This window comes from Danio aesculapii, chromosome 3 (genome assembly GCF_903798145.1).
Source record: "Danio aesculapii chromosome 3, fDanAes4.1, whole genome shotgun sequence".
Classification (NCBI taxonomy): domain Eukaryota; kingdom Metazoa; phylum Chordata; class Actinopteri; order Cypriniformes; family Danionidae; genus Danio; species Danio aesculapii.
The window spans coordinates 25,804,233-25,948,411 of NC_079437.1; the positions used below are offsets into that span (position 1 = coordinate 25,804,233).

The following is a 144,179-nucleotide window of genomic DNA, read 5'->3' on the forward strand; positions in this document are numbered from 1 at the left end:
AGCAGCAATATATGTCAAACTGTAGAGTGTCCTCTGCTTGTTGCTGTATGTGGGCAGAATAATACACAAAGGTGAAGGGTAAAGAGGCTGTAGGAGTGCTGTTATTTGCAGAATATTGCATGGGTATCAGCTAATGGGATTTAAGAACCAGACTGTTGTATAAATATATAATACACACATATATATTATGTCAAAACAAATTTTATTTTGGATGTGAATCCATTCATTTGCAAAGCACACATATATATATAATATATATAACATAATTAAATACATATATTAACACATATTTTTATGTTATATTTTTGAGACCACTGTTTTTATGTAGTTAAATATTAAAATCAGCACTTTCCTTTTCAAATTTAAATGGCATTAAATGTCACAATTCGATTTATTTTCACTTTAACATTTAGGCATGATATATGAATAACTATTCAGCCAAAGGTTAAGATAAATAACATTAGATCTGGAGAAAAGGTATATGAGCTACTTTTATCCTATGTAATTACATTCATGAAAGTTAAGTGTGAATTTAATGTGCATTTGTTTAATGTGCGACTGTATTCATCTCAGGATTTTATCTTAAATCTACCTGTTCACCACACACACAGTCTCCTCCATTTGTGTTTTCCAGATAAGTGTATTTTAACCTCAGGAGAAGGAGCGTATAAAATGACCGTGTTGAAAATGGCGCCTGGGCACTGGCTCTGTGTGATGGCATTTGGGATATATCTGCTCTGTCCATAAGAATTATAGGGAAGAGAGGCGACAAGCTTAATCAAAGATTTCATTCTGTCTCTTTCCACACCACACGGCTCATGTCTGACAAATCCAATTACGCGATTCACCCACCCGCTCTCACAGTGCTGGGCATCTGCTCGCAGCCCCCCAAATCACCCCTTTTGCCTCCTGGGATTGAGTCAAAACACATCAGACTCTGCTCCTCCTCGCTCCAGCCTTCTGCATGCAGACACAGAGGTGACGTGAAGGAGCACCGCAGGTCTGATGAGGCGCTGAAAGCCACGAAAAGCGTGTGAACAAGAAGTGAATGCATCACAGATGGTGGCGGTGGCTCTGGTGCCAGTTGTGTGATTCAGAAATCACATTTTCCTCATTTGAGATCATCCTGGCATGAACACGTGGGGGGTCATTTTATTTGACAAAGCGTTCAGGTGCACAGACTTGATGGTTGGGATGTGCTCAAATAATTCACCCTTTTTCCTTTACAGGTGATCTGGTCTGTTGATGAATGTTCAACTGCAAATCTGAAATCTAAGAAACATTGGATTTAGAAATGGCATTCATTCATTTTTCTTCAGCTTAGTCCCTTTATTAATCAGGAGTCGCTACAGTGGAATGAACCACCAACTTACTAAGCATATGTTTTACACATCGGATGCCCTTCCAGCTGCAATCCAGTACTGGGAAACAACCATGCACTCTCACATTCGCACTACGGTCAATTTAGCTTATTCAATTCATTTCTAGAGCATGTGTTTGGACTGTGGGGGACACCTGAGCACCTGGAGGAAACCCACCCGAACACAAGGAGAACATGCAAACTTTACACAGAAATGCCAACTGGCCCAGCCAGGGCTCAAACCAACGACCTTCTTGCCGTGAGGTGACAGTGCTAACTACTGAGCCACCGTGCCACCACTTTAAAAAATTTCAAAATTATTTAAAATGTTTTTAAATATTTCTATATATTTAAAACATTGTAATATTTTGAAAGTTTATAAATTTCAATGTTAGCATACAATAGATTCACATGATTTCAAAGGAGAAAACAAGCACTTTCAAAAATAATATAACTTATAAATGTCTGAAATGGTTCATTTTGGAGTCTATAAACCACCTAGAATAAATGTCTATTCATTTTGGGCAGTTCATAATAATTTTCTCCTTATGATTAAAGGTAATAATGCAGTAAACAATGTCCAGTTTCCTGTAGAGACCGATCATTTCTCTTCATAAGACCTCAATCAATGTATTGTCAAGAGCCACAGGTATTCATTTTGTTTTCCATTTTTGTTCTGACTTGCATTGTATGAATCACCAAGGACATAATCCAAAGGGCTACTCAGATACTATTAAAAGCCATGAAAAAACTGACAGACCAGGATTTACAATTTATAGAGTTGTAAACAGAGACATTATTTTTGTTTCATCCTGTAAACAATTAATGGCATTTTGTCTTTTTTAACATAAAAACATTGTCATTTAAAGCTTATTAAAGGAATCATTGTAAATATATTGATTATTATTACATTTTTATTCTAAAATGTTAACTGTTAAATGTAAAGTTTATTCTGATTTATTATTATTATTACTACTACTATTGTTGTTGTTGTTTCCACATTTGCATTTCTATTTTATTTATATATATATATATATATATATATATATATATATATATATATATATATATATATATATATATATATATATATATATATATATATATATATATATGTGTATGTATGTATGTATGTTCTTTTTAATGTAAACTTTATAAATGCTGTGGCAATACATTTGTAACATTTGTCATGCCAATAAAGCAACTATTGAATTGAACTGAATTAAATTGAGAGAGAGTGAGAGAGAGACCCATCTAGATGATTATAAATGAATCATTGTAAATATACTGATTATTATTATTTATTACTACATTTTTATCCTAAAATGTTGATTGTTAAATGTACAGTTTATTATTATTATTATCGTTGTTTCCATATTTGTATTCATATTTTATTTATTTATTTATTATTATTGCTTTACTACTACTATATACTGCATTTACTTTTATACAGTGTATATATATATATATATATATATATATATATATATATATATATATATATATATATATATATATATATATATATATATATATATATATATATATATATATACACAAACACATGTACGTCCTTTTAATGTAAACTTTATAAATGCTTTGGCAATACATTTGTAACATTTATCATGCCGAGAGAGAGAGGGAGAATTTGACTGGTCCTCTTAGGTCACCATACAAACAGTCAACCCCATATCAGTCCACTGTCCATCTTTGCTGTTTCCATGCTAAACAGCCACAAACAACTGGAGTCGTGTTTGTCCCCAAAAGCAGGTTGCTGAAGAGCACAAAACAAAAAGGTTTTAACTCAAATGAAGTGCTTTCTGCTGAATTAGTTGTCATGACAACAGCCATGTATAATGTTTACAGCTCCTCACGCCACTGAGCGGCTGTTAATGAAAGAACTTCACCCTCTGTGTTTTCATATTCCTGGTTTGCCTCAGGATGCATTAGCCACAGCAAGCAAACTACTAAATAATTTTACTGCTACTAAATTTCTAATTCGCTCCTCTTTATGAAGGAATCAAATCTGATTTTTTTTTTTTATATCACAATAATCAGAATTACTTGATAGGTTTTGTCCTGGATATGATTCAGAGTTAGGTACTACTACTTCTACTACTAGTACACTGTAAAAAAAGCATGCAAACTCAACACAGAAATGCCAACTGGCCCAGCCTGGACTCACATCACAACCTTCTTCCTGTGGGGCGACAGTGCTAACCACTGAACCGCAAAAATAAACATTATAAACATATTAAAAATAAAACATTCATTCATTCATTGTCTTTTCGGCTTAGTTTCTTTCTTAATCTGGGGTCGCCACAGTGCAATGAACCGCCAACTTATCCAGCATGTTTTACACAGCGGATGCCCTTCCAGCTGCAACCCATCCCAGGGAGACAACCATACACTCTCATTCACACATACTGTATACATTACGGTCAGTTTAGCCTACCCAATTCACCTATAGCGCATGTCTTTGGATTTGTGGGGGAAACCGGAGTGCCCAGAGGAAACCCACGTGAACACGGGGAGAACATGCAAAGTCCACACAGAAATGCCAACTGTCCCAGCCGAGTGTCGAACCAGCAACCTTCTTGCTGTGAGGCGAGAGCGCTACTCACTGCGCTGCCTAAAAGTAAAACATTTGGAATTTTATTCAAATTAAATAAAGCCTAAAAATGGATAAACAAGACCTCAATGAAATACCTGAAATTAAACGAAAATGAAGCTGAATATATACAAATATATTTAAAATATTAATAAATACAATAATCATATACACTCTCAGAAATAAAGGTACAGGATCTGTCACTGGGGTGGTACCTTTTAAAAAGGTACAAATTTGTACCTAACAGGACCAAATGAATACCTCAAGGGTAAAAATGAGTATCTAAAATGTACAAACGTGTTCCTCTTAAAATTTCTAGTTACTAATATATACTTTTAAGGTACCAATTTGGACCCTTCAAGTACAAATGTGGACCTTTTGAAAAGGTACCATCCCAGTGATAGATCTTGTACCTTTATTTCTGAGAGTGTACCAACACTATAAAACAACATTGAGGATTACCAACTTTTAGTTTTGAATTCCTTATGGCAGAAACTTGACTCCAGTAACATTTCACAAATTAGCATAACTTTCATTAGAACAGCTAATGTGAGCACAGTGTTAACACATGCAAAATTTCTGCTGACATGAAACTGAATGAGCTTTTTTTCTGCAAGTGATGAAGTGATAACACAATTAACAACAGAGAAAAGAAAAAGAATCACAGCCACATTCTCTGAAAAAACTGACACGTTTTATCAGTTTCTAAACATTAGTTTTAACAAAAGTTCAGTTTAAAGCACAAGTTATATCTGAGTTATCCAGCATAACCATATTGACCTCATAGCAGACGCAGCCATTTAAATCTCTTTGGCTCGAGACTTCCAGTCTCATTCAATTCCATTCATTTTTAGATGTTAAAACAGCTCGCTGCTTAATGTTGCAACCTAAAATGGTTATTAAAAAAGTAAAAATTAATAAAACAACTTTCTCCAGAACAAAAAATATTATCAGACATACTGTGAAAAATTCCTTGCTCTGTTAAACCTAATTTGGAAAAAAGAAAAAAAATGTCAAAAGGGGGCTAATAATTCTGACTTCAACTGTATGTACATTACTGTTTTACATAACAGGTTTTATTCAAGAACATTTGAGCTGGTTTCAGTTCTTAGTTCTGTTATTTTCATTTTACGTTTATTTTAAAAACATTTATTTTAAAATCCAATTTTGTTATTTAACCTATTAACTTATTTTTATGCAACAGTCAAGTTGCTTGCTAATTTGCTAAGCAAAGAAAAGGAGATTATTTATTTTTGGCATGCTGATTTATATGAAATCATGAATATATGTCTATATAATCACCTTGCAATTTTAAAATTATTGCTTTTTTTCTTTGATTAGGCTATTCAGTTCATAAGATCAGATCAATATTTTAATGACGTTTTTTTAAAACAAAATCAGTTGTTTACTGTATACAAATAAAACATTTTAAAATATTTATATTTATTGGCTATAGTATATCGGTTATCGGCCTCCAAATTACAGAGTTATCGGTTTTCGATATAGGCCAAAAAATCCATATCGGAGCATCCATATTGCAAACTGATATTTTCTTATTATATTATTCTTCTTTGTCTGTGTAGACGAATTACCGGTTTGTAAACATTCAGGATGCGCGTGCAGCAAGGTTGCAGAAAAAACCGTGAGCGATAGCATTTACAGCGAGGGAATGACATCCAATGTGGTGCAGAGTTTGTTGTTGTATTAGAGGTAAGTTATATTGATTACATGTTATATATATTATTTACATAATACTTTCTGTGTATTATAAAAGCTTGTCACCCAGCGATAAGCACAGTTATTCGGCAAAATTACCGTTAAAATGAGCGGCGTTCGTCTGACAGCTCCATTAGCGATGGCACCCTACCAATGAATATTGGATAAGACAAAATGGCCAAGCATCCAGCCCGAAATATACAACTATCTTATTGAAACTCCAAGTGATTTTACAAGAGAGAAGTTAAAGAGAAGCCTACAAGTCTTTGGATGCCTACAATTTTGTTCTGTGTGGTCATGAGCAAGAAATAATGTTCCATGATTCCCAGATTCAACACTATGTAGTGCTAAAAAGTGAGGTTCTGTCTAGCCAAAGACAAGGAAAGAAGACGAAACTGTACAAGTCCTGGGTAATCATCAACAAGCAAAACTACTGCATTCTGACAGTGAACTGCACCTGTACAGCAGGGTATGAATGTAAATTTTTACATTTCATTCTAAGCATTCGGTGTCTGCAGTTTAATGAACTGTTTTTGCTAAAATCACTGCTGCACCTAAAAACGAGTAATGTGTACTATATTCAGCATAGCATTTTTAATTAAGTCCTCACTCCATTTAGCTCTTCTGATGGCTGTTAGCCAAAGATGTCTGCGGTTGGCATTAAATGCAGTGTGGTGTACGGTAAAATGTAAGTTTTCTATTTCGAATTTGGCATCCTACCGCACAACACGACATATTTGTTATTGCAACCGGTCTTTTTTTTGTAACCGGTATGCACGGTTGAACCCTTGTGACGTCATGTGTGACTAGGTTGGTAATTCCCCTACAGTCATAGACGCACTTGCTTGTAGAGCAAGTAGTTTGACCGTTTTCTGACGTTTATTATTTCTAGTCATTGCAACTAAATCGGAAGTTCTAAAACAATCACAAAAATGAGCGCACTTTTGTTTTATAGAATAAGGTTAATATCCACTCTTTACTCTATTTTTCAGATCACAACCTATTTTTGGAATAAATTGCAAATTATTTACTATAAGAGCGCTATCAGCCGGCTCAATTCTCATTCTGAGTGAATTCCTCCCTAATGTTCCGGCTGCGCTCTTCTGCTGATGACACATATGTCATTTCTGACAGATCTCATCTTTCCATTTCCTGTACTTTGCCACATAACCAGTTAATTAAATTCATTAATCGTTATCAAAGTCTTGTCATTGTCTACTGATCCTTCACGCATCAGCTGTCACTGCCGTGTTTTTCATTTTTTACAAGACGCCTAGTCTATGATCTTAAAAACGAGGTTCATGCAGAGATAGTTTAAAGCCTTTTCCTTTTTTTCCCTCTCTGTAGAAGCTCATCCATCGTGCTTCTTAATTGCCAAAATATCTCTGCTCATCCTCTCCTGCGTCTCCAGCTCCCGTGTGCTCGTCAGAGCTGGCAGTGGTCCTAATTAAGAAAAGTTTGCTGGAGTTTGGCACCACAGAGCTGCAGGCAATTAAACAACGACAAGTGTCATAACCCCCACTGATACAGCAGCGGGCCTGAAAGCACCCGACGCACCGGCACTCCAACACCTCTTCTGTCATGCTGAGAGACATGAGAAACTTTGAGGAAGCACCACACCCTTCATCACACCTGACGGAGACAAAAAATCACACATGTGTTTCAGCACACGAGAAAGGCTGCTTGTCATGCAACGACGACAAATACTTCTTGCAAAGTAAAGTTTTGCATGATCTCAGGTCAATTTACATGATATTAAGGGGGTGAGGTTTAAAGAGAAAACTCTCAAATTAAGAACAAAAATCTTGAGAAAGAGACTAAAAATAAAAATACTCAGTTTTTTAATCATTGCAGTTTCTCATGTTGAGTTCACACCACTATTTTAGTCCTGATTTTCACGTGCTGACAAATGCTCGTTCACGTGAGTGATAATATCTACAGTGTGTTTCCATCCAAAGATTTGATTTAAACTCCGTGAAACTGCAATGTCACACAAAACACTTACGAATACATCAGTTTCCTTCCAATGAGTCAAAGAGAACAAAACTTCCTCGTAAACTTTCACCAAATATATAAAAGAAAATTTGATTTTAGGAAGGAGAAGCCACTCTTTAGGAGCACAGATGCTCAAGACAATTCTGGCAGATAATAATAACCACTTTACAATCACAGTACATGAATAACATGTACTGATATGTAAACTAAACATTGCTTTATTATAAATTAATTATGAGTTATGCGCTGATCATGAACTAACGTTAACTACAACATGATTCTCACAAGTTCATGTAAATGCCAGATACCTCAATTACTTGTTAGTACATGTTGTTAATAATATATTAATTAATGTTTAAGTTTAAGCTAAATGTAAACAACATAATAATGTATAATTAAGTTGTGACTTTACTTGAAGGATCACACCATCATTAACTCATCCCTAAGTACTCATGAACTCCTGTGTTTAAACTGTTGATGTTGACTGAGCACTTTTCTATTGTTATTCAGTGCAAACACACTAGATGGATGTGCACAGAAGTTCATGAGTAGTTAAGAATGAGTTGATGATGTGTTCCTCCAAGTAATTAACATGCTCATTGTCACATGTCTGGTTTGTCTGTGTTACGTCATGTGATTTGTTGTGCCGTGATCCATGTGCTTGTGTTTGTCATGTGATCCCTTTGTTCTGTTTCCCACTGTTTTCTAATCATCATGAGTTCCACCTGCTGTGTCACCCCTGTTTGCAATCTGTCCTGCAAATGTGTCCTGTGTATTTATACCCTGCTTTAGTTAAGTAAGTGCTTTTTTGTAAGTAAAATAAGTGTTTTTGATGATCTGAGTCTCGATCGTCTGTGGTGCGACACCAACTGTGACACTCAAGTTCATGACGGTTAAATTAAGCATAAATTAACGTGGTAATTAATACATTAATTAACAAACAATCATGTACCAACAAATAATTAAAGTAGCCATTACTCCACATAAACTCATGTGACTCATGTTGTAGTTAAAGTTAGCTCATGATTAGTGCATGCATTAACTCATCATTAGTTCATAATAAAATCGTGTTTGATTTAGATATTACAACAACATTATTCATGTTCATTGTACTGTTATTGTAAAGTGTTACCATAATACCAAACCACTTTGATGACAGACATTGGCTGAGAGACTTTTAGAGTGACCAAATCAACATTTCAGGTGATTTACAATGTGGTCAGTCTGCTGGTTTTTCAAATAATTATTTTCCCCCCATCGCACCCATTTTTATCAATCACATGATCTGTTAAAACAAAATTACATGACTTTTTGATGCATATACCTGAAGTCAATCAGTAAATGTGTATATGTGATATTTTTGGATAAAAAAAGATCTTACTCAGTTAACTGAATACATTTTTATACAAAATTTAGGCTTATCTTGGCATTTGCATTAAGCATTTTTTTAATGAGTGGATGGATGGAATGGAAGGTGGATGGAAGCACAGCTAGTCATGCAGTGTGAATCATAGAATTATATATATTTATAACATTATATATACTGTAATAACATTCTTGTTGTACTGGATCTTATAAATATGTTGGTGGAAAAAGAACAAACTACATTTCTGAAAAACTACCTTGGCTTTAAATGAGATAGATATTTATGCTGGTATAATATTAAATTATTTGTGTTTTCTTTCACATTTTGACAGAAGGCACTTCAGCAACCAATATTTCATTAAATTTAATGATTGCACTGAAATCCAAAAGTTCAAGGTTTCTTAGGAGAAAAACAAAAAGAACAAAACTTTTTAAAAGTAACTGCACTGATTAAAATTATTATACAATGAAGCAAATACCAGAGGAAAACAAATGTTACAATTAGTACAATAAACATGTTGAGAGAGGCAAGACTAAAACAAACAAGTAAATTCTATATCAGTACTTTAATTCAAGTTCGTCAAGATTAAATCTTGAACTTCTAAGTCTATTTTAATTGGAATTGCTTGTTATGTTTACAATGATGCTTTGCATAAATATCAGAGTAATAACTTTCCGATACTGATGTTCGCATTTCCACCAATAATTTCAAATTTTTAATCAAAACTGAAAGAGCATGTTTGTCTTGATGCACAGTGAGGTGGATAGTTTGAGTGGCAAAACACTCTCCAAGAATTACAGCTGGAGAACAGCAAAAATGAGTTGAGTCTCGGAGTCTGAAAACCTCAATAAATATATATCAAACAGCATCTTAGTCACCACATGTTTGTTTGCTTATTTATTTATTTATTTATTTATTTATTTATATATTTTTAAGGACGGCCTCACAAAAGGCATTCATCTGTTCTCATTCAATAACAAAATCCCGAATAGTCAGTTGTCAGACATTACTGGGCCTTTAAACAACACAGATCTATGGTCAGATGAACTAAAAAAGAGCTTTTCAGCAGCAAACACACAAGATTGTGTCACACTGGGATTAAAAGGTATACTGTCTCCACAGTAAAACACACTGCAAGATCTTTAATGTTGCAAGTCTTTTTTCGCCTGGACCTGATGTTTACAGTAGATACACAACATCATGGATTCTATTAAATACCAACAGATAAAAATGAAAACTGACAGCCTATCCTAGAAGTCTTATAACAGGCTGTGGTTGGATCTTCCACAAGGACAATAATCCAAAACAAACATAAAAATCAATGCACTAACGGATCACTGAGCACAACAGTAAGGTTGTGCAGTCCCTTGACATGAACCCTATAGAATATGAGCAAGTGAACTGAAGATGAAAGACAACCAACATGGACCAGAGAATCTGAAGGATCTGAAGAGATTAGGTGAGAAAGTAAAATAAACTTTCCAAGGTTTTTTCCAACCTTCTCAGGCAAAAAAGTTAACTCAGGCTCATTCTGAATACGTACCCCTATACATTGCTGGAGAGCACCAAATATGTGCCAGGAGGTACGTTGTTTGCAGTTTTTGTTTTCGCGAATTTACCAGAGGCCGCTGTGTATGCATTTTGAGATCTCAAATTTCTCTCGCGAGTGCCATTCACGCCTGCTGTTCTGGCATAAATCCACCAGAGGCCACTGTTGACTGACCAATCAACTGACCTTCCTCCCTCCTTCCTGAAACCCAACCAATAATGTTTTCAAAAGCATTGATTTACCAGCGCCCACCCAATTCCCTAAACCCAACCAACAGTGTTTTCAAAAGCAATCCAGAAAAATAAAAGCCCTCGCAGCAGCCTTCTTTTTACCATATTTTTAAAATTTACCACATTCTCACCCTGATATTTACTTATTTATTTTGTCTTACCTACTTTCTGGAACCTTTCTTTGCTGAACTCGAACCCTGTCGTCATGGTCAACTCCGTTCCATGTCACAAGTCCACTAATGTATGCAGTGAGCCACTGGGCAACCTGGTAACAGCGGAAAAGCCATCCATACGGAGGTAAGCTGTCAGCTGGTGAGCACGTAAAGAAACGGCATACCGCCCTGTAGCATTCGTTTCAGGGTGCTTCCACACTTGGTTCAATTGCCTGGACCCAAGTTCGATTGTCTTTCCCCCCCCCTCCCTTGCCACCTTCTCGGCTGTTTTGTGTTCACACCATCTATTTTCCATCTGAACCTCAGTACGCTTGCGTCATCAAGCTGCTTTTTGCGTAAAAAAACAAAAAGTGGGCTGTTACTAGGTGACGGCCATGAAAGCAAAGTGCCAAAATGGAGACGTCCACATATCATGGTCATTCTGCTTTAACTAAATCTTTTGATTTTGTTACCAGATTTAAAATACAGAAAGCCACTTGCGTCTCTCTGCTGCTGCAAAAAATACAAACATTAAAAACTTTTAGAACATCGCTTGATGTCTGCAGAAGTCATTTTTATGTGGAGACAAGCAGACATTTTCACTGTTTGCACTGGGTCAGTCCCACTTGTCGCCAAGGTAGGTTATATACAGACACACACACGAATGACCGTTACGAAAACTAAAGTTTGTTGTACAGTTGATGGTTCACTTCTGTTATTTGATACGATTGCATTCATATCATAAGTGAACCGCACTAGAGTTCGCACGAACCATACCCCAGACCACCTTTTACAGGCGGACTCGGGTACGGTTGACGGGTGAGCAGCACATCGAGTTCAGAAGACATCGTTCACACTAGCTAAATGTATAAACGCATAATGAGACTGCTCCTCCCCAGCTTTATATTGTGTTTTTACAGTTAATTTAATACATCCTTGCAAAATAAAAGAAATAACTAGCACAATTGCCTCACAGCAATAAGGTCAATGGTTCGAGCCCCAGCTGGGTCAGTTTGCATTTCTGTGTGGAGTTTGCATGTTCTCCCCGTATTCACGTGCGCAGGTTTCCCCCACAGTCCAAAAACATGTCCTATAGGTGAATTGGACAAGTTAAATTGACCGTAGTGTATGTGTGTAAATGTGTGTATGGATGTTTTCCAGTGATGGGTTGCAGCTGGAAGGGCATCCGCTGTGTAAAGCATAAGCTTGATAAGTTGGCGGTTCATTCCGCTGTAGCAACTCCAGATTAATAAAGGGACTAAGCCGAAAAGAAAATTAATGAATGAATATTCAACACTGGCTCATTCTGAAAATGTAGGCATATATATATATATATATATATATATATATATATATATATATATATATATATATATATATATATATATATATATATATATATATATATATATATATATATATATATAAATAAAACAAATAAATAACAGGGTGAGAATGTGGTACAATCTGGTAAAAATCAGAGGCCTTTACTTTTTCTTGATTGCTTTTTAAAACACTGCTGTTGGGTTGGGTGGGTGGTTTAATCGGTGCTTTTGAAAACACTATAGGTTGGGTTTAGGGAAGGGGGAGGGTGGAGTTATCAGTTGGTTGGACAGTCAGAAGGTCAGTCAGTCGACAGTGGCCTCTAGTGGATTTATGCGAGAAGAGCAGGTGCGAATGGCACTCGCTAAAGAAATTGGTGATCTTAAACACTGTCCACGGCAGCCTCTAGTGGATTCACAAAAACGCCAAAAAAAGTAGCTCCTGGGATGATTTTCTCTCCAGAAAAGTATTTAGCGGTATGTAATCAGAATGAGCCTGGGTTGAAAATATTGCATCTCCAAACCTAAAGAGTAGTGTACATTCTTTAAAAAAGTTATATAAAGAGTCCCAGGGCAGAACACAAAACATTATATCAGTGATGTTTGAATGAGCGTGTAATTAAAATAAACATCATCTGGCCATATTTCAACTGAGGGAGGTTTTGTGCTGCATAAAGCTTTGCTTGCTGAATGAATGAACAGTATGGGAATTCATTGTGTTATATAAATAAATAAATAAATAAATAAATAAATAAATAAATAAATAAATAAATAAAAAAACACACACACACACACACACACAGAGAGAGAGAGAGAGAGAGAGAGAGAGAGAGAGAGAGAGAGAGAGAGAGAGAGAGAGAGAGAGAGAGAGAGAGAGAGAGAGAGAGAGAGAGAGAGAGAGAGAGAGAGAGAGAGAGAGAGAGAGAGAGAGAGAGAGAGAACTGAGCACCGTGTTACAGCAATTCATTTAAACTACAAAGGATCTGACTGGTAATGGAGATGTCCCTTCAATTTTAAAAGATAATTGTCCCCCGAGTTGGCTATTTGCGCATTTTTCTCTCTTTGCCTCAGCAAATGTGCTTCAATCAGACACAGTTAATATAGCCAATTAACAGAGTGACGTGAATTCTAACCAGAGGGGAACAAAAAGGTTTGGTTTTGTAGCTGCGATCACAAGCTGAATGGCTGGGAAGACTACAGACAAATTGAAGGCAGAGAAAGAGGGAGAGTGAAAGAAAAAGAGAGAGATAAACAGTTTGGCTAACAGGCAGAGCTGTTTAGATTCAGAGCCCATCAGAACAGAACACAGCGAGTCCAGCCAGGGGCCACAGGAAATGACCTCACTCCCGATTGTCGGAGACGGGAGCCTCTCACTAGCCAAGGGCAACGTTCCTAAACAAGGAAATGAACAAACCATGCCTCATCCAGACAGGACAATATGCCTTGCACAAATGCACAGTTCTTAGCGTCAGCCCAAATATGACCCAAAAGCAGCGCCTCGCCTCATTGACTGAAAACAGCCTAAACACTTCCTGTACTTGCTGCCTGCTTTCAGATTCATTATTATCAGCGCTTGGATAAAAATGGGGGAAAAGAAGAAAAAAAAATCTAAATTAGAAAACAACCTACAATTTACTATATTTTTTTAAGGTCACTGCTTTATCCAACTTGCAATCAGCCTAACATAAGTAAAAAAGCATTTGGCCACACTTTACAATAAAGTTTCATTATTTAAAGGTGCAGTAGGGGATTGTCTTCAGAAACTATTTTTGTTGTGCTGGTTGAAAGTCTCTTCATATTCCAATAGTACTGATTAAAGTAAATGATCTAAATGTATTTTTATATTCTGGGTAAGGTAAAAGGCTAAAAAATGTTCATCCAATTAAAATAGTGTCGGGCCGTCATCTCCCATAATTCTGATACATAGCTCAAACTGTCTGTCAACAAATGCAGATTTGAGCTACTGCGCTCCTGTTTGTACGCAGCTCTGCCGTTTGTGCATACATGTGCTGTGCTTTCACGAGTGAGAGAGAAAGAGAGAGAGAGCGAACGCGAGAGTGAGGGGTAAAAACATGCTGAATCGAAACTTTTTTCAAATCCTGAATCAATATTAGAGTTACTTTTGCACGCTGGAGGAAGGACCACACCATGGCTGAAGTATATCTCTTAGACAGCTATGGCTGTTTTAAAACTATTTTTGTCACACAGAGCTGATGTAGATTGGGTTGTTATGAATGGATTATATGCACAGAAGTGTTGTTCAGCCAATGAAATCTTTTAGCGAAAGATTGATGTAATTATTTTTAGTTTCATAAGGGCCTATTACAGCATCGATGATGTAGATTTTATTTAGTCTAACAACAAAACGTAAGTAAATAGTGCTATTCCGCATAGCCTGCTTTACTGAGCTGAAGATGGTTTTATATTCACATTGGTTCATTTTTGAAAAATGACAACCTGTGACAGGTTCCCTATATTGTTTACAGCAACTCTGATTATTCAGTCAGAAATAGCATGCAAATATGACTTAGAAATGAATGTAATAATGAGTGTAATTCCTGCACGCCGCCAGCCAAGCTTTAGCTCAACACATGAGAGAGGGAGTCATCTTTAAGGTGCGTGCGCTTGATTTTTCAGGAGGCGTGGCTTTGGACGGCAGGGGAGGGACGGTGTTTTAGAGATTTATGCTAACAGGCTAGCATTGGGGCAGATCACCTACTGCACCTTTACTGTATTTACTAAGATGAACTAATTATGAACAATTTTAGATTAGATTCAACTTTATTGTCATTACACATGTACACGTACAAGGCAACGAAATGCAGTTTAGGTCTAACCAGCAGTTAACCAGAACAATATGTGTAAAGCATTTATTTATTAATCATATTTAAGAATGCATTGTTAACATCCAAATTCATGCTTGTTAACATTAGTTAAGGCACTTTGAGTTAACATTAACTAACAATGAACAACTGTACTTTCACATATGCAACATGAACAAATACTGTAATAAATGTATTGTTTATTGCTTGTTCATGTTAGTAAATGCATTAACTAACATAAACTGATATAACCGTATTGTAAAATGTTCCCAAGCATTCTTAAAGCATATTTCATGAGTTACATTTATTCTGAAGCACAGAAAAAAAACTTCCTTCCTTCTTGAAGATTAGAGAATAATTTCAGAAAGCTCAGTTATTTGTGTCAATATGGCACCTGATGGTAATTTTCATAATTATCTTTTAAACATTTTGTAACTGACAGCCTAATCTTAAGTCTTCACTGACTTGGTGAGCCATTTTGAAGTGACTGAAACTATGAGACAGAAGGTTGTCCAGATGAAGACTAAAGGTACCCTTTACAACACAGTATAACATTTACATTCTGTCATTTAGAGGATGCAAAGAGACAAACAATTGAGGAGGCATTCAGCGATTCAACAAAAAGAGGCAATACACAAACGTACTAACTATACAAAGGAACGTTCTGTCCTCAAAGGATCAAGTTCTAGAGTTAGGAGGAGAGTGTGCTTTTATTTTTCTGTGAGGGTGTTTCTACACCGTGTAAGGCACACTTCATAAATGCTCAATGTTTTTTTTTTATATGGAGTGATTGTAAGTACCTGTCTGGTGCAAATCTGCAAAACTAGTGCAAGTGTCGTTTAAATCTCAGAGAGATGAAAGAGTGTGTTTTCCCACTCGCCTGTGTGAGGCAAGGCAGGGAAAGACTTGGTTTTATTCACAGGGGTTGAGATGATCTCGGAAGAGATGGGTTTTTAGTTGTCCTCTAGTGAATGGCCGGTCCGTATAAGAACTTGTTTGTCCCAAATATGTGTTCTTTACAATGTGACTAACTCCTTTAAGTTCCTGAAAAAAGGCATGAGAGGACGTGATAATGGGGAGGATCTCAATGGGCTGATAAAGAGAGCCTATGAAGTCTGTGAGAGACTACTGATGTCTGTGAGACTAGTGATTTACTGCAGGAGACTAGTGAAGTCTGTGAGAGACTAGTGATGTCTGTGAGACTAGTGATTTACTGCAAGAAGTCTGTGAGAGACTAGTGATGTCTTTATAAGACAAGTGAAGACCAGTAAGAGACTGGTGAATATTGTGAGAGACTAGTGATGTCTATAAGAGACTATGAAGATTTGTGAGAGACTAGTGAAGTCTTCAGAGAGACCCGAGATGTCGGTGAGACTGGTAATTTACTGCAAGAGACTAGTGAAGTCTGTGAGACTATTGATGTCTTTTCTAAGAATATTGAAGACTTGTGAGAGACTAGTTATTTCTATAAGAGACCAGTGATGTCTATAAGAGACTATGAAGACCTGTAAGAGACTAGTGAAGTCTTCAGAGAGACCAGAGATGTCCGTGAGACTGGTGATTTACTGCAAGAGACTAGTGAAGTCTGTGAGACTATTGATGTCTTTATAAGACTATTGAAGACCTGTGAGAGACTAGTTATTTCTATAAGAGACCAGTGATGTCTATAAGAGACTATGAAGACCTGTAAGAGACTAGAAGTCTATAAGAGACTATAAAGACCTGTGAGAGACTAGTTATGTTTATAAGAGACCAGTGATGTCTATAAGAGACTAGTGATGTCTATAAGAGACTAGTGATGTCTGTGAGAGACTAGTGATGCCCAGTGAGAGATAGAGCTGCACAATTAATCGAAAAAAGTTTGCGTTCTCGATTCGACCCCCTAGACGATCTTAGTCCAGCATTTCTACGACTCTGCCAATCACATTTTCAAGTTCAGGAGAGAAGAAAAGGTGGCCGCACAAGTTCACATTGTTTTACATATGTTTACAACGTGGACACCAATGGTGTTGAAAGAGTCACATATTGTATTTATAAGGTATAATTCACCCAAAAATGCCATTTCTGTCTTCATGTAATGATGTATTCGCGGCCGCAAAATCACACATGACGTGAGCTGCTGACCGTGAGCTGTTACCACAGAGAGGTCTACATTAGTGAACAGAACCTGCATAGGCTGTGAATAACCGGTAATAAAGTTGTAAATGACGTTCAGTTTGTGGAACAGAGTAATTGTTTGAGAGCCACGCGGGAAGGATGAACCGCACTTAGCAGTGAAAATGAAACCGAAAGCATGCACAACATTTAAATAATCATATGGCATTATAGAGTTATGATTAGACTACGACACGCATTTGATATGCTTTTTTCTTTCTTAGCGAACACAAAGTTTTGTGCATGAGAATAAACAGTAGACCTACATATAATATTAATGTATTTTTTTTACCATGTTTGAGAAATAACAATAATAATAGCCCACTCATATTAACCTTTACTTTACATCTACAGAATCGTGATCTTTATTTTAAGCAAAAAAAAAAAAATAAAAAAAATAAATAAAAAAAAAAAAATCGCGATTCTCATTTTAGCCAGAATCATGCAGCTCTAGGGAGAGACTATTGATGTTTGTGAAAGACTAGTGATGGTTGTTTGTTCAACACTGTTGTAACACTGCACAACCAAATTGTAACATTTAAAATGATGAAGATGACATTATTTCTGTCAAAATTAAGCATTTATAATTTGTCCTCAAACATTAGAACTCCAATGTAATTGTTAATTGATTGTGACACTAGTCCACCTTGATACAAAAGTCAGTAGCATGGCTTTAAACGATAACCACAAGGACAAGCGCAAAGGAGAAAATCATTTGCACAGACTTCATTAAAAACACTGGCAATCTGAATCATACAGTAACTCATTTTGGAGTCAGCGAGTTGAGACGGGCCCACCCTAAACTCAAGCACTGGCCAGCTTTTTTTTGCGAGGTGAGCATTGCTGTTTTAAACTCCGGGGACCACGTTCCACTGAGCTTGTCTAATTCCACAGCGTTAATTACAGAACCTCATCAATTGTGACACAATGACAAGCCTGCCAATGAAGAGACGTGCTGTTTCCAATCATTAAGCCAACACGAACAACAATGTCAGACAAATAAGAGGATAATGGGCCTGCTGCTCTTTAACAGAACCAGAGAGAGAGAGAGAGAGAAGCACGGCACCAGATGGAAAGCACTCCCAACACACTTTCTCACATCGAAAGGTGAGAAGATTGTCAGGCGTCAGTAAGAAGCGAAGTGTTTATGCCTTTTTACTGTGTTGTTGATCTAAGCGAAGAGGTGACAAAATCGCTCCTGCTCATACCACTTCATAAGCAATTAAAGCACATTCAAATAAGGGAATTTAGACAAAATTACATCTCTTTTAAAGTCAGAGGTTGCCTCAGTTACTTTCTCTAAATTGTAGTGGGTGTTACTTTACTAATTATTCTCTTTGAACAGTAATTATATTACTTTTACTTTTGAATCCCATATCAGCTTTTAGCAGATGGGGGAAAAACGCAGTCATGGACACCTTATCATCATTTGCGTGGTTAATTCAGCAATTAGTATATTAAAATAATCTGAACAAAAACATAACTCATAAGAAGTGCTTACATCAAAGCATTACTTGTATCTCAGGTCAATACTTCGCTCAATGTAGGAAAAAAGTCATGCCTCCACTTACATTTTTGTAGAACTCCAAAGTTATTTACTGTATTTTAGGCTGCCACAGTGGAATGAACCGCCAACTATTCCAGCATATGTTTTACGCAGCGGATGCCCTTTCAGCCTCAACCCAGTACTGAGAAACACACACACACACACACACACACGCACACACACACACACACACACACACACACACACACAATGGCCGATTTAGCTTTTTCAACTCGCCTGTACTGCATGTCTTTGGACTGTTAAGAAAACTGGAGCACCCAGAGGAAACCCACACAAACACGGGGAGAACATGCAAACTCCACACAGCAATGACAACTGGCCCAGCCAGTACTCCACAGCCAGCGCTAACCACTGAGCCACTATGTCACCCTTCTTTTTAATTCATTACATATAAAAATACCTTAAGGTTTGCATAACAAACACCAAATAATAAACACATAAATACAGAAATATTTATCTTTCACAATATTTTTTCGTCGTGTTTTAAAGTGAAAATGTTGTGAAGTGAAAAAAGAAATCCTAATTCAAGATATATTTACTTTAGGAAATACATTGAATAAAAATATCTTAATAAAACAAAACTGAAACAGAGAACTTTCATTCTACTATGACAGACGTTTGTTATTTTCTTCCTCTCTCTTTTTTACATAAACTCAATTAAATTTGTTCACCTAAATTAAGTACAAGTCTAAGTTTGCATTTTAGGAATATTGCATCTTGATTTAAGAATGTTTAGAAGTTTATAATGGTTTAAAACAGAGCATAAAACATTTAATATCAATCCTTTTTAGACTTTCTGCTATGCTCAAGACTTTTTAAAGGTGCAGTATGTAAGTTTGACACCCAGTGGTTGAACTAGGTATTGCGTTCCTGTCTCAAAACAAACGCAAGCACAGGTTGCCAGATTGAGGACCAACAGAAGCGAGTCTGACGATTGAGGATAAAGGCTGATTTAAGTCATGTTTAAAGTAAAAGCAACGGCATGCAATAAGAATATTTTCCATATTAAAAGGAGTTTTGGTTCTAACCAACACTTACATTTATATATTAGAAACAGCTTGATCACCTCAGGTACACCTCATGTGCTTTATTCAACAATAAATGCTAATTATGTGAGTTTGAATACCATTTACATTACATTTATTGCCATACTACTGAAAGCAGCAGCAGATAAATCCCTTCAAATATTGAAAATAAAATAAACAGTTTAAAATTAAACTTTAGAACTGTGACTCAAAACCAACACGATTCAATGATTCAGTATCTACATTTAATAATGTTAAAGAGGTTTAATATATTTCAGTTAGATTATAAACCTTACCATTTCGTGAGTCAGTTCTGAATAGCTGTTTTTAAATTGCTGTCGCATTTCATCTGGTGCAAACAGCCAAATTGCTTAACACTGTAAATCTCATCACAGCATGTTGTTGGGATACTGGGTTACAATGCAACCTGCTCACCTAATTTTTACGCTCATAATATTTATATTATTTGCTAATTAATAACCTCATGTAGAACTCTGAATCTGCATCTCCTTTCGGAGTCTGCTACTGTCCACTGGAGGTTGCTTATCAGTCGCGGGTGCATGCTCTGAGAGCCTTTCTGAATGAATGAATGAATGAAATACGCAGTTTTCCAACAAGGCAACCTGAGGTATTGAAATATAATTGGCTAAACTGGCATTGGGCAAGTTAAAAGAACCAAAACAAAGACAGACATTTTCAAAAGAGAATTTCTGACTTCAGCATTGTTTTTCAGATAAACAAGCAAGTTCACTTCATATCTGCAAACATATTGTGTTGTTTTTGTGTTTGGAAAAGTCAAAAACTTACATTCAGCACCTTTAAGGCCTTAATTTGTGAAAGGACAAATTAAGACCTCTTTAGAACCTGCAGAAACTCTATTTATTTTTTTCCACACATATTATTGATTAGAGGGACTGATGCGTTTGCCATTTCTGATTTGCATGGAAGCTAATCTGCTGCAACACTGCATTTACAATGCAAACCACTAGGGCATGAGTCCTATGAAACACAGAATGAGCTTGGGGTTGATATTTTTAGAATTTGATTACACACACCAAATTAATATTACTCTTAGCACTTTTCAAAACACCCACTCTTATTCTGCCCTCCTTACATTTCATTAGCAATTTGAATGAGTCACTTCCGCTTTTTGAGCACTTATGCGCGTCAGCCCAATGAAACGGAACAAATGCACTCGCTATGTTCATAACAATATTACTCGCATGATAAATTTCCATTTATCTCATCATAATGTGTTGATGTTCTATATGTAATGCAAATGACAACACACTTTTATACAACACTAACTACTGCCATTGCTTATACTTTGGTTAGAATTCAGTGCGTAACTTGCCGTACACCATTTGTATAACAGACATGCATGAGATCTTCTAGTGTGGAGCTTACTTTCAATCTGAGCAATCAGAATAATGACTCTGGTCAAGACACATGGAAAAAAAATGTATATCCACTCACATTGATGAAAGGACTCTGGCTATATGTAGGGAAAAGAAAATCATAAGGGTTCAAGATCCACTCATAACACTCTATCAGCATGGAGGCAATAAAAAAATATGTGCAAAAGAGCCAGAATCCCTTGCGATGATACTGTGGTTGCCTGATAAATAATTTCTACATTTAAAGGAATTGTTCTCCCAAAAATCTTTTTCATCATTTACTCACCCTCAAGTGGTTAGAAATCTTTATGTGTTTCCTTCTTCTTTTGAATACTGTTACGTGTTTAAGCTGACTTAACATTAAGTGCGTTCTACCGGTGCTGGGTGAAAATAAGGAAAATCACAACAAACGGATAAGTGAAACAAAAAATAATAATTAATTAAACAATGATATTAAACAATTATAGAAACTTAGAATGTGTTTTAAATGACTGAATCAAATGTAAAAAAAAAACTGCTCTTCCTGTTTTTTTCCAGTTAAATGATCAGATTACATATATATTTGCAAATGGGCGTGGCTAACAGACTTAATCACGCTGCTGCAACTGTCATTTTTGACAACAAACAAAAATGAGCAGGACAAGTCTGGTTGTAATAACTCTTCTAAAACCCCTTTCCCGATCTTTCTGAATGAAATGCCTACTTTACAACATCCATTCAGTCTACCGTAGAAAAAACAAGCCACGCCCACTGTTTGCTCATTTAAAATACCATTTCTCTAGGAACTGCATCACAATACAAAAATTAAAAAAATAAAAAATGATCGCAGCTTCCGGTTCATTGGGCCTTTAAACGCGGTGGACCAGCTCCTGATTGGTGCACCATGCAAGGTCAGAATTATGATTGACAGCCTTTTCTACCAATGGTCGCACATGTGACAGAAAACACAAAAGGGAAAAGGGAGAGAGAGTGCAACAGAAAACAAAAACAAAGCACCACAACACAAACGTGAAACATAACACAAAAGAATATATTTCAAAGAAAACATTTAATTCCATGGTGAGAAATTCTATGGAAGTAGAAGGTTACAGGTTTCCAGCTTTATTCAAAATATCTCCTGTTATGTTAAAGAGAAGATAGAAATTCAAACAGGTTTAGAAATTAAGTAAATGAAGAGTTCAGATGCAAAAGCCGCTAAACGCCACTTCCACCAAAAATGAGATAATGACATTGAGTGAATGCTTTAGGCATGTAGTACATGTTCAACAAATATTTTGGCTTCAAATCATCTAAATTGCAGAGTCAGCCCATTCAAAAATAACAGTTTGTTAAAACGCCACTTGCCTTTGACAGCAAAAGCCGCTATATCCCGAGAACCAATCAGAACTTTAAATGAGTCCTATTTACTGTACATTAAACGGCAACACCGTTTCACGGCAGGCGTTAAGATGCTGTTCTTTTATCTCGCATGGATGCTATGACGATAAACAAGAGATGAAAAAGAGACCAAGATCTTAAGTATGGTGAGAATAAATGAATGACAGCTTCTAAAAGTGTCTGAGAGACATCCCCTTTTTGCCCAGTAAGCCTATCTTGTGTTTTATTTGCTAGTGTAAGCTATTTTTGAAATATAAATAAAAAGTATAAAACTATACATTATTTCTATTACTTCATAATACCTATACATCTGATAAGCTTTTTATATTAATGGACAATGCACAGATATTGATCTTTCACAATATTTTTAAACAATATTATTTGAATCTAACAAGCTTAGTTTACAATGTTTACATTGCTCTACTTACATTAAATCTAAATCCCAAATATCAGAAATGACAACAGATTGTTAAGATTTAATTAATGTCAATTTTCATGTTATTGATTAATGAACTTACTTGACAGATTTCATTAATTCATTTTCCTTTTGCTTTGTCCCTGGTATATTAGGGGTTACCACAGCGGAATGAACCGCCACTTACTTGACAGATTTATTTTTAGTTTTAGGTGGTTTGTGTATGTGTTTATGTTTGGTAAAATATTTTCTAATTGCATCTTTAGTGATTTTTCAACTAATTACAGTGTCTTGTCCCAATAGGTGGATTTAGAGTTTTTTGCAAATAAAGCACAAGTGGATTTAGCTGGTTTTGATGCAAAAGAAAATGTACCTTGTTAAAAACTAAAGAATTGTCTAAAGTGACATTTTTTTTGAAAAAAAGGTATTTTATTTACTAGCTAATAACATTTTCAATATCTATAAAATAAAGTTCTGAACCTAATTATAGAAGCCTGATAGAAAATGCTCATTTACAAAAAAAAGAGGTCTGATGGAATTAGAAGGTTTTGCATCTGAACTCCTCAAATGATGACAGAATTTTTAATTTTGGGTGAACTACACCCTTTATAGACAGAAACTCAAACAGGTTTAGAAGTTGAGTAAATGGTGACAGAACACAATGATACAGAATCTTTTTTTTTTGGACAAAGTTTCTCAACAATTCTTCATATTATCCACAGTAACACTTCTTTGGTGCATGCAAACAAGTGATTGAAGCAAAAAAGAATGAATAACTTCTCTCTAAAGGGAAAACTGACTGAAACAAAAACAGAATAGCAGCTGTGCTTTCTTACCAATTATTTTTGCTGTCGCGCTAAGCTCAAGATAAATGTTACATGGGTGAAAATTGAGACAAGGCAGCACAAAGTGTAGAAACAGCGTTTTAAAAGCATGCATAGGTGAGCGACTCAATTTATAAAGATGGAACAGCGTGCTGCTTTAAAGTCGTTGAGGATTAACACTGTTTCTCTCTTCTCTGAAATGCTTCAGTTGCCTAGCACTTCAAATTAATTCACAAACATGAAAGAGGCAGAAATATCCAGCCGGGGCAAATCAAAGATTATGAAAGCAAAGACATACTCCGAATGAGCTGCCAATGTAATCCCAACTGTATATTTGTCCTAAATCACACAGTGTGCTTTGTCGCAAGGCACAAACCTATTCTTTAAGTCAACTTTAGCTGGCATTCAAAAATAGCTTCTATTTGCTTCCAGTTCAGCTGCGTATACAATGTTTTACATGCTACCTGTGGCATCATCTTAAGACGGCCGGACGCTCTGTGTAAGCACACGACGAAGCGTTAGCAAACCAGTCCCTCTAGGGTGGCTTTTCTTCCCTGGATCTTGGCCTGTTTAACTGCAGGGAGGGTTTTATATTTTCTAGCATTTGGCAAGAAATAGTATGATCCAAGTCAATTCTGAGCTAATTTATTCTGCAGTGCCCATTTTCGCATGCTGAAGAAAAAAAACAAATCCTCCGGCTTCTGTTCTGTCCCTGTTTGTGATAATGTGACACGGTCATTAATTGTTCAGAAGAGGCCGAATGAGTCTTAAATCAAGCGGGTGGCCACAACCTCTGGTCTTCTGTGTACCTGCGCTACAAAAGACGAAGAAAACAAGAGGAGAGGATTTTAATAATAGTCCCTGGACTGATGAACAGGACAGCGGCTACAGTAATTGCTCCAGAATAAAATGAAGGAATAAATGAATGATGAGGAGAAAGGAAGGAAGTGCGATGAATTATTCAAGCAAATATTTTTCATAGCCGGGTGGGCGACATTAATCTGAACTGCACTGGAGGCCTTCCATCCTGTTTAAAACATTTCGAGCTTTCAATCACTGTCACCATACGCAGCAGCCGAGATAAAAATGGAGCAATAAAAGTCTAAAACTGTATCTGTGATTAAAATCAAGAGAGGGGCAAAATTAAAAGATCAACCCAACAATAACCAAAGTAAGGCGAAATGGTGCTGTTCGCGAAGGGAATTGCACGGAGCTGTAAGTATGTGTGTGTGTGTGTATATATACAACTAAAATGGAAATGTTTTAAAGTTTTTTGTAATATTTTGAGCACAGATACTTTACCTCTACTTGCACTACATTTTTGGGCTAGTAATGGAATTTTTACTTAATTTGTCAGTACTCTTTCCACAACTTCAAAGAGGCGAATAGAGGATAATTTCTGCCCAAGTGCCATGAATTAGATTAGATTCAATTTTATTGTCATTACACATGTACAAGTACAAGGCAATGAAATGCAGTTGAGGTATAAGCAGGAGTGCAATAGCAGCAAGTGCAGGATATGTGTATCAAGTGCAATTATAGAAAAACTATGGGTAATATTTACAGATGAATGTATTATGAACATTATATATGGTTGTATTAACTATGATCAGAGATTAACATTAGATGAATATATGTACAGTATGCTATTAATAATCAGAAGTGTGCAGATAGATATGAACATAATTACAAATGTATATGTACAGGAATGATAAGGAATACGCAACAAGTTTTTTTCATGAATGCATAGAATTTACCTCAAATGCAATTTATGAGCAGTTATAGGCAAAAAACCTTCTGCAATTAAACTAGAGCTAGTGACGCAATGCTTCACATCTGGTGTAAACCTAGCATTACAGTGAAGATGTGCATGACATCACTGTTATGAAAAAAAGGTAGGTATGTAGGTATGCATGTAGTAGGTATGCAGTTTAAACTGGGAGCATTTTTGTTTTCCAAACCTCCACAAAATACCAGAGTCGTAAAAATAAACAGCCAAAATACATGAAGTATTTCAGTTTTCAGTTGAAAAATGTGTGATTATAAATGATCCCTAAAAGCTGAAAATGGTTTTAATTGTTTGGATCGTCCAGCAAGGGTGCAAGCACAAAGGCAATGCATTGCCAACATAATCTAGTTCCATAATCTGGTATTACATGATGTAAAAGGCAGTAATATTTACAATTAAGTGTTAAGACACAATACACTACTGTTCAAAAGTCAGCAAGAACATATTAAATTGACCAAAAATTGTAGCAAAGATTTACATTTTTACAAAAACTTTATATTTCAAATGAATTCCAATCATTTATATGTAAAAGTATGCAGAAGGACTTTTAATTGGGTCAAGCGCTTCCGATGAACTGTATGCCGTTACAAAATTGCCATGTTTAAGGTCTGATTTCTTCAAAAATCAACAATCTCCACTGGCTGAGTGATATTCGATATCGGACTGTACAAGAAGCACTGGATTAAATTACATTTTCCGCACCATGTCTTTAAAATACGAACATTTATTTTACCCCAGTATTTTCAATGGAGTTTCGGTGCTAGCTTGTTAATCCTGACGGGCACGTGCGTGTAAACGCCTTTTCATCTTGTTTTACGCTTAAACAACTAAATGAATGCTGAAGTCTATTTAACTGATTGTATTTTAATTACATTTCAACATTGATGCTGTAAAAAGAAACGTGTAAAATGTAAAATAGTCACATTAACCTTCATCTGAAGTTTAATGCACAACACTAGCTGTGCATATTAAACCATAATTTTCATTTTTAATAACACTACAATATTAATACAATCAATAATAAAATCACAATGTTAATGTTTGTTTTTTTTTTACTGTAATTTTGATTAAACGAATGCTGCCTTGGTAGTATGAGAGCCTTTAACAACTACTCAACACCTTTTCCAACTGTAAACTTTAATATACATCATAATGAGGCTGTGTAGGATTTCTAATCAAGAACGGATTACATATTAACGGTTCTTTAAGCCAGTGGAATCACTTTGGAGTCTTGATTCAGCAGGTGGGCCATCAGTAATAACTGGGGGGCGATAGAGATCAGACTTCAAAGCTCAATGCCATTAACAAGCATCTTCTTAACCTGCCTCACCACTGACATTAGTTGACCTGCAAGACACATGTGACTATAAATATAAAGTTGTACACTAACAATCACTGTGGTGCCCCTTGAGGCAACAAGGAGAATGCGATCTGTCTTCACATTTCATAATCACGGTCTGACACATTTCAGAATTCACTGATGCACAAAACTGAGCTTGCATAGTTGGTGTATAATATGAAAACTTTGAGGCCTTTGAGCTACATCTGAACTTTGTAAGACATTTGACAGACCTAAAACACGCATTCTTGACATTTCAAACTTTTATACAGAAAACTGTAAGGAATCCACACAATTCCTATATATGTTGTCCTAAGACAAATCGATTAAGTTAACTTAATTGTTTTTATAAATTTAAGTGGATTGAATATAAAACAATTAAGCTCATACATTTTCATCTGCTTTTTTGGGGCCGGGTCGTGGGGGCAGCAGTCTTGGGAGAGAACATCAGACTTCCCTCTCCCCAGACACTTCCTCCAGCTCCTCCGCAGGGATCCCGAGGCGTTCCCAGGCCAGCCAAGAGACATAGTCCCTCCAGCACATTCTGAGTCTTGGCCGAGGCCTTCTCTTGGTGGGAAATGCCTGGAACACCTCCCTAGGTAGGCATCCAGGAGGCATCTGAAACAGATGCCCAAGCTATCTCAGCTGATATCTCTCCATGTGGAGGAGCTGTGGCTCTAGACCGAGCTCCTCTTGGGTGACAGAGTTCCTCACCCTCTCTACAAGGGTGTGCCCTGCCATCCTTCAAAGGAAACTCATTTCGGCCGCTTGTATTTGAGATCTGTTCTTTCGGTCATGACCTAAAGCTCATGACCATCGAGGAGAGTAGAAATGTAGATTGACCAGTAAATCAAGAGCTTCACCTTTCGGCCTCGTTGCTTCTTTACCGGTGCATCTCACGCTCCATCCTTTCCTCACTCAAGAACAAAGCCCCAAAATACTTCAACTCCTCCAACTGGGGTATATTAAGTTGTCGCCCCCCAAAAAAAGCTCAATTTAAGAAGTAGTAGTAGGAGGAGGAGGAGTAGTAGTAGTAGTAGTAGTAGTAGTAGTAGTAGTAGTAGTAGTTTATTTACAGCACATTTTTTACAACACAATGTTGCCCAAAGTGCCGAAAACAATCCATACTATTTAAAATAACAAATCAAACAGCACATACGTAACAAAACAGCTTAAAATGGTTCAAGTGCTAAAGAACAAAGATGCATTATCGACAACATGTTGACATTCCAACCTAACACCCAGGCTCTCTATAAATAAGTTCAACAAAGTTTCTGGGGAAACTTAGATTGTTTCGGGTTTGCACCTCTATGATGACACGGTTGCATAAACAATTTATAGCATCTGTTTTATCTTTCTGCATTGTGGCTTGATACGGTAATCTGAGTTTGTCAAATAAGAACAGGTTGACTAGCCTTATGAAGGTGGCAGGCAAGATCATCTGTTTTTAACCAAACTGGTCTAATGGTAAGTTACCGTAATTGATTTAAAAGAGAGTTCAGAGTATGTTATGCACCCCGGATCACCCATTGTATTCTGTGATTCAGCTGCTGGCATCAGGACGTTGTTTTAGAGTTCCTATTGCATTCTTTTATAATAGTGGCCATTAGGTCATTAAATGAGTCCAGCGGGGAGGGAGATGCATCTAAAAAATTATGTATTGTATGTTTTGTGGTAATAATTTGGTAACACATGGAACTTCGCCTGTGTTATGTCACCTTGCTGCAATTTTACTTTCCCTACTAAATGTGATAATAAAGTTTAGTCTAAATCTACATGTAAGAGATCGGTTAAATAAGGTGGTGACAGACCATTTAAGGATTTATAAATAAAAATGAATAACTTAAAATCAATCCAATCCCTAAAATCAATCACTTTAAATAAGTAGTTTGAGCAAGTAGCATAAATATTTTTGAGTGTACATTGATGTATTATTAAAAGCTTTTTTAAAGCAAATGTATAGATGCAATAATAAAACTAGGGCAGCATCAGACTGCATGACCAATTAAAGGAGATGCTTTATTTATGACTCCAAGACTGCAATATTTCATCGCCCTCCAAAATTGTGAAGCCGTTTTGATTGACAGACTGAACCGCACTGCAGCTTCAAACCCACTGGCTGGATTAGACTAAACCTTGACAAGAAGCGAATGAAAACTCCCACCTCTTTGCAGACTGCTAGACACAGGCTGAACACAAGGCCAGGTGAGCACTGTGTGTGTGTGTGTGTTTGTGTGTGTGTTTGGAGGGGGGTGCAGAGGGCAGCATTAACTACTGATGAAACTGATTAATGGCTGACACTTTCTCAGTGCTGAGACACTGCAGATAAGATGCGGGCAGAAGATAAATGTGGCACTGGCAGCCCAGCACATCAGGCCTTATTGAACAGCTGTCACAGAGTCCTGACAGGAAGTCCTGCGGTGCCACCTGCGCAACTCTCTGCTCACAGTGAACACATACATACAGTAAATACATGTCTTCTAGCGATGCATGTAATTGACTGGTAAAACATCATCCAACAGTAAGATTTTAACTGACTAGCATTAGTAATTAAACAGTTAATTGTAGCAATTTAAAATATAATTTGTAGGGATGCACCAATGTATCGGCAGATACTGGATTAATTTTAAGCTATCTGGAAGAATATGAAAAAGGCAGACATTGATGGTTAATAATTACAATAGATACAATGAGCTGCACATCCTTTCAATAAGCCAACATTATTCTGTAAAATCGTTAAATACTTACAAAAGACAAAAACTAATCTCTACAAAACATCAGGGGCCTCATGTACAAAGACTTGCGTTGAATTCATAATAAAACATTGCGTACAGACAAAGCTGTAAATGTGCGTACGCAGTAAAAAATTCAGATGTATGAAACACTGCGTACACCAAATCCCACGCATATTCTTCTATTCTATTCTCCCACGCATATACATCTGAATTAACGTGAAACTGAGCATACATGCACAAGCGCAAAACCCCTCCCTGCCTCCTCCCCTTTATAAATATGGTAATGACTCCACTTTGGCAAAACCAAACAAAAAAGCAATGGCAAAAGCAAGCAAGCAAGAAGAGAAACTTCACAGAATGTGAATTGGAGGTGCTCTTATCGGAGGTAGACCGGAGAAAAACGGTGTTATTTGCAAGTATTTCCTCTGAAATTAATAACAAAAAAAAATAAAAATAGAGTGGGAGAGTTTAGCTGACGCGGTTAACGCAGTGGTGTCTGAACATTGCACTGTGAACAAATTAAAAAAGAAATAGTCCGATGTAAAGGTGCAGCTTACGAGGAGAACAGCGGCGCACCGTTAAAGTGTGGACCGAACAGGCGGGGAAACAGGGGATGCTGAACTAACACCCTTTGAGAAGAGAGTTGACTCAATTGTGGGCGACACTTTACTGTCTGGAGTAGTATCTGTGTCTGTGGGAGACACAGATGTATTAGAGAAACACTTTTTTAGGGCGGTATAGCAGCACCCCTCCGCTCTTATCAAGGCAGCGCCACCGGCATTTCAGCTGCCTAATCGCCCGCTCTACACCTGACCGAGTGCAAGAATGGGCATCATTGTATCTGCGCTCTTGGTCAGTTTGTGGGTTGTTAACAGCCACGTCTTTAATGGATAACCGCGGTCTCCTGATATGCTGTTAAATAATTACACTCAATAAGATAAAATACAATAAAAAAAACTTAGCTGAAATAATATCTTTAAATACATCACTCACAAAAAGCCACCCATCGCACACCCTGCCACCTTGGAGCCTCATCCCAACCATGCTGTGAGGATAAATGAATCATGGGTTGACCAAGGCCACCTTGCCACAATATTTGTTAAGCGCATTCGAGCATCACATATTATTTGCACATTTATTGAATAGAAATGTTTCCGATTCACGTATGCAAATTAGTCTTCAGATGTTGCCTTTATAACAATGTGCGTGCAGTCGATCGCCCAGATTACATTGAGAAAACTGGCGATCACTGCAAATTGCACTTTAATGTTTGGCTGGTCAACAGCATGGTATGGATACCTTATATACCTGCTAGACATGCGGATGATCCTGTCCCCTACAGCTGGCATTGCACAGCTCAAAGACGACTGGCTTAACCCGAGCGGTCTACCAGTTCCCTTTGGAAAGAACCAGTTGCGAGGATACTTTGTTGGTGCGATACTTTGTAGTGTGCCATTTAACACAATTGCATCTAGGAGTCGCCAATGGAAATAAAACAAACACACACACAAGAAATGCACAAACGCCAGACATGAAGTCGGCTTGGACCAACGCACACTCTCATGTTAATTTCATCGTTAGTAAATCCAAACGTGAGCGTGAAATCTGGCATACGCAAAGTTTTTGAACGTACACAGCGTTGATACATAAGGCCCCAGACCTGCATCTTAAATGTGTAAAAAAAATGTCAGAATGGCATCAGGGAAACAACTGCTGTGCACCACACTGAAGCACTGACACAAAACAATTGGCTAGTTTGTGCCAACCAAGAAAATTACTGCATTTTTTTTTTTTTTTTTTTGGAGCAGCAAATCTTTTTAATTTACTAATAGCAAAAGCACTGGCCCATAGGTCAAATGTCAAATAAAAGTTAATGTTGTTAAAATAATGTTGATTAAAATCATATTTGTAGATTGTCAATGTATCATATTTACATTACATTTAGCAGACGCTTTTATCCAAAGCGACTTACAAATGAGGACAAGGAAGCAATTTACACATCTATAAGAGCAGCAGTGAATAAGTGCTATAGACATTGTGCTTATAACTTGTGCCTTTCTTAAAATGTTGGACAGTTGAATGTTAAATGAATCTAATCTGTATTCATTAAATATATTTAATGGAGGAAAAAACTAGCTAGTACTTTAAGCAATTGACCAATATTAGTATTAGAATTGGACAAAAGCTTGTTGTTGAAATCAATCAATAGAGTATTGGCCAATGTAAAACCTTATCGGTGCATCCATCCATTCATCTATCCACCTATACATCTAGCCATCTATCAATGTATCACTCCATCTACCTATCCATCTATCTACCCATTAACATTTATTTATTAATTCAATTGTTTATCCAACAGTCTATCTATCTATTGTGCCAACCTATACATCCTTTATCTATCCTTCTATTCATCCATTGAGTGTCTACCTGTTAATTTTTTTTTAAAGGATCAGCCTACTGAGTATAATTCTGAGTAGCTAATGATATTTTCTTCCCCCTTATCCTAAATTTCCAATATCTTTTTTTGTTAACAACTGTTTATTGAGGGTTTTTTTCCTGGGAATATTATCTAAAAAAAAAAATAAAAAAAAAAAACAAGTGTAAATTTAGAACCCACTCCCACCCATCCCAACCCTGATAGACTTCAAAAGATGAAGACATAAAATAAACAAATCAATTAAATAATTTTTCAAAGAAAATTTACAAAGATTTAAAAAAGCATGACACAACATCAAACGCTGAATGCCACATACTGACAGTTTTTCGCATTATCTCCATGTATACAAGAAATTGAGACTTCCTTCAGGAAAATATCGAAGAAATACACAGTCTGGGTTCGACTGTCCATTGTGTGAGGATGATTCCAATGGTTGACTAGCAATTATTTTGCTGCTGTGAGAGCAGTTAACAGCAGACATCATTGTTGAATGGACAAAGTGAGGTCCCAAAAGTCATTCATGAAAAAATGGTGCGGAGTCAATCATATCTCAGTGCCCAACAAATAGATATAAATAATATTCTGTGAGAGCTGAGTCCAGAAAGGTAAGAGAGAGGGACATTCCCCCACCAAAAAAAAAAAAAAAAATGTAGAAAAGTGCCAAAAGATCCTTTAGAACAAAGTTAAAAGAAGATGACAGATTCATATAAAAACATTTCTTTGGAGTCAAGTAAAACATATGCAGCAATTTCCAATGAATCATTTGGTGATTAGGATTTTTAGAAGACAACTGAAACATCTCCCATACCTGATTTGAAAATAAAACATGCACATCTTCATTAAGATCCTTAGCCCAAACAGTTGTAATAGATAGAGGTTTGTATGAATGCTCAAGAAGAAAGAGATAACTAAAGCAGAGGAGGGAGATTCCTCAGAAGGAATGAATAGATAGTTGAGAGTTCCAAGGTACCCCATATGCCCAATAACACAAAAAAAGGAAGTGCCTCCTTTATATTTATATTATACTGAATTTTAGGGTTCTTGGAGGATTTTAAACCACTGTCATCAGAGATATCGGAGTATTTACATTATGAGACCACTGTGGATAAAGAAATAGAGTACTGCCTGACAAAAAAATTCTTATTGTGGAAAATAGGTGATTGCTTTTGTGATTAGTTTTGAACGTCTTTCTATATCCCTCCATGTGGAGAGGAGATGGGTTACAATAGGACCAACCACATTGTTTAAGTGGAACCCTTCAAAAAACAATTTATATGGATAAACAAAAGATTCCTCAATTGCTCTCAAAGACACAAAAGCATCAGGATCAAATCAAACTGATAAAAGGCAGAGGGAAAAAGCTTGAGCGTAGTCAAAAATTCGGAAAAGAAAGACCTCCTATATTTCCAATATCAAAACAACCATGTAATTTAAAGCCATTTTCCTCTTAAAGCATAAGAAATTCTAGGTTTTACTGTCCTAGTAAGGACATTTAGTCCACAAAATAAAGGCAAAATCTGATCTACACACATATACACACAATAAATGGGGTTTTAATGCACTTTTAAATAACTAACAGCTATTAATAACAAAAAAAATCAATTTGAGTTTCTTACAGTTTGTCTGTGTGTATTTATATAAACTCAAATGGATGATGTTTACATTCCCATTAGCTAAAAGGAAAACCTTCCATTACCCGTCTGATGTGGATAAATCAGCAGCCATTACGTTCATTGAGGCAAACATTTCCCACAAATGGGAAATGGAGACAGATCGAGCATGTGAGTATTGACAAATTTGCCCATTTTTGCTGCTCATATTAACTGAGTTCAGAGCTGCTGGGGATCAGGTTGGCTTAATTTGATGCATGCACAATGTGGCGTGTTGCGAAGCTCTGAACAAACTCCTACACCGATATTCACATAATGGTGAACAATGGGAGCTGCGCCCACATTAGCAGCAGCTAGTATGAAGTTTATCATCCATTACAGTCTGCATGCTCACTCACAAACACAAGAGCACAGCAGGAGCTTTAGCTTTAAAGCAGAAGTTGATTCCTGTAAAAGGAAAGAAATGAGATATCAAATGTTCCGGGAGGAAACCAAAACACATGATTCTAAAGGAAATTTAAGGAAAGATAAGCCCAAAGGTCAGGTCAATGCAGGCTTCCATTGGCAATCATTACTTCTTATCTGATTGACTGTGAGGAACGCAGAATTTGATGCTTTTTAGAGGACATGAAATGAAAATACATTAAACATAAAAATAACTAGGAACTATTGAAGCTGCAAGCAGCGATGAAAGGGACCTCACACCCGGGCTCACCGCCAACCGGTGGCCCTAGGATGAGAAAAGTGGACAATAATAATTTAAGCTGATAAATATTTTAAAAATCTGAGAAAATCACTGATTTATGCCAAACTTCCTTCTGTCAGCAGAGGGCGCTATGAATATGACTCAATATTGGCATGTCTTCAGGACAGAAATCTCATTAAAACAGTGAATTTACAGGCAGATCGGACATTGTGAAGCTGAGTTAGAAGTACTTCCTCCTCCATGGCGATACACTCAACTTTGTCAGTACGCCACGGACACGTCCTTCGGCGAAAACTATAGATCTTCACAATTTAGCATCACAAAGACCTTTGGACTAAACTAATGGAACATGGATTTGATGTGATAAAATTTGTAGGAGGAGTTTGCGAATCGTCAAAGTTTGAGAGGTCGCCATGGACATGTTCTTCGACAAAAACTTTGCAATTTGCATCGTCAAGGGCTTTAGATGACAATACACAATTTTTGCGTTGGTCTGATAAAATCCAAAGGAGGAGTTTGTTAAAAATACAACGCCTTGAAATAGCAAAAACGGCAATTTTTTGGCATAGAAAGTTAAAAATATCTGACTTCTTGTTGGATTTGAGATTTTGCTCCAAGAGACTTTTTTGTAGGTATTGGCATGTTTGATGTATGTGCCAATTTTCGTATGTGTGCATGAAATGTAGCTCAGAGGCCAGTCCATCAAATGTGGATAGGTGGCGCTGTCGAGTCATTTTGCCACACTCACTTCCGAAACCTATAACAAACGTAAATTTTCACCACTTTTGGTCTGTGTGCAAAGTTTCGTAAATTTTCAAGCATGTTTTCGAGCATGTTCCAAAGGCGTTTCATTCAAGAAGAAACAGAGCAATTCCAATAGGGCCTATGCAGCATGGGTGCTCAGTCCCTAAAAACATCATCTGTCTGTCTGTCTATCTTCGAGTTCCTTCCAAAAAATGTATGAATTACTGATTAAAAAATTATCACTATCATTAAAATTGTATTAAAATTTCTTATTCTAAAAACTTTCTTTGGTTTAGTTTAATTTAGTTACTTAACCAAACTTAATTAACACTTTAATCTTATAAAATATATATATCAAAACACTAAATGTTTAAAAAAATAATGACAAATTCAAATGAAATAAATTTGATTTAGATTTAAATAGAAGTCTAATCTTAAGATTTATATTGAAAAACATACACTCCGATGGGATTTAGATCCTTTTCTAACACTTGCTGTGTCTACTTCAAAATGAATGTGGGCACACGATACCTGCACACATTTCTCTCCAAACAGCTTTCAGAAGTTGATTTGCATCATAGCTGCCCTTTAATAAAAAAAATATTCAAAACGTATCACTGACTGACACTTCTTACAGGTGATATTCACGTAAATAAAAGCTGTCAACACGAGCAGCCTGTTATCTGTCAAAAGGCTTGATAATAGAAAAGGCTAGAGGATCTTTAAATATTACATCCTACATACATCGCGAAAGGGCTGTCTAGATGCCACAAGACATAAAACAGAAAGAATCAGATATGCATATCTCTATAATTAGATAAATGAATAATTCATGGAGTCAGCCAATATCACACACATACACACAGAGCTGACCAAGAGCTTAAACAAGCAAAAGCGCAGTGTGTATATCTGCGTGTCGAGAGAGTGACTTCTGCTTTATTTAATCTTCCGATTTTGCAAATGATGTGCAAATCTGATTCAGCTGCGTGCCAAGAAGGTTATCGTTAATAGGGATCTGGATTGGAAAAGAAATTAGATTAATGGCTTGGAAGAATCTGTATATCCCTCCCAAACAAATAACCTATATTTTTTTCCCCAGTAATGCTCAGAGGTGGCTTTATTGTACGAAAAGGGCAAAGGAGGCAGCCAAGTCTAAGCTTCAATTAAGTGAAACGTCTCTGGATCCTCTTCAACCCTTCCCAAGAGAAGCCCCCTTCCACGTCCCCACCGCTGAGAAGATCAATTCTGCCTGCTAAATGAGCTTGCATTCCTGTGGAACATCTACACCACCTCTATTTGTTTCGGGAGAAGAATATAAATACGAATTAGCCATGAAATTGCCAGCGCAGTTGAGGTTTTGCCGTCACAGGGTGCCATCTGCATGGTTTAAATTAGTGGAATTCAATTAAGGCAAATTTGACTTGCTGAAGTCGATGGAAATCAGGAACAAGACTAGGTTTGTTTGAGATTGCAGACCTCAGTGTCACCAGTCCTATTCTCAATAGGCTCTGACTTTAACAACCTAAAGGCACTCAGGATCATGAAATGATCTTAGACACTGATCTAATCAAGCGGCCCTAACTATCCCTCCATCTGCTACTCTGTACTCAAGCCTCTTGCTGCGAGCATTACACGCCCTGCGCAGATGATAATGAGCTTGAAAAAAAAACATGCATTCTTCCATGAGCAATTCTCACCAATGGCATGAAACTGCAGGGCAAGGCTTTGCTTCTGCAGGCAGCAGTGCTTGTTATGAGAATTAATCACAGTAATGATGGCATAATGGATGAACATGAATTAACTTGCATATGCATAATGCTGGTATTTGTGTTAGCGAAGAGGAAATATTTCTTGACGTGTGTGACAAATGGGGCATCGGCGACATAAAACTGCAACCTACTGTACCAGAGGAGACATCTTTTAAAGTAATGAATGAAAAAAAGAAGATAAATATGATGAAGCTGGAATGCATTTGGCCTGTGGATTTAGAAGAGCAGCCCAGGCTTCACGTGATCATGTGCACATGTAACCCCGCCAGTCCTACTGCAACCAACCCACTCCGAGCAGAGATCAAACTGGCAACTTTTCGCATGGTGGTCGGTTGCTCAAGCAAGGAGGCAAAAGACCATGGCCTCTAGCGTCTGTCGCTAGAGCACCCTTAGAGGTCAGAGGAGTGAGGTTTACCTGCACAACACATAGCTGGCCTCTGCTACACTCACCCCCCAAACCTAACTCCTATCCGGGTCACGGCACCAAATGCAACTCCACCAGTCCTACTTCACCCAACCAGCTCTCAGCTTGGATCGAACCGGCAACTTTCGGCATGGGAGTCGTTTGCTCTACCAAGAAGGCTAAAGATCATGGCCTCTAAAGCACCCATACATGTGAGTGAGTGAAGTTTACCTGCACAGCACTTCACTAGCTGGGCCCTGCTACACTCACCCCCCTAAACCTAACTCCTATCCGGGTCATGGCACCAATGCAACCCTGCCGGTCCTACTGCACCCAACCTGCTTGAGTGGGGATCGAACCGATAACTTTCCGCATGGGAGTCGGTTGCTCTACCAAGGAAGCTAAAGACCATGGCCTATAAAGCACCTTTAGATGTCAGAGGAGTGAGGTTTACCTGCACAGCACTTCACTAGCTGGCTCCTGCTACACTTACCTAGCCAAAGCCTAACTCCTATCTGGGTCACGGCACCAATGCAACTCTGCCGGTCCTACTGCACCCAATCTGCTCCAAGCTGGGATCAAACCGGTGACTTTCTGCATGGGAGTCAGTTGCTTTACACGTCAGAGAAGTGAGGTTTACCTGCACAGCACTTCACGAGCTGGCCTCTGGTACACATGCAGTGGGTTGAACGCTCTCACTCGCATGATGATTGTTTGTTTTAAAGCCCTGTAGAGTCAGGTACCACCTGGTCAGAATTAAATGAACCGTATCTAGGTTGAACTCCCACCGTACAATAATACAGGAGGCTGTTTACAATCTATTTGACATTTATGCACTTATTCACAGTCGTGTATGAATCCAAACAGTTGGTGTTTTAGCAGTCCTGGAAAGAGAGGCTGAATTTTAATACTGCGGAGAAGCCTTCCCATTTATTTTGTAGGATTTCACTCAGCTTTCTGCGAGGGGGAACAAACTCTCACGGAGCTCATGTGACAGGCGGGTCTTAAAGTCAAACCGACTGTTGTAGTACTGGCAGAAATATTATCATAATGACCCTTCCTGCCACATTAGACTTTCAAGAGTGGAGGATTTGGCTGCTGTAAACTGCGTGACTTTCCGGCCTTCGCATTTGCAGCCATTAGTTCCCCTTTTAGAGTGAAAAAGCAGGCAAATATAAATGTGCAAAGATGAGATGAGGGAATTCAGGGTACATTGAACACTGATGCATTTTAAATACCGAGGCACATTCCTTATACTGTAACCTTATTAATTCACCTCATTACGAGCTTTGATATTATTTTGGAGCTCATTCATGACTAATGCCCCATGGCGGTGGTTAGCTGATGGACTGTGTGGAGGCTCGTATCAGTGGAGCTTTACCGAGCGCAGAGGACACCGTCCGAACGGCCCCTTCGAATACGAACTTATTACTCATCTCCCAAACCCAAAGTGACAGATGCTCCAATGTTCCATTTATTATTGAAGGCACCCAATAAATATTTGCCTGACCTGACATGGTGAGTAATGACAGAGCACCCAGCCTGACAAATTATGCTGCTGGAGAATTTTAAATTCCGCATTTTAGATGCCATTTCTGGGACAGACGCTGGCCTAGCGTGAGAGACCTCCCTTCTGTGAACCATGTCATTAGTCTGCAAAACCGTGAACGCTTCGATTATGCAATGCGAAGGATCAGGGCAGTCGAGGAGGTTCCTTGGCTCTGAGAAAAAACAGACCTGCAGCTAACAAAAACAGCACATACAGTACATACTGCTGATGCATCTCATGCTTTCCTGAAAAACACATCTTTTTGATGACAACATACTGCTGGAGGGTGGTCTTATTTAATGATTTTTCTTCTTTTAACCACAAAAGCTGGTGCTCATCTACATAACACTAGTAAATAGCAACCAGCTATAAAATAAAATTTAAAAAAGATGCAAAATAAGGGTTTTATACAATATAGTTTTACTGATATATTCGATATAGGACACTAGTGCACTGTTTTGAGAAATCAAGTGTAATATAACATGAAACACGATGACTAGAAATCTTCCAGTTGTCTGTGTAGTATCTTTACTCTGAAACTCTGGTTGTCAGATGACTCTAGAAGTCAAAATGATGGTCTGGTAATCTTGTTATGGACCCTTTTCACAAGACTGTTATGACGTATTTAACGGTTATCATAATCTTAAATCCTTGAAAGTTTTTAATATTTTGATTTTTTTTATTTAACGTATTGTTTTTTTAAACATATGAACATTTATATGCATTTATGTATGTATTTTACCATCTTTGTGTCAAATTACAAAAAATTAATTACAGCGTATGCAAAGTGTTTGTAACGCAGTGTCTATGGATGTGACATTAAATCTGATTTTAATCTCTCCTCTAGCTGTCGTCATCAGTCTCACACCATGTTTTCCTTTTTTCTAAAAGTCTTGATAACACCACCGTGAAAAACACAACAAATTTACTGTAGCTGAGAGAAAAAAGCAAATGCTTTGTAATTGCGTCTTATTTCTATTTAACTTGATTTGTCACAACCTGCTTTTTCTTGGCAGGTTTGTGTGAAATCCTATGTTAACAGTCTTGTAAAATTGCAGTCATGAGTTTAGTTATTTAGACAAAAAATGTATTCAATTTATTTGTTTTTTCTTCACCAGACCGTTTAATACTTGAATTATATACTGCTGAATACAAAATTATTATCCCTCCTGTGTATTTTTTTTTTTTTTCATATATTTCCCAATTGATGTTTAACAGAGCATGGCATTTTTTTCACAGTATTTCCTATTATATTTTTCTTCTGGTGATAGTCTTATTACTTTTGGTTTCACTGGAAAAACTGTTAAAAAAAGATCATTCACCCCAATTGGCTACAGAACTAACCACTTATATCAAATTATGCTACTAATTAAGCTAGTCAACCTACTGTAGTTAAGCCTTTAAATTGCGCTTTAAGCTGAATACAATTTTTTTGCAAAATAGCTAGTAAATTATGTACTAACATCATGGCAAAAACTAAAGAAATTAGTCATTAGAGATTATTTATTAAAACTATTATGTTTAGAAATGCATTGAAAAAACCATTAATCCATTAATCATCACTAAGGAAATATTTGAAAAAGAATTTCAATTTAACAGGGGAGGTAATAATGTTGTCTAAATTAATATGAGGCGATTTTCTTGATAATTTAGCATCATTTTTACACTTAATGCTGGTAGTTCTTTAATACAATTACTGTAAATAGATGAGCACAAGCAGGACATTTTTTCTTTGGTGGTACAGAGTTAAAAGAAGTATTAGAACAACACCAATGCAAGTAAATGGAGACTAGATTTTCAATTTTGAGTGAACTGTCCCTTCTATGTTTTGCAATGCAAAACAGATGTAAATGAACGTGAATGCAGATATAAGTACCTCACCTCACCACATGTTCAGACAGAAGGTTTATAACTCGAAACACCGAGCATTTAAAATTCAGTCGGAGGAGCAAATAAATTATGTCACTGAAATCTTGTCGGCCCTGATAAATGTAAAATATTCATCCTTTAAAGGCCAAGACAGGAAAGCATTTTTCTTTAAAGCACAGCTGGTGGTTTGTAGCAGGCAGAAGCTATAGGACATTTTGGCAGGTTTGCTATCTACTTTTCCTTCATGGTGATAGGCTGAAAGGAAATGCAAAGCTACTGAACCCATGCTGTATTTCCCTTTCGCCCTGAGTTCTTAACAGATGCTGGCTTCAGTCACTGATGCGGCAGAAGAAAACACTAACCTGGGAGATATTAAAAGACATGTTGGGCTGGCCAGAATCATTGTTCTTTAACACCATGAAATAATGCTGCTATCGTAACACCTGGTATCCAGTATTAAATCATACCGAGTGCAATACATGTTAAATATATTTTTAACTGCGAGGTTCAATAATATAAAATATGAAATTGAAAATATATCTCATTTAAATTTTAATCATGGCCAAGAAAATACATTTCCAACCATAAAACAGATTGTGAACGGAGATCTAAAGAATTATTATTTAAAATAAAAATATCATTCTACAATGGTTTAGAATAACACAAATATATCATATTATAATGGCACAAATTATGTAGGGTGTAACTTGTTTTGTTGTTTTAGTTTTTTACAGTAACAGTCAGGTTTTTTGAAGCATGTTCCTTGTTTTAGACATCAAATTAACATTTTCTTCCACTGTTATATGTAAATGTGTTTTCTTAGTGTCCCACCAGTGATTATATATAGCCGTATCGCTTTGAGTGTGATATTGTGTTTATACAACAGTTTGACGACATAATCATGTATATAAAAAAGAAAATCAAACTTCAATCTTTTTGTAAGAGGAACTACTTTCTTCCACCATTTATTCACATCTGCATCTGACGTCAGACCAGCAGAAACCATGTGTGCTAGCACTTGAATGATTCTCTAGCGTAATGTCTGAAGTGACAACAATTTATTATTTTGCTGACATTAAGATCATAAGGCTGAACGGCATAAAATGCCATCAGTCTGCAGAGATTTCCCATAATTTCACTGCTGCAATTGGAGATCACAATAATTAACCCTGAAAAGCCAGATCAAAGCAAACACTACCAGACTGTTGTGTTTTTGATAAGGAAAAATGCTGAATAGATGCAGGCATTTCTTCATTCTTTCTGTTTACTGAATTAGTCTGCAGTAGAGAAAACAGGAGACGCCTGGCCAACAAATGGCCAACCAAAAAGTAACTCAGGGTAATACAAAAAGTGGGCAACACAAAATACATACATTCGTGATATCCAAGTCTCATCTCACACTCAATACACTACAACTACTATGGTATAAATATAGCACTACAACATACAAAAGAGAGAGAGACAGATCTACTTAGAAAGTGCCTTAATAGTTTAATAATGATTTGATCAGCTGTAGTTTAAAATTAGCTGTAGTTTTCTCCTCTAAGGGCTTATTATGCGGTTTCTGTCACCATCTTGTGGATTATCATCACCAACCATCTTTGCTCTGCTCAATGACAGGCTAATGGATTTTGACACACAGAAATTATAAATATTTAAAATATGCACTTTCCTTATAAATAAACTGTAAACAACTACATTCTCACCTAAAACAGCAGCAATATATGTCAAACTGTAGTGAGTTAATTGATCTGCTGTCACTATATGTGGGCGTTGAAATACAGAAGAGTGAGGAGGCTGTACGAGTTCTGATATTGCAGAATATTGCACGGCTATCAGCCAATCATCCATCCATCCATCCATCCATCCATCCATCCATCCATCCATCCATCCATCCATCCATCCATCCATCCATCCATCCATCTATCTATCTAAAGATTACAAACTTCTCAAGAGGGCTAATAATTTTGACATATTTTTATTGAAAATTTTTGCTGATGTATTTTTGGCAAATTTTTCAAATATATTTAGAAATCAAAAAATTATCAAAAGACAAGACAAGAACGGGGGTTGTTTGTGGTTTTAGTCCAACATTTATGAAAGATTTTGATACAACTGAAATAAATATATTCTTAATGTATGGGTAAAAATAGATATCTGGAGGTAACTTTGTTACTTAACATAAAAGAGGTGAGGCATGCATTACCTGTAGAGTGTAATCTGCCATCCTTCCAATTCCAATGGAAATGTTTTGGCTGGACCCCCTGCTGTACGTGTCGTATGAATAATCATTCTGGATAAAAATGATGTATGAAAAAAAGCTGATTGCACCAGAGGAACACATACTTCCCAAGCGACCTGAGCTCTAACGTGAACAGAAGACAGAGAAAAAATATAAGTCAATTTCACACCTTTAAGAGTCATCCAAAAATAATCTTTCACTGGTTAAAAAAAGACTATAACACAATAACAAGTTTGCAATTGCTGCAGTACATCATTGGCAAAAAAGACATTTAGACAGAATTTATTAGCTTTTAACGCCCATCAGTTAGATGCAGCTTTAATTAACTCTCCTTGCTTTGTGATTTGTTGGGTAAACAATGTTTTTACAGTCTGGTTGTATTGACTTAATTTCAGAATAAATTACTACACAACTGAACATATGGCTTTTTACATTAGTGCTGATTGTGCATCTAAATTTCTCTAACTGCACAGATCTAATCATTTTGTGTCAGACAATGGGTACAACAAATGCTTGTGAGATATACAGTTGAAGTCAGAATTATTAGCCCCCTGTTTATTTTTTTCCCCCAATTTCTGTTTAACAGAGATTTTCTCAACACATTTCTAAACATAATAATTTTAATAACTCATCTCTAATAACTGATTTATTTCATCTTTGCCATGATGACAGTAAATAACAGTTGACTCGATATATTTTAAGACACGTCTATACAGTTTAAAGTGACATTTAAAGGCTCAACTAGGTTAATTAGGTTAACTACACAGGTTAGGGAAATTAGCCAAGTTATTGTATAATGATGGTTTGTAGGCTATCACAATAAAATATAGCTTAAAGGGGCTAATAATTTTGACCTTAAAATGGTTTTTAAAAAACTAAAAACTGCTTTAATTCTAGCTGAAAGAATATTTAAGAAAATAATATATAAGAAAAAATATTATTTGCTTGCTCTGTTAAACATCATTTAGAAAACATTTGAAAAAGAAAAAAAAAATTCAAAGGGGGGCTAATAATTCTGACGTCAACTGTAAAACATGTTGACTTAATGCAGATTCAAGTTTGGTTAATGTCTAAATTGCTTTCACTTTCCATTTAAAAATTAAGATAAAAAGCTTGAAATCAAAGAGCACTATTTATTACTATTATCTACTATTATTCTACAGTACATAAAGAAAAACTGGTATTCCTATAATTTACTGAAACTGTGTAAAACATGATAAAAATGTCCTATTCTAGGCTATCTGGGCATTGACAGGAATGTGTTTTGACCAACTTGTGTTTTATTTTAAGATAAGGTATCTTCAAAAAATATATATAATATAATATAATATAATATAATATAATATAATATAATATAATATAATATAATATAATATAATATAATATAATATAATATAATAACATACTATAACATAATATAATATATGCTATGACATGATATGATATAATAAGATATGATATGATAAAGATAATATAATATGTAACATAATAACATACTATAGCATAATATAATATAATATATAATATAATATAATATAATATATAATATGATATAATATAATATATGCTATGATATAATATAATATAATATAATATAATATAATATAATATAATATAATATAATATAATATAATATAATATAATATAATATATGCTATGATATAATATAATATAATATAATATAATATAATATAATATAATCCTCTACTAGATATACTCAAGTACTGACATATATTTTAGTAATTTTAATATTATATTATTATAATTATTTTTATGCTGTTCGTTATTAATATTGTTACTGTTTTTTTATTGTTATTTATATATTTACTATTACTTATAAATATTGTGGAGTACCTCTTATTCATATAGTTTAAGTAATTTAGCAATCCGCTTGTCCTTTTTTAGGCCTTGAATATTTTTACTCATCATCTAGTCATTTTAGTCCTTAAACACATTTCCTTTAGGTTAGCCAAGGTCATATTTTCATCCAGCATTTTAACTTTAAATTATTTCATTTTATATCAGTTACTTTAGCTTTACAACAACAAAACTGTGATTTATCAGCAGAGTGGTCTTAACCAAGGTCGTATGAGATTCCCTGTGCCAAATAACCAGATCTAACCACCAACCAAAGGACCAAAGCGTCATTTAACGATGCCAAGATCTCCATCCCAATGCGCTGACGGAGTGTGTTCCCTCGCCCTCATTCTGACTGACACCGAGTACTATTTGCTTGTGATTTAGAGGCATGTCTCTCCTCCTCTCCCGCCGCACCCCTCCACCATCCGGCACAGAGGCACTGGATACAATTACCCATTCTGATCGGGTTTCACTGCACTAGAATAATCCTCCCCATTATTGCCATAAATATTTCATGAATCATTTTGACAGAATAAAAGAGTCACTGAGGCCTCATATTAATCCGATGATGTTTTTTTTTCTAGTTTTCATCCTCCAATCCTGTCACTGTGACGACCCCCCCTTATTCTTATCAACCCCTGCTGCTGTCTAACATTGTTTACGTCTATATCATCTAAATGTGACTGGTTGCTAAATGGCACATGGCCCATGGCCTGGCCTGCCCTCAGTGTCACCCCTGCCCCGAATGGTCACTGCGCTGGCACATTTCCGCCATCTCCCAGAAGCAAATGACATTTGTCATGGCCACGACCCCTTTGCCGCAGCCATCGACTAAAAGAGTGTTGAAGGAGCTCTGTGGTATTGGCTCAAACAAATGCGCCTGTGTGCAGAAGGGTCAGCATGATTCAGTCTTAGTGATACTAAACTAACTCGCATGACATTTAGCTGAGGGGAATCTCTGGGTCAGCTGGATTTGCTGCTTTGCCCTGGCCTTGAATATGGATCTGCTGTTCTGGATGTACTGCACACCTTACACGTGAAGCTGAGGGTTTACTGGAGGCATGTCGAGCGTGCATCCCTGTGATCAGTGTGAAAAGCCATCGTGTGTTGGTGTGAATGGCTTGCCCTTGGACAGGCATGTTACTCGGGTCAGATCACACCAACTGCGGACTGGATTTGCCGGTGAAAGGTTCACACCAGTTAATTGGCCTTTGCTCAAGACTGAGAATCACATGCTGGACTACACTATCAGATGCAGCAACAGCCCTAAAGGAAAGAAAGAGAGAGGGTCAGATATTGAATGAGTGGAGTTTTCTGGGTAAAAGTAATGATGCAATTACAATAACACGATTCTCAGAGCCATATTCCAGATCTGATATTGCATTATAGGATTTCAGCGTATGTTTAATTTGAACAAAATGCATTAAAAATAATGAACGCTATCAAATATGTCTGTCTAGATTCCTCCCTGCAAAAATCAATGAACGCATGTTGTACTTCTAAGACAATTCAGGGCGAGACTGTTATAGTATCTTATTATAAAACACACAATATACCCAAGGCATATTTTAATGAAGTCTTTATCTTCATATCTTCATGAATTGTGCAAGGCTTACCTTTAACCACATTTATCAGTCCTTCTTTTTTCATTTTCAGTTGGGCTAAAAAAGAAAGCAAGAAAAGGCATTGATTATTCTGACTTAGCTTAGACTAAACATTTAAATTTGAACCCCATTATCATTTTCAATGGTGTAATTGATGTGCCAGTGTCAAAAACTGCTTGAGAGTGACCTAAACTAAAAGCATTCGCACACTGTTGGGTTTTTATATTCAGCTCTTTTATGTCCAACCTGTATTAATATAAAGTATTTTAGTTCAAGTTTTAATATATTTCTTCATAATAGTAAAAAACTGACAGACTTTTAATAGGGAAAAAGGGTGACTGTTCCAATACTGCCATCTACTGTATGATTTGTTCATTTCAGTATTCTTCAAGACGTAAAACCCTCAAAGCATAAATTAGCTCATAAAATGAATTACGTTATCATTGAACTCATAGTACGATTGTTTTTACAACTTTAAATAGCCTAAGTTAACGTTTGTTATTTCAAATCGCTGTAAAAGTAGGCTATTTCGAAGATTTTACAACGCCAGCGCGGCTGAGGTAAAAACAGTGGAAGCGTTTTTTATTATTTTGATAATAACGACGACGTGTAGCAGTTTGCAAACCTGTGTACGGTTTACTCACAGCGTTTAAAAGCAGCAGCAGAGGTAATAAAGCAATAATGGCACAATATAAACACAATTTGACTTAATATAGTGTTATATAGTGTATAGCCATACCTGAAAGTCGATATCTGCTAGCAAATATGGCCTACTCAAATTAGACTTAATGACAATGAAAACCACAAGTTGGTAGGTATCTCATTCCATCGCGCCAGAAATGTTTACTGCGTTCTCCAAAAATACTATACAGTTTAATAAGAAATACAGTTGTACATTGTTCTTTTTAATAGTGCATTAACTAATGGTAACAAGCATGAATTTGTATTTTAATAATGCATTAGTAAATGTTGAACTATGTATAAAAAAGCTGTACTGTTTATTATTAGTTAATGTTAGATACATTATAATTTATATATTATATAAATTGTAAAAAATATTTATACATTTTAATATATTTTCATATGGTTCAAAACACTATAATATTGACTATACATTACTTTAATGCTTTTTCGTGTGGGGTGATGCTTTCTACATACCTCATTGGTAATACAGAAAATGATGACAACTTTTTTTGACTCATTTAATAATTATTATACATATCTAGGTAGACACAAGATAACCTTTATGACTGTCCAAATGCACTTAATAAAGGTGAAAACAAGTTCAACCATGTCACGTTTGCCTTAAGTAAAATGAACCATTCAAAGCATACTTACAACAACTGTATGGACATACAAAACCTATTGAATGTCTTTAAACTAATGAATTTGAACCATCCAGAGGACAAATTCTAAACAGAGAGGTGATCATGTTTTTGCAGTGGCAGCACCATAATAATAATAATAATAATAATAATAGTAATAATAATAGTAAAATGGAATAATCTACCTGTCCAAATTAAAGCTTCTCCCTCTCAAAACACTTTAAAAGATGCATGAAGGCCCATTTTTATTCCTGGCTTTAGAGTCTGCAACTACAGAATATTGAGCCATTGATCTTCTTCTCTCACTTTATTTTATTGTATATCCTGATATTGTTGTGTTTACGCTTTATAGGTTTAGTTAAGCACTTTGGTCAATGCTCTGTTGTTTAGTGCTATAAAAATGAATAAATGAAATTACATTTCCCCCTAGTTCCCCCTCACACAAAATGTTTAAGCCTACAGTGCCAGATTAAGTCTGAGCTGTTTCAAATGCAAGAAACCTGCCCTGACTGATCTCAAAATATGTTAGTGCCTTTGTTTTGTCTCAAGATGGACACCAGAAATGTGTTTTATAAGGCACATTTCAAAATAAATAGATAAATAACCTAAATGTCCTAATTTAACTATGGTCTAAGCCTGGGTTAGTCTCTGTCTTTAAAACCAGGCCATTATGACTGAACATCTTCCCTACAACTTTGTGTTCAAAATCCCAAAATCAGATGCTAAAAATTACAAAAAGAAAACAAAAAGATGATAAATCAACCCCATTGAGGAGAAATGGAGATAAATGCTGGTCAAAGCACATATCCGTGATTAAGCTGCTGAAACATTTACGTTTTTATTATGTGGTTACAGCAACAATCTCATCTTTCTGCCAAGAATGATGATTCATTCCACCCGTCCATCAAATAAACAGAAGTTGATTATGTCGTCATTATATTGCTGCTGACGAGCTGGAAGACAGTTAATGAATAACTAATGAATACCTTTTTAAATGTAACTCAACACCAGACCACAGAGTTCCTTCCGCGCGGCATTGGCCAATGAAACCTGTCACCCGGACAACAGGACACAAAGATAAAATGAGATACAGCCCACTTGTACCTTGTATCCTACAATTATACCACAACTTCCTTGTTCCTCCAGTCTAGTGAGCCCAGCAAACACCGCAGTCTGTTATTCCTGGAGCGCCTATGCACACAATGTAATGTTAAAAGTCTATTTATTTATTCTCTGCCAGGACAAATCTATGATCTGAAAAGCAGGATGAGGAGGATGAGCGTCTACCCACAGCATGGCACGGCCCTGGAAAACCTGGGACTTACGGCACAAGAAATCCGGCAGGAAGTTGAAAACAGTAAGTCATGTTTGTGAGAATGAGATCGATGAGTCTTTTGCTAAATGAGTAATATATACTGTAATATAAAGCATTTGAAAATGATTGGTTTGCCTGGTTCTACTAGGTATGAGTTTTATTTTGGGTATTTAATTTGATATTCCTTTTATTTTACAAAAGGTCTGATAAGATTTCTTTACATTTCAAATAAAAATATTGCCATTCAGAGCAAATTATATTATTATTATTTAAATAATAATAATAATAATAATAATAATAATAATAATAATAATAATAATAAGTTGCTTTTTAGAAAATTCCAATAGGTAAAAATATATATATTTCTCACTGACAATCAGGGTTTGTCCATATTGCTTTCTTAACTTTTTTGACCTTTTAATATTAATGTGTTGTCTAAAAGCAATATAATCATGTCTGAAAAAATGGCCAATTGTCATTTTATGCTATAAATTAAGAAGAAATGTCATGAAAAAAATAAAAATAAAAATAAAAAATATTATATATATATATACACACACACACACACACACACACACACACACACACACACACACACAGTTGAAGTCAGAATTATTAGCCCCCCTGAATTATTAGCACCCTTTTAATTTTTTTCCCCAATTTCTGTTTAACGGAGAGAAGATTTTTTTCAACTAATTTCTAAACATAATAGTTTTAATAACTCATTTCTAATAACTGATTTATTTATATCTTTGCCATGATTACAGTAAATAATATTTTACTAGGTATTTTTCAAGACACTTCTATACAGCTTAAAGTGACATTTAAAGGCTTAACTAGGTTAATTAGGTTAACTAGGCAGGTTAGAGTAATTAGGCAAGTTATTGTATAACGATGGTTTGTTCTGTAGACTATCGAAAAAATAGGGGCTAATAATTTTGTCCTTAAAATGACTTTTAAAAATATTGAAAACTGCTTTTATTCTAGCCGAAATAAAACAAATAAGACTTTCTCCAGAAAAAAGAAAAATATTATTAGACATACTGTGAACTTTTTCCTTGCTCTGTTAAACATAATTTTCTAATAATTCTGACTTCAACTGTTTATGTTTATAGAACTATCAATTGTAAATCTTTTACACATTTCAGTACTGTACCCAGCCTGGTAAAAGGGGTGGTTCTTTTTTCTCAAAATAGTGGACCTTTTTGCAATTATTCGTCTCATTTTCTATTTATTAAGCGATTTTAATACTGTATTTAAGTCACATTTTAAGCACTATTTTTAGCTAAATAGTACAATATTCCTAAATATTTAGCATAAAGAAATATAAAAAATATTTATTTTTAAAATACAAATTACATCATATATCATTAGAAAAAAAGTTTTAAATTATAAACTGAAGCCTACTGAAATTTATTAAGCAAATAACAAACTGGCCAGCACATTCAATTTTCCTCAGTCAGAATTTGGCCATTTTAATGATAAAAAATGTAAACATAATAATAATAATAATAATAATAATTATTATTATTATTATTATTAATATTATTATTATTTAGTGCTTCACAATTTATCTAGCCTCTCTTGTAAAAAAAGTACATTTAAAAATTCATGGATAACAACAATAGCCAAAATATTATTTAAATTGATTTTTGATTATTTAAATTGATTGACTTTTGGTCCTTCACACTTTTTATTAGTCATGTTTTCTTTCAAGAATAAGGTTCAAGCTTTACAATAAAAGTTACTTGTCAAATGTTTTCTCCATTAAAAAACAATATAGTAGTGAAAGATGCCTTTGCTTATATCAGATGTTTTCTAGCACAGCTGGATGTTGGAGTCTTCAAAATATTTGTTTGCATTGACTAAAACTGATTAACTGAAGTCACACCGATGGGTTATTTTCACTATTTATGATAGCATAGCAGTCAAAATAGAACAAATGAGCTAATGTATGGGACAAATTCTGGACCTTTGTCAGTGTCCTCCAAACCACCCGAACCCCCTTGGCAACAGGCCTGCATTCAATACACAGTAAAACATGATTAGTGTAAAATATTAGTTGTGTTTCCTTTGTAATATGTAAAATGTAATTAATTCCTATAACAGCAACGCTGCATTTCAGTTATTAAAAAAACATTCTGATGTGCTAATTTGAGAATTCAAAATTATACTTTTGGTAAAATAGACAATTTATTTGAAATAGAAATCTTTTTAGGATTAAAAATGTATTTCAAATCACTTAAATCCCTCCTTGTTGAATATATACAGTTGAAGTCAGAATTATTAGCCCTGCTGATAAAAGTTAAGCTTGACGAAGAGAGGTTGTGTTTTTTAAACAATAGTTTTAATAACTCATTTTTAATAACTGATTTCTTTTATCTCTGCCATGATGACAGTACATAATATTTTGTTTGATAGTTTTCAAGACGCTAGTATTCGGATAAATTTAATCATTTAAAGGCTTAACTAGGTTAATTAGGTTAACTAGGCAAGTTTTAATATGTTGTTAATTAGGCAAGTCTTTGCATAACATTGGTTTGTTTTGTAGCCTATCAAAAAAACAAAAAAAAACAGGGTTAATGACACTGACCCTAAAAACTGCCTTTATTTTAGCCCAAAATAATAACAAAAAAGAAGAAACAATATTACAGGAAACACTGTGAAAACTTCCATGCTCTGTTAAACATCATTTGGAAAATTTTCACAAATGGGATAATATTTATATAAACTGTATATATGTATATTTATTTATTTTAAAATAACACACAAGTGTATTAAAATTACGAAAAACAAAACAATTATATACAATCCTTACTTGTGACCCCAGATACGTCTGAACTGGTATCAGATCTGTCAGACCTGTCAGCTGGAGCCAGATTTCAAGCGATACGGTCATTACCTATGTCATATAACGAGAGGAAAACAATCAGGTTAATGCCTTTTGCATCATCATACATTTATGCAGTATTTCCAACAATACCTGATCTAACCCTGAACTTACAATCTCCTCAACAGGAACAGAGTGAACAACATCAAACTATCGAAAACCATTCTCCCCACAGACTGTCGACAACAGATGTCTCTAGTAAGAAGATAAGACGCATTTAAAATCTAGATATGTTTATTATTTCACATTCATCACAGTATTGTATGATTGTTCTGAAAACAAACTGCACCTTCAGTCTTTCCGCAGGTTTCGTGCCAGCTTGATATCCACCAGGCAGCGTTTGGTTGTATGGCAAGATACTCTGAAGGAGATTGGGGGCAGATTTGGCACTTCTGTACTTTCCTACTTCTTGTTTCTGAAATGGCTGCTGAAGTTCAACGTCTTCTCCTTTGTCATCAACTTCTGCTTCATCACAATCCCACAAATAGTCCATGCGCCCAATATCAGCCATGTCACTGGCTTTAGAGGACTTGAGCTGCTCACTGGTGTGGTGAGTTATTATTCTATTGACTCTAAAGGTTACATTCATTCAACACAACATTCAATCTACCAGCTAATATACAATGTAAAAAATTCCACACAACTGATTTGTGTCGGGACAACATGAAGGAATTAAGTTAACTTAGTTTTTACAAATTTAAGTTGATTGAACATAAAACAATTAAGTTGTCCCCCCAGAAACTCAAGAATTGTGTTGTTTCAGCTCATTTCAAATGAGTAAATTGAACTAGTAGCAAACTTGATATTTTTTTTGAGTGTATTAGCACCGCTCAAAGTTTGCTATAGATTACAAACCTTTTTTTGGTAGCTTTGAAAGTTGATAAACAGAATATTACTTGTATCACACCATTACTAAATTAAAACATAAATCCATAAACTAAATATTTACAGAAGCCTCCGGGCAGCGGTAAGAGTAAATTAAAACCAGCAGATTAACTGTATTGCATCAGTTCTTGTTTTATCTGACAAACAATCCTTTATCCGTATGATAGAGTTCATATATTTACATTTCAGGGGCAGAATATCATGTGGCTATTTAATATGAACCTGAACTAAAGAGTGAATATCATTAGGTATGGGCCAGTATAAGTTTCTGACGGTATGATAATCTTGGATAAAAATACCACGGTTGCATGGTATGTCTGGGAAAAACAACAACCTTCCCCGTATTGAACACAATATATTTTATCTTAGGAAACATTTGTAATATTTTGGAACAGAAAACAAGGTCAGGCTAAATAGTTCAAATAAATCATTGACCTCTGCTCTCTTCATTAGTTTCAAAAGCATATTTATTTACAACGCATATAAAATGCATTAAAAACCCTTACACATACCTTAGGAACTGTACAGCAGAAAGTTTTTTAAAACTTGACTTTTCCAAACTGATGTAAACCTTGAAACCGGTTATCATCCCATGCCTAGTGTACATCAGTTGGTGTTGTGATGTCCAGTAAAATCAATCACATAAAAAAAAAAAAATAAATAAATCACGTTTGCTGTTTGTTCAAACTACTTAATTAAATTGAGTTGAGACAACACAAATTATTAAGTTTTTTTGGGGGCAACCTAATTGCTTTATGTTCCATCCACTTAAATCTGTAGAAGCGGTAGTAAGAGGTTAACTTATTCCCTTCATGTTGTCCCTACACAAATCAACTGTGGAACCCAGCATTTTTACAGTGCACAATAAATATAATTATACATTTTTTAATGATTATCGTTCATTTCAAATATAGTTTGTGAATGTACATCATAGTATCAGCAGTATCGTGATACATTGGTAGTATCAAATTTCTATATTAAACATTATACAGTGTTTACTAGCTATGTTCAGGTTTAGGAACAAACGTTGAAGCTGAAATTACAAACTAGCTTGTTTTTAAACTATATTCTAAGCCTCTGGTGTGAACAACATGTTCCAATGCAAGTAACACAACCCAATACAAGTAATGCAACCCAACCCTTTTCTAAAAAGCTTTTCTTAGTTTGAACTGCAGGAAAATCTATAAAAAATAAAAATAAAATAAAAAACTTTGGTAGAACTTCTGTTAAAGGTTATTTACAGAACCAATGTTGCCAATAAAAGACTTTTAAAGTTTTTTTTTGCTAAACTCTTAACACACACACCTAAAACACACAATTGTCAAAACATTTAATTTCATGCTCAAAATCACACATTGTATACTAAACCGCAAAACTAATGTTCAAAATACAATAATAAACTAACACAATACACTATGTCTAACAAAACACTTTAAACCTTTTTCAAACTCAAATAATTAATCAAAACACTAACATGTTCTCTTAAAACAGGAACATTTTGTCAGTCATAACACATTGACAAAAAAAAAACACTATCATCAGCTGCCATTACAGAAACTGCAGTATTTTATGTGTCAGCTCTGCCCTTATATTTTGTTTTGTTGGGTTTAGTAAATGCATGAATTTTGTTTCTTTTGCTGCAGAATTTCAATACAAAAAATGAACGACCATCTCAGAGTAGCTTTTTATGCAAGTTTATGTAAAAAAATTACAGACACAGAATTGCTGCAGTACAGACTTTATTTGCAAAAGGACATTACTGCAAGATATACAAACAGAAAAAGCACTGCAATTTTCAATCTATTCTGCCCGGTCTTCTGCATTTGCCCAAGCTTCTATTTCACCGGCCCGGCACGGTAACTGTGGCCCTTTGGCCTATTATGTTACCCCCATGTAGACATGTTTTCACCAAGTTGAAGCCAGCCTCATCAACATAGATAATTTCATGTGGGACTTGATTGGCCTCCAACTCCATGACTCTCTGAAAGTAATTAGACACAGTGTATGTAAATGCTGTACTGTAGTGTATATCTACTGTATGTATTAATGAACTCCATGTTTATAGAGTAGTTTACTGCAAACACACTGTATATAGTACAGTAATGACTGTATTGGATAACCTTACCTGGACACATTGGTGACGGAGTTATTTGATGCACTCACTGTTCCTCAAGAGTCCTCTTTTAGGACATATGATCATGTGATTAGGCAAACCTCAACACATGAGTGTGGGATCTAGATGGGAATCGACAGTGAGAATATGCATTACTGCAATTAGCTGTTTCTCATTGGCAATGGAATCAAATACAGGAAATATATTTGTTTCAATTCACAATATGAACAGCTGTTCACTTTGACTTTAGCCTATATAAGTTGTGTTTAGAACAGGGGTCACCAATCTCGGTCCAGGAGGGCCGGTGTCCCTGCAGGGTTTAGCTCCAACTTGCCTCAACACACCTGCCTGGGTGATTCAAGTATACCTAGTAAGACGTTGATTAGCTTGTTCAGGTGTGTTTGATTAGGGTTGGAGCTAAAATCTGCAGGACACCGGCCCTCCAGGAACAAGTTTGGTGACCCCTGGTTTAGAACATTTAGAATCTGTTCTGACACACTGTGTGAAAGCATTTGTAAATTTGACTGTAAAATCACATTGTTTTGGTCTTGGTTGAGCTTGTGTGTAAAAGAAGTTCAAACATTTTAAATTGGTGTCAACTGGATGCATTTTGTGTCAAAGCAACAAGAAATGTGTTAATTGTATAGCCCACGAAGATGGATGTTGTGCTAACATGTTAAGAGTTTAGGAAACTTGTTAAATGTATTGAAAAAACTGTCATAGTGATTGTAAAAAAAAAAACTGTAATTACTCTCCCTCCACTTGTTCCAAATCTGTTTCTGTTTCTTTCTTCTGTTAAACACACAAAATAAGATACTTTGAAGAACGTTTGAAACCGGTCTCCATTGAGTTCCATTGAATTGCTTCCTTTTATGAAAGTCAATGGCTAATGGTTTTTAGCATTGTTCAAAAATCTTTTGTGTTGAACAGAAAAGAAACGCAAAGGTTTGAAAACCGCGAAAGGGTGAGGAAATGTTTATTTTTGGGGTGAACGAATGAATTGAAACCTAATTTTTTTTTGTCTATAGACCATTTCAACGTGGCGATGTCATTGCCCATGAACATTTCCTGCTTGTTATCACACTATTTCAGAACTGTAACAAGAAGCAATTCAATCCTAAGTTAATGTTAAAACTGCTATCATGACATTATTTTTCAATATGTGGCTCTTTTTGGATTCTGGGAAGCAATAGAAATTTAAAATGTAAAGCAGGAAATACGTTGGGACCATTGTTTTTGTTTACATCCCTCAAAATGGTCTATAGAATATACTGTAACAATATCTTTGTCGACAGGGTTACTTCAACCAGACGGTCTTGTTCTATGGTGGTTATGATGGTGAAGTGATTGTATCCAAACCGGCCTACAACATGCAGCTGGCCTACTTTTTCACCATAGCTGCATATATGGTTCTGTGTGGGCTTTCTCTTATCTACAGGTAACATATTATCGAGTACTGAAAGTCGTTATGGCTTTAACGGGATACAAGCAATACAGGGCTTGTTTTGTTCTATATGACTTATTCCGTTCTGTTTAGCATTTACACATTTTCCCAGACTTCACATATGGAATATTTGCCATTTGAATTAGCCTATGGCATTTAAGTCAATGGCTATGATTGTTTTGGAAATTTGCATGTTTTGACTCAAAAGGTCAGCATATGAACTGAAGTGACGACTTATTCAACAAGCTACTGTTACAATGTCTCAAAGGCAATAAAAATAAAAAAGACCTGTGTTCTTGTCCTCCTCCACAGCATGTCCAGAACCTTTCAGAAGAACTTTGTGCTGGAAACAGGCCCCGTTTCTGGAGGAGCCTGGCGTCTCCTGTGCAGCTGGGATTTCAGTGTCGTCAATGAAAAAGCCATACAGTACAACAAGAACAACCTCGGCATTCAGCTGAAGGTTCATACCTGTTCATATTTCTGAAAGGCATCAGCCCATTTCTGCTTCCCTTGGCTTATTCTGCCCGTGTCTTCCAGGAGTCCTTATCAGAAAGGCTACAGATGAAAAACAAAATCTCTTTGTCTGACAGAATAAAGCATCTGTCCCTCAACTTAGTAGCTTGGCTGCTCTGTTTATTACTTGCCGTAGGCTCTGGTGCAGGCATCTACTTTCTGGGCACGGAACAGTTGGTAAGTTCATTCTGAAAATATTGAACGCACACACACACCATCTAGTTTCTTACTTTTAATAATGATAATAATAATAATAATAATAATAATAATAATAATAATAATAATAATAATAATAATAATAATAATTCCTTACAATAATAGAACACATTTCATGGTTCACATATCTGATGAACTAATGATTCAATGAGCCATTCATATTAAGAGCAGTTTATGTAATTGCTGAATGAATCAACTGAATTAATGGCTTAGTGATTTAAGGCTGATTTATACTTCTGTGTCAAGCACACGCGTATGCTCCAGCGCAGCCTTCGTGTGGTCGCATGGCCCTCGCCATGGCTGTCGCCGACACGCACCTCTCAAAAAAATGTAACTACACGTCACGATACGTGGCATAAGCTCTCCGATTGGTTGACTTGGTAGCGCTGACGAGTGTGGATAAGACCGAGAGCTGCGCTAACCCGTTGGAGAGAGTGTTTACAAGTATGGAGTCCTGTGAAGGAGCTCCAGATGGAAAGTTTTGTTTTCTGTTTACCTTGATCAAAGTTGTTGCAAGATTGCCGGTTCATGCCTCAAAATGAGTGAGTTTGAGCCACTTGTACATTAAGATAGCGTAACACCAGCAAAGAAACTCAAAACAAAGGAACATAAAAATCTCACTGCCAGCAGGTGTTTCGGAAGTGTTATTGCAGAGCAACACAAACAGCACGCAGAAGTATAAATGCGCAGCTACGCACAAGGCATGCGCCATGGGTCACGATAATCACTCGACACAGAAGTATAAACCATGCTTTAATCAACAGACAAATACAATCACCTACTGGCAGTTTTAGTAACATTTTTGTATAAAACTAAATTAATTAATTTACTTATTTTTAAAAATATATATTTAATATTTTCATATTAATAAGAAAAATTCAAATGAAAATGATGCCATTGCTTTGCAATTGTACTGTTGTGTTGTTTTAAACCTGTATGGATTTCTTTCTTTTGTAGAACTTAAACATTTTTTGAAGCATATTAGTAACTGGTTTTTCTGCAATAAATTTCAAAATATATATAAACACCAATTTATAAATTTTGGAAAAAAAATGGGTGAAGAAGCATGGCCGTTGCAGGCCTAACAGTTACATTATAGATTTTATGCTTAATCACACAATTTTTTTTTCTTTTGGGAGCAATTTCTCAACCTAATTTTATATGCGTTTAGTTAGATTAGTTCATTGCTAAATTGTTTCATTAATATAGTAGATCAGTATGCGATTTCATGCAATATATTACAGTAGAAATACGACACATTCAGCCTGTGCTTATATTTCCCTACAGACCTTTAGTTTCAACCAAGATCCAAATGATTTAGTGTCTGAGGCGTCTACTCTGCTTCTGCCTGTGGTTGTGTCGCTTATCAACCTGATTGTGCCTCTCCTTTACTCCCTCATTGGCAAAATGGAGACTTACTCCAACCCACGGGCTAAGATCTACATCAGCATCACGAGGTGCGATCATAGTCTTGTTACAATTACCTGAAGCATCTGTTAACAATGTCACTATTAACACTTCATCGTCCGGTTTGTTTCTAGAAATATTATTCTGAAGATGTCCCTTCTTGGAATTCTTTGCTTTTACTGGCTCAATTTTGTCCCTGACAGAATCTCAGTAGGTGCACCAATACCAAATGTTTCACATGGGTTACTAATAAAGCACTATAGTGTTTCTTTATTTGTTTGTAATCTTTTTTTTTTAATAGTGTTGGGAGTCCTTTGTAGGACAAAGCGTATATCGACTGCTGATCATAGACTTCATATTCTGTCTGCTTGGCATTTTCTTTGGTGAATTCCTTCGCAAGTAAGTCAAATACTGGAACTGTGAAAACATCCGTTCTGTTGTGATTTGCATCTGTTTACATTGAGCACTCTTGAATTTGTCCTAAAACATGGCCAACCGCAACTCGCCTTGACTTAGAGCAGGGGTGTCAAAGACAGTTCCTGAAGGGCCGCAGCCCTACAAAGTTTAGTTCCAGCCCTGCTTCAACACACTTGCCTGTGGGTATTAAACAAGCCTGAAGGACTTAATTAGTAAGATCAGGTGTGTTTAATTAGAGTTGGAACTAAACCATGCAGAGCTGCGGCCCTACAGGAACAGAGTTTGACACCGCTGACCTAGACGTTCCCGAGCTATACAGGCGCCCCCTGCTGGAAATAAGTGAATTTGCATTTTTATTCAGTATGACCACTGTTAGTTTAGTGCAGGTATGTTTTATGTAGAATAATTGTACATAAACACTATTTTAAACTGCCAGCACTATGTTGTGTGGGTCACAATGAAAGTGAAATTGAATTTTTAATTTAAAACAAAGAATTACTTCTTTTTACATGCGTCCTTGCAGAACAAAAGCATGAATTTCTTTCAAAATCTGCTTACCACCCTCAATAATTGAACAGCGCTATACTGTAAATGATATATTTGCCTTTTACTTTGTACCATAAGCTGTGTTTTTACTAAGCGATGAATGAATAAATCTAAGCAGATGGGTTACGTTACAGTTCTATTCAAGAGTATACTGCGCATTCTTCAACATGAAGAGCAATCGCTGATTACAGACGACACAAAATCAATCGACTCACTTTCATTTCACTTTTTCAAAATTGCTACAGTGTAATCGGAACCATGTGCATCCAAAGTCTTGGCGTCCCCGAGTTTGACATTGCGAGGAATGTACTTGATCTGATCTATGCTCAGACTCTGGCTTGGTAAGTCAATATGTACATCTCTTAAAGTCTATACTTTGATATTCCTTCCAGCTGACGAGCATCTCTTTTATCTCTCTTCCTGTGCAGGATTGGAATTTACTTCTCCCCTTTACTTCCTGCAATGCAAGTCCTTAAACTGTTTATCATCTTTTACTTAAAAAAGGTAAGCACCATTATAGTAGTTTGTCCTTGCAATTATGATTGCATTGTCATGATGTTAATCTGGTTTTGTGTTTCAGCTCAGTCTGAGTATGAACTGTCAGCCTCCCAAACACACTGGCAGAGCCGCACAGATACAGACCGTCTTCATCGCTCTTCTCTTCTTCCCTTCGTTCGTGGGAGCGCTGTCTGTGGTGGCTTTCACCGTCTGGAGGTTTGACCCTTTCTACTTTTTAGATTTTCAATTCCGGTTTCATCAACTGTTACCAGACAAACTGATGCATGAAGTGTTGTTTGTAGCTTCATTCATGTTTCTATGAATATCAAACAATTCCAGATTGAGCTCTTGAAGGGACGGTCAACCTAAAAGTGATGTTGTGTCATTGTTTCTGGTACGCAAATAGATATGGTTCACTTCCACTAATATTTGTAGATAAAATGGAAATCTAAAGAAGAGACATAATAAAAGTAAAGTTAGAAGTAAATCACACTTCTATGGTATGATGTGAGGGTATGACAATTTTCATTGTTGGGATAGATTTTCGTTTAAATATCCTGCTTTTCAGATTACAAATGTAAAATCTGTACTTCTTTTTTAAGGGTGCTGTATGTAAGTTTTTGACTCTTCTAAAGTATACTAACACCATAATATGCTTGCAGATATTTAGGAAACATTTAGTGAACATTCTTGTTTATCTGAAAAGCAATGCTGAAGTCAGATATTCTGCTTTGATAATGTCTATTACATGCCGGAACGCTGTCTTCGTTTTGGTTCTTTTAACCCGGCCATTGCCACTTTAGTCAATTATTTTTCAGCACCCCAGGTTGCCTTGATGGAAAACCACACATCATTTCATTCATTCAGAAAGGCTCTCAAAGCATGCATCCGCGACCTCTGGTGGACAGTAGCAGACTCCAAATAAATAAAAAACTCAGATTCAGAGTTCTACATAAATTATTAATCAGCAAATAATATACAATTATGAAAGTAAACATTAGGTGAGCAGGGTAAGTTGCAACCCCCTGTCCTGACAACGCGCTGTGATGAGATTTGCAGTGTTAAGCATTTTGGCTGTTTGAACCAGACGAAACGTGACAGAAATTTAAATACAGCCATTCTGAAGCACAGAATATGCACTCACTCACAAAACGGTAAGGTTTATAATCTAATTAATACACATTAAACCTCTTTAACTTTATTAAATATAGATGCTGAATCACTGATACATGTTGGGTTGCATTATTTCACAGTTTTAAAGTTTAATTTCAAACAGTTTATTTTATCTTCAAGACCTGAGGTGATTTATCTGCTGCTGCTGCTTTCAGTAGTATGGCAATAAATGTCATGTTAAATGGCATTCAAACTCACATTGTTAGCATTTAACACTGAATAAAGCACATGAGCTGTACCTGAGGGGATCATTGTCAGTTTTCTGTAGTTCAAGAAATAGAAGACGTTTCTAAGATATCAATTCAAGGTAGAGATGCTCATTTCGGTTAATTTTACCAACCGACAACAGCCGCACGTTAACCGAATAATAACCGTTAACAGATCAATATTAAAATATAATTTAATAAAATGAATGACATGTCTATTTTGAGTGACATATTAAATATTGCATTTTAAAATACTGATTTATTTTAAAATATATAGCATATAACAATTTTGTTGTTTACATATGATATTGCATTAATTTGCATACATGTTTTATTATCTACAAAATGAAAGCCTCAGTTTGGTGCAGAGTTATTTATTATGCAAAAATCTAATAAATCTTTGAATTTGTTCGATTCGTAGATTATGTGGGCTATTTTAAAAATTGACATTATATAAGGACTATTAATAACTGTAGTTATTAGTTGTACACTAAATCCACCAGCATCAGCGCTGATTTGTGTCAACTCGTCTGTGTCAAACTGTGACCAGAAATATTCTTTTTTTTCAATCTGCTTCTTTGCCAAAATACGTCTGTAGACACGTGTGATTGCACGTGTTACCGTCCTGCGAGTAACAAATATTTGTTGCACATTCACACCGATCGCGCTTTTCCATTCCAAAAACATGAGGCGCACCTCACTGCCTTTTATGTTGACAAGAAAACAAAAAGTGCAGCCCAACACAAACCCTGCCTCTGCCTTCATTTGATTGAAGAATGAAAAAGACATGACTGACGTAATGTGCTTTTTCCGATCAGAGTGTGGACAACTGCAAAACTTGAGGCGCGCAGGGTGCATAAGCACCGCGCATAACACTCGCAGCCGTTAGTTAACCCTTTAAAAAATGCCCCTCTAAACGCAAAAAGCTTGTTCGCTGTGATTGGCCCCTTATGCAGCAAAACTTTAAAAATATATAAAATATATATTTTTTTAATCGTTTAACTGATACCATTAGTTGGTTACGAACGCACCCTTTTGGTTAATTGTTTATTTTGAGCATCCCTAATTCGAGGTGTTGTTAGAAGACAAACTCTTTTTTTATATGTAAATATTTCTTCTATCATGTGCCGTTGGTTTTATACAGAACATGATTTAAATCAGCCTTTAGGCTCGATCGTCAGGCCCTCCTGTTGGTCCTCAACCTGGCAACCTGTGCTTGCGTTTGTTTTGATCCAAAAATACAATACCTAGTTCAACCACTGGGTGTCAATCTTGCATTGCATACTGCACCTTTAATTGTTTTATCTATGCAAGACAGATGCCACACATTTATAATTCCACATCAAGATAATTATTAGATTTACTTGATACATTCATGGCAAGAAAAAAACGTTAGGTTATAAGAACTCTTAAAAAGGTATATTGTATTATATTTTTAAAAAAGCATTGAAAAAAAATAACGGAGCAGTTTGTGTTCTTGTATTTAAAACTGCAAAAATTAAAAATATATAATAAAAAGATGACTTAAACTCAGTAAGTCGAGTTAATGAAATATGACAAAAAAAGTCATTAAACTAAGCCAAAACTACAACAACAAGAAAATAAAGATATTTCTTTGGAATTAATTGGATTAAAAATCAAACACATTTTTAGTTTCACACAGAGTTTTAGCCAAATACTTTCATGTGGTGAAAATTAAGCACTAAATATTTAGCAAATCCTTGATATTTACCCAGCATATTGTGAACATATGGAAAAGTTATGGGGGCCTTGATGTCAAAAATAATAAATAAATAAATAAATAAATAAATAAACAATAATCTAAACACATATTTGCTTGCATCTTTGAATAAAAAAAAAACATTTAAAAACATAACAGCGTAAAATATCTTGTAAAATATCTCTTCTGCACTTTTCTTTCAGCCTGCAGCCCTCAGATCAGTGTGGGCCTTTTCAGGGTCTCAAAACCCCCTTCTACACCATTTTCAATTGGACTGATTCGATTCAGGGCCCTCCTGAAACCAACTGGGTCTGGTGGATATTTGAAAACGTCCTAAGAAGTGAACTCTTCTACTATCTGATTAGCCTCATCGTACTGTAAGTCCACAAGCTGGATCTTTCCAAACTAAACATTGATAGAAAAAGAAAAATCTATTTTTACATCCAACAATTCTCTGGGAAATCTGGAGACTTTCTGATTCTTTCATCATTCCTTTGTCTCTCCATTCAGAGTCATCACTTTTTTTCTCTGGCAAATCACTCAGGGACGGAAACAGCTCATCAAGTCTCTGCGAGCGCAGATTGTGAATGTGAGTGCCAAGATCATACCAAGCTCATTTTAAGCATCCTCTGTGGTTCAGTGTCATCAAGAAGTGCTATATATGGATAATAGTTCTAACCTGAATGACTCTTCTTTTATCTGCCCGTCAGGGAGGAAAGGACAAAGCGTTTCTCTTGAACAAACTACAAAATGTCCAAAAGCAGAGAAGAGAAATAGCATCTTACAGTCCTCAGGTTTGTGTTTCTCATTTGTATGGTCTGGTCTACACTGCAAAAATTGGCTTTCTAAGAGTATTTGTCTTATTTATAGTCCAAATATCTACACTATAAAAAAACCCTGGTGGCCTGAAATTAAGCTGAATCAAATTAACCCTATGAGTCCATTGAACTTATATTATGTTAAACCAGGGGTCACCAATCTCGGTCCTGGAGGGCCAGTGTCCCTCCAGGGTTTAGCTTCAACTTGCCTCAACACACCTGCCTGGGTGTTTCAAGTATACCTAGTAAGACGTTGATTAGCTTGTTCAGGTGTGTTTGATTAGGGTTGGAGCTAAAATCTGCAGGACACCGGCCCTCCAGGAACAAGTTTGGTGACCCCTGTGTTAGACTGACTTAAACAGTTTGCGTAACTTGTAAAATTGAGTTAGAACATGATTAACTTAGTTTAATAGGTTACAATGAACTAAAAACATATGCTGTCAGGACTAATTGATCGTAGAATTTTTGTTTAAATAAGTAAAAAATAACATCTTGTTTTTTTCATAAATAAGACAAAATTAAGTGAGTTTTTCCTTTAAAATAAGTAAAAAAAAAAACTGCAAATGGGTAAGGAAAATAATCTTGCTTTACCTTTGATATAAGATCATTTTGCTTACCCCATTGGCAGATTACTTTACTTAAGGAAAAACTCTTCATTTTGACATTTCTTTTTTTAATGATTTGAACATTTTCTAGATTTTTTTATTTGCAAATAATGCAGATGATTATTAAATACAAAGCATTAACAGAAAACAATACAAAAAAGAATAAATAAATAAAATCAAATAAATAATTATGATAGTAAATAAATAATGAGTAAATAAACCAAACCAAAACACATACAAAAAAAATAAATAACATCAAATAAATAATTATGATAGTAAATAAATAATAATGAGTAAATAAACCAAACCAAAACACATACAAAAAAAATAAATAAATAACATCAAATAAATAATTATGATAGTAAATAAATAATAATGAGTAAATAAACCAAACCAAAACACATAAAAAAAAGAGGGGTGGGGCTTAAAAATCTATATAATAGCCTTAATTATTATTTTGTCTCGTTACATGTTTGCTAGCATTGTGGGTCACAGAAATTCTCCCCATTTATCAAAATAAATTTCGATCCTTTCATGTAAACTTTAGGAAAGTTTTTCAAAAGCTGCCACTCGTCTCCAAGATTCACTCAAAGATTGGTGGTCTATTGATCGATTTCCAAGTTTTGATAATCACCAAAACAAGACAATAGAAAAAAAAGCAACAAATCTCCTTGCATTTAGTTATTGTTAGTAAGATATTGTAATAATAATAAGAAACACCAAGCAATTGTGAAGATTTCAGCCCCAAGACAACAGAAGTCAGGGTAAATGTCATTAGAAGGTTTCTAGGGTACTTACCTACTGAAGATTCTTCAATATCAGTGATTGTTTCTTCAAACTCCACAGCCGCTTAAAGGGGTCCTTGATTAAACGTTTTCAAATTTAGTAAAAAGTTACACATATCAAAGTACAGTGAAGAGGGATATATTTTCTTTAACAGGAACAACTTTTTAAGGTCTACGACAAAGGACTAGTAAACTTCAACTACAGTGCTCAGCATAACAGAGTACACCCCATTTCGGAAATAAATAGTTTTATCCATTTCCCAATCAATATAGGTCATGTATTTTTGATGCATTTGAACAGATTTATTAAACAGATATTTTTATTAAAATAATGTTTTAGTGAACAAATGTCTTTAGAAATAGGAAGATAATCCATTTAAATTCATCTGAAAATATGGGGGGGGGGGGGATAACAAACTACAAAATTTCAACAAAATTTTAGACATCTTTTGTTTCTCTTGAATTTTGCTCTTTGAATTTTATTTACATTTTTTCCTAACATATAAATTTGGGTGTGCTAATTTTGGATCATTATTATAAGTTAATTTGTTTGATTAGCTACATATTTGGCTTTAGTACTGACTAATCTAACGCATATGCACAAATATAATACTGTAAAGCATCCTATAGAAAATATTCATTTAAATGAGAGATTTGTGAGGGGTGAACTCATATATGCTGAGCACTGTAGCTTATTCCATTAAGTAAAAATTATATTTTAATATATCACAAAACCTTTACATTCCCAAAGTTTTTTTGCAAACCACCTGCATTCCCTCAAGAAATGAGTTATGAAGGAAATATATTATGGGAGGAAATACTAAAACTGTATATTCTATAAGTTTCTCAGGTGAACACAATAGTTTAAATATGCTAACATTTGGGTTTCTGCAGGTTTTATTAAGTTAAATTTAAGACTTAAGAGATTTTTAAGAACATTATGAATTAAATGTTAGACATGTACAAGATAAATGTTTTTTTCTCTTCGACTATCCCAGCTAGAAAAGATTTTCACTTGTCAAATCAAAAAACCATTTAAATGCAAGACATTTAATAATACAGTAATAAAATTTAGTTTTTTTTTTTATCAATAATAATTTGATGTTTTTGTTTGTTAATTTTCAAATATATCTATTCTATAACCCTCACCAAGAATATAACAAAACATAGCTGTCAATTACTTCAGTCTACAATATTAATAAAATTAAGAAAGAACAAAATGAACAGGAAATTAATACCTGTTAAAAAAAAAAAAAGATTTAAGACCTACAAAACTACATTTCAGTAGAAAATTTTGATTTTAAGGCCTAAAACTTAGCTTTTGAGAGATAAGACATTTGAAGACTTTAAGACTCTCTTCGGATGCCCTGTTACATTTTACAATTTTTATTTGTTAACAGTTTTATTTGTACCATTAGGTAACTACAATATATTAACTAACATGAACCAACAATTAATCAATCTACAGCATTTATTCATCATAAATTTTCATTCTAAATAATATTTAATATTACATTAGTTAAAAGACAGTGTATGCTGTATCAGCTACTTAATTAAAACTTCTCGTCTAATGGAATTTTATAGTTAAGTTTTTAGGAGATAAAAATACCAAAAGCTTGGGTTCTTCTTTTTTTTTTTCATTATTTAATTTTCTAATTTCCTCACATTACTTTGTCTATCCACACAGCCTTTCAGGCGCAGTATGCGGGGGAGTGTTCCAACAGTAGCTCAGGTAAGTCAAAAACACATCAGGAAGGACATTGGGCAAATAAATGATCAGAATTACACATTGTGACGGGACTACATTTCTCTGGAGATCACAGAGTTTTCGCATGAAACAGTAGGTGATTGCAATTATTACAAAAAAGTATGAGAACAGACTTAAGAGGTCAAATTCCATTCTAATCTCCTAAGGCCCAAGGTGTTTTTTACATGCATTTTTTATTTCTCTTTGCTATTTGGGTTGATTGGAACATAATTAGAATAAAAATCTAAGTACCATCTTTTGATATGTACTTTTAGAAAAAAATAGTGTCCATATATGTGGACTCGTGGTCCGAATTTACATAAAACACATTTTCCCGAAATTTTTTAATGCATATTTAACAGAATTTTTTTTTTTTTAACTTGCCTTCACTATCAGAGAGTAAAAACATTTTTTCCCCATTTTGGGCAGTTAAAATAGTGTTTGGGACATTTCAACAGTTGCAGGATGACACTGTATGTCTGTAACAAAATATAAAACAAAGTATTTTAAATAGCCACTTAAGAGCTAAAAAGGTGCCATCCACGAAGATCTCCAATGACCTCCAGAAAAACTAACCTCTTCCAAACGGAGATAATGGTGTATATGCACAGCTAGTGATTTTCAGCCAATGATAAACTTCCGGTGAAAGTTTAATGTGACAAATTCATAGTACAGCATCGAAAAAATCCTTGTACAGCATCGATGTTGTAATGTAATTAAAATACATTCAGTTAAATAAACTTAAGCATTGTTCAAGCATAAAGCGAAATGAAAGACTGTAATCGATAGTGGCGTCAGGATCAGCAGGCGAGCTCAGAAACTCCTTTGAAAACACTGAGGTCAAATAAATTGTCATATTTTAAAGACTTGGCGGGGAAAAATGGAATTGAATGCAGTGCTTCTTGTCCGGTCTGAGACCCAATTTATATCGTGTATATATATGTGTGTGTGTGTGTATGTGTGTGTGTATGCATGTATGCATGCATGCATGTATATGCATGTATATATATATATCAGGCAGTGAAGACCACTGATTTTTAAAGAAATCAGACCTTAAACGTGGCGATTGTATAATGGAAAGACAGTTCACCGGAAGCGCTAAGGTTGGCTGAAATTAAAGGTCTGCGTACATATACCCCATTACAGAGTAAAGATGGAATTGAGTCCTCATGCATTTGCTCTATTAGGTAAAGAAGTATTTGAAAATCCCCTATTTGAAAACACCTTCATTTCTTTCATGTAGGAGTTTGACCAGACGCCACATTACAACCCAAACTGGATCAACACACTGCCCATGGATATGTGAAACTATAATCGAACAATGCTGTATATATTGAATTGTAAATATTGCATTAACTATCATCACTCTACTGGATGGGAAAAGATGTTGTTCAGAAACATCAACAGTGAGGATCAACAGAAATGACATTTTGTGCTCGTCCAACAGCCCTGCAAATTGAAATGTGGAAAAAGACTAGATACTGTGGCCAAAAACTAAAAATCTAATCCCAATCTATTTTAACTAAATAGTTCCCAAGTTTTAGTAATTTTCTCCCACTTTTCAAATTGACAAATACTAGGCAGAATTAAGCTAAAATGAGCAATAACATCTATTTTTTTCTTCATTTCATGTGCAGAGCTCCACAAATACTGTCAAATAAACATTTAATGTGTTTTTCCACCAATACACATCTATTCTGATGAGATATCTTTGTAAATATAAAAAATAAATATATATTTTAATTATTAACTTGTTGGATGCAAAGAACCCCAAAGCATTGTTTTTACTGATAACATTATCCATTTTATTGTGAAAAAAGTTGTTGCTTTTCATACACTAAGAACTGTACAATCAATAATTTAAAAAAGTTCTTATTTTCCCCCCATTGTCGTTGTTGAAAGAACATCCGATAATTACGCAAGTTATTCAGCAGCTTTTAGCTTCAACCAACAGAAAATAGTGTTTACAACTGTGTTCCTACTGCTCCACCAAATCACATTTCCCTTTATCCCATTCACGCTTATGGAAACCACCCCTTTGGCAACACCAGGAGGGTCCCATCATACTTCCAACTATCACGCACAAAAACCATGAGCGTGATTTTAAAATAGAGGCTTCGATTACGAAGAGGAAAACACTTTACAATACCAAAAAAAAGATTGAAATGGAACGTTCTAACTAAATCACAGAGTTTCTTTGCACTGTATGATGTGCAACGATATTACAACTTGTGCTCTCAGGTGAGAGGCTCAAAACTAATACCTACTCAAGATTCTGAAGATGCTCAAAAAAGGAACAAAACACTTCTTTGTAGTATTTCTATTACCACAGCCTTTCAGGATTATTAAAACAGGAGAACCAAAACACCTTCTGTGGACCCTTTAGTATTTACGTCACCCAACAGATGGACACTATTATGCACAACTGCTCTAAATGCACCACCGACAAGTGCCAGGTTCATTCTATTAGCTATAGCGACTGCGAAAGCCCTGGAGCGAATAGCTTATAGGTCAAACACCGAGAGCTTAAAGCCCTCTAAGGGAAGTTTAAAGGCCCCATGATGGCAGCCGTCGCTCAGCCGGGTTTAAACAGGCTTCATTGGGCAGCTTTTGCCGCTGGAGGCCGGGGCTCATCCCTGAGATGAAGAGGGTGGAGTAGGAGAGAGAAAAGTGGGGGATTTGATCAACTGAAAAGCATCCATAATTCAACAAGCACAGCTCATCAGATCCGGAAGAAAAGCGCAGATGCTTCTGACACGTTTTGGGATCTAAAGGGAGCACTATGACGTTTCTATTGTGCTTGATATATAAACGGGCTTATTATCCTTCATTCGGACATACATCTATAGAGAAGTCATGCTGCGTGTGCAGATTAAAAGAGCTTCGAGCTAAGACCTGACTTTTGAACTCATGCTACAACACTGAAAACTGGTAGAACACATGTGTGATTAAATCACGGAGCATTTTAGCCAGAGACTGCTGAAAATATCTCAGGAGAGAACTGAAATGTTGGAGATATCAATGAGAAAATCAGGCTGCAAGGCTTGAAGTCTGAACGTGAGTGGTGAGGTAATTACAGTGTAGGGTTATAATATTGGAAATATGACAAATAACCCCAAAAAAGACATGCAGGAAATGCAAGTCAGAGAAAGAAAGTAAAAAAGAAATAATAAAAGAGATTAAAAACCCTTTGCCAATACTATCCCCTGAGGAGAAATTTCCCGCAATCCTTGGTTTCTGACCCAAACGAGGAACAATTGATCAAAGTTTGCTGGATCTTCATAGTGGAAAGATGGCGAATAAAAGGTGCCGTGGAAATGTTTGTGCCGTCAACCTAGTGCTCCCGCAGTCCACATTCTCTCTGTTGATTAAGTCACTGTGCAAATGACCAGCAAATTCAGACACGACCAATTCGCAGTGCAAATCACATTTTTAATACATCAGTTCAAATGTAAGCACTACAAATGGCATCAGCCCTCTCACTGAAGGTATGCATGCAAGACCATGTGACCGTTCAAGCTTCAGCTTTTCTACAGGGAAAACAGGCTCTTGCAAAGAACCAAAAAAAACACCATATGCAGAGCGCTGAGGATTAGGAGTGTGAGCAAATAACACAACCAAAGCGAAAAAAGCCCATAAAGCAACTTCAAAAACGCAGCCGCTCAGCAGCCACTGCAGGGTTTGATCTGCACAAATTCTCCAGCAGAGGGCGCTAGCGTGGCAGGAAACATGCTGTAGGTGGTCACCGCAACAAATATGCGAGTGATAAACGGTGTACTGCAGCAGGGTGAGAGAGTAACGTGGCTCTTTGTAGCAGCAGGAAGTGCTCTTTCACTTGCTGCTTTCCCCGTGTTGAGAGGTGCCACACCCGTGTTGCGTCATCGACCCAGCCCTGTGTCGGTTTCCTTGTGTGTTTGTCTGTGTGCACCTGAGTGTTATATAAGTGAAGGGAGGGGGGGCGGCCCGTCCCTGTGCCTGGAGGCTAGGAGATCTTACAGTTGTTCCTGGTGCAGTTCTGTGGTGGACTCTGAGGCGGCCGGATGGATTTGGAGCGTTTAAGACTGTTGCCTTTGCTGCCTCCGGCGGCATTGGCCAGCGAATAGGAGCGGCCGTGCATCATGACAGCATTCATGCCGTTCGCCATGGAGAATGACTTCAAATGGCTCTTGATGGCCACAGGAAGTGGCAGCTTATCGATTAGGTGCACAGGGGTGCAGGAAACAATGGCACGGCAGCACAAGTCCTGCAGACTGAATACTGCAAAAACACAAAAGACAAAACACACACACACACACACACACACACACACTTCAGTTAAAAGACAGAAACGATCGAAACAACCTGGAGGCTGAAGCATTACCATAAACCATTAAAACAACAAAAAAATAAGCAAATGGTACTCTGGGGATTCAACAGTAGCTGCCTCTGTGCATCTGCACGCTCAGATCATTTTTTATTCTCTTTACAAAAGTAATGAGAATGTTTTAAATTATTCAACATTCCCTCAGCAGATGTTAACGCTGCCTGCCTGCATCTCTTTTCTGACAGAGGCAAATGCAAATTATGAGATTCACATGGGAAGCTTGACATTGGAATGTTAGTTATCGGTATTAGAAAGTGATCTACATGGGGAAAACCCTTGTTTGGTACGTTTAGCTTAAAAACTATGGGAACAGCTTGGTGCCATTAGCAAGGCTTTTTTTTTTGACACTCAGTGTTTGAGACTGACAACCGTATTTACAAACAGGTGCAACTGTTTAAAGTAATAATGAATTTTCTAGTTCTTACTATGGTTTACAGGAGGTTCTCATCTCTCAATATTCAGGAACAATGCCTGTAACCAAGAAAAGCAAGTTTCTTAATATAATATAATATAATATAATATAATGTAATGTAATATAATATAATAGAAAACACATTGTAATTAATAAAATTTTTATATCCGTTTTAATAAGGTTTAATCAATTTTAATCTTTTAATCAATTTTATTTTCTTGTTTTTTATTCTTGTGTATGTAAAGCACTTAACTAATAAACTTGCCTTGCCTAACCTATAATATAATATAATATAATATAATATAATATAATATAATATAATATAATATAATATAATATAATATAATATAATATAATATAATATATGCGTTGGGCAAAAATGTATCATAATTAATTGCATCCAAATTAATAGTGTGTTGACATATACGTGTGTGTAGTGTATATTTATTATGTACTTATAAATGACTACATGCATGCATTTATTTGAGAAAATGTTTATTTACATTTAGCTAGAAAATGTATGCATCTGATACAAAGTATATATAAATTTAAATATTTGATTTGTTTCTATGCATGCGTATCACATATACAGCTGAAGTCAGAATTAATAGTCTTCCATTGATATTTTTTCTTTTCTTTTTTAAATATTTCCCAAATGATGTTTAACAGACCAAGGACATTTTGACAGTATGTCTGATAATATTTTTTCTTCTGGTGAAAGTCTTATTTTGGCTAGAATAAATGCAGTTTTTAATTTTTAAAAAACATTTTAAGATCAATATTATTAGCCCCTTTAAGCTATATGTTTTTTGATAGTCTACAGAAAAAAACACATTATACAATAACTTGCCTAATTACCCTAACCTGCCTAGTTAACATAATTAACCTAGTTAAGCCTTTAAATGTCACTTTGAGCTGTATAGAAGTGTCTTGAAAAATATCCAGTAAATATTATGTGCTGTCATCATGGCAAAGATGAAATAAATCAGTTATTAGAGATGAGTTATTAAAAGTTTTATGTTTAGAAATGTGTTGAAGAAATCTTCTCTCCGTTAAATAGAAATTGAGATAAAAAATAAACAGGGGGGCTAATAATTAAGGGGGAGGGGCTAAAAATTCTGACTGCAACTGTACAATATCTATCTATCTCTCTCTCTCTCTCTCTCTCTCTATATATATATATATATATATATATAATGTCAACAAACTTTTATTCTGAGTGAGATTAATATAATATAATATAATATAATATAATATATGTCAGTTATCGTTATTTATTTCATTAAGCAAAGTTAAGAAAAAAGCTGTACTTTTTGTTAGCTATTATTACAACAAACATTAAAAATAATTGTTTTCTGTTAGAATAATTTCTAAAGTATTTGTTAATATTCAAAACAATGACTTGAAATAAAAATCCCATGTAAAATTATAAATACTTACAGTACAGATATCTTGACTGTCAACATTTGATTGATATATAAAGTAAGATAATATAAACTAAGACAATGTTTATATAAAGTAAGATAACATATTCTGGTCCTTCATGAAAACAGCCAAGTAGAGCAAGGTAGAGCAGAAATCGCTGCCATTTTGAAAAGCTTGTTGAAAGTGCTTCCCATCTTCAGAACGGCAGGATGCTGCTTCTGCTAAACAGCTCATCTGAGGCACTGCAAGGTCTCATGGGAAAATCCCACATAATAGTGGAAACAGACAGAGAAAGAAGTGCCTCGCTGAAAGCCTTCTGCCTCTAATTATGCTGCTCCGGACTACATAACAGTGTGGTTTTCTATGCTAATGGAAAGCTACGCTGATCATGCCAGCATTTCTCCATCACCCAGAAGGTTAAAACCAAACATTTCCACTGTATAGCTGCATTTTAAATGGATAGATCACCCAAAAAACGAAAATTGCCATCATTTACTCACACTTGACTTGTTTCAAGGCAGTTTTTTAACAGAAGATATACTTAAGAATGTTAGAAACATGTAAACATTTGATTTCAAAAGAAAAAAACAAATACAGTGCTCAGCATATACAAGTACACAGCCCACAAATTTCTCATCTAAATGAAAATGTTCTGTTTATTCTGTTATTATATTTGTGCATATACATTAGTGTAGTCAGTACTGAAGCCACATCTGGAGACAATTTAACAAAATAACTTACAATAATGGTTCAAAAACTAGTAGACCAAAATTATATGTTGGGGAAAATATTAAATAACACTTTCATAAATAGCAAAAAATAAAAATCAAAAATCAAAAGAAACAAAAAATATATAACATTTTGTTGAAATTTTGTAGTTTGTATTTTTTTGCAATATTTTTCATGAATTATCTCTCGTATACTTTTTGGTCGTTTCAATCCATCATCCCCTTGCACCCCAGCAACATCACCCTGGTTTCATGATGAGTTTACAGGCCTCTGACGATCCCATATACATACGTATAAATAATTTATTTAATCGGTTTTCCTTTTTTTCCCCTTTCCAAAAACCTGTAATTTTATCTATTGTATATTCTACCTTTGGTAAGGGTTTTTGTAAATGTGTAAAAATGTGTCAAATTAAGACCAATTAATATTAAAACCACACACACACACAAAAAAACAACAACTCAAGTTTGGAAAAAGTAAAGGGTGAGAAAATGATGACCAAATTGTAATATTTAGGTGAACTATCCCTTTAAAAATGTCAGGTAGAATCTGCATATGTGTCACTTTTGTGTAAACAGACGTTGCTGTGTTAAACATTATCCATAAAGTTCAATTTAATTTGTCATAATGAGCATGTTCAAGAGGAAACCTCACCTCTGTTGGGCCTCCAAAACTTCTCCATGCCGTGCCTCATCAGGACGATGCGCGAGAGCTCCGTAAAGGACTCGATGACGTTGAAGTTGCAGAGGGGACTCACTTCAAAAAATGTCATGCCATTCTTTTCTGCATATGCCCGTGCCTGTTCCGTGGGAACCTGTCGCTTGAACGCCAGGTGCAACCGGTTACCCACGAGAATACGGGGCACTCCAGGTGCATGCTGGGGAAAAGCAGAGAGACAAGAAAGCGAGTTTCAAACGGGGGATGGGGAAGACCGGAGAGATAAAATACATAGAGTGGAAGATACACAGTGCTGTCAGACTTAGTGAGTCTCAAACAGTGACACAGCTGGCCTGTCTCATTTATTTATCCAATGAGTCCTGTCATATCTGTGCCTTTCTCTAGTCCACAGAGAAAAAGAGCACTCGCTCGTGTCTAGAAGCTGTCCTGAACAGTGCGCTTACATCAAACATGGAATGTGCAATATGACAACATATATCAAACGGACTAAATAAAAAGTTTATCATTTCATATTATGCTCTACTGTTTATTTCCTGGTGTAATACTTTTTCATAATTTATATGAGCACTATTGTACACGCCATTACAGAAATGTAGACAGAATCATGAATAACATGGTGAGAAAGTTGCATTCTTGAAAGTGCAGTGTTTACATTTTGCATATCATTTGACAATATGGTTTTATTTTTATGTTGGACCAGTAATTGTAAGTTTATGCATAAATATTAACTTTTTATTTCTATATATTTTTTAAATCAAACATCCATCATTGCTCTAAGTGTTTAACATGAGAAATATGATCAGATATGAATGAGCAAACTTCTGAGTTTATACTTTTTAAAAGTAAAAAAAAATCCTTGGTATGTGGTATTAATTACTATTGATCTACTAATATTAATCAACTATCAATTGACAAAACATAAATGGTACTGTATTATGATATATATTGTTATCAGGATATTTTACTCCTTAAAATCGAAGTCTCGATCAATAGCCACAACTGGAATGAGTTTGACTGGAAAACAAAAATTAGGTTTTTAGAACACCATTGATGGTGTCAAAATATGTAAACAGTCCAGAGTCAGAGGAGTGCTGGAGGGGTTGCAGGAATGTAGGTAATCACACACACATATTTTGAGAATGTCCGCATTTTGGCAAGGGGTAAAGATTGAGATAATAAATTATGCAGTTAGATCTACCTTTTATTCCCCTGGTTTGCTTGCTTGAAGGGATAGCCCCAGGATGTAAATAATAAAAACCACAGATATATACTACGTATTCTTTTACTTAGTGCAAGAAAGTCTATAACAATAAATAGGATGAGGCCACACCCCCCCAATAATAGCACAGTGGACAGAAAAACTTGAATCACTATATAAGGTTCTATTTTAGCGATCTAGCCACAAAGTCTAAAGCGCAGGCTGCAAAAGCATTAAGAGCATGTCCGAATCCACTTTTGCTATTTAAAGGCCAGAAAAATAAGCTCTGTGCCGCGGCACATGGTCTAACAGGGTTGAGCTTATTCTCTTAATGAGTTATGGGTGTGTTTTAAGAATAAACAAATCAGAGTCTCACCTCTCATTCACTTTAAGAGTCAGTTGTGTCATGCCATACCGCATTTGCTATTTACATGACGGACTTTGAGTTGAGTCCTCAAAATAGCAACATGCCAACAATGCGCCTTAATACACCTCTTTTCTAGACCGAAGCACCCATGAGTCCACAAAGTGGTGCAAATGGATTTGCTATTTAAACAACGTGGTGAAAAACTGGAAAATTAAGGTTGCGTTGGTTGGTCTGAAAATAGCAATGCGTCGGGGTAAACAGGGCTTGCGCCTTATTGCGCCAGGTGTATGATGGGGCCAATAGAATGGAATATATGACTGCTCAACTTCAGTTGAAATTGAATATTTTTAAACAAAGATGGTTACCTTTTACTATGTATCTGAACATGGCAACAGGATATAGTATTTCCAGTTTTATCCTTTGAAATTTGAAAATGATGTGTGTGTCTTTTTGTAATTTGTTTTTATTTACTGGTAGTGTTACTTGTTGTTATTATAATTTATTTTTAATAACTATATAAATAAATAACTATACTATACTAAACTACTAACTAAACTATACTAAATAAATAGATTGATTAATTAATTAATTCAGAGTCTCAAATGATTGGATTTTTACATTTCATACATTATTCATATTAATGTGCATTCACTTTGCATGAAAGCATTATGCCTAATTTACATGACATGCGTGTGCATTTCATTTTGTTCTTTAGCATTCTATTCTCATTCCATTGTTATTCAATCTGAAGTATTCTAAATAGGTGGACATGTTATGTGGTGGAACATTTGCATAAAACACACTCAATTCCTTTCCATGTAAGGGCTTTTAACACGACTATTAAGCCTTTCTTCACTCTTGTCAACCATAAGCTACACTATTCTCTCACTAGATTTTCCAGCAACGTCCAGTGTTACTCTCAAATCTAGTTCAAACACAATAAACACCTTGTATCTGAGACAAGGGTTACAAAGCTCTCATTAGCCTAATCCAGCAGTACAGTATATACACTTATATCTGCGTGTGTTCTTATTTAAAAGAAATTTGCAGGTCAAGCTATAACCATATGTTTCTTACGTTCATGGTATACGATTAAATACATTTAAGATATAGTATAAAACAATTTAACAAATAATGTATGTTGTAAAAAGTATATCAATATAACTAAATATATAAATAAATCTAATGTAATAAAATAAATGTAGAATATTTAATATAATGTATAACTAAATCATACACACACACACACACTAAAATGTTGATTAAATGGAAATATATTATTGTAAATGTACAGTAATTATAAAATTTACAACTTAATACAACTTTAATTATAAATAACATTTTATATAATTTTTTTTATTTCTAATTGATCAATTAAACATAAAAATATGTATGAAAGGGATTTGTTTTTAGAATCTGCATTTTTCATACCTCCACCAAAAACAACAAAAAACAAAAACAAAAAAACCAATAAGACCACATAGAGATAAACAAAATATTAGTACTGCTTGTTTACCATATCAGCCAACATTAATAATATATACCATCTCATGTATTGATAATCATCAGGAAACTGGTCCTGAGCAAGTCCACTGCAGTCTAGGACACAAACTTTCTGACATGATGACTTTATCAAACGCAGGGCATCTCAAAAATAAATCAACCTGAGCGCAATCGTACTTTTTCATACAGAATGCATCGTCCAGGTTAAGCACAAGTACCATTTAGAGCTGGGTAATTAATCGAAAAGTAATTGAAATTGACATTCAGAACCTATAATTGATCAAGTTTTTCCAGGACAATTTTTGCAATTACTTTCCCCACGTGTCACGTGACCCCGCTCTGTAAAGGTGGCTGATTTCTACTTCTATGGCCACTTTGCAGCCACATCTGATCTCTGGTCAAGTAGGATGATGGACCCATTCTTGAGCCTTGCTTTGCACTACATTGACGAGGATTGGAAGCTGCGCTAGAGATGCCTTTTGATGGCATATAAAACTTGTCAGTGAATTATGAGGGCAAAAAAATGCATTAAATAAATAAAATAATCCTTCATTAATCGTAATTGAGTTAAAATGTTCAATTAATAGAAATGTTATATTTTAGGCCAAATCGCCCAGCCCTAGTACCATTATGATAAACACAACACATCATAAATAAACAAACAACATCAAGTCATGTGCAAGTTTCCATACATATATGTCATTATGAAGCAGTAAGCTCACACTCCAGACCCAGTCTATCATGAACAAGCTCAGGACAGTTTAACATTGCATTGGGTTAAAGGTAATAATGTGTTTTAAAAAAAGTGTCCAACACAAAAAAAGGATCGTTTCACTTCCCAAAACTTCAATGTTGTTTTGGCTGTATATGGCTTGTATTTTATGAATCGTCACCAAAGACTACATTTCAGCTTAAAAATAAAAAAATCTACATCCTTGAAATAAATCAACGGAAAATGTTTGGGTGAACTATCCCTTTAATTTGCTAAATGTTATTTGCTTGCTGGCAAAGACTTTAAACATTTCCAAATACTAATGTGATGCTTACTGTGCAAATCCCTGCACCATGCACCCTTCCAAAGCTCAGCAAGGTCAAAGTTCGTTCTGCAATGAAATGACTCACTGTGAATCATCAGCTCAAGTCTGACTCAAGTAACTGCAGCAAAGTCAAAGCAGAGCCTCGAGTATTTCAATATTTACAAAAGCAGGCCAGGAGTCCTTAGGTTTACACCTCTGCTTGCAAACTAATGCAACATGCTAACCCCATTTTCGGTGAGCAGCCAGTGCTTTTGTGTGGAGAGAAAAAAAAAAAAGTCTACAAACACCAGATCTGCATGTTTGCACGGAAATATACAGTTCTCAAACAAGGAAGGAAGGAAGAGACTTTAACAGTAGCCTATATGTGAAAGGGGACTGTAGTACGGAAGGACATCCTCTCTGGATATCAAGCACAGGAACAAGAGGAGGAAGGAAGAGGAGAGTCGGTGTGACACTGTATGTTAAGAAGCTGAATTCTCCTCGCTGTAAAGTAACTCTTCTGTTAATTAACAGTTTCAGTACTTTGTGATTCACAAGTGTTTTCTGTTTATTTACGGTTGTGAATTGCATTATGAGACCTGGATCTCTGCTCTGTAGAGTTGAATTTTCAACATCATTCAACAGTTTAACAAAGTGACTTTTGTTGACATTTTAGTAATTTGAAAAAAGATAATTATATGCAATAATATATAGAGAAATAAGTTTGTAAAATAACAGAAAATGTACTGCTAATTTACTACAATGTTTTTGTACTGTAATATACACCAACTCAAACGATAAATTAGGGCTGCTCAATATTGGAAAAATCTGATATTGCGATATTTTATTTTTAATAAATATTTTGATACAAATACAGTTTCACAAGATGGTTTGAAGTGCACCGTTTGACGGTTTTAAGGTGAGTCTAACAGTATTTAGGTACAGAAACTGAATGATTACAATGCAAAAAAATGTTTTCCTTTGCTTTGTCTCATTTCTAGTCCAAATATCTCAACAAAATTTTGAGATCAAGTAAAAACATTGTTTTGTTTTAAAATTCAGATAAAATAAAGAAAAATTAAGAGTTTTTCCCTTTAAACAAGCAACATTATCTGCCAGTGGGGTAAGTTAAATCTTGTTTTCACTTAGAAATTTAGATTTGGACAAGAAACAAGACAAAAACTCTAAGCAAGCAAAACGTTTTTGTTGTTGTTGCATATATCGTATAAATACAGTGATTAAATGTAATTCTGTAGCTCTTAGTCAACTAATCCAGACTTTATATTGCATATCTTTCTGATGTGACTATTGTGGATGCTCACATTGCAATTTCGATGCTGAAACTATATATTGTGCAGCCCAACTAGTAATGGGCCGGTATAAGATATGATGATATCCTTCGTATAACCTTGAATTGAAAAAAAAAAAATGTGATTAGGATTACTGCTCTAAAATATATTCTTTTTAAGTGTCTGGGTAAAAAAACAAGAACTTTTTCCTCCTTTGAAAACAATATATTTTATTTTAATAAACATTTTAAATATAAAAAAAACAGTAGCTTTTAATGTCAAGGGTCCTTTTTTGCTGGGGATACGGTTGCCCTAAAGAAACTAAAAAGAAGTTGTTTCAAAAAACATGCAAAAATAAAACTAAAACTGTACATACACCATAGGAACGGTATAACAGAATCTGGCAGTTTTAAAACCTTGACTTTTCCAAACTGCGATAAACCTTGTAACCGGTTATTGTCCCATGCCAACTTTAAACTAATAAAATTTTGTATAAAAGTCACTTTTTTCAAACTTTTCAAGGTTGAAAGTTGTTGGAAGAAAGCTCAAGGTCCCATAATGCAATTCAAAAATATAAATAAATGGTGAAAAATAAAGCATAAATACATGAATCTCAAAATAAGGAAAACTGCAAGTTTACAGATATTTTTTACAGTGTATATATAGACAAAAAGTGCACACAACAAATAAAATGCAACTCTGAGGCTGAAAGATAGACCTTGATAATTACTGCACAAGTATATTTGTGATATTTTAGTTAAAATTTTACCTCATCAATCTCCCTGATCCAGCGATCTATCCCATCAAATGACCAGCGGTTGGTGATGTCATACACTAACAGGATCCCCTGCAGAGGACAAACAAACATGCATTGTTAGCCGGTATCCTGTTCATGCAGCGAAGAGGGACTTTAACAGACTTACAGGACATGAACAGGTTAGAACTGCACGCTGGAAAACCATTTCAACACATGACAAGCAAATGAAGACGAAATCAAATAAAGTAAACATAAAAATCACAATAAAAGAAAAGCTCAAACTAAATGAAACTAACAACAGTCACTGGAAAACTAATTAGCAGAAGTAAAAAAATGTTTTAACAAGAAATAAGCAGCATTCATTCTGTGGGAGAAAATCTGACCTGAAGAACTTGTAGATGGTGATTTTACAGCCAAACAAGCGGGTCAAGCTCATGATTATATACACAAACATATTTTCTATATAAACACAAAACATGTTCAAACTTTTCTTCATTTGCCCAAGAGTTTAAATAGTTAATATTAAAGTCTTAACTCTTTGTAATTTGTTTAGTGCATGGTTTTGGATTAAGTGTCCGATTAAAAATGTATTTTATTCGTATTACTGAGAGGTTTGCACAATTAATGCAAGTTAATGTAAGCTGTGCAGACATTAGAATTTGCTCAGGTTGACACTAAATGTGTTCTGTTGACTGTTAAACTAGAAACACTGAATTTTTTTAAATATAAATCAAATAAAAATGTTTGCAAAATTTAGTGTGAAAGCAAATTTTAAAAATAGTAGCGAAATAAAAACTATAATAACCTTGACTCCAAGTACACTAGTTTTATTTTAAATTCTTGTGGACTATGTCAACTTGTTTATAGCTTGCGAATGTCCATTTTTTGCTCTTGGCAGAGCACTTAGCACAACACAAGTCTGCTGAGCAAGAGCAAACAGTGACACATAAACATTAATGTGCTTTTACCTGCGCTCCCCTGGAGTACGACCTGAAAATGGTGCAAAACCTGCCTTGTCCCGAGGTGTCCCTGAAAACAAACAGAGGCAAGTCAGGACAAAAATGTTGACAGGTCTGTAAGCACTGTGTCAATAAAGCTTGATGCATGAGCTTATCTTCAAAACACTGCAAGCTCCACTTACAAGCATCTTCCTAATAACCAAATTATACTTCAGTTTTTAGAGATACACAAGCACATTTTAAAAAGAGAACAGAAAGCTAAACTCATCCCACATTAATTAATAGGGAACAAATTCAGTCTGTAACAAACTATAAATATTTGGGTGTGATGTTGGACAATAAACTTGACTGTATAAGGAAAAAGCTTCAACAGAGAATGTACTTCTTAAAGAAACTATTGTCTTTTAATGTTGACAACACATTGTTGATCATGTTTTATAGTGCTTTTATTGAAAGTATTGCAACATTGTGTGTAATCTGTAGGTATGGAAATGCTTCTGAGGTCCAGAAGAGGTTGTTGGGAATAAAACTGTAGAGCACTGATAGTATATACAAATAAAAGTTAACTAACATGACATTATCATCAGCAAAACCTGTGCATACTCAATTTTTCTAACCAGACCTGCAAGGTAACACATTTCGAATTGTTTTTGCACTAAACAACAAGGTGTCAAAACTGAACGAAGCTTTTCACAAAAGTGGTTGCAAAAGAAGAGCAGAGGAGATGAGAAAGCACTGAATACGGCAGAGGAATACGAGAATCTAAATTAAAAGATAGAATTAAAAACTTTCCGATTGTGACATACTGTAATAAGTGAAACAATAAGGTTTTGAAGTGCCTTTAAAACAGTGTTTCTCAACCATGTTCCTGGAGAACCACCAACACTGCATGTTTTGGATGTCTCCTATGTCAGTCACACCTATTACAAATCTTTCAGTATGTAATAAGCTGATGATCTGAATCAGTTTGTTTGGTTAAAGAGACGCGGAAAATGTACAAAGCTCCAGGAACGTGGTTGAGAAACACTGCTGTAAAACATCTAAAACACTTTACATAATTTAAATAGAAACCAAGAGTACACATACAGCATACAACAACAACCAATCAGTAGACAGAGATTTAATAACATGCACTATATGGATGAGCTTGTTTTTTTAATTCCAATGTGCCACTTTTCAATTGATTTTCAATGTAAACGCATCCTTAACGGTAGGGCTGCTCTATATTGGAAAAATCTGATATTGCAATATTTTATATTTCTGTGATAAATAATGTAATGTAATGTGTATTTTGATATATAGCGTGTTTTTTGTGTATGGCCATACACCCAAAGCGCTTCATAATCACGAGGGGGGTCTCTTCACACCACCACCAGATATTGCGATATGAATACCGTTTCACAAGATAGTTTGAATAGCTGTATTTGATGGCTTTCTGAGGAGTCTAACAGTTTTCAGTGACAGAAATTAAATAAACACAATAGAAAAAAATGCTTTTCTTACCGTTTTGTCTTGTTTCCAGTCCAAATATCAAAACATTCTTACAGCAAGTAAAAATATTGTTTTGTTTTCACCATCAGAATCAATAAGTCAAGAGATTTTCTTTAAAACAATCTAAATTATCTGCCACTGAGGTAAGTGAAATAATCTGGTTTTCACTTTGAAAAGTAAATATTTGGACTAGAAACAAGTCATCAATTCTAAGTAAGATTTTTTTTTAGCATAAATCATATAAATTCCGCACAAATACAGTGATTAAATACAATTCTGTAGTTCCTGCTCAACTATAGTTCAGACTCAAAATTGCATATCTTAGCGATGTGACTATTGCGGATGCACACATTGCGATATCGATGCTAAAATGATATAATGTGCAGCCATACTTCACGCATATGTGTTGCCATTATGCCCATCATGTTATGGAAACTGTAACTGTGCACTGCTCATTTGTGTATAATTCAAAGCCCTTGACCAGGGGTCACCAATCTCGGTCCTGGAGGGCCAGTGTCCCTCCAGGGTTTAGCTCCAACTTGCCCCAACACACCTGCCTGGGTGTTTCAAGTATACCTAGTAAGACATTGATTAGCTTGTTCAAGTGTGTTTGATTAGGGTTGGAGGTAATCTGCAGGATACCAGCCCTTCAGGAACATGTTTGCCGACCCCTGCCCTAGACCAATCAGAAAAACTCATAGGAGGGGGCAGCAATGCAATCTTCTGTTTTTAGAAATTTAAATCGTAAACTTCTGTTTACTTATGAGGGCTCTGTGTGGATATCCTCACACAAGTTTAGTGCTTTTTATTTTAAAATGATTCAGTTTTCATGTTTTAAAATGCAAAAACACATTCTGTGTGAAAGGCCCCTTAAAAACAAGCAAGAAGCATAAAATAAAGGCAATCAAACATGCTGTAACTACGCGTTTTGGGAACATTTTTAAAGGTTTGTAGCGAGTAAACAAACTGTAGACCTTGAGGTTGTTCATTCCAGAGGTTGGCAGCAGAAGTGCAGAAAGTCCTACCACCTACACTAGTTAACCACAATTTGTGTACTGCAAGCTAATTTTCAGAGCTAGGTGCGAGTATGAGCAGGGACATAGCAGAGAATTCATTAGGAGAGGTAGGAAGATGCTAAACCATGACTGGTCTTAAAAATTAAACCACAATCCTAAACCGAATATGATAGGGCTTTTAAAAAGGAAGTAACATGGGCTGATTTTGTGGTGAGTGTAACTTCTTTAACATCAAAAAACACATACAGCAGGACTTGATTTTGTATATATTAATTAACTGGATTGTTAGTTCATGCTTCTGCATGTGTGACAGATTGATGCCACCCTCGTGCTGCTGCACACATCAGAGAAAGGAATGGATGCTTTCGCAAGAGAGGAAGGAGAAGCTATTTTAAGATCATGAGAGACCATGAATTAAAAAAAGATGAACATGGATAAATCATGCATATAACAAGCACTGCAAGCTTCCATCAAAATAAGACCTGTCTGTTTTGATTTCATGGTGACTTTTATCATCAAGCTCAAGGAGGACATGAAAGGCATTTTAAACGGCCCATGAAAAGCGTTCCAAATCTGTCACATAAGAGGTTCGATTTCAGTTGGGATGCTCCCTTGAAAGTCAGCTGCCTACATAGACAGTAAGACAGAGTTTAGAGTTCACCCAAATACATGATGAGTCAGACTCTTGTGTTGGCGTCACAGCCTAGAAAAACAGGTTTTCCACTGTGGCACGTCCGCACCCGAATAACCTTTCCAGCAGCCTACACTTTCTGTGAGAAATTTCTCGTTCAGGTAAATCAGCCATAATGGACTGGAAAGTGTTAAATGTGTCTGCAAAAGTCTGAGGAAGTTTCCATTTTTGAAGATTGCAGTTTAATGCTGTACTTCGGCAGTCACATCATCAGATATACCTAGCTCTGCAATGTGCGTTAGTAAAGATAGATGTAGGTCGTGATCAAAACCCTGAGGAGACTCTATAAGAAGGAATATGCAGTAAGACGCCCAATTACTATAAAGCATTACATTAAATTGCCCAGCACATTACTGCAGCCCATGGAAACTTCCTCAAGGGTTTTGAGAATTGCTCCTCGGGCTCTTACCACAATGTGTGTTAACGCTAATGAGCTTGTTGTTTGTCTTCATAATGTGTAATTCTGCTGTCTAACAATCCAATGCCTTCCTGATTAGCAAACTTCTCTTTCTCTCTGGGGGAAGTGGGGCTAAATGCTTTTATGGATGTATAACAGCGAGAGCTGCCTTTCTCAGGCTCTTTCAGTTAATGGAACTTTTGCTTATTTAAGATTTATGAGCTCTTTGTATTTTATATAAATAAATATTACATAAAATGTTATATTTTATAAAAATACTTTTGGTAATGCTTTAGTTTAAGGACTTATTCTCATTATTTTCAAGTGGCTTCTTATATGCCTATAAGATATTGTTATGTAATATATGATCTTATCTATGTGATATATGATCTTATTCTACATCAATAATTCTACTAAAACTTACTATTGATCATTCAAAATAATAATATAAATTAGGAGTTTGAGGCAAAAGTTATAGTTAAATGATTCATAAATAGCAAGAATTTGACATTAAAGTGTGACCATATTTGTCTTATAATCAGTTATTATTTATGACTCATTATTTGATAATAAATATACATTATGATTTAAAATCAACAGCAGTATTAAGTACATTATACTTGTATTAATATAGATATATTTTTAAATGATCTATTAAAGCTGCACAATATAGAAAAATTCTGACTGCTCCACTGTAAAACCAAAAAAGTTAAGGTAACTCAAATCATTTGAGGAAACCGATAGAAACAAACCATTTAAGTAATCCTAATGAGTACTTTGAACTTAACCCAGTTGAGTAAACAAATTATTTTGAGCACAGTAAAACGCAATAAATGAGGAGAACTCAAACCAACTGAGTACTGAAAAACCCAATAAGCTAAGGCAACTCAAACCGTTTGAGGAAACCGATTGCTACAAACCATTTAAGTTAAGAAACTAATCTACACGAGTACTGTGAACTTACTCCATTTAAGTTGAATTAATAAGGTATTTAATTATTACCTTCAACACGGAGTTCAAAACTCTCTTCAAATGAGTAGAATTAACTTTCAATAAATTGAGTTAACTACACTCATTTCATTTGATAAAGTTGACTGTTGCGTTTTACAGTGTATATTTTGTTTTTCTGGAATATATATTGTGATTTGAACAGCTGTACTCACTAATTAACGAGCAAAATGTAATAGATTAAAGATAAGTGAAATATACAGTTTTATGGTTTTCCAGGGAGTCTAACAGTATTCAGGTGATGGAATTAAAAACTCAAGTGAGAAATAACACTGTAGTCTTCCTTGTTTGAATAATCCAATACAATCCATCATTAAAGACACAAACACTTTAAACTCTCTTGAGCCTGAATGCTTTCACAGTCCTTAACACATGCAAATAATAAACTTTCACTCCATTATGGTTAAAAACTTCCACTTCATTAGAGTTAAAGTCTACAGTGACTTCACATATCTCATGTGTTCTAAACTGTGGCTTTTGGTCACCTATAATCAAAACATTGCATATTCTTCGATGGGACTACTGCAGAGTGCACATTGTGATATTGATGCTGAAACAATTTATTATGCAGCCCTATGACCTATTACTTATTTTCCCTATTATTCTTATACTACTAAAATAATAACAATAATAATAATAATAATAATAACGCAAAATAGTCTACTCATTTTCACTGCATTATAAAACAAATACCCATTTTTTTAAAAATACACATTTAATGTACGGCATATTATTAAGAAGAAATTAGTATAGATGTATTTTAAATATGTCACATAAGCCATTGCATCATTTTTATTGCATATTGCACATTGAAAATGTCCCATCTCATCTCTCCTGTTGACTGGGAAATTACCCAACACTCATATCCGTAAGGCACTGATTTATTCTTTAGAAAATCTAATTTGTGTCAGTCTCAACATCTGTTGCTGTAAGTGCAATGAGAAGAAAGACCTGTTATCTGTGGAATGAAGCCCTACCATAACACACTCGGGGCTTTCGCATGGGAGGAATTTTAGCATAGTTCCTAGAACTATTTGCTAAAGAACTCAAAAGTACCCAAAAAATGGGCTTGAGGTTAAATCAGTTGTTGTGGTGCCAGTCTGTTGTCTAGTTGCAATAACTATCTAGTGCAAAAGCACCTAAAGTCTCTAAACAGAAGATATCATTTCGCTTTTGCTTTTAGAAGGCAATAAGGGAGAAAGCAATAAGGGAGAAAACAATAGGAGTGACCACTTACCAAAGCTCTAGTTTAACTCTCCGCCCGTCCAACAGGATCGTGGTGGTCTTGTAGTCGATTCCTGCAGAATGATTAAGAGAAAACACTTGGATGAGGTCCTAACTGGTGTCTGTTTTTCATCAAATATAATGCATTGTTGTCGACCAAAAAGATAAATACTCTACGAAAAGTATCTGGAACTTGAAAAGCTTCAGACAACAGCATGATTGCATTAGGTGCACTCCCTAATTTAATTCCCAGCCAATCGGTCCTTTCATTAGAAGGCACTAAAGCTGAGATGGCCATTGTGATAGTGACTGTGCACATTCAGTGGAGAGCTTGACAGCTGCGAGCAATCTGCTGCGACTTAATGCTATCATCGCTGAAATGTGACCAGGACGCTTCCCATAAGGCGATTATCTCCACTGCTTATCTACTTTTATCATACAGAAAAGAATGAACATAGAACAGCTCCATTAGCTGAATGGAAAGATCTGCATTTTCGGGTGCTTCACAGCAGGTCAGCATTCAAACCTGCTTTTTGCCTTTAATAGACAGCTATGTGTCTAACAAAGGCGCACTGTGACTACTTCTATATAGGCCAGTGTCTGTAATATTCACCATGCCAAGAGCGCTTGTCTCGGTCGATCATCTTTTTGCATACTTGAAAAATCTGATGATCTGTGATGTTGACAACATGGACACGGACTTGTCCCCTCCTGTTTTTAGCAGCAAAGAAGTGTGTCATAATAAGGGTGGTTTTGGCCATTGCTGGTACATCGGTTTAAAAAAGGAAATCAACACGTTCCTCTCTGATTGCAGACAAAAACAAAGTCACACCCTTTTGTAGTCAATTCCAATTTGATATCAACTGTTTACTTCTGGCAGAAGCAGAAAACGAGGGGACACAGCAAAGGTGGAGTATGTGAACTAGTTAAATTCTACAAAAGGTTTTTGATAAACATTCTGAATACCATTTAAAATGCGTTCAGGTTAGGGGAACTAAACAATTCTTTTCCAACAAAGTTGTTGTTACGGTCTTCAGAATACTGTTAATTTAAAAGAAGTGCTATAGAGTGTAGGGAACTAACAAACACATTATATACATTCAGTTTTATTTATGACCTATTTTACATTATTTCTATGTGAAGTGATATGTGAAATACACCAAAGCTTACTGTCTGAGTACTTTTAACTCTTACTTTCTAGAAAAATCACATATGATACACACACACACACACATATATATATATACACATATACATATATATATATATATATATATATATATATATATATATATATATATATATATATATATATATATATATATATATATATATATATATATATATATATATATATATATACACACATCATGTTACATATGCAATATATATGCCATGCTAGAAAACACTACCATCACTACAACTGTTATCACTACTACTACTACTGACGATGACTACTACTACTACTACTGACTATGACTTAGCATGGGACGATAACCGTTTTCAAGGTATACCCCGGTTTGGAAAAGTCAAGGTTTTAAAACCGCAAAATTTTCTGTAATACCATTCCTAAGGTATGTGTATGATTTTTTTTAATTCACTTTTTTTTTTTAGGACAACAGTATCTCCAGCACAGGTATCACAGTGGTGCAGTTGGCAGCACAATCGCCTCACAGCAAGAAGGTCGCTGGTTCGTGGAGTTTGCATGTTCTCCCCGTGTTTGCGTGGGTTTCCTCCGGGTGCTCCGATTCCCCCCCAAGTGGGACATGCGGTAAAGGTGAATTGGGTAAGCTAAATTGTCTGTAGTGCATGTGTGTGAATGAGAGTGTATGGATGTTTCCCAGTGATGGGTTGCAGCTGGAAGGGCATCTGCTGCGTGAAACATATGCTGGATAAGTTGGTGGTTCATTCCGCTGTGGTGACCTCAGATTAATAAAGGGACTAAGTCGAAAAGAAAATGAATGAATAAATATCTCCAGCAGAAAAGATATTTAAAGATGCTTAGCCTGACATGTTTAATGCTCCAAAAAAATTGTAATCTTTCACAAAAAAAAAAAAAATTGTGTTCAAAGGGGTAAAATTGTGTTTTTTTTTAACCACATTTTGAAAGATATTTTAGAGCAGTAATTGCAATACCGTGATATTTTTATCCAAGGTTATCATAACGTCAGAATCTTATACCGGCCCATGCCTAACTTTGACTACTACTGACGATGACTACTACTGACGATGACTACTCCGACTACTGATGACGACTACTACTACTACTACTGATAATAATGATAACGATAATAAAGCAGTTGCTTTAGTATTACTAAATCAAATTGTACAAATATTTCTGTAATTTTTCAATATAAAATAAAAATTTATATTTAAGGTAATAAAATAATACAATCATGCAATATAAACAATTCTAAAATGGAAATAAATAAATTAATAATAATTATAATAATATAACAATAGTTACTTTACTATTAATAGATTTTTTTTATTAAAAAATTACATTGCTCAAATTTTTCCATTAAAGCAATAAAACACATAATTATACAATAAATAATAGAATAATTCTAAAATAATAATAATAATAATAATATAAAAAAGTTTTAATGCATTTATTTTTTGTTCTCAAACTTTAAATGAAAAGAAAGCAGGTAATAATTAACTCTTCGTTAAATCAAAGTTCCAGGTTTTTGTTTTGTGCACCCTAAAAATTTCAGCATCAAAATGGAGTAAGTGAAGAACCACATTTTTCAAGATCCTTTGATCATTCTGAGCCAGAACATGTCTGAAGGAGGGTCTTCTTTTTTATGCTCAGCAAGACAGGCACCATAAGAACTCCTGACAGGCCAACGTCGGCTGGTTCAGAGCCCATAGGCTTCATCCGTCCTCCATTATTCAAGATCTACAAGGGAACGTAACAAGAGGGAAATGGCTTGCACTTAAAAAGAACCACTGGGGCTGATTTCCTGCTGCTCTCTTTCCTGCAAAAGCTTTGCTCTTAAGCAGGGCAGCACATCAAGCCAAAGGCGCATCGCACTTCCTTCCTCCAGCATCCCTCCTCCTTCGCTTTGGGTAATTGTATGGGCAGATGGCTCAGCAACACGGCCTGACAAGGGCAGTACGGTGTAATTATCATCTCAGGTTCCAGCTCTGGGCCGCAGGCCAAGACTTCCCTGGCCTGCTGAGTGAAGACAGCCTGAAGCGGCTAGTTTTGAGGAAGAGCCTGGAAGTGAAAGATCCAGCAGGATTTGTGGACACCTGAGAGGGATCAAGTGGACAGTGACACGTGCGGGCAGGTTTAATTCAATTTAAATAACCTACCGTCAAAGGACGGAGGAGACTATACTGAATCAACTAGCAAAAGTCATATTCGGAATGGTTTTTTTTGTTTTGTTTATTCATAACAACACATTCAGATGGCCTGAACTGCAATGTGCACAGCTAGAACAGGGTGCGACTGAATTTGTGAGCTATTTCAAAGGCTACATGGGCATGAGAGAAATTAAACAAACATGCCCAAGGCTCAGAAAGGTAGACAAGCTGGTTTCTTACTGCATTTCAACAGCATGTGTTTGTATGCATTAGGGCTGGGAATCTTTAGGGACTATCCGATCCATTTCTGGGGGGTCAACATTTGATCTGATTCTAATTCTTAACTTATATTTTTCCTATTTCTTCTGCTGTACATTTATATATTTAGAACTGCACATTTTAACATAGTACTGCAATCTTCAAAATCGTTTATTTGTATTAAAGAATTATTCAGAATGAACAAGCTCAGAAAGTAAAAAAGCCATTAAAAAAAAAGAAAATTTGAAAAACAAACATCAGTGTTTTCCCTACCATTATATTAGAGGGGGCGCCCCACCCCGCACCCCAACGGCTGTGATATATTATATATGTGATATATTATACGGCTACTAATATAATTTAATATAATATAATATAATATAATATAATATAATATAATATAATATAATATAATATAATATAATATAATATAATATAATAGTAAGTGATGTTTAGCTACAAGCCTGACTTTCTGCTTGAACTTAAGGATTGTGACTATATTAGGAAAAAATCTATAGCACTGGTTTTGATACAGGACTAGGGATAAGATACATATTTTCAAACGGCATTGATTATGTGATCATTTATTCTTATATTTAAATCGTTCCAAACCTGTTTGACATTCTGTCTTGTGTAGAAGATAGTAACTAAATCATTCTCTGATCACAGAGACATTTTGAAAAATATCCTTCATCCATTTATGTTGCACAGAAGTATTTTAATTACAAGGTCTGCAATGACATGATAATGAGCATATCAATCCATGTAAATCACCTAATGGCCATTTCTTAGTGAATTACTTCTTTATTATGACTTGACCAAAGTACAAAAATATTAAGCAGCACTTGTGCATGAAATCAGATCAATTCAAGTCAATTCAGTCCCAAAATGCTCAAGCTGAACTATTTATAAATACGAGTAGTCTTTAAAAAAATCATGTGGCAGAGCTTTAAAGCAGATGAAAGCAAAGGAAATGTCTTAAATGAGGTCTATGAGAGGATCCTACCCTTCAAACTGTCAAACATCTAAAGCACTAAATAAAGCACCACCACTAAAGACATCAAAATGCATTTTTGCAGTTGAAAAGATGAAAATTCTCACCATTTACTCAAAAACTCAAGTGGTTTAAATCATTTAACTTTAAAGATTTTCTTTCTTCTGTTGAACACAAAACAACATATTATAAAGAATGTTGGAAACCAGTAGCCATTGACATCCATAGTAGGAACAAAACATACAATGCAAGTCAACTGCTGTTGGTTTCCAACATTCTTTAAATGATCTTCTTTTGTGTTCAACAGAAAGAATCAATTCAAACAGATTTGGAACATGTGAAGGAGGAGTAAATGAAGTAATTTCATTTTTGGGTAACTAGACAGACCTCTTTAGCCAAGGTTTGTTGGCAGTTGACCACCATGACTCATCATTAATATTAAATGATCATGAACTGTCCAGTAGAATGCTAAATTATTAACAACGCCACAGACTGAAGTGGAAAAAATGACAGCTCAAATTTCTAAAAACATTTTTTAAAGTTTTCATGGTCTTAGCCTTAATAACTCACCAATCAAAGTACAAAGTGTTACAGCAATGCTATTCAAGCCAAATTGCTCTGTCGATCACTAGCAAACCAACCAACATGTCTGCATCTGCAACTTTAGACTGTAAATATTTACAGTTGTTCACTCAAAGCCAGAGCAAAGACAAATCAATCAGAGTAAACACCAAAGACTCAATTTATATGAAAACAGACTGCATTTTAACAAGGCTTCTGTGAACCCAGGAAATCTCCAGAAAGCAAAACTGCATATGTCATTTAGCTCGTGGATTTAAAGAATACTACAGGGACAGTCCCCTTGAGGCAAACTGGGGTTAAATGCCTTGCTCAAGGGCACCAGCAATATGGGAACTGAACCAACAACCTTTTTGTTGACGGTATAGAAGGCTGCCCTTAAAGGCATAGATCATCTAAAAATGAAGATTTAATCACCCTCAGGGCAATTCAAGATATAAGACTGTTTTTTTTTAAAGTCTTTCTATCTTTTTAACCAGAAACTGTGTCCTTGAAGATTCATAAAAGTCAACGGCTACCAGCACACTGAGAGTCAAAAAACAGAGGCAAAACAAAACTAATACCAGTGACGCCTGAAAAAATATTTTGTGAGAAGCTAATTTAGAAATAGCATTCAGTTCATTGCCACTGAACAATATTTATTTTATTTAGAATGCATTTTCAGGCCATATTGTATTTCCTTGTACATTTTTTGACATCGATTTGTATCATCAAGGACAGTGGTGTCAGCTAATAATCTCCTTTAAGCCTCATTCACACTACAAGCGACTTGCAGAGTGCAAAGTGTCAAGCTACTATTCATTTCAACAGTAAGAGATGGACTTCCGACGACCTCAGTCTACGCGAACGACTTTGACCACTGGCAACAAGGTGGGCATGTTGGGGCACAGAACAAAGTTGAGAGTTCAGCAAAGAAAAATCTGACATCTACACGATAAACGCCATAAGGTTGAGTAAATAAACAGCAAAATTTCATTTTTGGTTAAACCACCCCTAAAAAGTTCATTGTACAGTTCTGACACCAAGACGACAACTTAAATGTTCTCCTAAATAACAGTTATAACATGAATCATATAGTCACATGATGTTTAAATCACAATCACATCATTTTTACCCATCACTCTTTACTATTCTGCCTTTGACTCTGTCGATATCTCTACATACCAAATACATAATTCATGTGAAATCAGTCTTTCAACCATCTGAGCACGTCAGAACGGCATCTCCCTTAGGGTTATATACAAATATCTGCAGTGCATTTTACCACCACTGAATTCACAAACGGCTCGTGGAGCCATCTGTGATGATTTTGAGTGCTCGTACAAAGCAACTCATTTGAAGCTGGACTGGCGAGTTCCCCTAGGACACTTCAGACAAGAGCCATCACTAAGAAATCTCTCACACCCATAAAGCACACACACTGTTCCCTAATAAATTCAGCCAACAGGATAAACAGCAGCTCATGTGTATGAAAAGGGACAGAACAAGAGCAACGCAGTTCCTATTTGCCCGCACACATGAGGCTCATTTGGATATATGAAAGGCATATCAGTCTATAATTGGTCTATCAGCTCACAAGCTTCAGTCTAATGACAGAGCATGTGATCTCATTACGGCAGATGGAAAGCTGTGAAATAAATCAAATTAAAAGAGATTGTGTCTAAAACTGCTGTTGCTGGTGTGCTATGCTTATCTTTGCAATGAAAACCAACATACAAACACACTTCAGACTAGTAATATACACTTGGTGCGTTTGGTATCCCATCACAGCTCAAGAACATATTCATAAACAACTCGTACAACTGAAAAATAAAAGATCTACTAAAATCTTTTTTAAATGATACACATTTATATTTATATTTCTACATTTCAAGAGAGTATAAAACATTTGGGCTCAAAAAAATAATGATGTTTGGAGGCGTAACAAATAAAAATTGCATTTATTTATTCAAGCAGAATTTTATGACTTACGGAAATAAATTCTTGCTTTGAATTTTTGTCATTTCTAGTCCAAATATCAACATTTCCAACCGAAAACAAGATTACTTTACTTACCCAATTGGTAGATAATTACGATTAAGGAAAAATCTCTTAATTTTGACTTGCTTTGACTCTTAAATAAACATGAAAACTGTTAGATTCCTCAGAAAATCGTTACTCAAATCATCTTGTGAAACCGTATTCATATCACAATATTTAAGCACAGAAAAATAAAATATCGCAATATCAGATTTTACCAATATTGTGCAGCCCTAACTTACATACTGTTTTTCAAATATTATATAGTAGGGAAGTATGCAATTTCATAACGCAGAAGATTATGGTTCAGCAAATCACAATGGAGATATGCATATTAGGGTTGCACGGTTTACCGGTACAATGGTACCATGGCTTCAAAATACTTGCGGTGCCCCTGTAGTTTGTAAACGGTAGTATCGTCATTGAAGGTTTAGATGATAATAATAATAAAAGATAATGTTGCATGTGGAAAAGTCACTAAAATGCTCACACATTTGTGCAACAATAGACATTTTATTTTAATGTCCTGTGAAGTACTTTAAGGTTGTGAAACAGTGTGGAATTCGCACCTTTTATGGTAGCCAATTGCACGTTTTCTAATGCTTCCATTTGAACACACATCTGAATCGGTTCATTTTTGTTCCTGTTAATATGATTTAGTAGCTACAACAACCGCAACAATCTCTTTAAAAAACGACTCACAGAGTGAAATTTTGAATTACTTTGGATTGTTACCTGATAACACTGACAAAAATAAATAAATAGTTGAAATACCCAAAATATCAACAGGAAACATTGAAATAATTTTTTGACCACTTCAAAAGCCTAATTTTGTTGGAAAATGCTCTTTTGAAAAATGTATATTTAGTTTAATTTGTATCTTTATTTTTATGTATTTTTTGTTGGTTAGTTATCTACAAAATAAACAACCCTAACCCTAAACCTGCAATAAACGAATCACCAAGGACCAAAATGTCAGCCAAAAATAATCTTTAATTTTACAGTGAAGAAAAAGTAACAAACAAATCGAATGACGTGAGGCTGAGTTTACGAACATTTTCATTTTCAGTTAAACTTTTACTTTAAGTGTCCTGTAATTCGATATTGTAACATAAATATATACAGCAACAGTTACATATCACACAATTAAAATTAGTAATTATGTGTACTATAGTATTTACCTGTGATCTGTTATATTTATGCAAAGCTGATTTGCATTATTAAATATAAACAGCAATTGTTAGAGAGTTGGACGTGTAATTGAAAGGTTGCAGGTTCAATTCCCAATCCTGGCAGGAATTAAAAATGGGGGAGTGAATCAACTACACTCTCCATCTATGATATCCAGCTGAGGTCCCCCTGAGCAAGGATCATAATCCCTAATTTTTCCCCCGGGTGCTGGAAGAAAAAGCGGTCCACTGCTCCAGGTGTATGCCAGGGTGTGAGTGCACTTGGATGGGTCAAAAGCAAGAACCAATTTCGAGTATGGGTAACAATGCTTATTTTCCTTCATATATACATTCTAATCTGTATAAATTATCAGACATCCCCTAAAATGTAGTGCATCTAAAATGGGCAAAGTTAACGTTACACAATCCTATTGAAGATAAAGAGATCAATAAAATATTATCGACTGCTTTTCAGCCTCACTGACACCATAATATGGCACCAACAGTATGACTCAACACAAGAAAAATATAGTCCATGTTAGTTGATAAACCTGCACAAACACCAATAATCTGAATGGATCTGGATTCTAGATGTGTTACTTGAGCTCTGCCTGAAGATATGTGGGAAGTGTTGAATAAACTCACCGCTGCTGTAGGCATACGGAGACTCAGCAGATCCGTCTTGAAGGCTATCCAGGATCTCTCCTTTGCCCACGTCGCTGTCTCCAACCAGGAGGAACTTGAGCAGGTAGTCGTAGCTCTTCACAGGGCTTCCCTGGGTGCCCATGACTGCTCACATCAGAGAGCAAAAGACAGGAGACAACTGTGTGTGTCCCTCTCTGATGCCAAAGGTGGACCCTGATTCCTTCAAAGCCCCTGTGTCTGGTCTATCTTTAAATGAGTGTAAGACCAAATCAAACCATTTCCCACCCTTCCAGTTCAAATCCGGGAACGCAGACTTGTTTAAAGTGTGTGTATATGTAGAGTCTGTAAAACGTCCAGCTGTGTTCACTCTTCCAAGCTCAATGTTGTAAAACAATATGAATCATAGGGTGTATAAATACGTCAACGGATTGCGAACAGCTAAATCTGGGTTGTTTACATTGCTTCAAACAACCTTACATCATCCTTACCGACTGAAAGCTAAAATAACACGCGTAAAACCAATTACAGAAACATTCATGGCGAGTTATTGCTATAGCAGAAAAGCAATTGAGCTATCGAGCTAGTGCATTGTTAGCATAAAGCCTGCCAAGCTGTCAGCACAAAGAAAATATTTCATTACATTTTTATAAAGTCTACATTTTTATCGGCTATGACAATCTTATCAATATGAATGTGTATTTGTATTAGTAAAACTAATTAAAACGCGTTCAATGTGGTTCGCTGTTTAGCTGAATTAACACAGCATCGGCTAACGCTACTAGCTAGTTACAAGCATAGCGAGTCAACAACAAGCGCACAACATTGATTTTACACCATAACTCCAGAGTTCAGCATAAACCCGTCACGAACACAATATATCCCCACTGGAATGACAGAAAATAAACTTTATCAGACGAAAGGGAAAAGGATATCCACAGTTAGCTTAAGCAGCCGATGCTAACGCTTCTGGTGGAAATCATGGCTCCTTTTCTGTTTTGCTGTGAATAACAAAGATTCATGCAAGTTGACCCAGCTCGTCGCGGGATCTCTGCGCGTTATCAGGCGGTTTGTTTCGGGCGAGGTGAAGAAGGCAGGTTATTAAACGACAATCCGTCCAGCTGGATATGATTGCATGCGCTGTAAATTCTGTCGGATATCCAAATATGTCCCATGATCTCTCGCACAGGAGAGATCACACACACTGTCACGCTGAGCTTTCACCTCTGCGTACTGCTGCGCTCTGACTGGACCTCCCCCAACACACGCGCGCGCGCACACATGCACACGCGTCTCAAAACACGAAGTAACTACTATGGGTCTATTCTACGTACAAATATTAACACGAACATTAAAAACTTAAACAGAGTAAAAACTAAAAGTAAAAATCAAAATAGGACGCCAATGTTAAATATATTGATATATTTACAAAATAGCCTAACATTGAAGACTGAATTTAAATAAAGGTAATGTAAAGTTATAAAAATAGAAAAGCCAAACGAGAGATGAAAATATTCAATCAATACTTTTACCATAATATTTAATCATTTTATATAGGCTGGACGATATTGGAAAATCTGACATTGCAATATTTTGTTTTTCTGCAATGCATATTGCTACACTGAGTATAATTTCACCAGATGAAATGAACGGCTCTATTTGGAAATAATTCATAATTTTAGATTGATTGGGGTGATTTTTGTAGTTTTGTGCACCTGCACGAAATATAATAAACCAAATCACTAGCATCGAAAAAATACAGTGAAGCAGAGATGCAAATGAAATGCACAGAATTTTGTCTAGAAGTATTCAGGCAAAATAATAAACAAAGGTAAAATATCAATGTATAGTCTACATCACATAAATATCTTTCTTAAAGTTACAACCCAGATAGCAAAACTCATGTGGCTCAAATCCGGCCCACATACCACATGGAATGATGGAACTTTGGTAGTACGCTCCTGTTTGCCAGATCTGGTCCACAATTAAGCCATAGCAATACCACATATCAGCCAGAATTCAACCAAATGAACCAGAACTGACCCTATCCCTGACCACAGTTTGCTCTTATTTTGGTACAGATCCGACCCACATAGCCAGAGTTTACTATGCCGAAAATTTGCCAGAAGTGGCCCACATATGTCATAAGATAACTGGGCCTCATTTATAATATCACATCTGAGCCACTTTAGGCTCACAACCACATTAACCAAAGCTTACTGTGCGAAATATTTGCCAAAAGTGGCCCACACATGTCTTCAGTTAACTGGGCCACATTTGCACCTACACATGTGAGTGACTTTGGTTTAGATCCAGATCACTCTGAAATGACTATGCCACATTATTGCCAACTGTGGCCCACATTTGTCCTCTGTCATTTGGGCGAAATCAGTCTGGGTCACATCAGGTTCACATTACATTTTGCAGCCATAAGTCCTAAATCTTTGCCTTAATGGCCTGTATATGAATTGAAATCTTTGGCCCCCTTTTGCCATTGTACAGGTGGGCCACTTCAGCCTCATGCTCGTTTTGTCTGAGCCAAAAGAAGACCACCAGTGCTGCATAACTACCATAAGTGACCCATATTTGTATGCTATCTGGGAAGCTTAATAATTTTTTGCCTAAATGTTTTGAACTGGTTTGAAATGCTCACAGGCCTCAAAAACAAATGATAAACATGTTGGCTAACTTGAGTTAAATTTTGCAATGAATCCACAAATCACATCTGTTTTCAACTGTTGGTAATCCCAACACAACATTGCAGATGGGCTCATTGTGATATTGATGCTAAAACGATATATTGTGCAGCCTTTATTTTATATATAATTATCATAAAGCAGTAAGGCCAAAAAATATGGATTGAATATATGGATATATATATATAGAGCTCCCATGTTTATTTTTTCCCCAATTTCTGTTTATTTGAGAGAAGATTTTTTTTCCCAACACATTTCTAAACATAATAGTTTTAATAACTCATTTCTAATAACTGATTTATTTTATCTTTGCCATGATGACTACATAATATTTTACTGGATATTTTCTGGACACTTCTATACAGCTTAAAGTGACTTTTAAAGGCTTAACTAGGTTAATTAGGTTAACTAGACAGGTTAGGGTAATTAGGCAAGTTATTGTATAACGATGGTTTGTTCTGTAGACTATCGAAAAATATATAGCTTAAAGGGGCTAATAATTTTGACCTTAAAATGTTTTTTTAAAAATTAAAAACTGCTTTTATTCTAGCTGAAATAAAACAATTAAGACTTTCTCCAGAAGAAAAAATATTATCAGACATACTGTGAAAATTTTGTTGCTCTGTTAAACATTATTTGGGAAATATTTAAAAAAGAAAAAAAAAATTGAAAAGGGGGCTAATAATTCTCACTTCAACTGTATATGCATATATACGTATATATTTTTTTAAATAGCTAAATATAGAAACACAAACAAAACATAGTCAATACATTATGACACACCCATTCATACAATGCACAGCATAATTCCTCTGCCACATCTCTGAATTTATTTGAACTCATTTGAAGGCAGGTGATGTTGACGTCTAACAATCTTGCTTTCATAGTTATGTAACTGCTTAGGCTCAGGGGTAGTTCGTACTAATTCGGTTTATTTTGTCTGTCTGTTGTTAGAAATGTAGTTTTAAAAACACTTGAGTTCATTCTGTCATTCTGCCAAAACGGTGTGGCTTGCTTTCCCTTCTGTTGAACACAAAAGATGATGTTAGTTTGAATGAAATTCGTCAGACCTTAGAAAATATGTTAAAATGGAAGTTTTGGGATGAGCTATTTCCCTTAAAGTGATACATAACTCCAAAATGAACATTTACTGACCTTTTACTCATGCTAAACCTTTACGGGTTCCTGTTCTTTTTCTACTGTCAAACTTAAAAGAAGATATTTAAAGAATGTTGGTAACCATGTGTTCTCCTTTCATACCATGGACGTCAGTGGCTACTGGTTTCCAGCATTCTCCAAAATATCTTTATTTTGTATTCAACAGGAAAAAGAAACAAGTTTGGAACAAATGGATGGAGAGTAAATGATCAGAGATTTCATCTTTGGGTGAAATATATGCCTTTAAATATTCACTGAAATGTAAATGTGAAAAATCTGGATTGTATTCACCTTCTGTTAGCAGAACTGTTATTACAGGTTGCTGCTGGTGTGACAGATGCAGGAGGGTTAATGTGCTGGGGAAAAGCCAGAGGTCTCTCCACATCCAGGGAATCATCAAAGGAGGATAATCCCCCTCCCCCCAAATAGATTAAAATGCAAATTGCTGTATGAAGTCTTTGTGTCTGCCCATCCAGATTACAGCTACACGAGGGTCTCGAGGGAGACAAGGGGACATCTGGACCCTGCATCAAGTTCTATCAGTCATTAAAAAACATAAATGCTTACAGCTCATACATTTATACAGAATAATATATTATACAGAACATATATTCTGCTAAAACAAGATTTGAGAGAGCTGTTTAGAATACATTTCTATCTATCTATCTATCTATCTATCTATCTATCTATCTATCTATCTATCTATCTATCTATCTATCTATCTATCTATCTATCTATCTATCTATCTATCTATCTATCTATCTATCTATCTATCTATCTATCTATCTATCTATCTATCAGTCCGTCCATCTATCTGTCCATTCATCTATCCATCCATCCACCCACCCGTCTGTCTGTATGTCTGTCCGTCCGTCAATCCATCCATCTATACATCATTCTGTCCTTCCATCCATCAATCTGTCCAATCAATCAATCAATCCATCCATCATCCATCCATCCATCCATCTATCTGTCCATCCTTCCATTTATCAGTCCGTCCATCTATCTATCTGTCCGTCTGTCCATCCATCTATCTATCCATTCGTCCATCTATCCATCCTTCCATTTATCAGTCCAGCCATCCGTCCGTCCAGCTATTCATCCATCTATCTGTCCATTCATTTATCCATCTATCCATCCACCCACAGACGGACAAACAGACAGAAAGGTGCTGTCTGTTTGTCCGTCCGTCCGTCCGTCCGTCCGTCCGTCCGTCTATCTATCTATCTATCTATCGATCGATCTATCGATCGATCTATCGATCGATCTATCTATCTATCTGTCCTCCTATCAGTCCGTCCATCTACCTGTCCATTCATCTATCCATCCATCCACCCACCCTGTCCATCCATCCATCCATCCATCCATCCATCCATCCATACACCATATTATCGTTATATTTTCAAGGGCAATGCTATGTTGACACACAGATGCGCATGTTATATCTGCCAATATTTTATTACAGCCTATACTATTAGGTTGAGTATTAACATAAATTTATTTACGCTCCACCTTCAGCATGCAAGTATATTAAAGATGGCAACATTGCGAAAATGTGCAAACAACATTTAAAGGGATAGTTCAGCCAAACAAGAACATTTACTCAGCTAATACTCACCCTCAAGTGGTTCTGTATGGGTTTCCTTTTCTGCTAAACATAAAAGAAGGTAACTTGAAAAATGTTAGAAAACCTGTAACCATTGATTTCCATAGCAGGAAAAACAAATACTATGGAAGAAATTGGCTAAAGGTTAAAAAAAAAAACTTAATTTGTGTTCAACAGGAAAAGAAACTCAAACAGGTTTGTGTAATTTAAAGAAGAGTAACTGACAGAACTGTCAATTGTGGGTGAACTATCCCTTTAAGACTAAGGGACTAAGGGATTTTCATTATTATTGTCTGCTTGCCAATGACATTTATTTGCACTGCGGAAAAGAAAAAAGAGAGATAAACACAAACTGAAAAATGTTTTTGTTCAGTTAAAACAGAAAAGTTTTCCTTTGGGGACATAATTTGAAGTTGGAAAAAGGTAATTAATATAATATTTTCCAGAATACTGCAATACATTTAAAAAACAAAATAATGATGTATTGTGACACAAGTATCATGATAATATTGTATTGTGAGGGCTCTATTCTAATATCTTCTATCTAGTCTAATCAATGTTGTGCACATTTTTCAGTTTTCACCTACATATCTTTGTGTCAGATATACACAAGAGCTTCATGTCCTCAACACAAACACGAAGGTGAATCCCCAGACGTCAATGAACAATCAGTTGCCAGGCCTGTCACTGTAGTGTTGTTTAAGGAGTCCAGTCTGAGCACATTCTTCACAGGCTGTTCCACCAAACAAAAGATCCAAGACCAGTTATACACACTGAACAGCAGTTGTTTACAGCGTCAACATTCATCACCTAAAAGCGATCTAAGATCCAGAGATACTGTATGTGTACAAATGGATTAAATAAACTTTATTCGGGGGTTCAAAGATTAAAATCAACAGCACAAAAATGTTTCCATCTGCATTTATACACATTTTATTAACTCATATCAATATTAACTGCTACAAAAACACAATTTGGCAAGGTTAATACAAGTAGTTCATGGGTAAATAATTTAATTTAAAAATGTAACTATACTCAACTAACTGAGAGCCAGTTCACATTGGTCAGGTAGATTAGACTCATATAAATGTATACAATTTTATGGTACCACTTTAAACAACATAATTCACTCCCTTTCTATCTACCTAGCCTATCAGGAGAGGCTGAAACTAACAAAGTTGACAGTTTTACTTCCAGTTCAAATAAATCTAATAAAAAGGTAGTGATACAGCGATCAGTATTAACTATCAATGTTACAAGTAGCACATGGCACATCTTCAAATGTTATACAAAAGTAGAAATAGACTTAAAATAAATACAAAAATAATCACAGTTTCAATCACAGAAATAGTGATTCAGTGTTGGTCTAATTATTTCCATAATCTGTATTTTTATAAAAGAAAAACTATTAAGACTATTTTGGAAGTGAGTGAAGTTTGACTAACAGAGCATGGTTCCCCAATGTGCACATGTCTGGCTATGTTAGTCTAGGATAGTGTTGTCCATTCCTGAAAGAGTTTAGCTCCAACCCCAAACAAAAAAGGCAGCTGTGTTGGCACAAGTTTGAGCTAAACTCCAGAACCAGAATTGAACACCCATTGTACCTCAAAGTTAGTCTGTCTTGTCAGTCTTCTGCTTCCAGGGGTAAATAAGTTCTCCTACAAATAGTTTCTTGCACAATGCGGCCCATGAATCCTTAGGGTAACAGCTATAGGTGGGCGTCCGGTAGCGCTGTAGTACAGAGCTGCACTTCAATGGGTTGATCTGAGGGTGGAGAAAAGAAATGTTTTTTTTTCTGTCGTTCAGGTTTGCTCATCTGGAACATAACTCATTATCAAAACTCATAGCTAAGCAAAGCATGTCCAGTGTTTGTACGGATTATGAATTCAACCAAACAATAAGCCTTATATAACCCATCCCAGAAAATCAACAGGTCAAACCCAAACCGCAAATGAAACTCAATTATAAGTCAACCGCAAGATGTTAAACTGTTCTCCCAATAATAAACCTACCTCCATCATCAGGTGAAGCGGAGATCCTGACTCCTCACAAAGCACATTGAATTTGACGCCCTCTAGAATACAAATACATAATATTTATTGTTATTATTTATCTGTTTAGGATATATCTTTTCATATTATGATTCTAATGTCTAATCATTAAATTGTTAACCCTTTAACAAGCATCGTAACCACCTGCTCAACCTTCAATCTATAGCCCATCATTATTATTTGAATTGCTTATTACCATTTATCAGAGTTGTGTCAGTATATTATTCAATGCAAGGCAAAACACCGTTTTTCAAGGAGTGCACCTTAAAGGGTTAAAATTACTCCAATTATATCAAATGTCTTGAGAATGAAGTATTCTTTGTTCTTTTAAAGAGTATATTTGCATTATTGTGCTATTACACACTGTATAAAATACAGGGTTCCACACAGTTGCTTTATGTTACTCCAACACAAATCGATTAAAATAACCTAATCATTTTCACAAATCTAAGTGATTGAACATAAAACAATTAAGTTAACCCCAAACAACTTTAAAAATTGTGTTGTCTCAACTCATTTTAAATAAGTAGTTTGAACAAGAAGCAAAAGTAATTTTTGAGTGTATTCACATTGTTGAAGTCAGAACTATTAGCCCCTCCATTTATTTTTTCCCCCAATTTCTGTTTAACGGAGAGAAGATTTTTTCAACACATTTCTAAACATAATAGTTTTAATAACTCATGTCTAATAATTGATTTATTTTATCTTTGCCATGATGACAGTAAATAATATTTTACTAGATATTTTTCAAGACACTTCTACACAGCTTAAAGTGACATTTAAAGGCTTAAGTAGGTTAATAAGGTTAACTAGGCAGGTTAGGGTAATGAGGTAAGTTATTGTATAAGGACGGTTTATTCTATATATAAATATATATGTAGTTTTTTACAGTCGTATTTGCTGAATAATAAAAGAAAAACTTGACGATGGTGTTATCATAATGTACTGTAATGTATTTATTATTTAATGCCATGTCAGCAACCAAGACTATTTTCATGGCAAGAACATTTCAATAATAAATATACAATTAAAAACAACAGACAAATGAATGCATAACATAAATAAGATTTTTAGTGTTAATACATGATAAAAATTCTAAAGATTTTTCCTGGTGTCACTTTGTTAAAAATGTTTCATTTTATGAGTTCATTTCATAAAAAAAGCCTGAAATTTTTTGTAATTTGATGCAAAGATATAATACATGCATAAATACATATAAATGTTCATACATTTAAAAAAAATCAAAATATTAAAAACTTTTAAGGATAAAAGAAGCTGAGAACCGTTAAATGCGTCATAACAGTCTTGTGAAAAGGGTCTTTTGGTAATACTGGCATTCTATATTGAGTTTCATAAAATGGCCCCGAAATGACCATAATACTATTTACCGCAATACATTTTGGTGCAAATTATTGCACAACAAAAATGTCAAAACTTTCATGACAAGCTCAAAGACAATTTATTTAGTGTTTTAATTAACAGATCAGCTATGTAAACAAATAATAAGGGTAAAGGTCAGATATTCACAACAGGACATGGACGTTCATACTTTCATCTTTAAAATCAGTTGTTAGATTAAAAAAGTCAACGATTATATCAAAGAATGTATGCTTTTCTTCAGTATGCTGCAGTAAGGCTCACCTGCCAGTCTGTATGGTCTGCAGATGCGCAGGCCGATGGCAAACAGGGGGAAAGAGTTGATGAAGTCGACACTGAGGTGAATCACACCTTGAAACAGAACTACCACCAGCCGCAGCTACAAGCACACAGAAAAACGCATTACAAAATCACCAACCCAGATGGAGCTACATACAGTATAGCTCTATAGTTACATACAGTAAATATAGAGCATACAGTTACATACAGTATAGCAGTATAGCTCTTTTTTATCTAAAGATGTGAATTAAGACTTATGTTAAAAACTGAAACATTGCATAAAACATTAGTGAATAAAGCCAATAATTTCCATCCAATGAGTCTTGATAAACTGGCTCCAAATATCTAAAAGAAAAAAGGAATTTGCTGAGATAGCAGGTGGCACATTGTTTTTTTTCCATTTATCATAAATTAACTGTGCCTTAGAAGATTAAGACTAAATGCAATGAATGAGTGGTAGCTTTTGGAGGTGCAAGACACTCTTCTGGGAGAGTTCTGGGAGGTAATAATACTGAACCACTTTGATGACAGATTTTGGCTGAGACATCATTGAATGACCAAAACAACATTTCAGATGTTTAACAACGCGGTTGATTTGCTGATTTGTCCAATAATGCCATCCCATTGTGTCAATTTGTGTCAGATCACATGATAGTAGTTGATGACATGATGACAATGACATGTAGTTCATGTGCAATTTTTGTTATCAGATAAAAGATTATCCTACTCCGTTGTGCACACAAGGATTTTAATGTGCATTTACAAAATGTATGTACTTCTTTGTGTCTTTATTAAGCATTTTTATGGGAGAGTTCAAAATGAAAAGCAGGATGATGGAAACAAGGTAATGGTGCTTCTTGATTAATGGTTAATATTAAATGGATTGTTTATCCAAAAAAGAAATTTGCATCTTCACCCACACCACCTCATGCCTGCATGCCTGAGTGCCTTGCATGAACTATTTTCCTAGGTTATTGATTAAAGCAAATAATATTGTAAATAATGCTCAATTTCTTGCACAGACTGAACATTTCACTTTATTAGACCTTAGGATACCATCAGGAGCCACAGAAATGAAATTGGCTTGGTTTGTATTTGATGACTATCGACTACTATTATATGAATCACCAAAAACCCCATATTCAGCTAAATCTTTAATATTCTGCCGTAGAAAAAAAGTCACCTGCATTTTCAATGGCCTGAGGATGTGTAAATTAACTGTAAATTTTCTTTTTTGGGTGAACTATCCCTTAAAGACATCAAACACCCAATATCCACCACCAGTTTTCTCTGCTATATGCTATTTTGCATGATTTAAAAGCATATCAAGACCTATGGCTTAGACATAGACCAAAAAATCAGTAGGTTTATATCAACATGGTAAAAAGTACTGCTCAAACGTTTGTGATCAAGAGGATTTGTGCCAATCAATGAATATTAGAGCACAAAAAGACTCTCAGCACTTTACACATGCTCGTGTTTTCAGCAACTGTATGAGGACATGAACTTCATCTCCAGAACTGACAGTCACTTAACCAGCATTTTACCATTATATTTGAGTAGACTGTTGTCCCAGCATGCCATGTAAAGTGCAAAAAACATCATTAAAAACTAGCTTTACCAACACAAAAATTACATTTATACAAACAATTATAAAACATTACTGACTACAACATTTTAATCAGTAGTGTGTATAGGACTAGCACAATATTATTAAGAGTTAAAACATGCTAACCCTTATAAAAACTAGGCTTAATAACATATGAGCTAGTGTATGATTATCTTAATGGTCGCATTCAAAAGCACTGAATTGATGGTCTGAGTAACAGAAAATGTCAGAGAGCTGCATAAAATGGTCCAATAGCTCTGGTGGAATGGAGAGGAGATTGAAGCTTATGTTGGAGTGACTCACCAGGGTAAAGACCAGGTAATAGAGGGCAGTGGTGGGCAGCAGGAACAGCAGAATTGTAAAAAGCAAAGTGCCTATGAACAGCTGCAAAGAAAAGAGATCGGTTGAGTTCTGTAAGGAATGAGCTAAATGGCTAATAGATGAATAAATCACTCTGAGATTTACCTGGTCCAGGTCATATGAGCATGAGTCCACCCTCTGCCTCAATACATTCCATTTCTTTCCCCTGAATAGCCGCCACAGTGAGGAGAGACCGTAGATCTTTAGACAGTACAGCCTGACAAGACAGAAGAACAAACACTTCACAAATAAAGAAACCTCAATGCGGTACTCAAAAAAATGTAATAATGTCAAAGGTAAAATGAAAATGTTACCCAGGATCACAAAACCTTGTAGGAATATTCAATTAATTTCAATCCATGTTTATTTCGATAGCGCTTTTACAATATAGATTGTGTCAAAGCAGCTTAACATAGAAGTTCCAGTAAATTAAAACTGTGTCAGCTCAGTTTTCAGAGTTGAAGTTCAGTTCAGTTCAGTGTGGTTTAATTTTCACTGCTGAAAGTCCAAACACTGAAGAGAAAATCCATCAATGGGCAGCTCCACAAGTCCCAAACCAAGCAAGCCAGTGGCGAGGAACAAACTTCACCAATTGATGAAAGTGAAGGAAAGGAAAATTTCGAGAGAAACCCGACTTAGTTAGGCATGACCACTTATACATCTGACCCATACGAAATACAATTGACCCATATAAAAAATACATAGTATGGGTCAAATTTATTTCAAAACACATCAGTATACTACAAAGATCTTGTTTCATGTAGACTATTATAAATGTCCTACCATAAACATATCTAAACTATTTTTGATGAGTTAAATGCATTGAAATTTTAACTCCAATATATTTTAACTCTCACATTTCAGGTTTCAAAATAGTTGCATTTCAGCCAAATATTGTCAAATCCTACCAAACTAAACATCAATGTAAAATTATTTTAGTCAGCTTTTTATGTGTCTTAATTTCAAAAAGCTGATACTTGGTTTTGAGACCCAGGGTCTAGTTTTGTTTCTATATTATTCAATCAAAAATATTTTGTTTTAGGGGAAAACTAAGTATATAGTAATTAAAAAAAAAATTGGATAATTAAAAAACTTATGTCAAGGGAGTCCAGACCAATCACGCGAAAACAGTGAGCATGGCCAACCTGTGACTTCACTCAAGATTGACCAATAGAATAAGGTCTTTCATCCCGGAGGGAAGATACCGCCCACTGAGCTGCAGAGTTCAAAACTTTTCAATTCGCAACTAAAGATTTTAGATCCACAAAAAAATTATAGAAGAGAAAGCAATAATAAATGAGTGCACAATGAAAAATGTGGTGGTAACTGCATAAAATGGCAATAGTTTAATTTTTGCAGTGTAAATTTTTTTTTTTCCATCAATGACATTTTTATAATTATGTTTTTTATTAATCAATAATTTTTTTTTTACATTGTACCTAATTTTGGTCAAAAACTTCATATGTTTGTTTGAATAATAAAAGACACAAAAATAACCTTAGCATACATGGGTTCAAAACTTTTCAACACGCAAGCAAAACAATTCAACACGCAAGCAAAGATTCTAGATGTGCAATAAATGACAGCAGAACAGAGAGCAAAATGAATGTGTGCAAGGAAAATTGTGGTAACTGCATAATAGGACAATAGTTTATTTTGTACAATCCAAAATATTTTATTATCATTGACACAAGTTTAATGAAACAATTTTTTTTATTTGCAATCTATAATTTTTAATTACTATGTACTTAATATTTCCCAAAAACTAAATATTTTTCTATTAATAATAAAGAAACACAAATAACTCCATAACGGTCAGAAGTAAAGACTCAGAACTCTAAATACAGTTGCAATCAGACTTATTAAACGGACTTTGAATTTTTTTTCTTTTTTAAATATTTCCCAAATGATGTTTAACAGAGCAAGGAAATTTTCACAGTATGTCTGATAATATTTTTTTCTTCTGGAGAAAGTCTTATTTGTTTTATTTCGGCTAGAATAAAAGCAGCTTTTAATTTTTTAAAACCATTTTAAGGTCAAAATGATTAGCTCCTTTAAGCTAAATTCTTTTTCGATAGTCTACAGAACACACCATTGTTATCCAATATCTTGCCTAGTTACCCTAACCTGCCTAGTTAACCGAATTAACCTAGTTTTAAATGTCCCTTTAAGCTGTATAGAAGTGTCTTAAAAATATCTAGTCAAATATTATTTACTGTCATCATGGCAAAGATAAAATAAACCAGTTATTACAAATGAGTTATTAAAATTATGTTTAGAAATGTGTTTTAAAAAAGAACCAGGGGGGTAACAGTTCAGGGGGGTTAATAATTCTGATTGCAATTGTATAATGTAAGCAACTGCTTAGATCTCAGAAAAAACCTTAAAAGAAAACTACAAACAGAAAATTGTGTCAAGGCTGATGTCTTTTCTTTTTCTTTCATGAAACACAAAATCCCATTTCTCCTCTATTTTCTGTGAAGCTCTACTTAAACATTGCACACTTTGACGTTCAGTTCTCTTTCTAAGAGGACCAATTACAAAAGTTGATACTGCCCTCTACTGGAAATTCACAAAAAGTGTAAAAACATTACAGATACAATGGGGTATATGCACTCAGACATTTAATTTTCAGTAAGCAAGCTCAAGCGCTTCAGGTGAACTGTGAGGCCATTACAAAATCGCGTTTAAGATCTGGTTTCTTTAAAAATCAATAATCTTCACTACCTGTTTGATATATGATAAAAAGTGGGTCTCAGACTGGACAAGAAGCACTGCATTAAATTCCATTGTTCTACGCCCTGTCTTTAAAACCTGGACATTTATTTTACCATTTGGAATGTCTGTGCTTGTCTGTGGCTTCTGACAGTGCTCGTGTTTAAACATTCATCTTGTTTTAGGCCTGAGCAACTAAATTAATGCTTTAGTCTATTCAACTGATTATATTTTAATTACATTACAACATTGATACTGTAAAAGAAATGGTATGAAATTTAAAATAATTATGTTAACCTTTCACTGGAAGCTTATCAGTGGCTGAAAAACTAGCTGTCATAAAGCCTATTGGCTGCAGCTGAAATCGCATACTGTACATGCACAAAAAATATGTCATATGCAATCATACTTGTTTTTGAGAGGAAAACCTGCTGTTACAAATTTATCTAAATGCTATTTTGGTAACACTTTATTTTGATGGTCCATTTGAGTATTAGCAGACTGTCTGCTTAATATCTGTTGAAATGCTTTTTCAACAGACATTTAACTGACTATAAGAAACTTTGCAAATACATGTCAACTTACACTAACCATAACCTAACAGTTTACTTATAATCTAATGAGAATTAGTTGGCATGTAGATGCAATTTAACTTAAATTCAACAAACTGACCGTCAAAATAAAGTGTGACTGCTCTTTTTAATAGTGTATATGGCATCAAGTTGTTCACTAACACTACTCAGCATCCGTATATAAAATTTGTTTTTTTCTTACCACTAAATAAAGACTAAAAGGAACTTGGAGTATTCTGGACCTTCATGAGTCCTCTAAATACAGCCTTACTACTCTGTTCACACACTTTTTTTTTTCATCAGCTATAAAGCATGTGATTTTGTATGCAGTTAGAAAACTTAATATAGAAAAAATAAATAAATCTCACCGTGCCCCATACACATAAAAACAGTAGATGTGGAAAGTCAGAAGGGCCACAATGTCGGACAGGATGGAGAGCGCAAAAGTCAGTCCCAAGCAGGCTGAGAGTCCAACGTACCACAAGATCCTCTCAATGAAAGGAGACATCAGGTGGATGTAACCTGCTCACACAAATCATATCCATGAGATTGTAGGATAAGCCTGAAACGTCAAGGGAATGCTTTAAATTAGGCTGTACATACTGATCCACAGATGAATGTGGTAAAGAAAGAACCTCCCCAGCACTTGATCGAGAGCCTTGTTCATCTTCAGTCCAGCAGGAGCTCCCATCAGCCATTCTAACAGCTGCTGGAGCTCTTTGGCCACATGCTAAAACACAATGCAATTGTTTCAAATCATTATGCATGTATATTTATTTTAATATGAAAACTGTTCCAAAGTGTAACTAATATTTTTTCTAATTTTATTTCCAGACTGGACTAATGGGTTTAGAAATAGCTTTGCAAACATGTTATTATGTTATTTGTAGTATTATTTTCTACTTTATTTTTTGATCAAATGAATTAAAAATGAATAAAATGAAAAGTCAAAGATAGGCCTGTCACCATATCTATTTTTGTTGTACGATATATTGCACCAAAATATATTGTAATAACGGATATTATTGTCATTTTATGCCACTCATTATATAATGCCACAATGACAATATAATATCATCACAATGCAAGTACACTCTTCCAAAGAACAAATAATATTTTATTCTTAAGAATATTTAATTTAATTATAGTCAGTTTAACAATTAAATAATTAGGCATTGGAATCAGAATGTGAAAACACATATCCTAAATAAATTATAATAAATGTTAACAAAAAAAGTGCAAGGTAAAAAGTAACAGAGGATGCGATATCTAATACCTGATCTATTTTCAGTGTTCAGGCACCCACATGAAAATATACTACAGTAATTCATAGTAAATAATATAGCGTTCTTTTAACCATACTAACATTGGCACTTCTAATAGAGATAGAGTTGTTGCAAAATCAGCTAAAATGTTGCTAGAATTGGTTTTTATGTATCAAATCAAATCAAATCAGGCCTTTATTTGTCACATACACTTTCGTATAGTGAAACTGAACCCCCCCACCCCCCACCCCCAGGTCACAGGAGGTAGCATTTAGAATAAGGAAGTAAGATACATTTCAGGAGAGGGAGGCGAAAAAAACTCCCTCTCATCTTGCTCTTGCATTAGGGCAATAGGCGTTGTTGGGAAATATATATTGCGTCACCAAAAATGATTGAGGTCATGTCCATGTGTTGTGCAATAAATCGATATATTGATTATTGTGACAGGCCTAGTCTAAGAGACTTAAATAAAAAATGTCAATCTTAAACTTTTTAAATGAAATATATTGTCATACTTACATCAGCCACAGGTACCAGAGTATTAGCTAATTTGCTGATACGATTCTCCCTGTACAGCCATGAGATGAGCAGCAAACCAAGAGCTATGTCCACAAGGAAAGACACAAAAATGTTTGCCTTTCTGTAGAGAAGTAAAAAAAGAGAGATTTAGGAGATAAATTTGGATTGAATAATCTAATTTAAAAAGTTAAACATTCAAGTAATTAATAGCATGCTTTTTTAAAAATGATTTCTAATATTGCAATTCATTTTGAAATAATAATTTGAAGCATAAGTAAAAAGAAAAATCCAAACATTATGATCAAAATGTCTCATTACAAGAATAAATTTTACAATAGCATTTACAATACAAATTGTCATGATAAATAAGTCTCTTGAAATATCAGGAAATTCTGCCTTTTTATTAATGCAAGATTAATTATCTTGACTATCCATGAGTACTTAAAATTATCTTAATGAGAATTTCTAACAATAATCATTACTTACACATGTTATGAAATTTACTTACTTCACAAGGTATTTTGAGTCTTAAAACTGTTTTTAAAAAAGGGGTTAAGAATCTGCATGATATTGGAAAAATCAGACATTGCGATATTTTGTTCTTCTGCGATATCTGTTGGGATATACTGCATCTATACAATTTCACCAAAGACTGAATAGCCCTATTTGAAAAAAATTTATGGTGACATTATATTTTAAGGTTCAATTCTATGACTTTTGTCTCCATAAACTCCTATTCTTTGCTCCTTATTAATAGTTATTAATGTAGATTAGGTATTTGGTAGGACTAGAGATGTAGAATAAGATCATGTTAAATATATAGTTTATAAGTACTAATAAGCAGCCAATATGTCAATAACATGCATGCTAATAAGCAAATAGTTAATAGTCAGAATTGGTCCCTAAAGTGTTACCAAATGTATTCATTTTGATTGATTGGGATGATTCAGTAAAAGAGAGAATAATGCAAAAAAAAAAAAAAAAGTAATAAACAAATTACAAGCATAGACAAATACAACAAAGCAAAAATACAAGTGAAATAAACACTGCATGCTTTAGTTAATGCAAAAAATTACACTGCAAAGTCTTTACTGTATAAATAATTCATTATAATTATTCTTTATCAAACTTCTAATTGGTAAAAATGTCTTGTGCCTGAATACTTAAATGTCTCTCAGGACTTAAAAACATGCAAATTATAAAATGTCACTCTATTGTAGTTAAACTCTGCAGTGATTCCATAAGTTTCATGTTCTGAACTGTAACCCTTGCTCAACTATAATCCCAACTCAACATTGCATATCTATGCGATGTGACTATTGCGCATACACACATTGTGATATCGATGCTGAAACTATATATTGTGCAGCCCGAACAAAAATACACATTTTTAAAAATCATATGAAACAAAGCCCAAAGCAAAAGTCAATGCTAATGCTTTTTTCTTTTTTGTTATCAAATGAACACTCCTTTTATGTGATTGACCCCTACCTAGGGCCAGACAGAATCCGCAGACATTTTTTGCTATTTATGCACAGAATTTTGTAAAAGATTCACTTATTTGATAAACAAAGCAAGTCTCTCATAAAATATATCTACTAAAAGACAGAAAATATTCATTTACAACCTGTATTGCAAATAAATCATATGAACATTAGTCAATAATATTACTGAAATTAATAAAAAAACTGAATAAATATAAATGTACACACATTTGCACAAGTAAATAAATAGACTCAATGATGGGTAAAAAATCTGCGGATCACAGACTCTGTGTGCACCCTCCATACCTCATGAAATCCATGTGTGTATCAGCTTTTTTAGGGGAGAAAACGGTCTTGAAATGAACGGCCCTGTAACCCGACTGAACACACGTGGACAGCTTGCTTGTAATGAACTTCACAGGAGGTAAATTTAAAATCCTGTCAAACAAGAAAGGATGTGATTGACACATTTTCTCTTTGCATTTTCTATACTGATAACAGACAGAAGATGGTCCACATGAACTCACCTGAAGCTACAAAACCAAAGCCACAGAGAAAGCAACCACGTGAGGCAGATGCACACCGGCACAGATGCTTGTTTCAGAAGCTCTGCAATAATACTAGCCTCCCTGCCTTCAGACTGCCAGTGGGTGAGTTTCATCGGCCCGTCGTCGTATTTATCCAGGAAAAACAGAGGCTGACTTTGAGCAACTGTTTGGAAGACCAAGCGCAGCTCTGACGGCTCGATATCAGACTTTTGTTCAGCCTCTTGCACAGGATGAAGTTGCGACAGCATCACCTTCCTTTGGTCATAATGAACGAGGATGATCTTATCTTCTTCACTGCCATCTACATCACTCTTCTGCTCTTTGTCCTGTAGAAGCATCCCATTGTTTTGAACCACCCGACACGTAAAGCCTCTTTTGCCAATCTCACGGCTCAACTGCAACCAACATTTCTGAGGAAAGATGGTGCTCAGGTCTTTTAGGAAGCTGTCCAGTCCTTCCTGACCTTCTTTTGGCATACTCCAGGAACCCAGGACGGCGAGATCCACTTGAGTCTGGCTCTGGATCTCACTCAAGTACTTTTTCACCTGTCCGGGGATAAATGGATAGTGAACGACAGCTAGTATCACAGCAGAATTGTGTCCTGGGATCCAGCGCCCGACCAGCAGGCCACTATCAGCAGTGTTGCAGCATTGGGGGAAGAAGATCTTCAGCACCATGTCTGTGTGCTATAAAGTCCACCAACAGCGAAATATACAGTCCTGTGTGGGCACAAACGCATTATTTAAAGGCTAGAAACAAGAATACAAAAAGCACCACATGTATTATACATTATAGCGCTTATTTTGAGTAGTCAAAAATAAATTAATAAACAAACGTGTAGTATGTTAGCAGCATACACACATCTAACGAGGATAGCTGTACAGTTGTGCCCTTCAAATCGGTCATTTCTATGGAAACCACACGCTCCAGGCAAAACTCTCATCGATTTTATTCACGGCACTACCATGGACAAATGCAAGGACGTGCTATTATATGCTGTAATTGTTAATTAAATGTTTAAAAAGTTACCTTGTTGATTTTGAAGGTCGAGGAATTCTGAGAAGTTGTTCTGTAGGCGGTGACGATTAAATTAACTTTACTAAATGAGTTAATCAGCGCTGGCATGCTCTCAAAAATAACGCGAAATCATAGGAAGATAGTTTTAGATATGCTACTAAATAATCCAGCACGGACTCCTTTTAAACTAACTTGAAACCAGTTTTTCATTGGATTAGACGGACCGTAACATTCATATTGTTTATAGTCCGTCGTTAAAATTCCGCCGGGTGAACTAAACTGATATTTTCTGTTCCGACCCAAAAGGTTCGTGAGTTTTGCATGACATTTTTTTCCGCCAGAAATGTATTTTCCCATTGAATGGTCCCATTCATCTATCTTTATATTGATTAAAAAGATCAGATGTGCAACAGTAGCCATATTTAAATACATTTAATTTTGCATCATGTATAGAAAGTGCTCCTTTAAATTTACATTTTCTTCTTTTTGGTTTTAATACTGCAGATTAAATATTGGATAAAGAAATAACTAATATACTGTCATACACATGGAAGACGAAACCTGCAAAAACTATAAATAAATAAATATGCAAATAAATAAAATAATTAATTAATAAATCCACAAATTCCTGCATAAATAAAACAATAAATAAATGAATTATATATATATATATATATATATATATATATATATATATATATATATATATATATATATATATATATATATATATATATATATAAAAAACACAAATTCCTGCATAAATAAATAAATAAATATTGTGCGGGCAGATTATTAACTAAATAAATTACACAGATGTTTGGTGGAATAGGAAAATGCTAAACTGAAAGTAGATTTTCCCCCTTTCACACTGCTTTATTAATTATTTATATTTTTATTTATGCAGAAAATTGTAGATTTATTTATACATTTGCATAAATGAAACAATAAATAAATAAATATGCAAATAAGCGTATTTATTTTTTGTTTAATTTATGCAGAAATTTGTGCATTTATTTATTTATTTCCATATTTATATTTTTATTGTTTTATTTATGCAGATATTTGTGTATGCATTTAATTTTTTATTTTTTTATTTTGCGTATTTATTTATTTATTTATTGTTTTTGCAGGTTTCATCCTCCATACATACATTCCCAGGTGATTGAAAATGTAATAGACTACAAACATTTTGTATCAGCCAACAGAATTTCTATAACGTTATGTTTAAATATGCAAATTATGTATGATTTGAATTAAATGTGTGCTAATTTGCAAAAGGAAGATTGAAAAATTGTTTATTTCTTCCAAAACATTATTCAAAGTTAAAAAAGTAGTAGAATAATATTAATATATTGGATAATGAATTCTACAGAAACAAACATGCAACGAAAGGAACACTTAAAAACAGGATATATTTTGGATGTTTTCTTAACATTAACTGAAACAGCATTTAAAAGAGTGCTTTTTGCATTAAAAATATTATACAATAATATTTTTGATCATAAATCACTTAGCAGAATTAGGACTGCATGACATGAGCTATATAACCTAAAAGCGTAGAAGAGTCTACTTACATGAACCTCTGATCAGCGAATGTGTCTAAATGAGACTTTTCCTAAATGAAACGTTAGCTATCTTACCATTCAAGACAATGGGGCCCCACAAAACCAGCTTTTCTTTCATGATAACAGCTTCTCACATGATAACACTTACATTTAGGAGGGAACTGATGGTAGAAACAAAGAAGAACAAAGGCTGTTTTTTTTTATTACATAAATGCTAATTTCCCCATTTAAAATAATCAATTTAATCATAATGTTTATTTTGAATGTAGTTGGGACACAAAAACAAACAACAAAAATAACTTCATATAGGCAGGTATAAGATTTGTTGGTTAATCATATTTGCCAAATGAAATAAGCATCTTCTTATTCTTGCAAGATTAAAATATTAATAAACAATTAATAAATTAAAATAAAACATCTCCATTCGGTATTCTTCGACATATTTGGATCAATGACCTGAATTTAAGATGTGAAAAATAGTTTGCCTCCCAGAAGATGGCGCTAATGTCGCATTAATATAACCTCGAATTTTAAAGTGATGAAATGTAGCATATTTTGAAGGTTGGACTGGTATTAAATTATAATATCAGAATCACTATACAGACTTGCAAAAGCTTCGACCTCAGAGTCATTAGGATGTCTCTTTGTGTTTTAATGCCTAAACTTCAAAGTTTTTACACAATAAAAATTGAGGTAAATTAAATACAAGTTAGATATCAAATTCAGCTCGATACAAATAAAATAAGTATTATTTAACCGTTAATATAGCTTTACTAATGGAGCGTCAAACCAAAAACGTAATTCAGCATTATATTTTCTTACTTTTGAAGGACACATAAGATATTTTGAGGAATGCTGGTATCAAACATGGGTTTGGTTCCCAATAAAGTTGTATGGCAATAATAATAATAATAATAATAATAATAATAATAATAATAATAATAGAAAATAATAATGATGACATGGTTGCTCAGTGGTTAGCACTGTCACCTCACAGCAACAAGGTCGCTGGTTCGAGTCCTGGCTGGGTCAGTTGGCATGTGTGGAGTTCTACCCGTGTTGGTGTGGGTTTCCTCCGGGTGCTCCGGTTTCCCCCACAGTCCAAACACATGCGTTGTTGGGGAATTGATTAACTAAATTGGCCGTAGTGTATGTGTGTGAATGAGTGTGTATGGGTGTTTCCCAGAACTGGGTTGCAGCTGGAAGGAAATCCGCTGTGTGAAACATATGCTGGATAAGTTGGCGGCTTATTCCGCTGTGGTGACCCCTGATAAATAAAAAGACTAAGACGAAAGAAAACGAATGAATGAATAAAAAAATAAAAAATAAAAGCAAGTATTAATTAACTGTTAAAATAGCTTTTCTAACGGATAGTCAATCCATAAATGTAAATTCAGCATTTTTTTTTTACTTTTGAAGGACTTAAAACAAGATATTCCAAATGATATTGTATGACCATAATAATAATAATAATAATAATAATAATAATAATAATAAAGTATTTATGCACATATTGGATACGCTACTATTAGCTTAAACAAAGCCTATTCAATCAAAATGCCTGGTTCACCATTATGCAACAGTCACCTCTGCCCTGTTTACAATGAACAGTGCTTACAGAAAAGGTGGCGTTTTCATGTAAAGACACTGCTGGGCGAGTCACGTGATAAGGAAAGCCAACAAGAAATCTAGGGATTTTTTTGTGTGTGTCTGTGATGAATGATCCACACATTTCACAATAATTCAACGACTTTACGCAGAACACGTTTGTTTTTGTTGTTATTATTTGGTCGTGAGACGGTTTCGTTTTATTTAGGTCACACACAAAAAACTTTTACTACATAAACGTATATTTATGTTTAATGGGGTTTGTCGCTACATGTAAATCATAGGTGTCAAACTCAATTCCTGGAGGGCTGCAGCTCTGCACAGTTTTGCTCCAACCCTTATCAAACACAGCTGATCCAACTAATCAAGGTGTTCAAGACAACTAGAGACTATTAAATCATCTGTGTTTGATTAGGGTTGGAGCAAAACTGTGCAGAGCTGCGGCCCTCCAGGAATTGAGTTTGAGACTTATGATAATTAGAAGCAATGAGGAAAATCAGACATATTGAGTACTGAATACTGCACAAGCTTGAGGGAAGTGTATAATGAGGTCATGATAAGAATTGTTTCATATTAATAAACAAGGGGAGAAGGATTTCTAAACATTGGCTGCTATTCAAGGAAACCACTCGAGTTTTTTTTCTATTTGTGGTTTGTGAGGCTAGGTTTGTGAGGCAAATGAAAGTGACCGGTCTTTTATTTTCCTGGTGCCAGAATTAAGACAGACTTGCTTTAGTGATAAGTGACAGGATGATAAATGTTGGATTAAATACTGTGTTCAGCATATCTTTCCAACATATTGTCATTTATTAGATCTAAGTACTCGCTGTTTTCCAGAAAAACGCATGAAAACTGAGAATCTATCTACAACGCCATCTCCAGGTAGCTTTGCATTAAAGCGGTTCACTAGCTTTCGCTTTCGTTTTCCCGTAAAGCAGTGGGATACGCGGAAAGAAACAGACTAAATTGTTTGTATATGCAAACACTGCTATTGTACCATAAAGGAACAAGGTAAGGATCATATTCTAATATATATATATGGCTACAGACTGTATATATGTTACAGTAATTTTTCAGATTTCTCCTCGAGTCTCTGCATGAGAGAGGTGATTCAGTCAGATAGCTTATTATAAATCTGTAGCACTGCATTGAATGACACCGATTTGCACGGACATGCAAATTACTTAGTCTGCAGCTAGAGTCGGTGAGTGAAATGCACTTGGAATAATGCATATGTGCATGCATATACAGTGCTCAGCATAATTGAGTACACCCCAGTTTGAAAATTTATATTTTTTATCCATTTATCAGTAAATATGGGTAATATATATTGGTGCATTTGAACAAAACAGATTTAATAAACAGATATTTTTTATTAAAATAATATTTTAGTCACAGAACATCTTAGGAAATGGAAAGATAATACACTTAAATGCATGCAAAATATTGCAAAAAAATTTACAAACTACAACATTTCAACATAATAGTATATATTTTGTGTTTCACTTGTGTTTCGCTATTTTTAAAAATGCTAATTAATATTTTTCTCTAGCATATAAATTTGGTCTACTAATTTTTGAACCATTATTGTAAGTTATTTAGTTAGATTAGCTCCAGATTTGGCATCAGTTCTGACTGAACTAATGTATATGCACACATATAATATTGTAAAGCATCCTATAGAAAATATAAATTTAAAAGAGAGATTTGATAGGGGTGTACTCAAATATGCTGAGCACTGTATGAATGTCCTAAAATTATAACCTCAAACCTATCGTCACGTAAAATAGGCACGCAATATATGGTCTATCTGTGAAGATATCAAGATTAAGCAAAAACTCAGATGATTATACTGGCGTCATGGTCTCAAAATCTCACTGAATAAAAATGTGCTAAAGGCGTCCAAGCAGTTCCTCCATCTGATAAAGAGGCTTGTTTCAGGGAAGATACAAAAAAAAAGTTTTGTGTGTGTTTAGATTCCTCTTCCTTGTATGTGGAAGTGTAAGCACGTTGCTCTCCTCTAGTAGTGCTTCAACTGTAAATATCGTCTTTCTGAGAAATACTAGCGAAACCAAAAGTATAATAACCAGTAATTCTACTCCAATCCAAACAAGTCGTTTGAAAGGCAACCCTAATTTGCATGATTGGAATTTCAGTTTCGCAATGATATCATTTAAATGAAACACAGGGGCAGGAGAGTTCATACTCAAAATGTTCCAAAGGTGTGCTGATAATAATGATGTCATTCTTCTTGTTGACTTGGCTATAGGGATACAATTAGTTTGCATACAACTTTGCTACTAAAGAGTACAAGCTCATGTAGATATTTGATGAATTAAATAAATTAATAAATTGATTGTAAAAGCATGCAAAAATATTTAAAACTAAACCTAAATCAAAAATATAGACCTAAAACTAATCAAGAAAATCAAGATGTTTGCATAAGTGTGTGTACAATAAACAGGTGGCTTTTGGTGCAGTTGTGCAGTGTTTACGGACGTCTCAGTCTATCTCTGTTTGTTAGAAATGAAACTCATGGATGAATGTTCGCCTGATGGTGCGCAGGTGTGGATTTACAGGCCAAAATTGAGTTTCATTTAATGGCTACGTACGTAGGCAGTCGTGGAGATCAGCTTACTTTTCAACTAACGGTCAAAAAAAGGTCAAATGCAGATATGCATCAATAATATGTATGTTTCTGTGCAGTGTACAGTGAGACATGCATTATGTGCAAACCCTGGATGCATGAGATTTTATTTCACAAAAAATAGATCACTTAAAAAAGTGCATATGCTTCTTTTCAATATTGTGATATTAAGTTTTACGTCTGAGCATTGCAAAAGAAGATAGATGTACATTTTCAAATACTAATATACTATGGTAAAATGTTAAATACATACATACATGTGCTTGTTAGCTTACTTTCCAACTAACAGTCAAAAAGATTCAATACAATCCATGTTTATTTCTATAGCACTTTTACAATGTCGATCGTGTCAAAGCAGCTTAACATAGAATATCAGGACAAATGCAGACGTGCATCGTCAATATCAACTTTATGTTTATGTGCAATGTACAGTGAGACAGACATAATGTGCAAACCCTGGATGCATGAGGCTTTATTTCACAAAAAAGATAACTTGAAAAAGTGCATATCCTTATTTTTACGATTGTGACATTAAGTTTTACTTCTGTGCATTGCAATAGAGGATAGATGTACATTTTCAAATACAGATATGATAAAATGTTGTAAATTACAGACAGACAGACACACACACACACACACACACACACACACACACACACACATACATACATACATACATACATACATACATTTGTGTGTCTGTGGTCAAAATGTACAAAATTGTATTATAGTATATCAGAATTTAAAAATTCACATATATCTTCTATTGCAATGCACAGAAGAAAAACAAACTAAGTACTGAAAATAAGCATATGCACTTTTTCAAATATATATATATATATATATATATATATATATATATATATATATATATATATATATATATATATATATATATATATTACTTTGAAAAAGTGCATATGGTTATTTTCAGGACTTAGTTTGTATGTATGTATATATATATATATATATATATATATATATATATATATATATATATATATATATATATATATATATATATATATATATATATATATATATTATGTCACATTGTTATTAATAGCCTACTTCTTCTAATTAAAATAAAACTGACTGACATCAGTTTACAAACACATGACAGCATGATTATGAGTATAGATAAGATGTAATTTTCTTCCTCTTTGAAAGTTTATCATAAATGCCGCTGTTATTTGGAAAAGCATATGTTTAAAAGAGAAGTGAAAGATAAACGGCTACTATATTATCTCTTCAGGAGGGGCTAATAAGATTTTGATTTGCCGTTTCCAAGAAATAGGCGTGGCTTTAAGCTCAGAGTATATTTGAATGCGCCTCTCTGACACTTCATTCTGACATTACAAAGAGCAGAAAGCACGAGCACAGAGTTTAGGGTCGCGCTCTGAGGAAGTCTCTAACGAGATATAACGGTGGAATAAATCAATGGGAGTTCAAAAACACCCGATTTTGGACGCGGCGACGAGAGTTTGTCAGAGGCAAAGTTGTATTGCCTGCTCTTGGAGTACTTGTTTGCTAATACGGTAAGATTCAAGCTTTATGTGCTTCTTAATTAAACGTTAACAACGGTTTAGCGGTCTGTTTATAAGTGTAAATGTTTCAATTTGCGCCGCACGCGAAAATAAATGTAGTTTGTTTGTTGTATGTAACACTTTTAAAGACTTAACTGATAAACTTTATATCAGTTCAACTATATAAAAACGTACATTACACGCTTGTATACAGCTAAAATCACTTATATAAAATATTAAAGATATACATTTATAATTAAGACAAGGTTACAGCCCAGCGTCTTGATAACAGAGTAAACGATGAGGAGTAATTTCACAGATAACCTTTACGGTCCATATGTGAGTTTCAATTACGTCACAATCGCATCTTTACCCATGTTGCCACGAAACAAGCAAGTTTATTATATGTAACGTTCAGCAGATCGTGCTACTGATTTGGAGAAGCTTTAACAGTGTTGTTCTTTCTTTTCAACAGACTGATGAGTCTCATCTAGATGACCTTCCTGTGGTACAGTATGGAAGACCACGCCAGTTGGTCTTTCCTGTAGGATGGTGGCACACAGTTCAGTGGAAGGGAATCAAGGCATAGAAGATCGCCAAGTGAGCACTGAGGCCTCCTCAGACGTCTTCCAGTCCCAAAAATCCAGGCCCAGGCAGAGTACCGTGGCTTTCCAGACACATTTCAAGCCGTTCAACTATGCAAGAGACTTCAAGATAATCTCCAACACCACCTCGATGTTAGAGGAGAGTGGCTTCTATTGGGGTCCCATGACTGTGGAGGAAGCACACCTGAAGCTGAAGAAAGAGTCAGTGGGAACTTTCCTGATCCGGGACAGTCGTCAGAGCGACGTTTTCTTTACACTGAGTTACAAGGCACAAAACGGTCCCGTCAGCATCCGGATTAACTTCAAGAATTCCAAATTCAGCCTGACCGGAAGCAAGGAATCTTTTGACTCTCTTTTCAAACTGCTGGAACACTACATCAGTTCCCCAAAGAAGGGGCTCATTCGGCCGTGCAGGAAAGAGCCAGTGCAGTCCCTGCAGCAGTTGTGCCGAAGACAGATTATGGAAAGATGCGGCGGAAAAGACATCGACTGCATCCCTGTGCAACCAATCCTCAAAGACTTCCTCCATGCCTTCCCTCATCCGCTATGAAGACGAGACTCGTTGCATTAAAGCGCTGCTGGAATATTCTGGAGATACTTGATGGACTCCTCGTGGTCCTGCTCCGTTTTAGGATGCAGGAATCCCACTGTAGCATATTTTGGAATATCAGACTTGAACGCTGCACAATGAAAGTTTACATTGTCTGTGAATGTTTACACTATATGGAAATACTGTTTTCCTTTTATCGTTACATTTCTGCTATGCAGAGAGAAATATTTCAAGAGAGTACGTTTTATAAAATTAATAAATATATTTTTGAAGAATTTAAAACCTCTCGGTTTTCATTTCTATTTGTTGGGGGATTCGTTCACTGATTTGGATTTGGATTGAAATGGAGTTGTGTTTTGGACAGTTCAGTGAAAGGCTTAGTGAGCCTCGCTAAGTATTACTAAGAAATTATAAATCATTATTTTGGCAAAAATATTAATATTATTTTCCATATTAACACAGGCGAGAACTTTTTAAAAAAGTTCCCACACACAAGTCAAGTCTTAGCCTAACCTAACAAGCTTCAAGATTCATATCTCGATCTAAACCCTGCCAAGAAACCTGCTTTTTTTTCTTCTTCTTCTTCCTAGAATCTGACAAGTTAAAGCTATGACATATTTACTAGATTACAGGCTCATTGTACCCGAATTCCTGAAATGACAAGAAGCCGGGGACTTATAGGAAGCTGAGGCCAGACGTTCTGTACTGAAGCAGGCTGATTAATCTAGGTAGTCGCGTGGTTAAGGGAGGAGCTGTGGTGACCGTAAACTGCTTATGGCTCAGACAGACATTTACAAGAAATGAAGTGGGTTGTGAGGACTGATGGAGTGTAATAGGCGGAGCCTGTGATCCCCAGAGACGCTCATACCTGCTATCAATACAACTCTGCCACATAAAGATCTGACAGGCTTACTCAGAAAAGTGACTAAGAACAAAACTATACTGCTAAACTTCAGCGCGCTGCTTGGAATTCCATTCACGGCTGAAGGAAGTGATGTGCGCAGTCATCAGATAAAACGTACGACTGTGAGATCTTGTTACGTTAAGTTTTTTTATTGCTTTTTGTATCCTGAATAGAACAAAAACTATGAGGTGCTTTCTGAAGAAAGGTAAATCATTAGTCAATACAAAGGTCAGATCAATCTAATCTTATCCTTCCTTATTCGAATGAAATTATAATGTGTGGAAGTCAAGGGAAAATCATTCAGCGCAAATTAACCCGGGATTTCCCTTGGCCACACTGATTACTGATTAACTACATTTATTTCACAGTCAAATCTGACATAAACAGGAAACTACCTACTTTTGTAGAAGACTGAATGCAGTTTTGATAAGGTTTTAGGGTGCTGAGGTTGAGCCGGTGTGAATCGCCAGGGTTAATCGCTCTATCATCTTCCCCTCGCTCGCTCGCCTGTAGTGATTAATACACATGAAAGCACATTCACTTCCAGGAAAAGAGACAGTTGTGTTTCCCTGAAAAGGCTCTAATCTCCACTGCATCTGGCCTCAACTTACACAAACATACATACATACACACACATGTGCTCCAGAGCGCCGTACACTTCCACCTGGAACCGCAGCGCTTCCCTCTAAAACGCACACTGGTAGATATGCATACACAGCCCGTGTGGGTGATGTGTACAGAGAAATGGCCCAGGTTTGAGCTTGTGAACGGTGAATGACCTCAAGAGAAGCACACAGAACAAAAATAAAATTCATAGCGAAAAATACATAATAAATTAAATGTAATAAAAGTACAAATTATATATAGTGTTTGAAAAATAAAATAAACAAATAGACAAAAGCATAAAATAAACAAATAAATAATAAAACAATAAAATGGGTAATATTTGTGGCAAACAATATAGTTATTGGGGATAAAAGAAATCTAAATTTTAAATAAAATACAAATTAAAACAGAAAATACTTAAAATTTTGAGGCTATGTTTGGAAAATATAAATGATAAAAGAAAGAATATTGGTGGGGGTGGCACAGTGGCTCAGTGTTTAGCACTCTCGCTTCACAGCAAGAAGGTCGCTGGTTTAAGTCTTAGCTGGGCATTTCTGTGTGGAGTTTGCAAGTACTCTCCATGTTGGCGTGGGTTTCCTTTGGATGCTCCGGTTTTACCCAGTCCAAAGACATGCACTGTTGGTGAATTGAATTAAACAAAACAGCCGTAGTGTGTGAGTGTGTGTGTGAGTGTACATGGGTGTTTCCCAATACTGGGTTGCGGCTGGAAGAGCATCCACTGTGTAAAAAATGCTGGATATGTTGGTGGTTCGTTCCACTGTGGTGACCTCTGAAATAGAGACTATGAATGAATGAATAATATTGGTGGCATATCATATAGTAATCTTTCTTGCAGAATTTGTGTGCATTAAAAATAAAAAAATACTATATTTATATTTATTATATTAATAAAACATCAAATTAATTTGCTATTTTGGCAAATATTATAAAAATATGACAACAGCAAACTATAAAAGTGCAGTTTTTGCAATTGAGCTTATTTCAGTGGCAAATAATAATAATGATGATAGTTACAAAATATAATAATTATAACACATTTTAAAACCCAATAAGTTAACTCAAACCGTTTGAGGAAACTGATTGCAACAAACCATTTAAGTTCAAAAACTAATCCTAATGAGTACTGTCAACTTATTCCATTTGAGTAAATAAAGCAATTTGAGCACAGTAAAACCCAATAAATGAAGAGAACTCAAACCAACTCAGTACTGTAAAACCCAATAAGTTAAGAAAACTCAAAGCGTTTGAGGAAACCGATTGCTACAAACCATTTGAGTTAAAAAATAATCTATGTGAGTACTGTGAACTTACTCCATTTAAGTTGAAGTAATGAGGTATTTAATTAATTCATTACCTTCAACACTGAGTTCAAAACTCTCTTCAAAAATGAGTAGAATTAACTTTCAGTCAATTTTGAGTTAACTACACTCATTTCATTTAATGACGTTGATTGTTGGGTTTTACAGTGTAATAATAATAATAATAATAATAATAATAATTTGTATTTATAATGCACTTTTCTCCCACCCAAAGCGCTTACAAAACAGTAAAAACAACAACAACAAAGCACAATAAAACACTAAAGACAGAGAGAGAATAAAAAAGATATCACAAATTAAAAACAGTGCTAAAAAGATGAGTTTTAAGGAGCTTCTTAAAAAAGCGCTCTAAAAAATGCTGGGTTATTTAAACCCAAATTGGGTAAAAAATGGACTGACTAAAGCATTGGGTTAAATTCTGTCCTTTTAATTTAATAAAAAGAATTAACTCAGCAGTTGGTGTAGTCTGTATTACACCCAGAATTGGGTTGAAATATCCCAGCATTTTTAGAGTCTAAGGAACCAGCATTCTTAATGTTTGTAGGAAGAGCATTCCATAGTTAAAACATACAGAAATATAACAGAAAAGACAACAGTTTCTCAAAATTAAATGAGTTTATATTTGTGGAAAAATACACACACACAAAAAAAATTAAATCAGACAAATTTGGGGCAAATAATAGTTTAATAAATAATGTTTTTTTGTATTTGTTTTTTTTCCCTCAGGCGTAACCCTTTAACTGCCTGCTCTACCAACTGGTTGACCATATTTTGACTATTAAAGAATGATTGTTAAAATCATTTAAAGAACGACTGTTTTAATAATGGTTTACACACAAAGAAATCAAACAAATATAATTCTGATGCACTACTACACTTGATTTTGGGTTTATTGTTAAAAACAAAACAAGAAAACCTGTTAAATGAGAATCTGAAATATTTTATGGCATATTTAAAAAAATAAAGATGATTTAGTGTTCAAAAATGTTTTGTTTTGAATATATTTTTTAAATAAATTGGTCTTACGCTTCATATTTTCAGATTTTTCATAGTATATGCATTAATTCCGGTACTTTTATCATAAACTGACATGTCAACCGTTTGGTAGAGGTTGATATTTTAGAGATTATGGGATATGTTGAAAAAAATGCATTGAGTGTGTTAACTAGCAACTTTAGGAATTAAGAAATGCAATCCAAAAATGTTGTCTTAATGGGGCAGTTAAAGGGATATTTTTTACTTCCAAGGGCTTTTTCTGAATGACAAAACAAGTCACTATCTTTACACTACAGTACAACCCACTCGCTGACGTGATGTTACTCTGGAAACACATTACACATCATCAATATGTAATTCAAAAAAAAAAAAATGGTTGAAATCTATTTATGTTTATGATACTAAAGACCCCTGGGAGTGTTTTTTTTTTTTAAATTGACAATGTTTCAGACCACAACGCCAAATTCCAGGAAGCCCAGTGATAAGGCTACCCACATAATGGTTTGCTATACCAACACTCATCTCTAGCCATCCCACATCAAGGCATCATGTCCTCATGAGCTCCACTGAGAAAATGTGGGCAGTTTCATGCTGACAGAACAAAAAGACCACCTTTCTCTAACCCTTTACACCTTTTCCAGACACACTTAAGTGGCTTTTACTTGAGCTCACAAGAACTGGAATGAATGAGCAAATGACTACATGTTTACATACATGCATACTAGGGCTGCATGTTACTGAAAAAACATGCTATATTGTGGTCGAGTATTGCGATAACGATATTTCCTACTATATAACATTTGCCCTGAAAATTTTTTATTAGATGTGTGTTTATTTCACGATATTCAACTAAAGAGGTAAAATATATTTCTCAGATCTAATTAGAATTCAGACAAAAAAAAAAAAAGTTCGAGTCGCAAACATTTAGTCTTTAAAACACTATGACTGAGTAAAACCCCCCGCAGATATTCTGACTCTGATTGGCTGTTGTCATTTTCTTCTCTGATTGTCTTAACTCCGCCCATTACAGTTTTTTTTTGTGGGCCCCCTCTGGATAACCAACCAATACATAATTCATTCATTTTCTTTTCGGCTTAGTCCTTTTATTAATCTGGGGTCGTCACAGCGGAATGAACTGTCAACTAATCCAGCATATGTATTACGCAGCGGATGCCCTTCCAGCTGCAACCCATCACTGGGAAACATCCATAAACACTCATACACTATGGACAATTTAACTTACCCAATTTACCTGTACCACATGTTTTTGGACTTTTTGTGGTGGAAACGAGAGCACCCAGAGGAAACCTACGCGAACACGGAGAGAACATGCAAACTAAACACAGGAACGCCAACTGCAGAGGCTCGAACCAGCAACCTTTTTGCTGTGAGGCGACAGCGCTGCCCACTGCCCCACTGCATAAAATAAATGTAATATATCACACGTCTGCGATACGTATATTGCATATACTACTATCGCGATAATTATAATTTTGAGATATATTGGGCAGCACTAATACATACATACATACACTCACTGGCTACTTCATTAGGTACACCTGTACAACTGCTCATTAACGCAAATTTTTAATTGGCCAAGCACATGGCAGCAACTCAATGCATTTAGTCATGTAGGCATGGTCAAGATGATCTGCTGCAGTTCAAACCGAGCATCAGAATGAAGAAGAAAGGGGATTTAAGGGACTTTGAACGTGACATGGTTGTTGGTGCCAGGCGGGCTGGTCTGAGTATTTCAGAAACTGCTGGGATTTACTGGGATTTTCACGCACAACCATCTCTAGGGTTTACAGAGAGCGGTCCAAAAAAGAGAAAATATCCAGTGAGCGGCAGTTCTGTGGGCGCAAATGTCTTGTTGATGCCAGAGGTCAGAGGAGAATAGCCAGACTGGTTCAAGCTGATAGAAAGCCAACAGTAACTCAAATAACCACTCGTTACAACCGAGGTATGCAGAAGAGCATCTCTGAACACACAACACATCCAACCTCGCGGCGGATGGGCTACAGCAGCAGAAGACCACACCGAGTGCTACTATTGTCAGCTAAAAACAGGAAACAGGCTACAATTCGCACCAAATATGGACAATAAAAGATTGGAAAAACGTTGCCTGGTCTAATGAGTCTCGATTTCTGCTGTCACATTCGGATGGTAGGGTCAGAAATTGGCATCAACAACATGAAAGCATGGATCCATCCTGCCTTGTATCAACAGTTCAGGCTCGTGGTGTAATGGTGTGGGGGATGTTTTTTTTGGCACACTCTGGGCCCATTAGTACCAATTGAGCTCATGTCAACGCCACAACCTACCTAAGTATTGTTGCTAACCATGTCCATCCCGTTATGACAACTGTGGACGCATCTTCTAATGGTTACTTCCAGCAAGATAACACTCCATGTCATAAAGCATGAATCTTCTCAGACCGGTTTCTTGAACATGACAAGGAGTTCACTGTACTCAAATGGCCTCCACAGTCACCAGACCTCAATTCCATAGAGCCCCTTTGGGATGTGGTGGAACAGGAGATTTGCATCATGGATGTGCAGCTGACAAATCTGCAGCAACTGCGTGATGCTATCATGTAAATATGGACCAAAATCTCTGAGGAATATTTCCAGTACCTTGTTGAAACTATGCCATGATGGATTAAGGCAGTTCTGAAGGCAAAAGTGGGTCCAACACGGTACTAGTAAGGTGTACCTAATAAATTGGCCGGTAAGTGTGCTCTCTCTCTCTCTCTCTCTCTATATATATATATATAAAACACACACACATAGTAATACAAAATTTGAAAAGAAAAAGGAAATTTGAAAACTTGTAACCATTGGCAGAACAAAAAAGGACAAACAATAAACAAGTAACAATAAAACCTGTGTTTCCCATTCGGTTTTTACACAGCACTTTAAATGCTCAGACTTTTCAAAGCAATCTGATTGGTTATCAGAGTTTCAGTTGTTTATCAACTGGAAAAGAACATGTCCTAACAAAAAAAAAAAAGCATTCGCAACATTAGCGTTCCTCTGTGCCATTATGTATAATAGATGCAGTGGGGACTCCTTTATTCTTTTACATTTGGAATATTTTTGGGACTCTATCTTCATTCTCATCATCACAGTTATCATCCGTGATGTGACTGGATTTCAAAGTTCTTATCATTCATCAGGCAAAAAAAAAAAAAGTATTTATTGAAAATATATTCTTCCTCTGAGCCTTTGTTGTTGTTTTTTAAAATTAAAACTACATTACACAACCACATCTTAAGCGTGAACGGGCCTTACATGAAAAAAGAAAAACACCAATAATTATTATTCAAACAGCTGTGCAATGTAACGCCTGCTGCAATCTCAACATCTAATCTGTTTACAGTGAAATACGGGTTGCCGAATTGTGGCAAGTCATATGGCATTTCTCAGGCAAATGGCGTGTAATGTAAACCACAAACTGGTGAGTGTGTTTTCTTTAGAAATAACACCCTTGCGAGGCAGCTTCAGCAGAAGACATGAGACACTATCAGCACAGGCTCCTGGAAATAAACCTCTAGAGAACTCGCCGTCAAGCCTCTCATGAGACCGTCTGCACACATCCATTTATGTACTCGCTCTTCATAAGTCTCATATAAACCTGTTTCTCAGACCAGAGGAACCACGGTCAAGTCAAAAGCCATGCTTAAGCAGATTCTCTTACAGAAAGTTATTTTTGAGATTACCAGAATTCTGTTTTTATAAGAAATGCTTATTGATACTTTTAATAGAAGAGGATCTGCTGCTAAACAGAAGCAGGATCCTTGAATTACGCAGATTGTTGCTCTTGGTTTGCTAATTGCTAACATGTCTATTTAAAGACCTCAAATCTAGGAAGTGAAGATAGGGTGAACTTAATGTGAAGTCTCTGGGAAAACGCTGAGAATTAAAATAATATAAAAATCATATAAATAATCGGAAATAGCAGTTTTCTCAGTATTGCACAAATCCATCACTGGTTCTGGAGAAACAATAAAGGAAATTCCACCCTGAATTCTGGGAATGTGTAATTCAATTGCATACTTTTAATAAGCAGCCAAGAACAGAGTAAGAAAGAAAACGACCTCACATTTAATTTCCAAATTTGCAAACCAATAGACAAAAAGAAACCCTCCTTCTTAATTTTTGTCATCCCTGTAATAAAATACACATGCTTTAGTTCTAAAATGCGTATCGACTCTTGGTTTTACAGTGAAAATCTTGGATTTGACTAGTTGCAACAGACAGATCTGGATTTCAGCCAGTTTCCCTCTATCATCAAGAGACCCAAACACAGAGAAGGCCACATATTCTAGGAAACTGAGACTATCTGGAATTTAATAATGTAGATTTTTCATCAGAACAGGGAATTTGAAGATGTATTTTGTCAGTTTAACTACCATAGATAAACACTGTGAGGAGAGATTAATGTTTAATGAGACGCCACTCATATCAAAAGACAACCCAAATGTAGATCAGAATAATTTATTGCATGACTTTGATAGCTCCAGTTGGTAAATTAATTAGGTTAAGATTAGATCAAAACGAATCTTTACACTGTGTACAAATTTACGCCCCCTGCGCCTCTTTTTGACAATGAATTGAACCTCGAAATACTGATATATGCAGAATTATGTGTATTGCTTCAAATATATTTGACAAACTCTGCCAATAAAGCTTCAATCTGAGTCCATATTTTTTGTTTTGGAAATAAGCGCTCAGTCACAGTTACCACATGTTTGCATCAGTGCCAGTGTGAGGATCCTTTCTATGTGCAGCGGTCTAGAAACTGAAAACGTATTTTTCACTTCAGTCCATTAATGACGATAGCCTGTAAGTGAAATAAATGAGTCTTGAATTACTGTTATATCACACCAAAGTCAAACGAAACAAACCACAAACACATCACACCCAGCTTTGATTACGTGTCCAGCACAAGCTCTTAATGACCTCTAGACTATTAATGAACTCTAGACTAAGTGTTAACGAACATTAAAACACATCTAAATAAGAAAAAAAGAGGAAAAGTGGTTAAGAGGCCACTTTAAAAGTACTAAAAGCTCAACTGCATGGACAAAGTAGGTCTATTCAACCAGTGTCTGCAGATTCCAGAATGTTAAGGAAAGAAAACCAACACGTGAAAGGTACGGCAGTGACATAAACTCTCAGGAATGAACTCGATGATATCAGGTGCACTCACCTGGTGAAAAGAACACTTCAAAAATATGACTGACGCATGTTAGTCAGCATTTTAGTTTTTTAAAGTCCTGTTTAGTGTAGCATGGTTGGATGGAACCACCCTATACCTGCCAAAAGTGAGCAAGAGTTCATAAGTTGAATAATCTGGAATTAAAATGGGTTATTTTATACACATTCCTGCTTCTTACAATCTCCAAAGACTGAAAACAAGGGGCGTTTTTTTTGTTTGAAAACCCACCTTTGAAGTGCAAATCATTGTTCAGCCAAAATGAAATATACCTTCGGAAAAGAGCACCGCTGGACAGACCCAGAAGTCTTTTGGTACATTCCTCAGTGTTAAGACTGGTAAAATCAAGCGGGTATTTCCCCACTAACCCACTCAGATATTTATTATTATACAAACACACCCTTTCTTCTCAGGCTGCTCAGTCTTATAAAACCATACTCTCTCTCACATACACACACACACTCAAACCATCACAACACTCAGCACCAGAACAGAACGAATAAAGCAAAGACTGTGCTTTAAGCAGAACTCGAGACCAACAATAACATCATTGTTCTGAGAGCGCCATTTTGCTCTGATCTTGATATGAAGAGAATTAATGGTACCCTCCTCCCTATTGGTACAGATTCAATTGAGGGACTGAACCACTAAAGCCGAAGGCATGTGCCGAATCGGTCGTGCTCAATTGACTACTCAACATAACATGCATTTCTTGCTTTAGTAATCTGGCCCCAAATTCGTCAGAACATTTCAATTTTAGTACCAAGAGACATCAGTCTATCGCCGTCTCCTCCTCCAGGTCTGGGTTGTCCTCCTGGTTGGCTGGGACGCCCATAGAGTCTGTCTCAGGCTGAGTCACGGGTTCCTCCCTCTGAGCCTGCATCAAATCCTCGGTTTCTACACCAAGCAAAGGCCCAGACTCAGGAGATGGTTCATCTTCTTCTGGTATGATTGAAATGTCTTGAGACTGTGCGTCCTTCACCCCCGTGCAGTCATCTTCGGGTCGGCTGGTGTTGGTTACCTCGTCCTCGTCCTGGATGGAGGATTGGGTGCTGAAGGAGCGCAGGCGAGGCGGGTCGGCGGGAGGCAGCAGGGTCAGCGACTCCACACTCAGGGTTTCGGCATCATTGTCAGACAGCAGGGAGATGGTGGGTTGTGGTGCAGGGGTGAGGCTCGGCGCTAGAGTGAGTCCTGAAATGGAGACAGCAGAGTCGGTTAGTTATCAACATGCCTCTGGGATTATGGAGAAGGGGATGGAAACTGCAGGCATGCAGAAATTCTGTCTATTCATACTGAAAAGGCAAATCAGGCAAAAGGAAAATTGCACAGCAAGTGCAGGAGAAGAATGTCTGGTTTGGTGGGTTGTTGTTGTTATGTGGGTTTATGTGCTTGTGTTGTGACAAATGTGTAAAATCATTAGTTTAACTGAGATCTTTGACAGAGAAAATAGATGCATTGTTAGACTGAAGATAAACAGGTGTAGAAATATATGGATGGACTGACATATGATGCGATATTAAAGACAGAAGGTATAGAGAAGTTAGATAGAAGTATAGATTTTTTTTTAACCAGACAGAGGGATATAGGCAAACAGAAAGAATTCATAATATCTGTATTTGCATAAACATAACTTGAGCAGAAAAAAAAAATCAAGTGTGTAACATTATATTGGATAGTTGTTATGTGTAACATTATAGTGGACATTAATTAAACAAAAGAATATAAGGAATTGATTCCTTAATGGGGTATATGCACAGCTAGTGTTTTTTTAGCCAACGGTAAACTTCCAATGAAAGGTTAAAGTCACTATTTTAAAGTTTATACGATTCTTTTCACAGCATCAACATCATAATGTAATTAAAATACAATCAGTTAAATAAACGTAAGCATTTATGTAGTTGTTTAAGCATAAAACAAGATGATAGACCTTGTAAAAGATCAGCAGGCTAGTGCAGAAACTCCACTGAAAATACTGAGGTAACATAAATGTTCATATTTTAAAGAGATGGCAGGGAAAAGTGGAATTTAATGCGGTTCTTCTTGTCCAATCTGAGACCCACTTTATATCAAATATCTATTAGGCAGTGAAGATCACTTATTTTTAAGAAAAAATAGACCTTAAACACAGCGATTTTGTAATGGAAAGAGTTCACCGAAAGCCATCGGGCTGGCTGGCAGAAAATTCAAAGTCTGTGTGCATATACCCCATTTAACTTCATTTGATTTTTACATTAGATGTAATGGATGGACAGACTATTACAAACTTAGCCAGGCAAACAAGTCAAAGATAGAAGGATAGTTAGAGGTATACCAGATAATCAAGGCAAGACGACAAGATAAACACAGATAACGTGAGAGCAGTATAGCTAACCAAACACATGCCATAAGACAAAAGCTTATGAATTGAGTGTGAGGGAAGCAGACATGGGTGAGTCAGACATGTGTAAAGACTCTATATTGAGAAACTGTCTGCCAAGCAAAAGAATGTGAATGAAGGAACCTGATTGGCACGAACGTGGACAAAAATGAATATAAAAAGGGCAAAGCTGAAAAACAGGATACAGAAGGTAGAAAGCACTTTCTTGCTCAGCGTGGCATTAATTCACAGTCTTGGACTTTTCTTTTGTTAAACCACACACCTAATACCATGCACTTTTAAAGAGACGTCTCACTGTTTCAACAATTATGGTTATTTAGAAATACTCACCACTTACAAAGGGTTACAAACAAGAATTCACATCAGTAATATTTTCTTATTCACTTCACACCTTAATTACAAACACTTTTTAATTATTATGTATATATACAGACCTACAAAATAATTCAAATACTTTCATTTATCAACTAATGTTTAAGCATATTAGCACACACATAGATTCACAATGCTTTAGTTTTTAGTAGCACTGCAGGTCACTGGAAACTAGGACTAGCCGGTCTACAATAAAGCGTCACACAGACATGCCTGTTACGTGTTCTGGCAGCTCTAAACCCACTCTCCACCGTGCCTGTCATCGTCTGACAAAGAAAACACACACCTCCGGCCTTCCCTGCCAGACCTGACTAGAGAACAAAGGACAAATCAAAAAGTACAAATTCATTTAGCATCTAAGTGTGCATGAAGCAAATCTATAGCCAAAGGATATATTCAATCAGTATAACATGCAAAGCAGGCAGTTTTAAATCTATAAAAAGAGGGTCAATTTTAAATATTAAGCTTGATTTAAACTCAATAGCTCACTGGCTAACTAAACATAACAAGTTAACACCTCGTGAAGTGATTTTATCAAACTCTTCTTCACTATCTACCTGTCTTGGGAGTCGTTCAGGTAAGCACACTCAAGTTTGTTACTTTAAAGGTAGACACATACATTTGAATAAAATTCAAAGTGATAATTTCCACACAGCAGCCAAAGTTGTGCAATTGACTAATATTAACATTACTATAGATCTGTTCAGTATCCATCTACTAATAGTAGTAAATGGTGAGATCAGCTCATGGTTGCTTAGCAACAGCAGACACCACAGGAGCACAAGCTACTGAGCGCTTGGGAAAGGAGGAGAAAGCAGCCTTCCTGGCATTTTCCAATGTTAATATCCCCTGATAAAAGAAGAAAAGTGGCATGAATAAAAATTTGAGTAGAAGAACGTATGTGTGTATATATGTATATATATATATATATATATATATATATATATATATATATATATATATATATATATATATTTATATGTATGTATATATATATATATGTATGTATATATATATGTATATATATGTATATATATATATATATGTATATATATATATATATATATATATATATGTATATATGTATATATGTATATATATGTATATATATATATATATATATATATATATATATATATATATATATATATATATATATATATATATATATATATATATATATATATAAAAAACAGTCGTCTGCTGTTTGTTTCTGCAGACTAGTTCAGTAAAAAGGAAAAAAAGAAGAAATGTCCGTATGAAAACAAAACAGTAATCTGGTAGTGATTGCGCTGCTTTTTTAGGTTTAATTATTGTGATATCCCGATTGCAACAGTGAAATACAGGTAAATCTCTGTAGACTGATGGCATTTCATGCCGTTCAGCCTTATAATCTTAAAATGTCAGCAAAATCAGGCTGTCATCACTTTAGACATTACGCTAGAGCAGGGGTCATCAATCTTGGTCCTGGAGGCCCGGTGTCCCTCCAGGGTTTAGCTCCAACTTGCCTCAAAACACCTGCCTGGGTGTTTCAAGTATACCTGGTAAGACCTTGATTAGCTAGTTCAGGTGTGTTTGGTTAGAGTTGGAGCTAAAATTTGCAGGACACCGGCCCTCCAGGAACAAGTTTGGTGACCCCTGCGCTAGAGAATCACTTAAATACTAGCTCTAAAGTGACGTTCGTGAAGTAGCAATGGTTTCTGCTGTTCTGACATCAGCTGCGGATGTGAATGAATGACGAAATAAAGCAGTTCCTCTCTTTTATATACACGATTATGTCGTTGAACTGTTGTATGAAGGCAATATCACAATTGTAGCAGTGCGATGTTGGCTGTATATCGTCACTGGTGGGACACTAAGGCACTTTGCCTAAGGCGCTTTGCCTAAGGCCTTGTGCCAACGCACGCTGATATACAGCCACATCGCACTGCTGCTCGTAAGAGATTGCTCATGGATGGATGGATGGATGGATGGATGGATTGATTGATAGATAGAAATATAGATAGAAAGATAAATAGACAGAGAGACAGGCAGACAGACAGGCAGGCAGGCAGGCAGGCAGGCAGGCAGGCAGGCAGGCAGGCAGGCAGGCAGACAGACAGACAGACAGACAGACAGACAGACAGATAGATAGATAGATAGATAGATAGATAGATAGATAGATAGATAGATAGATAGATAGATAGATAGATAGATAGATAGATAGATAGATAGATAGATAGACTAGAGAAAATGATGTGATGTTCATGTTCACAATGTTTAAGGCCCAATTTTAATAGGCCTTAGTTAAATGATGGCATTTAAGCAGTTTTTATTAACAATACATTAGAAGAACACAACACTTGTATGCACAAAACAATGGCACTGACATATTTTAAGGTGTCTCCCTGCAGGTTATTGTCTGTTAAGACAGTTCAAACGTGCAATTTAGTCTAGGACTAGCCTTAAAGGGATAGTTCGCTCAAAAATGAAAAATAATCTTTTACTCATCCTTCACTTGTTCAAAACCTATTTGAGTTTCTTTCTTCTTTCGAACACAAAAGAAGATATTTTGAAAAATGCTTGTTGTTGGTTTCCATTGACTTCCATAGTATTTTTTTCCTTGTATGGAAATCGATGGGTCCCAGTAACCAGCATTCTTCAAAATATCTTCTTTTGAGTTTAACAGATGAAAGTAAAAAAAAAAGTTTAAAACTACATGAATGATGGGTCATTTTCATTTTTTTAGTCAACCAACCCTTTAAGCTTAAGTCTGTGAAACTTGGGAAACCAATCACATTTTGTTGATCTAGTTTATTTATTTTAAATGAAATGCATTTATGAAGCAGTAAAATGATCCAATTGAGTTTCCTGTTGACATTAACTCTATGCAGGTTGAATACGTGCAACCACACACTTAAGGTTATTGTGGTACATATCTTATGACAGAGACTGAGGGAGAGATATTCGAACCACAAATCCACACCTTCAAAACAAACAAGTCAACTGCTACCAGTGCTGCTGTTTCTAAGAACTTCTCTTCAAAGATGTGCCGCCCCACAAGGCATTAACAGTGAATGCGGTCGGCTCACATGTGTTTGTAATGCAGCCTTTTATTCAGACAACTACATGTGACATTCAGAAGACTACTTGTCCAAGTTAAGAAGATTAAGAAATGATATGGAGAGTTTCACTTCAGACACTTTGGAGACAGGCCACTGTATTTCAAAAGAGATGATCATAGTGATTCAGAGAATAAAAGGAACAGAGATAATGTAATGAAAAAATAAAACAAAACCAAAAAAGCCCATGACCATATTAGCTAAACTCCTCCGCCAAAATACAGAAATCTGTAGGCGACTTCATAGAGGCCACAAGACTCCACTTCTCTCTTCAGAGAATCAGCCACCAGAATGGTTATTGGGCGCTTGTGGTGTGAAGACTTTGTGAGCTTTCAGGTTTTTCCAAAACCACAAAAGATCACCAATGATCCATTCAGAGAGATGCAGTGTGGGAGTGGCAGAGAGAAAGTGAGAGAGAGAACCCAATCGCTTCACAGACCCTTTACATCCAAAACTGGCCCCCGGGGATCCTCATTCTACCCAACAAACAGACAATTCCTGTGAGAGGCCCTTTGGGGGAAGATTTAGTTGGTAGTGATAAAATGGTCTTCCACTTAAAGATCTACTTGACCATTACATACCAAGGAATTTAGGTCTTGCTAAATTTCATGAAAACTGGCTGTCGTGACACATTGAAACATGTGGTTCAATTTGCAAAGAATTGGAGTGAATGAGACATGACTTTATATATGATTCTTAAAGGCATAGTAGATTAAAAAAACACACACAAAAAAAGTACATTTGTCCCAAATTACTCCTCAATTTACCCTCAAGTCATTTCTAACCCTTTCCTTCATCTTAAATACACAAATACACAGATATTTTAAAGGATATTCAAGAGTTTTGAGACACTCAACAAATGGCAAGCCCAAAACAGTACCAAAAACATCCTCAAAAAAGTCTTTCATGTCTTTTCAGTGGTTCAATCATAATGTTATGAAGCTTCGAGAGTACTTGTGAACATGCACCATGATCTGACACTGAAGAAATAAACCTGTTAAAGTAAGTCGTTATTTTTGTTTTGTGTGTGTGCACAAAATTATTTTGATTAGTGGTTCAATCATAAACATTACAACTGAACCACTGAACACAAATGGACCTTTTTTTGATTGTTTTCGAGACTTTAAACATCTTGTGACTCTTGCTGTCTATAGAGGGTAAAAGACCTCTCTGACTTTATTCTAAATATTTAAACAAATGAATGAGGATGGGTAATCAATCACCAGGGTTTCTGCAGGTTTCACAAAGTCAAATTTAAAGAGGTGGTCCACAGTGTATTTTTAAGGCTTGGTTGTGTTCATAAGATGCAAAGCAATGTGTGCTCATGCTTCACTTGTAGAAAATCATGTTATTTTTGTCATATATCTTACTTTGATCATTTACAGCTACTCAACTAACATGAAAACGAATGTCATATTTCCTAGTTCCTCTGAAAGGCCCACCCTCAAGAGGCTCTGATGGGTCAACTAACATAATGTGCTGTGATTCGTGGATTGGCTCTATGTTACTACGTCCCACACTTTTGCTGTGTAAAGTCAGAGCAGCTGTTAGCAGCGTTAGCTGCCCGAATCAGACAGAAAAATGAAGAGCACACAGAACATCATGTCAGCTCTCTAAAATAAAATCTGACAAGTGTCTTTCACATATATTCGGAATAAGCTAAAACGAAACATTCACACATGTTTTGTGAGTTTGTTATTTGAGAACGCAGGGAAAGCGTCTGCATAGAGAGACACTGCAGCACTGGTGTTTACAGCGGTTTGACAGATAAGTATGAATTTGTAGCTAAATTGTTAGCTGTGCCAAACAGCATTTCTTGTTGTTTACATCCTTGTTTATGTCCTCGCTACAACATGCCGTTAACGCTAGAAACTATGCATGTAAAGATCAATTTTATTTTACAAATAAAAACACTTACAGGTTGTTGCTCACAATCCACAGCTTCGTCGTATGGAGGAGTTTTTAGCTGAATCCAGTACTAAACTGGGAGAGATTCTGGAAGCATTTGTCCTTTGTCAAATGCTAGCTATATATTTTATTATTCTCAGGAATGTAATTAAAATTAAATTGTAATTCACTTTGTCTCATGACGTTTGGAAGCCCATATACAGAAACAGAAGAAGCTCTGTGGAAATAGCAGCGTTTGGACGGCATTTTAGCTTTCTCTGCTATAATATTACAGCATCTCTGGCCACACCCCTTCAACGAGCGGGGCTGTGTGTGTGGTAAATACGCGTAACCGGAAGCCCTTGTGATCTTACTAACCTGGATGTATTTTTTTATAGTCCCCAATATTTGTTCACTGTAGGCTTTGCTAAGCTAACTCTGTAAAAGCCAACATCACACTTTGCATTGTCTAACATTCAGAGATGTTGTTTATGTTCACACAGCTACATTACACATCAACTAAAGTTTAAAATATGATATCGTAGTGGACCACCCCTTTAAGACTTTTTAAGACCATTATGAATTAAATTTCAGACTTATAGAGGACTTTTTGATATTATATTACAATTACTTGTTTCTTAGCCACATATTTTAAATAAATTGTTAAAACAAGCAAACCCTAGTTGTATGCATATACATTATTTAATACATCATAAAAAAACTATAATAATCTAAATGTATGCAGAACAGTCTGTCCAGCTCAGTGTCCTCACTATATGGACTATAAATACACAGAGAACTTTTAAACTAATTTTATTGTAAGGATGATCATTAAACCATATTGGTAAATAGCTATAAATATAGTTTTGTTAAAAGTTCTATTGAGATAGAATATAGCTTATAGGACGGATAGGAGTATAGAGTATAGATAAATTATAGCAAGAGTATAAAGTATAGATAGATTTTAGCATTACAGGGACATAGGAAATTAAGACCAGCTTACAATTATTTAAGACCTACAAAATTAAATTGACTACAAGATCAGTGTTTTTGAAATGTAAGACTTTCTAAGACCCAGCAGACATCCTAAATCACAGAATTTAAATTTTCGGGTGAACTATCCCTTTAATGACCCTTCATACCAACAAATCATATCAAGAAACAAATGATTAAATATTAAAGATGCACAATAGTTTTGTCATCGGCTGCTGTGAAAGTTTGTTTTCTATAAAGCAGGATTGACTGGAAATTGTCAATGATTCATCAGTTATCACCTTGAAAAAAAATCATTCTGAAAATAAGTTTGCATGCTTCTCTGTAAAGTTCCTGTTATACCTGTGCACTTCTCCATTCTGAAGAATGATTATTAAAATTGTATATACATGTTATAGTATCGTTAGTGTGATAGGGTCTTTCATGTACTACAACAATAACAGTGCAGTGAAAGTTTATAATCAGCATTTATAGATCTGCCACTATAAAACAGAGCCTGTAAAAACTACAGAGATACAGTGATAGCCTGTTTGCGAACTATACATTGATGATTGAGGGAGGGATTGAATTTTTTTTTGTAGTAGTTTGGTAATACATGCTTCAGTGATTCAAATTTCTGAATATATTTAAATTCATATAATTTATTAATAAAATGTATACATTTTCAGTGTTTTGAGGGATATTTAATGACTATTTTAGAGGTTACTGTGGGTCAAACTATACAAATTATGTGTATAATTTCTTTTTTTTTTTTTTTTTAAGACTACATGCAGATAAAAACACCAATTTTAATGTGTTTTGAGGATACTTAAGATGTCTATTGGTGCTCTAGAACTGCCAGTTTAAGACTGCTGAATGATATTTTTCCTAGCATTGATTGGTGCGATTATGCATTCACAATGGTGTGAACCGCTATAGACCAATGTATATTTATATTATACATTTTTTTAATTATTAATATTTAAGATTTAGATCAGAGAAAGCTATTACTTACTATTAAAGGCTGACCCCCCATACATCTTGTTTTGATGTCTTTCAGGGGGGATGAAGCATTTATTATGGGGGTCAATCCCACTCCAACACCCCTGTAATTTGCATGCTGGTGATAGCTGCAGGCTTTAAATTGAAAGAACAAATCGGTGCATAAGAGAGTTAAAAATATTGTTTTGTGTTTATTTGGGATTCACAAAATTTATAAATAAAATCGCAATGCCTGAATTTAATTTCCTGTAGTTAACCTAAGCTCATATGTTAGATAAGTGATAAATTAACAGTTACTCTATGCGCAAATGTAAATCTTGGTTCACTTAACACACAGGACGAAGCATCAGGGTTCAGTTCTTTGTACATGGATTACTCAATTATCTGGATTTAATTTTCGGTGGTTTGACATGACTCAGGATAGATTTGTTCCTCAAAACTCATACAGCAGTTGTTCTCATAGCAAAAGGTCTGTAAAGTCAAACCTGCTAAGGAGCAGCGTACAGTTTTTTTTTTAGGAATAGATTGCATCATTTCAAGTGAAGGAGAAAATGAAAGTGTGTACCAACTACTGATATTTACTTAAAAAAAGAAAACTACACTCAGCAACAAAGGTACAAAAGCTGTAACAAGGCGAGGGGGTACCTTTTCAAGTGGTTCCGAAAAAGAAAATTTGTAACTTTTTAGCGACTTATTTGTACAATTTAGATGCTAATATATAATTTTAAGATGGCAATATGGACCTTTTAGATACAAACACATATTTTGAAAAAAGTACTGCCACCACCTTAGTACAATTTTTAGTATGTATAATGAATTTTCTTATTTGAGAAATTTTTTCTTTTTGTGAAGCTATAATTATATGACTTATAGGAGTCATGCACATGTAACTGACTAATATGCGGGTGATCTAATGCAGAGCTGGAGCTCTTCTCGCTTCTCTAATCTGGAAATGCTATTTTTAAAGCAAAATTAATTTGTTATG

The 144,179-nt window shown here is 35.3% G+C and overlaps 5 protein-coding genes across 5 annotated transcripts in view; 2 read left to right on the forward strand and 3 right to left on the reverse strand.

The window, feature by feature from the left end:
* Positions 1–48,986: 48,986 nt before the first annotated feature.
* tmc5 (transmembrane channel like 5) lies at positions 48,987–68,911 on the forward strand. The gene is made up of 18 exons (XM_056453511.1): positions 48,987–49,220; positions 52,009–52,111; positions 52,197–52,266; positions 52,364–52,618; positions 56,362–56,504; positions 56,823–56,970; positions 57,048–57,200; positions 58,527–58,696; positions 58,781–58,856; positions 58,948–59,045; positions 59,855–59,950; positions 60,038–60,113; positions 60,190–60,323; positions 63,410–63,583; positions 63,717–63,795; positions 63,917–64,000; positions 67,102–67,146; positions 68,405–68,911. Exons 1-18 carry the CDS (start codon positions 49,130–49,132, stop codon positions 68,465–68,467), a joined length of 2,058 nt encoding a protein of 685 aa, XP_056309486.1. The 5' UTR covers positions 48,987–49,129; the 3' UTR covers positions 68,468–68,911.
* A 28-nt stretch (positions 68,912–68,939) lies between these two features.
* On the reverse strand, positions 68,940–97,899 carry rab40c (RAB40c, member RAS oncogene family). The gene is made up of 6 exons (XM_056453512.1): positions 96,661–97,899; positions 87,698–87,758; positions 81,867–81,927; positions 80,911–80,988; positions 74,745–74,967; positions 68,940–71,418 (listed from the first exon to the last, which is right to left on the reverse strand). The coding sequence occupies exons 1-6, from the start codon at positions 96,800–96,802 to the stop codon at positions 71,144–71,146; spliced, it is 840 nt and encodes a 279-aa protein (XP_056309487.1). The 5' UTR covers positions 96,803–97,899; the 3' UTR covers positions 68,940–71,143.
* A 5,070-nt stretch (positions 97,900–102,969) lies between these two features.
* pigq (phosphatidylinositol glycan anchor biosynthesis, class Q) lies at positions 102,970–116,167 on the reverse strand. The gene is made up of 11 exons (XM_056453513.1): positions 115,926–116,167; positions 114,876–115,615; positions 114,655–114,786; positions 112,865–112,985; positions 111,684–111,810; positions 111,449–111,602; positions 107,899–108,010; positions 107,737–107,817; positions 105,810–105,924; positions 104,130–104,191; positions 102,970–103,881 (listed from the first exon to the last, which is right to left on the reverse strand). The coding sequence occupies exons 2-11, from the start codon at positions 115,571–115,573 to the stop codon at positions 103,729–103,731; spliced, it is 1,755 nt and encodes a 584-aa protein (XP_056309488.1). The 5' UTR covers positions 115,574–115,615; positions 115,926–116,167; the 3' UTR covers positions 102,970–103,728.
* Positions 116,168–123,095: 6,928 nt separating this feature from the next.
* socs1a (suppressor of cytokine signaling 1a) lies at positions 123,096–124,699 on the forward strand. The gene is made up of 2 exons (XM_056451071.1): positions 123,096–123,274; positions 123,738–124,699. The coding sequence occupies exon 2, from the start codon at positions 123,812–123,814 to the stop codon at positions 124,415–124,417; it is 606 nt and encodes a 201-aa protein (XP_056307046.1). The 5' UTR covers positions 123,096–123,274; positions 123,738–123,811; the 3' UTR covers positions 124,418–124,699.
* An 8,047-nt stretch (positions 124,700–132,746) lies between these two features.
* clec16a (C-type lectin domain containing 16A) overlaps positions 132,747–144,179 on the reverse strand; it is an 84,217-nt gene continuing 72,784 nt past the window's right edge. The window contains exon 23 of the mRNA XM_056453515.1: positions 132,747–134,674. Within this exon, the coding sequence (XP_056309490.1) occupies positions 134,256–134,674 (419 nt within the window). The 3' untranslated portion in view covers positions 132,747–134,255. The remainder of the gene's footprint in view (positions 134,675–144,179) is intronic.

Excerpts from the sequence above, each read along its gene's own strand:
- tmc5 (XM_056453511.1), top strand. The coding sequence starts at position 49,130 with ATGAGGAGGATGAGCGTCTACCCACAGCATGGCACGGCCCTGGAAAAC. Across the intron at positions 59,046-59,854 it reads TTTGGTGAATTCCTTCGCAA|TGTAATCGGAACCATGTGCA; the intron begins GTAAGTCAAATA and ends AAATTGCTACAG. Across the intron at positions 60,114-60,189 it reads TCATCTTTTACTTAAAAAAG|CTCAGTCTGAGTATGAACTG; the intron begins GTAAGCACCATT and ends TTTGTGTTTCAG.
- pigq (XM_056453513.1), bottom strand. The coding sequence starts at position 115,573 with ATGGTGCTGAAGATCTTCTTCCCCCAATGCTGCAACACTGCTGATAGT. Across the intron at positions 112,986-114,654 it reads ACACACATGGATTTCATGAG|AAAGGCAAACATTTTTGTGT; the intron begins GTATGGAGGGTG and ends ACTTCTCTACAG. Across the intron at positions 103,882-104,129 it reads CGCTTCACCTGATGATGGAG|ATCAACCCATTGAAGTGCAG; the intron begins GTAGGTTTATTA and ends CTCCACCCTCAG.
- rab40c (XM_056453512.1), bottom strand. The coding sequence starts at position 96,802 with ATGGGCACCCAGGGAAGCCCTGTGAAGAGCTACGACTACCTGCTCAAG. Across the intron at positions 81,928-87,697 it reads AGAGTTAAACTAGAGCTTTG|GGACACCTCGGGACAAGGCA; the intron begins GTAAGTGGTCAC and ends GTTTGTTTTCAG. Across the intron at positions 80,989-81,866 it reads CGTACTCCAGGGGAGCGCAG|GGGATCCTGTTAGTGTATGA; the intron begins GTAAAAGCACAT and ends TGTCCTCTGCAG.
- socs1a (XM_056451071.1), top strand. The coding sequence starts at position 123,812 with ATGGTGGCACACAGTTCAGTGGAAGGGAATCAAGGCATAGAAGATCGC.